The sequence below is a fragment of the Amaranthus tricolor genome, chromosome 13 (genome assembly GCF_026212465.1).
Source record: "Amaranthus tricolor cultivar Red isolate AtriRed21 chromosome 13, ASM2621246v1, whole genome shotgun sequence".
In the NCBI taxonomy this organism is placed as follows: domain Eukaryota; kingdom Viridiplantae; phylum Streptophyta; class Magnoliopsida; order Caryophyllales; family Amaranthaceae; genus Amaranthus; species Amaranthus tricolor.
The window spans coordinates 4,520,487-4,642,382 of NC_080059.1; the positions used below are offsets into that span (position 1 = coordinate 4,520,487).

At 32.3% G+C, this 121,896-nt stretch overlaps 11 protein-coding genes and 5 non-coding genes across 21 annotated transcripts in view; 3 read left to right on the forward strand and 13 right to left on the reverse strand.

Annotated features, from left to right (window-relative positions):
• LOC130797559 (cyclic dof factor 3) overlaps positions 1-2,435 on the forward strand; it is a 3,159-nt gene extending 724 nt beyond the window's left edge. For both annotated transcript variants that reach the window (XM_057660175.1, XM_057660176.1), the window contains exon 2: positions 782-2,435. In XM_057660175.1, coding sequence (XP_057516158.1) covers positions 782-1,984 — 1,203 coding nt within the window. In that variant the 3' untranslated portion in view covers positions 1,985-2,435. The remainder of the gene's footprint in view (positions 1-781) is intronic.
• Positions 2,436-10,963: 8,528 nt separating this feature from the next.
• LOC130797560 (uncharacterized) lies at positions 10,964-15,558 on the reverse strand. 2 transcript variants are annotated; one of them, XM_057660177.1, is made up of 4 exons: positions 15,042-15,552; positions 11,636-11,674; positions 11,264-11,348; positions 10,964-11,166 (listed from the first exon to the last, which is right to left on the reverse strand). In XM_057660177.1, exons 1-4 carry the CDS (start codon positions 15,411-15,413, stop codon positions 11,084-11,086), a joined length of 579 nt encoding a protein of 192 aa, XP_057516160.1. In that variant the 5' UTR covers positions 15,414-15,552; the 3' UTR covers positions 10,964-11,083. The 2 variants fall into 2 exon arrangements, 1 of the variants encoding a protein (XP_057516160.1); XR_009038892.1 differs by lacking the exon at positions 10,964-11,166 and adding an exon at positions 12,028-12,229 and having other exon boundaries at positions 15,042-15,558.
• Positions 15,559-23,087: 7,529 nt separating this feature from the next.
• Positions 23,088-32,906, forward strand: LOC130797561 (agamous-like MADS-box protein AGL65). 4 transcript variants are annotated; one of them, XM_057660180.1, is made up of 12 exons: positions 23,088-24,080; positions 25,072-25,131; positions 25,217-25,235; positions 25,336-25,400; positions 25,484-25,499; positions 25,589-25,650; positions 26,007-26,103; positions 29,376-29,423; positions 29,520-29,647; positions 30,958-31,387; positions 32,407-32,467; positions 32,547-32,906. In XM_057660180.1, the coding sequence occupies exons 1-11, from the start codon at positions 23,896-23,898 to the stop codon at positions 32,434-32,436; spliced, it is 1,140 nt and encodes a 379-aa protein (XP_057516163.1). In that variant the 5' UTR covers positions 23,088-23,895; the 3' UTR covers positions 32,437-32,467; positions 32,547-32,906. The 4 variants fall into 4 exon arrangements, with proteins under 4 accessions (XP_057516163.1, XP_057516161.1, XP_057516164.1 ...); XM_057660179.1 differs by having other exon boundaries at positions 23,092-23,236; positions 23,889-24,080; positions 32,407-32,906; XM_057660178.1 differs by having other exon boundaries at positions 32,407-32,906.
• Positions 32,907-33,436: 530 nt separating this feature from the next.
• Positions 33,437-36,848, reverse strand: LOC130797562 (chlorophyll a-b binding protein 4, chloroplastic). The gene is made up of 3 exons (XM_057660182.1): positions 36,089-36,848; positions 34,777-35,192; positions 33,437-33,777 (listed from the first exon to the last, which is right to left on the reverse strand). Exons 1-3 carry the CDS (start codon positions 36,292-36,294, stop codon positions 33,641-33,643), a joined length of 759 nt encoding a protein of 252 aa, XP_057516165.1. The 5' UTR covers positions 36,295-36,848; the 3' UTR covers positions 33,437-33,640.
• A 3,877-nt stretch (positions 36,849-40,725) lies between these two features.
• LOC130798739 (uncharacterized) lies at positions 40,726-45,241 on the reverse strand. The gene is made up of 5 exons (XM_057661839.1): positions 44,924-45,241; positions 44,448-44,767; positions 43,692-44,352; positions 43,290-43,427; positions 40,726-40,785 (listed from the first exon to the last, which is right to left on the reverse strand). Exons 1-5 carry the CDS (start codon positions 45,239-45,241, stop codon positions 40,726-40,728), a joined length of 1,497 nt encoding a protein of 498 aa, XP_057517822.1.
• Positions 45,242-47,556: 2,315 nt separating this feature from the next.
• LOC130797563 (expansin-A10-like) lies at positions 47,557-50,392 on the reverse strand. Its single transcript, XM_057660184.1, has 3 exons — positions 50,136-50,392; positions 49,691-50,003; positions 47,557-48,515 (listed from the first exon to the last, which is right to left on the reverse strand). Exons 1-3 carry the CDS (start codon positions 50,284-50,286, stop codon positions 48,212-48,214), a joined length of 768 nt encoding a protein of 255 aa, XP_057516167.1. The 5' UTR covers positions 50,287-50,392; the 3' UTR covers positions 47,557-48,211.
• Positions 50,393-52,875: 2,483 nt separating this feature from the next.
• On the reverse strand, positions 52,876-54,390 carry LOC130798740 (uncharacterized). The gene has a single exon (XM_057661840.1). The coding sequence runs from the start codon at positions 54,388-54,390 to the stop codon at positions 52,876-52,878; it is 1,515 nt and encodes a 504-aa protein (XP_057517823.1).
• A 12,733-nt stretch (positions 54,391-67,123) lies between these two features.
• On the reverse strand, positions 67,124-67,219 carry LOC130799053 (small nucleolar RNA Z103). Its single transcript, XR_009039200.1, has one exon. It is a non-coding gene; the product is annotated as a small nucleolar RNA Z103 (small nucleolar RNA).
• Positions 67,220-67,312: 93 nt separating this feature from the next.
• Positions 67,313-67,408, reverse strand: LOC130799052 (small nucleolar RNA Z103). The gene has a single exon (XR_009039199.1). It is a non-coding gene; the product is annotated as a small nucleolar RNA Z103 (small nucleolar RNA).
• Positions 67,409-68,021: 613 nt separating this feature from the next.
• Positions 68,022-68,117, reverse strand: LOC130799057 (small nucleolar RNA R44/J54/Z268 family). The gene has a single exon (XR_009039203.1). It is a non-coding gene; the product is annotated as a small nucleolar RNA R44/J54/Z268 family (small nucleolar RNA).
• Positions 68,118-68,195: 78 nt separating this feature from the next.
• On the reverse strand, positions 68,196-68,286 carry LOC130799046 (small nucleolar RNA SNORD96 family). The gene has a single exon (XR_009039193.1). It is a non-coding gene; the product is annotated as a small nucleolar RNA SNORD96 family (small nucleolar RNA).
• Positions 68,287-68,658: 372 nt separating this feature from the next.
• On the reverse strand, positions 68,659-68,770 carry LOC130799060 (small nucleolar RNA Z107/R87). The gene has a single exon (XR_009039206.1). It is a non-coding gene; the product is annotated as a small nucleolar RNA Z107/R87 (small nucleolar RNA).
• A 3,701-nt stretch (positions 68,771-72,471) lies between these two features.
• Positions 72,472-83,346, reverse strand: LOC130797564 (histidine biosynthesis bifunctional protein hisIE, chloroplastic). The gene is made up of 6 exons (XM_057660185.1): positions 83,123-83,346; positions 82,109-82,283; positions 73,481-73,726; positions 73,298-73,393; positions 73,032-73,183; positions 72,472-72,904 (listed from the first exon to the last, which is right to left on the reverse strand). Exons 2-6 carry the CDS (start codon positions 82,274-82,276, stop codon positions 72,706-72,708), a joined length of 861 nt encoding a protein of 286 aa, XP_057516168.1. The 5' UTR covers positions 82,277-82,283; positions 83,123-83,346; the 3' UTR covers positions 72,472-72,705.
• A 16,129-nt stretch (positions 83,347-99,475) lies between these two features.
• Positions 99,476-102,414, reverse strand: LOC130797565 (thioredoxin-like 1-2, chloroplastic). Its single transcript, XM_057660186.1, has 4 exons — positions 101,845-102,414; positions 101,307-101,489; positions 100,608-100,772; positions 99,476-100,486 (listed from the first exon to the last, which is right to left on the reverse strand). The coding sequence occupies exons 1-4, from the start codon at positions 102,058-102,060 to the stop codon at positions 100,256-100,258; spliced, it is 795 nt and encodes a 264-aa protein (XP_057516169.1). The 5' UTR covers positions 102,061-102,414; the 3' UTR covers positions 99,476-100,255.
• Positions 102,415-108,526: 6,112 nt separating this feature from the next.
• LOC130797566 (photosynthetic NDH subunit of subcomplex B 4, chloroplastic) lies at positions 108,527-111,618 on the reverse strand. The gene is made up of 6 exons (XM_057660187.1): positions 111,399-111,618; positions 111,266-111,313; positions 109,930-110,083; positions 109,779-109,834; positions 108,922-108,993; positions 108,527-108,811 (listed from the first exon to the last, which is right to left on the reverse strand). Exons 1-6 carry the CDS (start codon positions 111,513-111,515, stop codon positions 108,683-108,685), a joined length of 576 nt encoding a protein of 191 aa, XP_057516170.1. The 5' UTR covers positions 111,516-111,618; the 3' UTR covers positions 108,527-108,682.
• Positions 111,619-113,672: 2,054 nt separating this feature from the next.
• Positions 113,673-121,587, forward strand: LOC130797567 (2-hydroxy-palmitic acid dioxygenase MPO1). The gene is made up of 4 exons (XM_057660188.1): positions 113,673-114,247; positions 120,723-120,785; positions 120,860-120,931; positions 121,313-121,587. The coding sequence occupies exons 1-4, from the start codon at positions 113,948-113,950 to the stop codon at positions 121,427-121,429; spliced, it is 552 nt and encodes a 183-aa protein (XP_057516171.1). The 5' UTR covers positions 113,673-113,947; the 3' UTR covers positions 121,430-121,587.
• Positions 121,588-121,896: the final 309 nt, after the last annotated feature.

A 121,896-nucleotide genomic window follows, 5' to 3' on the forward strand; every position in this document is an offset into this window, starting at 1 on the left:
ACTGTTATTTTTCTGCTTTCATAATTGTATAATTTTTTTTTCATTTTTTGGTTGATTGGAGGATGTTTACTCTGTATTAAAAATTGAATTTATGCTTGATTTCCAGAATGTTCTTTATGTTGAAAGCATAATTACTTGTTTTATGATTGTTTTTTTAGTCCACTTATTAAAGGTTCTTCAATGTGAAAAAGCTGAATTTTTTAATTAATTATTTCGTTAAAGAAAACTTGAATCTTTTGACATTGTCAATTTGTCCTTAATTTTTACTTTTCCACAGAACATATCCTCCCACCTATCTAATTTTTTTTTTTTTTTTTTTTCTCGAGAATTCTCAAGTCCTTAATTACATTAAGACCTACATTAAGTAAAAAAATATGAATAATAAAAGCTTACCTCAATTCCAGTTAAATCAATTTCATATCCAAAGTTCTCATGATTTATTTTCACCCATTTGATTTTATACAATTGATTTATAAGATTGCAGATGATTTTTATTGTCAAGAGTTAATCGGAAACTAACCTCTTTGTTATCACCAACAAAGACAGGTTGTATAATCTGACTCCCTAAACTCTGCTTAGGTGAGAGTCGCTTAGAAGTTGATTTTATATAGTTTTAGTTGGAATTCTGTTGAGGGAATCTTTAGTCGCGCTCTCCTTTATGGGTATGAGTTGTCGCCTTCCTTCCCTCCTCAAACCCTGATCATAGTTTTCTTTGGGCGGCATACATTGGATATGATATGATGATGTGTTGGAATTTTATACTAAAAAGAAGGATTGACAGGAAGAACTTCCTGATTTTCGGGAATCAGCAGAAGAAACAATGGAGATTGATCAACCTTCTGATGAAGACTCCACAGATCCACCAACAGTGTCTAAAACTGATGACACCAAACAAGCACCTGATTCTGAGAAGGATTCTGAAGAAAAGGAATCAAATGATCAGAAAAATTCACATCAAAAAACACTTAAGAAACCAGACAAAATACTCCCATGTCCTAGATGCAATAGCATGGATACTAAATTCTGCTATTACAATAACTACAACATCAACCAACCGCGGCATTTCTGTAAGAGCTGCCAGAGGTACTGGACTGCAGGTGGTACTATGAGGAATGTTCCGGTAGGTGCAGGAAGGCGAAAGAACAAGAGTTCTGCATCCCGATACTGTCATATTACTGTGTCCGAGGCACTGCAAGCAGCTCGTCTTGATGTTCCTAATGGTGTTCATCACCCGGGTTTGAAAACCAATGGCACGGTTCTGACTTTTGGACCCGATAACTCCTTTTGTGAATTGATTTCCCCTGTGCTGAATGTTGGTGATAAGAAAGTTTTGAATGGCAGAAATGGGTACCAAAATATTGATCAGGTTGATGATAGATCGAGTGGATCGACTGTTACCACGACCTCAGTAGACGATAAGGCAAAAGCCGGAGTACAAGGGCAAATTAAGCATAACATGAATGGGTTTAGTAATCAAATGCCCTGTTTTCAATGGCCTTATATGTGGAACCCTGCAGTTCCTTTACCCCCATTTTGCCCTTCAGCATATCCTGCTATGCCTTTTTACCCTCCTCCTCCTCCTCCTCCATATTGGAATGGCGCAATTCCATGGAACTATCCTTGGGTGCCTCCGGTCTCTCCTAATCCAAAAAGCCCGGTATCCAATCCAAACTCCCCGACTCTTGGGAAGCATACGAGGGATGGTGAAATGCTTAACCAAAGCGAGAATGAAAGGAGTTCGGGTACTCCAACTGTTCTAGTACCAAAGACATTGAGGATTGATGACCCAGATGAGGCTGCCAAGAGTTCTATATGGACTACACTTGGAATCAAGAAGGGTGATTCTTTAAGCAAAGGAGGTTTCTACAATAGCTTATCATCCAAAAAGGGTGAGGAGAAAGTCCATCAAATGGATGCTCCTCCTTCATTGAAGGCTAACCCTGCGGCTTTATGTAGGTCTATGAACTTTCAAGAAAGTGCCTAAAACATGTATTTGGCACATAATCAAGTATGATATAGTGGCTCGGAAAATTTGCGTACGAGCCTATATAGATAAATTAGTACTCCTTCTGACCCTTAATTTGCTACACTACACCATAAACTACACCATAAAGATCTGACTCGATCTGCATAATGTAGCAAATTCAAAGCGACAAACCGACAGAGGAGGTGTCATTAACTAGGGATGAGGAAGCATGAAGATATTTTCTTTTTAGGGTAGGGAAGGAGCAGAATGTATTTTATGCAGAGTGTATTTTATTACCCCTTTTTTGCCTTATCTTTTTTGTTTAAGATTTTCTTGTTTGTTGATCTTGTACATAACCTTTTTTGGAAGTGTTTTGAGGTATAAATAGTGATGGAGTGGCAGATAATTAGCTAGACTTAGCCCCCTTGTGACATATTCAATCTAATAATGGAAAATGCCTTCTCTTTTACTCTGTTTTTCCTTTTCAGGTTTATCTAAGTCCCACATCAAGACATTTACATTCTGAACATGATCTGTTGTGTCTTTTTTTACCTTAATTATGTCAGATACACACTTTTATGGTTCAGAGAAAAAAAACACAATAATTCACAGACCCAGAATGTCATAATATGTGGTGCTAAGAATAGGAATGAATAGGATATAACAAATGTAGTAGTAGTAGTTATTACTACTTGGTCATTGTGATTTTGCCCCAACTTAAAATGACAAAGAGATTAAGCAATTATGTTCGGTGGATAAAATTATTATGACGGTCTTCGCAAGTGGGAAAAATTGAGAGGGATAAAATGACTAAATTAGATCTTTTTACTAATCAGGGCTTTGTTGATGGAAGAAAATCATATACTTCTAAGATGGTTGAAAACTAAAAAATTTGACAAGGCACATTCAGCAGTATAGAGGAATATTTGGTAAATAACTTTTTAGTTAGTTTTTGGTTTATAGTTGATCAAAGTGAAACAAATATTTGTAAACGACTTTTAAGACAATAGAAAAGTTGATTGTTAAAACAATGTCAAAAACTAATAAGAACATTTTGTTGGCTGTAATTCATTTTTTTTGTGATAAATAATTCATTATCAATAATTATTTCTTTGATAATCGATTTACACAATTAGCTTAATTTTTAGCTAATTAATTATCTAATATTTTTAGCTAGTTAAATTAGCTTGCAACTCTTGTTGCACTTCCAACTATCAATTGTCAAATAGTCTCATGTGATCCAAAGAAGATAATGTAAAAAAAATAATGAAAATCTAAGAGATACAGGCAGCCAATAAGGATAGCAGGACGTACTTGAGGACTGTGAGTGACAGTTGTGAGAAAGAGGTTGAACACTCTGTCCATTACTGCCAAATCCAATGGGGATGTTAACTGCAAAGAAACTTTTTGCAGGTTTTTGATGGCTAAATGACAAACTTATGGTCCTACATTCTTGTAGTATTAACCAAACTACTCTCTTATCTGATTTCCGAATTCAGATTAAGTATAGAAACCAAGCCTATTCCACAAAAATTCATGTAAAAGTTTTTTTGAGTTAAAGTATTTAAGCTCAATGGAACAAAAGGAGTATTAATGTATTACATAGGATTTAAATATGCTTTTTTTATCTTTTAAATTTATACAAATTCAAAGAAACAAAGAAGTATGCTATAAAGATGGGTATTAGTATAGCTTAGTAATGGCCTTGCTTGACATAAATCTTGTTGATACACGACATAAGACATAAATCTGTGGGACACGAATATGTCAGAAAATAAAATTTTTGATATTTCGTACAACATGAGATATAAAGTTTTTGGCCGCATGTCGTGCTTAAGCGGACTAGAAGTAGGTACAGGTCATGTCATGCCATGTCGTACATATGAGAGGTTCTCAAAGGACTATTAAATTATACTAGCTCATTGCAATTCACAAAGGCTATGATAGAAAGATCAAAAATTAAAATTAAAATACATAAAAAAAATTTTAAAAAAAAAATCTTAAACAATATACATCCTTTATGGGTTGATATACAAATTCCAAATAAGAAAATAAGATTATTATAGAACCAATAGATTCATAATGAATATGCGAAGCAAAGGACTAGAAAAAAAAGTGAGGCAATAACATAATACGCTGAAATAATAGTGGGTTGAGAAGGTGTACTGAATTATGTGACCCTGCTTGCTCATCAACTACAAAACACTCTGATATTTTGTGTAATACAAAACAAATACAGGCCACAAATTTTGCTTCTAAAATATTGTGTGTGGGTCCCAACCACATTACTTGTTCAATTAAATGCTTTCCCTTTTCTTTTCCTTTCTTTCCCTTTCTTCTTTTTCTCTTTCCTTTTTCTTAATCTTTTTATTCAAGAAATGTGCCCTTTCTCTATCATGGATAATATACAAATGTCCACTCACCTCTTTTATTATTTTTTTTTTTGGTAGAGTTTGTTTGTCTATAATTTGTAATTTTACTTGAATTAATGTACTTGATATTTTTAATTATTTATAAATAAAAAAAGTTGATTTATTGAAATTATATATTTAGATGAATATTTAACTATATTCTATACTAAAAAAGTCTAAAATTAAACTTGTAAATATAACTGAAAAGAAATGGAGGAAGAAGAGTATATATTTTAAGCTTGTGGAAGAAGGTTAAAGAAACTTCTACATGAAATATCTCCTTTAAGATAAATGGTAACTATGATTTTTTATTTTTTTTTTCTTATAAAATGTACCGTTTTTTCTTTTTTTTTTATTTCTCTTTGTTTGATTTTATTTTCCTTAAATCTATCAACAAAAATTATCATCATTTTTGCATAATTTGTAAAATTTGAAGTTGTTAATTAGCAAAAATTTCTAGGCCAATAAATCAATAATAACATGCTTATATAAAATACTTAAAAAAAAAAGCTCATTATCGATCAGAAGTCTCTGATTTGTAATAGTGACCAATTAGTGACTAACACGATGGTAGTTGGTAAATAGTAATACCGATCCATTAATGACCAAAATAAATTTTCAGATTGTTTTATATAGTTTAGGTGCTAAATATATCAACAAAAAGTATCTATATTAGAGTGTGCTTTTTTTTGTGATAGAGTGCGTTGGATGTTGAATATGTAGAAAGTGTTTTATTACATAAGATTTTTAGAATTAAGAATCTCAAGTTTTCATTAATCAATACTTGAAATAAAAAACTTTCTAAGTATTTGTGCATATTACTTTTTCTTTAATATAATTAATGTCGAAAATTGTAACATAATTATAACTTTAAAAATTATTATATATTTTTGCTTTGCCTCTTAATAAGAAATTGATTACAAAAGATATATGGCCAGAAGTGCGATGGACATGGGCGAAGGTAGTCACCCAATCCTCTCGATCAGAACACGCATTACTATTGTATTTTGAAATCTGCCACCCTTAATTTAAAAACTGTTTTCAGGATTGGTTTATATCACAAAATTAAATAAAGTTATATTTTCTCTGGTTTTTAATAGATTTGTTTGTTTTTCATGCTATTCAATACATAGTTTTAATCTATAATACTCCCTCCTATTCTCCTTAGGTGTTTTATTTATTTTTGGGACACTATTTATTTATCACTCTTAAATTGTATTTTATTATTAATCTATAAGTTAAAATATAGTCATTTAAGATCTCGTTTGATTCGTTTTAATGTAAAATTTTTTAATATCAATTTTTTATAATTTTTAATTATTAGATATATTAAGGATTGAATAAGTGCATTGGATAGAAGACATAAAATAAATGAAACACTTAAGATGAATAGGAGGAAGCATCTTTTATTTCTTATGATAAAAAATTCTAAAAAATTAATATTGCGAAAACAAATATGTATTAAGACGAACAATAGTTGATGAACAATAGTTGCTACAGTTGATGAACAATAGTTGATGAACAAATATGTTTTACATTATATATGGAGAAATATATACTAAATAAAATCATTTGATGAACAATAGTTGCTACAGGAATTATAGCAACTATTAAGAATCGGAGGAAGAAATTCAAAGTATGTGGTTTGAATCTTTATATAAGCTTTATATTTATATTTATTTATAATTCTTTTCAAACTAATAATTTAACAGACTTAATGTCTCAACTTGAATTATGAATTTATCTCATTAAAAAAATCTTAGAAATTTGATTGATTTTTATGCTATTACTTTGCTAGTGTATCGATTATTTAGACCCTAAAAATTTAGAATTTTGACTTCACTGTTGTATAGGGACAAAATCTCTTTTATTATTCATAGATCTTTTGCTTTGTTGGGTTGTTCCTTTCTACTTGGAGGAAGAGTCTATTTAGTATTTCCTACTTGGAGGAAGAGTCCATTTAGTATTTAATATTGGGCATTAATATATTATGGGCTAATATATTAATAAAAAAAAAGAAACTATAAATAGCAAAACAAAGGCATCAACATTTGGGTGAGAAAATATACACGCACAAACAAAACAGAAAAGCAGGCGGCATAGAAGAAAAGGCTCAACATGACGTTGCATCGATCCAATTGAAGGCCATTTGTATTTTATTTTGCGTCAAATTTTGACAGGTGTTCCTCTCTACCCAACTTACATATTCAACGGTTGAATTGTCGTTTTGTGCATTGTAAGTGGGTAATTTGTATTTTGCCCTAATTTACCCTAATTGTTATTTTACCATTTTTAAGTGATGTTTTAGGGTTGTTTGGTGTTTGTACTGCCTCTAGTATTGTCTAGAGAGGATTTTGGTTGTACCCATTAATTTTATTGGTAATTAGTGGAAAAGTGTGGTATTACTTACGTTCCCGTGGTTTTTTCCCGCATTGGGTTTCCACGAAAAATATCGTGTGTGCTTTTGTTTTCGCATTTTTACTTTATTATTATTTGCTTGTTTGGATTGGTTTATTTTCGTTCATCTAACAACACAAAGGGAGAAAGTGTATGTTATATTGCCACTTTTTTCAACACCTTTTAATATGAGTAACGCAACTTAGAACTTAGTACATATAGAACTGTACTTCTATACTTATGATCAATTTAAAATGTATGTGATAAATTATATAATATATTAGTTATGATAAAAAAAATTGTGTTGCATTTTATATATTTTTAGACTAAAAAGCTCTTTCTATTAAAGGGTGTGACACATAAAACTATAAGAGTATAACATAACTTAAAGTTTTTATATTTAACTTTTTAGCTAAATCGATTTCATGACGAGATGTTCAAAAAAAGTATTTTCTATGTCTTACTCACTTTGTATTAATTGTCATTTTAGCTTGTCTCATTTATTTTGCATTATTTTATTTTTGAACAATGATAATCACTTTTTATTATCATCCATACATTTAACTTTCTTTTAATTTTATTCTCACAATTCATTATTTCTTTTCATATATCATCAATATTTTCACTTTTTTCTTAAAAATTTCTCATTTTCTCTTTGATGTAAATTTATCCGACCAGAAGAGTATAACATAGGCTATTATGTTAGCTAAAGTTTAAAAAATATAAAAATCTCGTTATAACGAAATTAATGTAATCTATTAAGCTTAGATATTGATAGTTTGATATACACTAAAAAGTGAAAAAGGAAGAGTATAAATTTTAGTGGCATGCATTAAGTATAAGTAAAGAATGGACCGACAAGTATCACGTGAATGGCCAAAACATAGTCAAAGCCCCTCCACTCATGAATCATGACTCAGTATTCCTCAACTTAGCCCCCTTTCTACTTGCCAAAGAAAAAATCCTACACGCTACAGCTTACCTGACCTAACTATTATTTAAACTTCAGTCAATGGTGATTCTTTTGATCACCAAAATGATTTTGTAGGATGGAAACTTAAAAATCAAGTATTCTAATGATGATTAAAAATTTATTACAATTTTTGTGTGTAAGACGGTCTTATTGTGAAACTCTCTCTATATATAAGCTGAATATATTATATAGTCCAAATAATATAACTATTAACATATGAACTTTTTATTTTGAGATCATCTAATTGAAAAATAGTCTTTACAAGAGTATGTTAAAAATTATTAAATGATTTTTTTTGAAAAAGACAATTCCCAAGGTTTTCTTTATGATCATATCAACCATGGGGTAGACCCTACACATATTATAAAACTATTTACTCTATTTATTTCAATCAATTAAGCAATTATAATTTTTGAAAAGTATTTAAAAAATAGTCAAAAATAAGAAGAAAAGAGAAAATTTTCTTGACTATAGGATGGTAAAATAAACCATTAGGCTTTTGTTTACCATTGTGGTTGTTGGTGTTACTACTAGTACCCTTAGCTTAGTTTTCTTTACATTTAGAGGCATTCTCAATGACATTTCACTTTAGATCTGCTGTTAGCACCATGCAAAATAATAGAAAGAACGTTTCTAGAACCATCCAAAATGTTGTGGCTATAGTGATATTTGTTGTACTTTTTAACACCATAATAGAAGACACACTCAAACTTTTTATGATATTAAAGTTAGTAACATTTCTTTAAATAATGCTATATAGAGAGTATGACAATTATATATATATATATATATATATATATATATATATATATATATATATATATATATATATATATATATAACTAAAAGACGAACAAAGTGTCTCTAAATCATTTAAATGGAGTTCAAAATAGAAGCTAATAACAATTTTAACACTAAAAATTTAAGTTAGTAGCATTTTTTCAATGACACTAAATATACATCACTAAAAGTTAATTTTGTATACAGTCAAGTTTCCTTTTATGTATGTCATGTTCATGTTATATACAAGCTCATATAAAATTTATCATGATGGAAATGATATATTTAAATTTCATCCACGCCTCATTTATTACACGTAATATATAACTAATCCCTCCTATTCTAGTTATTCGTCCTATTTGATTTTTAAGACTGCTCATCAAGGGGGATCTTGTTAAAACGTTTCAACGCAAAGCTTTTACAAGTTTAATCATGCATAATAGAGATATTGATAATAGAATTATTGCATTGACAAATGTGTTCAGTTACATGGAACTATTAGGATATGTCAGGGAACCAACTCAACCGAAAGCTTAAGCTGATGGTTGAGGCCCCAAAGATATGTTATATATTCTAACATGCCCCCTTACACGAGAGCCCATTGGGCTAGAAGTGTGGATACACATAAGCGCTGAATATTCCACTTTAAATGAGGGTTCGTTGGTTGAGATTCGAACCCGTGACCTCTTGTCACGTTGACTTCTAATACCATGTCAAGGAATTAAAGTGGAATATTCAGCGCTTATGCGCATCCACACTTCTAGCACAATGGGCTCGTGTGAGGGAGCGTATTAGAGTATATAACATATCTTGAGACCTTAATCATCAGCTTAAGCTTTTGGTTGAGGCTCCAAGATATGTATATACTCTAACTAGATGAATAGAAGAGAGTTTGTTAAGTTGGTTCCTTCATACTAGTGTTAAAACAGATGAAATGATCACCCGATATTCACTCGACCTTGTAACCGAATTCGATTTGACCCGACTTAAAAAGGAATTTACAATTATGTAAATCATTATGGACACAAAACCAAATTTTAAACCAACCCAAAACACCTAACCCAAAATCAACTCGATGACTCGAAAAAATATATACCGCTTTAAATAGGTCAAACAACACTAAAAAAGTTGATCAATTACTTTGAAATGTGTACTCTTTTTCTTCAAAAAGGAAAAAGAAGAAATTTAAAACCAATACCGCGTGTAAGAAGATGATCTCTAAAAGTCAAAAACTTGAGGCGGAGAAGTGACGATACATTCATATATACCCACCAAGGACGAATGAAATGTTGATCGATACTCCTCTTACTTAATTGGATTAATAATCCTTACGACTTGAATAATCAATTGACAACTATAACTTTCACAAGAAATGATAGCATTATCACATCTTTGTCCTATCATAATGCTCTAATTTGCTCCACTTCTTCCAAACAAAACAAAAGACAACAAAAAGAGGTTTTTTATTTCCCAACCACTTATTAAAGTTATATTTTTTTGTCGTAGTTATTGTTTCTGTTTGCCATTGACACAAAGATTAAAAAATTAATATTATGAAAATAGTGGATATATTAAAATTAAAGAGACTAAGAAAGAAAATCTACAAAGAAAAACGTGGTGATATTATATAAAAAATTCATTTGGACAGACTAAAATAAAAAAAATTGTATCAAATTGATTTTTTTTTCTTATATTGGTGACACTTGTATACAAGTGTGGTAATAATCCATCTTATTTAAATAATACTAAATTTTGACCTTGAAGTCCAGTTGTTATTATTTTCTATACATGCTACGAGTCAACTCACTTTTATAAACTATATTTTGAAGTTTCATTTTTTGAGCTGTCCTACTAGAAAAAATCTTACTAATAACAAAAATCATATCATAAAAGGTTTTGCAATAGTAATAAGAGTTCCCACTGCAACTCTATCATAAAACGTGATCTTGTTTTTATGTAATCTCATCTTAAGTATGTCACTGGCTAATAGGGTCCAGGTAAAGTCTTAGACCCTTGTCCTTTCCGACTGGCTAAATATAAATATTTACGTAGAACAGTAAGAATTTACAACAATGTAAAACTATTGGATGGTGAAAGGAGAGAGTCAAATAATCACCTTGACTCGGATATGAAGACGTTTATTTTTAAAATTAGGTTTATCCGAAACTTTTTTAAAACTTTTTTGTTAAAATTACTTAATTATTTCAAATTTTCGCAAGTTGATTACTTGATTTTTCTTGCTCACTTTTTAGTTCAATTCAATTTCACCCGTTACAATCCTACTCTCCCAAGCTTATTGCAAGTTCAATCTGTTTCATCGTTTTCTATCCGCTAAAGATATAATCACTAACGGCCTATCTGCGTGGAAATTATTTTGAAAAATTGTAATTTTAATAGGAAAATCTCTTGATTTGATTTGTAAAGGTGAAATAAAGAGGTATCAATCTCACTATATATACAGCCGAAAAAAATAGTTAGACGACAGAATACCCAGCAAAAATCGCTTGGGGAAATGGTAGTACATGAAACTAGTTCCTAGAGACAAATTGAAATCACCTACTGAATCCTACATCCACCTGAATCTTCTCCTCGACGAGTATTACCATATGCCGACAATTCCAGGAGGTCCATATCACGATCTGTGAATTTTTTGCAGAGAGATCATACAATAACGATCATCCAAAAAGGGCACGTTAAGTTATACAACTAAAACACAAGTTTTCGCCTTATCAATACCTGAAACTCGGCAATATGAGCTCCTTTGTATGAGCTCTGCCCGGGATATGTCAGTCCGATTCCCCTTAGAGCGATTAACAGTAGCCTGACAGAAAAGTACAAGATCAATGTCGTTTATAGTGAGAAGAATATTAGGAACAAAAATTTCATTCAGACTACCACACCAACATCGACATTATCACGTTACATAGCATGCTACACTTGCAGTTCTGTGTCCCTCACTCTTGGAAATGTTTGCTATTATTCGAACACAAGAGAGGAACTAAGGACTCTGGCAGGTATATCATCGAATAAATGCAAGACTTTGTGGTATATAGATAAGTACATGAATATTTCCGTAAGCACAGGACAGAGAAAAACTGAGATCTGTACCTGTAAAACTTGACAATTCTCCAGAGTACTCTTTCCACCCTGAAAATAATAGAATATGATAAGAAATCACCGATATATGATTAATAAGACACAAAAAGTTCATATAAGGTTCACAATGAAACCAAGTTACAGTATGGATGTAGCAGCGAAGCAGTATATACGCGTCCGATACTATTTTCCAGATTGCATATATAAATGTGACACATACACTTATTGTAGGTGTAAGAATGCCAAAGGTGCTATGGAATATGAGAATAATGAGAGGAAACACTTGTTTAGACCTAAGAAACAACTTAATATTAGGCAAAAGGTATGCATTTTTAAAGCTCTAATAATATTTTGGCAGATTTAAAACTGATATACATGAGGCGACAGAGGCGAGGAAGGCGCACCTCTTGGTCGCCTCCTGGTCTACGTTGTGCCTTGCCCTTGACTCTTGGAGGCGCTTTGGAGCTCGCCTTGGTGCGCCTCGCGCCTAGGCGCACCTCGAGCGTGCTTTTCAAAACATAGCTTGTAAGATCTGGTCCAGGCTATCCCCTGGTTTTGTTTGTGTCCAAGCCGGACAATGTGTGGAGGATTTCTGCCATAGAGAACCTGAAATGGAGACATTTTGATAGTGAGCTGTGGAGATGTTTATAGCAAAATTATGCCTTATGAACCCATTTGAGTCATTTGGACCGTTCCTTAGGAGTTAGGATGGCCATTGATTAAGCAAAGGAGGAAGGTTCCAAGGGTCTTATTGATTATCTCAGACAGCGCAGCAGTTTGAGGATGGAAGGCAGTATTCCTTCACAGTAGTGTGTTCTGCAGGAGAAACAACTTATGCCAAAAATGCCCGGAAACAACTTATAGCTATCTTAAATTATAGTGGTAGGCAACACATGTGGCCTCACAGATTCTTTGACGAACCTTGCTGCTATTGACATTGATGTCAAGGGATGTTTTAGGTAAACAAAGTGTGCATACTTTGTAAGTCTGTCTACCTCTACCAATAACACCAAATTGCTTTGCCTCTATTGTTGTTTCCTTCGCTATATAATTCACTAGTGTGAATGTGAAGTTCTGTTGGTACTTTGAATTCACCCCATTCACCTACTTCATATTCTTGCCTAAACTTCCTTGAGCAACTGCTCATTCCCAAGGTTTACTCAATTTCATTCAAGATGATCATTCTCTTATTACAACTTATATAGGTTTATCGCTATCAAGCTTAAAAACTTGGCTAGTTAGTTACAACATCTTCTAAAATGACCTCTTAAATATCAGGTTCACACAATAAATTTCCAAGGATGCTTCAAATACTTTTAGCCCATATTCCAGAGTAATGGTGATATCCAACAAAATGTGACCATAATATCAACTATGGATGACAAAAATGGAGATCAGCTACTAAGATATTATGTGATTGATGTGTGTCCTTAAAGCTAAAGTGCAAGTTTAATCAAATGACTATTAGACTATTGCAGAAAGAAATAAGTAGCGGAAATGTGAATGCTTAGATGAATGAGCGGACATACTACGAGGGATAGAATTTGAAACAAAGATATAAGAAAGGCTTTATGAGTTACAAATATTGGGGAGAAAATAAAAAAGAATCGTTTAGAATAGTTTGCACATGTGCAATGATAGTGTTAGTGAACTAATAAGGTTTGATAGTCGAAACTTGAGGGACTTAAAAAGAAGAAAAAGAAGACCAAAGATGACCTAGAGGGCAAGAGTATAAAAGAATTTGATGGATTTAGATTTGCAAGTTGAGATGGTATCTAATAGAAATAAACAAAGAAGAGGAATTTGGGTAGAAGTGCACTTGGATACTAATACTTGTCCTAATTCTAAACAATGGTTTGTTAAATAGGTTTACAATTAGATAACCTTATCCTTATCTCTTAAATTTGTTATTATTTGTTGGCAATTCCTTTTCTTTCTTCTCCTTAATTTAGCATTTTGTTCTCCTAAATTTTGGTAGTTTCAATAGTTGTCATACATGCCATGATTCACCACCACCTCATCTATAATAAAAAAAATTTATATTTTTGGCCGAACATAATGTGTCGTCAATATCAAAAGAATGATTGTGTACATATCCTCTAATGCGAATAAAATTATTTAGTTTGATTATTTCCCCGCGTTAATAAATAAAATAATACTCAACAGTCCAAGCAATACTTTATATAGAGCAAGGATACATCATCTTACAAACTAGAAGATCGTGCATAACTAAAAAATGAACATTGGGAATGCTTTGTAAGAGCATGATAAACCTAACTTTATGCCAACAAACCGTACTTCTGGCTATCACATGCTCTCACAATCTTGATTAGTCCAAAACCACCATATGGAACACACACCAACATTCCTTCCCTTTGGCCATGACAATGTATTTAACCTATGTAGTACATAGTGTCTGCAACAACAGTCACGAACTTAAAGAGCAAGAGCACGCGTATTCTAAATACATAAATTGTAAATCATTGTTCACTAGCGATATGAATCAAGAATTTAACTAGCCACCTATTTTAACATGTTTCTCCACAAAAATACAAATCTATGTCATTTAAACCCTTCAGCCTTCAAGTATCAAATAATCTATTTCAGCTAGAGCAATCTATGGATAGTTATGGCCTAATGGGCTCAATTTTAAAGTTTTGATACGACAGTTTGCTAATCAGTCTTATGTATGGACTCAAGATCTTACATAACCTAACTCTCTTCCATAGTTAAAGCAACAATCTTGCAATTTTCATCCAAGCCCTTCTTCAGCTTCTTGGGCACATAATCATCATTTTGTGCTGGACAAGATCGTCAACATACACATATACCATGGTGCTTTAGTCTTCACACACCTCACAGAAAAGAGAATAGACAGGAAATCACTCTTTGAATAATTGCTTATACCCATGATGTGTGGGAAAAGCTCTTAACCAATGTCCATGTCCTCATCCCACCCTTTTTCTTGGTGTCTTGATGATGTTCCTCTTAATATGTCAAAGAAAATTGCATTAAGAATTTATAGGCTCTTGGTAGAGGCCTCCATCAAAGAGGGCATGTTACTGCATACCATTCCCTGGTCAAGTAAAGTACCATCTTAAAACCAAATTTCAATGGGTGGGATTGCCCACCATCTTATTACAACAGCAAAACAGATACTATTGTAAAAAGCTCAACATTGTTACAGCTCCTAACAATGAAGATTGGAATTTGATGAAAAGTTGCTCCTTTTCTTCTAATAAACATTGATTACTAGCAATTTAAGTTAAATTAAGCAAAATTCGACAACACAACACCAACATTATATATCATATGAAAATCAACCAAACAGCCAGAATAAAAAAAACTCAGGAAAACCCTGTAAAGAAAAAAGGTAAAATATTGAAAGAAAAAGAGGGTTTGTTTAAATAAAAAGTACCTTGGAGTAAGGAAGAATGTGATCATAATCATGGCACAAGCAACCAGGGCAACCAACAAGCTTCCTAAAAACAATATTCCCAAGTGGGTCTCTCCTCCAACGACTTGGGTCTCTTCCTTTCACTTTCTCCGCCTTCTCCCAACATTGTTGTTTCACACTGTAAGGAAAACTTCGTGGGTTGTATTCAGAATTGTCAGCGAGTTGAATTTCTTCAAACTCAGTTATTAACTCAGTTGCAGATTGATCTATGAGTGAAGCTGAAGGAGGAGAAGTTTTGGAGGTGCGTGTCCGTAGTGAGGATGATCTGCTTCTTGTTGAAGATGTGGAGTATTGAGCTCTTTTCACCTCGCTTTTTGGTCTCATTTTCTCCATTAATAATTAATAATGTGTTTGGCTAGGGTTTAGAACTCAATTTTTCGCAAAAGGTTTATTGAAATTGAAATGGAAAGCATTCTTGAACATAATTGAAAAGATGAGGCGGATGACGGATTTGCGGTCACCGGTGATTAAATAGATGAATGACTAAAGAGTCATGACAAGTAGAGAATTGACGGCGATTTATAATATTGGCAAATTATTACGTGCAAAAAATTGATAAAGTGTATTTTAGATATTTTGATTTATCTATTTTGTTTATTTTATTGGTATTTGTTCTGTTATTGTATGGTGATTTAAAAATTATAGTGATTGATTAATTATATTTTTTTTATCAAAACAGCTTATTAGGCATTTTTATCTTATTTTGATATAAATTGAGGGTTGGTTGGTTAAACCATCTAATATTAGTGTTTGGTAAATTAGCCGGTTGAAAACAACTTATTATTATGAATAAACTGTTTTTTAGCAAGTTCTTCATAGCAACGTGTTCAAAATTAGAGGATAAAATTAGTTGATCAAATCAACCAATGTAATCAACTATCAGTTATTTGTCAAACACCCCAGAGTCATTTCACGTAACTTTCAGTCTACCTTTGTAATCAAAAAATGCACAAATTCTCATACGAGAGTATGGACAGTTTCATCTCAACTGGTCTTATTTAGTGATCACTTAAAATTTTAAAATGATAACTTATAATCGTAAAGTAATTACTTAGAAAATGGGTTGATTTCATGAGTAAATTTTATGATGAAATGATCTCATACAAAACTTGCTGATAAAAATGATATCTAATCATGGATAACCTAATAGTTAAGAGTTTTCATTGTTTTTACTCTTGCGGATTGTAATAGAGGGTTCAATTCTCAATAAAAGAATTAAATATATCTCCTCTAGCATATCCCAAATTATATAAACAGATTTTTTACTCAAGATGTTGGCCAAGTTACTCATACGGAAATCCACATTAATAATTGTAACCTATTGTCTATTCGATGAAATTAAATTTATATTTCGATTATTTTAAAATTATCTCACTTACCTGTAACAACTTTGAATGTCAATGACGATAAACTAGCCAGACATCTAACATTATAAGGAGCGGAAGTAAAGTTAATTATGAGCGTGACATTGTCGATTTGAGTTGCATTTATACATATACAATGGGCCAATCAAGGGTTGAGTCAGACTCAAATAAAATAGACCGGGTTGGTGTGGCTCAAATAAAAATAATAAGGCTCTATGGATCGGGCCTCTTGGCCTGCTCCAACTCGGCTTGGCACGTTTATAATTTTGTTTATCTAAATTTCCATTGAAATAAGCATGTCATATTAAATACATTGTCTTATAATTTAATTACTTATTTTTATCATTTATAATCAGACTATTGATTGTTATAAATCTATAGTAAATCTATAGTAATCCAAATAAAATAACAATAATAACTAAGGTTTGTTTAAAGCCCATATAGAACCTGCTTTTGGCCATTTCATTTATATAATAAAAAATTCATTTAAACACCGATTCATATAAACCCCAACCCGTTAAAAGCCCGTAAATTTACAAGTTGAATGCGTACCTCCAACGAGCCACTAGCGACAAAGGTGTATTTGTATTGATGACGAAGATCAAGATCAAAATGTCACGACCTCCATGCCATAAGTCACCCCTTGGTAGTCTATGTGTACCAACTCGAGCTTAGCTATACTGTGTTAGCTGCTGTAACATATGATAGTTTTTAGCTAGGGAATCCATGTCCATGCTCGCGGCCGCGGGCTCTATTGGATGGCATGGATGCCATTTTCAATGATTAAGTATCATTCGTAAATTCTGTAACATTGACACTACAAAACTGAAAATACTACAAAGTAAGTAATAATAACAACAATTAAGAACAACTAAAGAAAAATAACAATAACAATAAAACAACTTTATTAAAATAAACCATAAAAGTAAGTCAGTAACAGTTATGAATGGTATCATAAATGATGTGACTTGAGTGTACAATTAATGTGTGCATTCATGTGTGACTCTTGGGATGGAATCCAAGAGTATGTTAATGTGGGTGATTAAGTTGTTAACTTAATGATTGTAGTATTTAAGTGTAATTTATTGTGGTGAAGTATTCATGAGAATTATTGGTGTTAATGGTGATTAATGAAGAAGTGCAAAGGGTCTTGGTAGATGCAATTTGCTCGAGCAGAAACTAACAGAAGAAGTCTGAGGGTCGCTCGACCAGCTTGCTGGACCGAGTGAGCTCTTGGATTGGTCGAGCGGTTAGACAGAATGCATCCAGAAGTTGTATGTAGGTCGCTCGACCGAGCGAGCTCTCTGTTTTGGTCGAGCGGTTCCTCTGATATGCCTAGGATGCTGGTTTTCGACCTTTCATGTTCTTGGAGCTATTTCATATCATTCATTATTCAACATTAAGTATGTATTAAGTGAGCAATTATTATTAAGTACTCTTAGACCTTAGTACCATAACTAGAGCTCTCATACTCACTCAAAGAGAATCATCAAACACAACCCCTAAGCCAAACACATAGCCTTTTGATTTTATCTCTTACTCAATTGTAATACTTCATTTGTAAGAGTGTTTTATACTCCTTTTGATATAATATAAACAAGAAACTACACAAACGGAGGACGTAGCCATCATCGGGTGAACCTCCTCAAATCTTTGTGTTCCTTTTGCTAGTTTTACTTTATCAAATATTGTTTATTTCATTGTTATTGTTATCGTTCATCAAAGTTCTTAGTATTGTAGCGATCTTGGCAAATGTTTTCAATCAACAATAGCACAAAATTAAGGAATTTTTTTTAAAAACAATAAAATAAACAATCTGAGTGAAGTTTTCATCAATCCAATTTTGATAAATAAATAGTAAAAGGGACAAAAACAATAAGGGAAAAATGGTTACTTTAAGTTTGTTTGTGTAGAGGAAGAAGTGGAGGAAAATTTGTTCTAACTTGCTCCAAAATCGAAAAGAGAAGCATGCAAATAGCATCAAATAAGGGAGGAAATTTTTAGATTTTTAAAAGAATTTAAGAGGGAAGAAAAGGAGTTTTAAAATAGAAAAAAAAAATTAAATATGTTTTTTTTTTGCCATATAAACCCCCCATACTATCAGCTATTCTATTTGATTTAATACTGATATTGTGAGCTATTTTGTAGCGCTAAATATTTAAGCGGTTATTCACTAGATATAATCATTAACGATATCTATAATTTTAAGTTGGAATGGAATTGTTGTAAAAAATCACATAGTAATCCTATATGTACCGTATTGTCAAAATTACGATCTGCTAGCGGTAAATTAAGAGTTTAAGGTTTATTATTAACATTACCTTGGATGAGTTTAATAACGTAGTTAATTGTCACTGGTTATTTCTAATCCCACAGAGCATGCCCCGTAACCGTCGCACAAGATTGCCCATAGAGACAGAGTTGCCTACGTCTGCCCAGTGACATGGCTAAGAGGCACCTTCCCTATAAGGTAGTAATTCTAATTGTTTACTTCTTGCCCCATTGACACCCAAATATTTACTCTTTAGGTTATATTGTGCTGTTGAACGACAAACAATATTCACTAGCCACTAAATTTTGCAATAAGTCTCTTGGGATCTAAGCACCAGCGATCATGGCTCGGTCAAAGAGTATGGACACAGACAAATAAAACTAATGAAAACAAACAAGAAAATTTCTTATTTCTAGTTAATGAAAGAATAAAGACTACAAATGTTTATGTAGCTAAGTTAGAAAGAGAAAAAAATATTATCTCTAACTAACCTAACAAACTTAAATGTTATTGACAAGAATAAATCACGTGGCAATAAAGATGACTACAATTCTTGATTCTCAATAACATCCCCCTCAAGTTTGGGGTGGTGTCAACCATACCAAGCTTGGTCATGAGAGGTTGAATTTATGTCATTACACATGTGATCTGTAACCCCAATATCCACTATCCATTTTAATTGATTATGAGAGGAAATTAAACAACATGTACCTGCAAGATTACTTGAAGAGTTCATCTCAGATTGTTCTAAAGTGTCTTTCTTACCAAGATAATTTAGGAGATTTGTAAATTGGTCTTCACTTAAAGCCAAACTGATTTTCTTTGTGATTATCATCTATACCTTCTTCACCATGTGCAACAATAACAAATTTTTTAGAAGAATTGGATTTGTTTTTATTAGGGTAGCCATGGAGTTAAGGAGTTTTTGAATGGTGTTAAAGGAGTTTTTCTTAGAGTCTATACATGTGGGAAGAAGAGGGTGTACCAAATCTGCCTTCAAAATCTTTCCAAATATCACTTGCCGTCTTTAGATACATTGCACTCTTTGCGATTTGCCTCTCAAGGGAGGAAATTATTCATTCTATGATCATGTTATTACATCGTTTCCACGCTCGTTCATCTTTTGCGCCTTCGTCGGGCTTTGGTAGACAACCGTCTATGAAGCACAGTTTATTTTTTGCATCAAGTCCTATCATCATGGACCGCTTCCAATCAGAGTAAGAAGTTCCATCAAAAATTATGGATACCAATTTGGTAATTGCAGAATTCGAAGGGTGTAAATAGTATATACTTCCTAGATTTTGTGTTTGATCAAGATCTTGATTGGTATTAACCATGACTTCATGATTGAAATTTGGTGTTTGTTTAGATTTTGAATCCAAATGTCAAAGAAAGAAAAATTGTCTACAAAGTACTTGTACGTGTTTAAAGAGTACTTCGTTTAGGTGTAGAGAGAACAAACAAAAGAATAAACTCAATAAAAGACTTGGCAATGGAATGGTTTAGATATAGGAAGAAGAAGCAGAAAGATTTAGAAAAAATAAACGTCCTGCTCTGATACCATGTAAGAATATGGACACAGACAGACAAAACTAATGAAAACAAACAGGAGAATTTCTTATTTCTAGTTAATGAAAGAATAAAGACTACAAGTGTTTATATAGCTAAGTTAGAAAGAGAAAAAAATATTATTTCTAACTAACCTAACAAACTTGAATACTAAAAACAAGAATAAATCACGTGGCAATAAAGATGACTATAATTCTTGATTCTCAATAGTATGGTTTAAAATGACTAAAATAATTTAGAATTCGCCTCAAAAAATGTGTATGTGGGCCCATTGAGCTAATTAACTGGAAAATATGTTCAAAGTCATTTTGAATTTTGTATGTACTTCTATAACCTAAGACTTTAGGATATAAATTTAGAAAGGTATTCTAGGTTTATCCTTATAAATATCTTACAATGTTTTATATGAAAATTCTATACTATGATATTATGGTACAACTACACCTTAATATTCCAAAAATATAATGTTGTAGAGGATAGTATACTTAGTCCGTGCCTACAAATGTCCTTTAGGTAAAGAATTATGAAGCTAAAGGTCTACTTAACCTGATTTATGATATTTAGTCAATTTTATTTAAATATTAATGATTAATTGCAACTGATTTTTAATGATTGTAATTAAAATTTAATGTTCAAAACTAACTTTGATTGATTTCTATTTATTCTTAATATATTTTAATTATAAATAATCATATACTTTCACCAACATAATAGTAATAATAAGAAAAAAACTAAAAACTACCTATTCCATAGCACCTTTTGCAAAAAACTACATAATCTAATTTTTTTTGCAAAAAACTACCTTAAATGACATAAACATTTGCAAAAGACTACCTGATGACGAAAGCAGTTAGCTGACCAGCACATGTCTCACGTGATTTACTTAAGACATTGATTTTCCCCAATTAGTTAGTTGACATATGATTTTCCCCAATTAGTTAGTTGACATAGGATTTTCCCCAATCATTTCCCCGCTCCCATTAAAATCATAAGAATCCTAATTTTTTCTCTTTCCCTTTCGATCCCCAATTAAATTATGGCTTCTCACTCCAAAATATCGAAGGTGGACAGACTAGAATTGGAAAAGCTGACCCAACTCGATGTCCCAGTTAAACCGTAAGTGATGAGATCCAAAATGACCGACCTAAATCACAGACCCAAACATAACCCGACTCAAATGGACCCAAACTATATTATTAGATTTATTTCCTAATTATATTTTGCATTTATTAGATTTATTCATAAACTTCTATAATTATTTGTATAATGCAATAATTAAACATATCTGGAAAAAAAACCCGACTCGAGTTGATTCGATCAGACTCTGTGATACGAAATGCACTTTTGTCTTTCCTTCATCTCTTTTACTTTGATGTTTTTGCTTTTATAGTCTACATTCTGCATCAATATATGTCTTCTATGGTTATTTACACGAGAATCCTTGTATGCATCATTTAAGTGTTCTATATGTTGCATGCTGTTTACTTGATCAAATAAAATTCCCAACTTAAGCAATAAAAACAGCTCATTTATCTTCCGGAACTGCATCCCGAGAAGCATACGCTACTATCCTTCACTCAGCACATGTATATGTATGCGGAGCCATAGCAGCAGCACAAAGCATTCGAATGGCGGGTCAACTCGTGATTGAGTCATACTTGTGGATGATACAATCAGTGATCATCACCGATTTTTCGGTGTGAGGAGAAGCCATAATTTAATTGGGAATTGAAAGGGAAAGGAAAAATTTGGGTTTTTATGATTTTAAGGGGAGACGGGAAATAATTGGGGAAAATCATATGTCAACTAGCTAATTGGGGAAAATCAATGCTTAAGTAAATCACGTGAGACACGTGCTGATCAACTAACTGATTTCATTATCAGGTAGTTTTTGCAAATATTTATGTCATTTAAGGTAGTTTTTTGCAAAAAAAAATTTAAATTAGGTAGTTTTTTACAAAAGGTGTTATAGAATAGGTAGTTTTTAGTAATTTTCTTTAAGAAAAATAAAAAAATATGGAGTACTACTATGACTATAAGGACTTGCTTGGATTTCAATTTATTATTTCAAGAGTAAACAAAACAGGGGTAGTTAATCGAAAATAACTAAATAAATATTATTATAAATTATATTTATCAAATTTTTTATAATTAATAATTATGTAGGAGTACTTTTTTTAAATGGATGGACTAGTAATAGTATGCTAGTTGTAACACAGATAGGGCGCACGCGGTCCATCTGTACGCAAGATTTTGGAGTAATTTCGAATTAGATAGTGACCATACGATATATAGTTTTTAAAATTTTTTTTAACATATTTATATAAATTAAAAAATTAAAATTTTAAGAAATAAATTTTACATTATAGTTAAATTTCATTTTACTTTGAATAGTTGTATATATTAAGTATATTGTATGATATTTTGTTTGCACGTTAGTGATTGTGAAAATTTATTTTATGACAAATAAATTACAACAAAAGACAAAAAATATACTATGCTTTAACCATTTTAAAATATCCAATAAATCAAATAATACTCAGTTAATAAATAAAATTGAAAAAATTTTATAAATAATTAAAAAAGAATAAAATAAAATATATAATTCTCTAATACATTAAATAATGTGATCTATAATATAAAGAATAATAGCTAGAATGTAGTAAGTCAAAGATATGAAAATAATTTATAGGAGTAATAACAGGAACATCATTATCAAATTTTAGAGAAAAAAATTTTATTACGGAAGTGACACATAACCAATTTCTTAAATGATGATGTCAGCTCTGTTTTGTCTGTTTTGTTTTAGTTGTCCCTACTAAAACGTCACTTGAATATATACTGTATTATAAATTCTTTCCTTTTCATCCATGGCTTCCTGCTTCCTTACAACTATCATTTGCTTGCTCAAACAGCAGAGATAAAGATAACTTATCAAATTGAGGGTAAAGGTAAGTAATTACTTCTATACTGTTGAAGTGTTGATGTATCGTCTTGAAATATTCTAAAATCTTGTAATGTATTCAATTATCCAGAATCTTAGTTAATTGTTGGAAGCACATGAAAAATTCTAACAACCTCCGACAAGTTTTTGCTTGTACCGTAGCTGTAACTACTGCTCTGCGTATCACAGTCTCAATGAATAATCTTACTTCTTGTTATTTATAGAATTCCATTTTTGGATTTCTTATTTATGATCATCATTCCTCTTTTTCTGGGTTTTCCCTTTTTAGCCTATTTTTTTGTTCTCTTTTCCTCTTATTTTAGGAATTTCCTTTATGGGTTTCTTTATATTGTCTAAATGCATCTGGGTTTCTTAGCGTTTGAATTGCAATGTTCATTCTTCTCATTCATCATTCAAATCATCAAATTTATTCTTTGCACTGTGTGTGTGTTTGGATGGAGGGAAATGAAGATCAAGGAAACAGAGGGAAGGGAATAAATCTTTCCACCATCGGAAAGATTGGAAGGAAAACACTTCCCTTTCCTTCCCTTCTCTTAACTCTCCTTTCTAAGATGTTACCAATCACACTTCTAGGTTAGGTTAAACTAACATTAATTTTGCAAGAGATTGTGTTTTGAAAGTTGATTGGCTCGGAACAGCTTAAAGATGGGAAGGGCTAGGATCACGATTCGAAGACTAGAAAGTTGGCAAAATCGTCAAATAACGTATTCAAAACGGCGTCCCGGACTCCTAAAAAAAGCAAAGGAGTTGTCCATTTTATGCGACATTGACATTGCTCTGGTCATGATCTCTCCCTCTGGGATATTATCATCATTTCATGGAGAGCGTAGGTGTGTTTTTATTGCTAACATTCTTTGTCAATTTGTTTATTATTGATCAGTAAAATAAATAAAACTATTTGATGCTCTAAACTATTATTAGCAGATTGTTTAGCTACTTGATCATTTTCTAGGTAGTCGTGTTGCATTCTAGATGATGTTTTCCACCAAGGCTCAAATTCAATAGAAGATAACCTTTTTTTATCAGTAGCAATGTTGTGTGAGTCCGACTTCCCAAACTCCGCCCTGAGTGGGAGCCACAAAATGGCATTGGGCCATGGGGTAATGGAATGTTGTTTGGATATGAATTTAGGAAACAAAGGAAATAATATCCCGTCAAATATCTCACCTTCCTTTTCCAATGATTCCTTCAATCCAAGCAAGGTGTTAGGAGGATTGTTCTAAAATGTAATTTTCATCACTGAAATTTTCACTAGACTGCTCTAAACCGGAGTAAAAATTGACAAATTCTTTGAAAGCCTATGCAATTTCAAAAATTTTGATATTTTTCTAACAATTTTGTATCTTCAAACACTTAACATATATTACATAATTTAATATTGATGCTTCTTATTTTTCGGGACCCTGTGCGGTCGAACATGTTGAACATGCTCAGTTCTTTAGTTGCCATTAGATATTTAATAGATAGTATCTGTGTGAAGTGCATGTGCTAAATTGGTTACATGGGTGGCATTAATTGTTGAGACTGATAGCATTTAGTTGCCTAATGTAAACCAATACATTATTAGCAGGGGCGAAGCAAAAATTGACAAATTATATGAAGGCCCTATGCAATTTTAAAAATTATAATATTTTTCTAACAACTTTGTATTTTTCAACATTTAACGTATACTAAGTAATTTAATGTTGAGGCCCCGAAAGATTAGGGGTCCTGTGTGGTCGAACTTGTTGAACATGCTCAGAACCTACCATGAATATCAGAGCTATTCTTTCAATATAATTATGAAAATCTGAAGTGTTATGTATGTGCATATTATTTCAGCAACCTTGAACAAGTCATCACCAAGTATGCGCAAGTGAGACAGGTAGAAAGGACACACAGGTTTGAGCTTACGTGACTGTAACATTAACACTATTTTTTCGGTTTTGAAAGCTGTTTTTAATTGTTGCTTTTATTTGTGCAACAGGAAGTTGGAAACTCTTGAAGTAATAATGCAATTTCTCGACCTATAGTGTATAGAGGATTTAGTTTTGTGATTCTCATGCAGACCTCTTTTCCTTTGTTTTCACATTCTTCTGTACATAGGCCTTGAAGAAAAGATTAAAGGAAATTGACCATGATGTAAATATAGACGAGTTTATGGGTTCAAGGTATGTAGTTTTGATTTTGTTAAATCTTCATTTAAAGCACAAGCCCCAAAAGAAATTTGATGTTGTTTTTATTTTCCTTGCAGTAGTCCTAGTCCTGAGGTATGATTTGTTGCCCGTACACTTGATGGACTGTCTATGCAGAGATAAGCTCATTCCTAATGCTCAATATGTTTATGTCATCTGAACAGATTTTGGCCAGCCAAGTGGACTTATTGCAAGCAAAAATTGCAGCAGCAGAAAACAGTCTGAGGTGCATCTCTCTGTCTTATAACTCTTCAAATATTACTTCCTTTTTCTCACGGGATCATATTCATATTTATATAGGGTGTGCAAGAAAATTTAATTGCGCAATGTTTTAATTTGTTTATGTTGGTGCCTGTTTTCACATAATGTATGAACATACGAGATTTCGAATCCTAGCTCAACTTGAAATTGCTGTTAGTACTATGTGCTTTTTATATATCTTTAGATTTCTTATGTTATTGATCTCATATGGTGAGTTCTGTCAAGTGAAGGCTCGTGATGTTTTGAGATCATTCTGTTAAAAATGTCATATGCCCTTACCTATTTAGTGCTTAGTTTGCTTCATGGTACTTCTATTGGCAGTTTGTGGAGAACCCTTGATCAGATAAACAATGTGGAGCAACTACAAGAGATGGAAAGTTCTTTATGTGAATCACTTAACCAAATTCGTCTACTTAAGGTATGAATTAAATTTTAGTGTAGTTCTTTACCTACTTTCTTTCCCTCACCATTCCCATTCTACTGTTACATGTTCTTAAGTTTTGGTGAATGGTTGGTGTAATTTGTAGGATATAAATTCCTAGTGGTAGTATGTGTGGACCTTTTTTTATGAAATATTTTAGAAATTCCTTCTTTTTGTAAGTTCATCATAGAATCCATTTTGGAGCGATAAATCCTATAAGCCAACAAAACACCAAAACTTTCTCTAAGGAATTCATTGTGGATCTCTAAGCTTGGCTAAAGGTGGGTAGTGGTAGGCTAGTGATAACCTGCTTATAACATTATCACATCTTATGTCATGATCCGAATTATATTGAACTTAGGTATATTGTTAAGTATGTGAGAGTTTCTAGTTTCTAGGTTCTCGCCAACAAACAACGCACCACATCACCCGAATGGTGTAGTTTTTAAATATGACATGGTTGCTTGGTCGCTACTCGAAAGCGGCTTGCCACATCTCCTGAATGTGTGCCAAATAAGCAATGGTTGTTAGGTTTTAGGGATATGAGACATAAGAAAAGTATTGGATCTAAGCTAAGAGTTGACATTTTGGAATGTTAAAACTCTTAAAGAAGTATTTGGAGCTAGTAGATGTTAGAAATAAAGTGTAATATCAACATTCTTTGTATCTATGAGATATGAGATAATATAGGTGACAAAATGGGTTAGTGAAAATTCTATGGCATTTAAAACACAGAAGAAAATACGCAAATTGTGCAATTCAGGATAAGATAGAAAGAGAATTGGAGTTGGTTTTATAATGTATCAGTGATTAGCTCAAAATGTAGTGAAGATATGCTGAATTATGAAAGTCAAATTTGTGTATGATAGAGATATAATTAATATCAGATGATAGAGAAATATAAAATGTCATATGTGCATAGAAATTTTGGAAGGAGTTAGAAGTTGTGATGAAGTATCTTAGCCTCAAAAAGTTCTATATTGACGGTCATTTGAATGGTTATGTTGGGCAAACACAAAATGACTTTGAGAGTCTCCATGAAAATTTATATGGAACCATGGATAATATATTTTGGAGTTTGGACAATCATACAAGTTGTTTGTATTTAACACGTAGCACATACAGCATGAACACTAATTGGTAACTTATACAAGTGGAGTGCATGCTATCCAAACTGATTACTTCTTAACTAGGAGAATTTTCCAGACTATAAGGTCATACCAAGTTAATGTGTAGTCACTTAGCACAAACTCCTTTCCTCAATATTCATATGAAATCAAGCCTACGCTAGAATAAAATCCAAGAACAAGAAAGAATTAAATGGTGAAACCTAAAAGAATGGCATGGTAAAAATTTTTCTTATAAGGTCATTGAAAAGCTATTCATGATAAATGTTTGAGTTACTCGTGCGGCTAAGGCATGGTGCAAAAATACAATTTCGGACATAGTCAAAGGTCGTGAAACAAATTTTGGGGTCAATGCACATGATTTTGCGGTTGTCTCGACTTATATATGGATCCTAGTAAGCTCAAAATCCTTTATGATAGGCTTGCAATATGGTGATACAGCCTTACGTGGGTATAGCTTTAGAAAATTGTAGGAGTAAGGAGAATATTGCAAAATATAAGGATGTCAAAACTAATTAAGATGTACTTATGATAAAGTTCAAAGTGTACTAAGAGTTATATGCGTATGAAGAGTTATATAAGAGAAGAGGAACTGAATCTCTATAGGATGGTCAATAGGAGATAAGCGCTTAGAATGGATCTTAGTAGGTAAAGTGTATTAAGAATAAAATATGAAACATTTATTCAAAGATGAATAAATCATAGATATATGGAAGGTGATTTTTTATGAGCTCTTGGGGAAGCAACAAAAGACATCTTAATGAAATCAATTAAAAACAAAGTAGAGGTGGAAGATGCTTTGAAGAAAATGATGCAAAAATAAGCATTAATTCCAATTATATTCTTATTGAAGCTTGATAAAATGGTAATATTAGGGTGGATATGATAGATTTAGTTAATTAACCTTGTTAACGAGATATATAGTAGGTATACGATGCCAAAAGAATGGAGGATAAGTACTATAGTACCTATGTACAAAACAAAGGGGATGTGTAAGACTACTCTAACTATCAAGTATTTAAGCTTATGAGCCACGCCATAAAATTATGGGAAAGGGTGATAGAACACATTTTAAGTTGGGAAAGCAATTCTGAAAACCAATTTGGTTCTATGCCACAACATTCTAAGCTATCCATGTAATGTGGAAACAAAGGGAATGATACCAGAGGAGGTACTTTGGTGAGTTATGGCAAAGAAGATTATGCCACATAAGTATATCATTATAGTTCAAGATATGTATGAGAAAGCATAAACCAATGTTAGGAAAAGGGGGGAGTGATAGAAGACTTACTAATCACGATTGGTAGACATTAAGCTTCTACTTCTAGCCTTTTTGATCCTAGATGAAATGACGAGCCCTATTATGGTAATTTCTATGGTGCATGTTGTTTGCCTATTATATTTTTTTAATATATAAAATAAGAGATGGGATTATGTTTAACTATATGGAATGTTGTTTTGACAAAATGATCATAGGCACATAGTAGATATGTGGTTTAGTTAGATACAATGTGCGTGGCTTAAATGGAGCCTTGTAACCGACATATTATATGAACCAACACTATTATATTATTGAAAATGGTGGACCTCAGAAGAGACCATTGTAGAAAAAGGAGGTAACTGAGATGTTCAAAATGAAGACATAAGAAAGGGCATAGAACATATTGAAGATAAAATGAGGAATAATCGTCTACATTAGTTTGATCATGTTCTAAGAACACCGAAAAATGCACCAGCTAAAAAAGTTTAAGGGTGGAACTTTGAGAAAGTGGAAGAGGTAGGCCAAAGATGACGTTGATTATAAGAGTGAGGAATGACTTGATGTATCGGAATTTGTAGTAACTTAGGACAATGGATAGGAATGAATGGAGCAAAAGAATATACGTGGACAATCATCCTAAAGGATGTTCTTAGTTGTAGATTAGTATCAAAGATAAGGGCTAAAATAAAGTTTATTCTTTGTTAGCGATGATCTCTCATAGTGATTCATTTTAGTTCATATAGCCAACTCCATATAATTGGGATAAAGGCTTTGGCAGTGTTGTATATTGTTTGTTAATCTTGTTTTTTGATTTTAAAAATCCAACATTCTAGTTTTCAATATGTGTTGATAACTAACACCTAAAGGTCCTCATCTATCAGGGAAATTTGGAACATGAACGCCTTATGTCTCCAGACATCAGTAGCCAGGTAAGAAATTATGTATTCCTCAATATGAAACTCTTTTCCATGGCCGGACTGCTTCTCTATAAATGGAACATTTTACAACCAGTGTTTGTTTTTCAGTTTCAAGATGGAATGAATATGCCTTTGATGACGAGTAATTTGCAAGAAAGTCAGCCCTTATTGTGGAATCCAAGCATCGGAATTCAACAGATGATGTTGCATGACGACTTAAACTTGTTACCTCACAGGTGAGAACACCCTTATATGCTTCTGGTGAACTCTTTTTATGTGCGACAATATACAAGAATAATTGTAATTGTTTTACATCATTTCATATGACTATGTGTGGAAAATCCTATGCCGAAGTCCCAAATACAAAAAAAAGAAGATAACCAAACAGGATTTACCACAAAATTTACTTGTAAACCATATGCCAAGTTCTTTAGTTAGTATCATTGCTGCCATTTATTACCACCTAAGGCGACCCAAACGGGGTGGCGGTAAGGGTATTTGTGAATGATTGCTATTCTTTGATACGTCTTACCATGATGTGGCTGTTTGATTGACTTTTGACATTTGAATTTTTGGTTGGTCAAAAAGCTAAACAAGTGTTTGGTAAATGGCTTTTAAGCTCAGTTGACTTTAAAGCCACAACAAAAAAGCTTGTTTCGGTAATGAAACGAGGAAGTGCGAAAGACACTCAAAATACCTGGAGATTAGTGGAAGTGTGATCAAGAGAAGCAACTTGTGGGAGGAAGTGGCTTGAATTCCTGCAAAACAACTCGTTAGCCTTGTCCGGGGGTGATCTCCCGGAAAACCCCTCCGACGCTCAAGTTAGAACGAGGATATGAGAGTATGGTACAGAATGAATACGAAAAGATGCAGTGGGTGATGTTATTGGAATGTTGGTAGGCTGATGAAGAGGAGTATGAGCAAGGATGCTTAAGAGGATTATTTTCAGATGATCCTTCCTTCTTGGTGGCTGCCCCTTATTTATAATGATGGAAAGGAAGTTATTCCTGAGGAGGAGTGGATGATCATGGGAGTAATGGGCAGCAGCTGGTGGTTATGATGGAGAATGGAAGATAGTGGGCAGTTATCTACCTTGGAAGAAGGATGATCAAAGAATGTGGGTGAATGGGAAGTTGAGTCAAACAGGTGATTATTATTCTGGAAGGAAATTAGGATATTTGGAAGTGAATAGCCCATGGGCCATTCAAGGAGGATGGGAAATTCAGAAAAAAGCCCATTGACCGAAAGTCAAGGTCAACACGAAAGGTCAAAGGGTATTTTAGTAATATGATGTTAATTATTAAATAAATTAATAAAAGAATAAATATTACCATAACAAAGCTAAAAGCCACTAGCAGTAGCTTTTTTCATTGGTTTTTTTGGCTTTTTACGAACATTTTTTTTCTGATAAACAATTGATAACCAACACCTAATTTTTACCAAACACCTCCATATATTTTTCCAATTGGCCAACAACTTCAACTAATAATTTTTCATTGAAATAGATACTTATGTAAATTTATGTTTTCTTATCAATGACACTTAGAGATATGACGTGCAATCTCAACGCTTCTCTTCATGGGCCTTCCAACTACTATGGAGATGCGATAGCAGGGATGGATAACGCGGGTCAATATGACAACACAAGACCAGAGTGTAGTAGCTTAAATGAGCAGACTGCAAATGCATGCATGGGAGTTCCAAGTGGTGATACTTATACATATTCTCCATACACAAATACAAGTATTCTTGAGGAGCAGAAAATGATGGAAGATAACAGGGTTAATTTGCAAGACGATCAGATGGATTATCAAATTGCTGCCCAATTTGATATGCCCACGTCTATCTATGATACAAGTATTACGATGGCAGATAACAGGGGTAATTTTCAAGGCAATCAGATGGATTACCAAATTGCTGGTCAATTTGATACGCCTACGTCTATTGGTACAAGACACCGACCACAGGTTCCACAGGTTAGTTCCCAATAGGCATCTCATATATATATGTTTGAAAATTTACCTATTCCTTTCCAACTATATAAGACCATCGAATGGATAAAGAACAAATCACCCACATCTTTTTAAGATCATTATCCTTTCCCATACCACAATGGTAAATCAAAAGAAAATCTTTCATCCTTCTCGTAGCAATCCATTCTTTACCTCATCTTATACAACCATTGCCATAGTCTTGGGTATTGATAGAAGCCCCCAAAGCACAAAGGACGGTGATGTAGATTGGATCGGACCCTTGGTCTTGGTTAGGGGTGTTCAATTGGCAGTGTTGGGTCGGGTCGGGTTGGGTCGGGCTTAAGTAAATATGAACTGGGTTCAATAAGGGCCCTTTAAACTTAATATGGGTGGGCTTTGAAAAGCCCAACCCGGCCCATTTTATTACTAAAAACTATTCATATTACCATTTATCAGTTTATAACGATTAAATTATCATTTAGAATAATTAAATTGAAAAAATATTAATAATCTCATTGACATTGTATATTTAAATTATACATTAATTTATGCTATTTACAAAGGCTCGTTTCCGACCCTTATTGAACCCTATTATAGCCCGCTTCATTTTAATTATAGTAGAACTCATTTTCGACCTGGCCCTTACAAGGCCCTTCTAAAATGAGTCGGGGTCGGATAAGGGCTCAAAATGGGGGCCCGACCCATTGAACATCCCTAGCCTTGGGTATGGGTAGAAGCCCCCAAACCTTGGCAACTAATTTTATCAGAAGAAATACTGCCTTTGTCCCTTTGTTTTGCAATGAGGGGACAAGTGGTAACAGAAATACGTGAATAGGATGAAGAAATAAAACGAGTTAAAAAAAATGAGATCAACACAAGAATGTGGGAGACCTGCTAAAAATCGAAATGTAGCAAAATTAGGAGACGTTCTATTTGGTATATGTTAAGATTATACTTGGTATGTGTATTTAGGTACTGCTAATTTGGTACTCTACAACTAAATATTTTGTCCTTTGCTGCAGCCTAACTCACCAGGTTTTCCTCTACAATAGCCAAGAAGGACTTAGGATGCAGTATAACAAGGTAAAAAAAACATGGAGATTTTTAACAGAACCATGTTGAATAACAATTTTTTCTTTGCTGACTCCTAACTAGTTATCAGATAAGCGATGAATGCCGATTGTGCGTGACAGATTTTGCTATACAAGAGTATAAGAGCTCGATTAATCAATCTTATGTTCTGAACTTATACAGTTTGGTGGATAAGTAGACGATAGAGTATAGCCCGGGATAAGATGCAGTATAATACATATAGAACATTTTAGAAGAATTTATCAATTGTGAATAGATTTATTTTCTTTTTGTTCCATCTTCTGGTTTCCTAGTCGATTATTTATTTTGTTTTATTGAATTTGCTACATTTATCATAAAATATCTCACATTGAAGATTCAAGTGTATTAAATTCAAGGGGACAGTATCTGACAAAATTTTGCTGAGGTTTTTAGTGATTGGTATACTGTATATTGGAGAATGTTGCAATCTGTGCAGACTTCTACTTCACTGTGCAAAGACTAAACTTGTATTCTGAATTACAGTCTAAATGTACTTCCTCTATTTCAGCTACAATTTTTATTTTTATTAGTCTCACTTAATGTGCTATAATATTGAACTCGTTCATTATCCTGCTAGACGTGTGTTTTCGTATGCCGTTGACGTGTGTTTTCGTATGCTCGTAAATAATTAATTAAGCACTTCTTACTTTTGAAAAAAATGGTGTTTTGATTATTACAGTATTAGTATTGAAGTTGGATCTTTTGACATTGCCAATTTAGTGTACATGATTAGTTTGATAAATCAATTAGAATTCATGAAATATGCATCGCTTTTAAAATATAAAATCTCCGTGTAGACAATTGTATTCATCAAACATTGTTGAATGTAGATTTTTTATTTAAATTATCGACAGCACTTTTAATTTTAGATCCGCCCCGAATAATCTATTTAATTTTTGCTTCAAAGTTTTTGATAGCAAACTCAAAAGGGAAGGTAAGTAATGTACTGCTCCTAAGAGCAGGAAAAATAGATGATAACATATAAGAAATCTAAAGATTGGAACAATACAAGTACCATCTGTAGTTGCCCTGTACATTGAAAACCCTTGAGCAATTCCTGAGAAGCTGAATATTACATATATTTAAAAGAGTAATTGTTACAAAAGGACTATTACACAATATTTCATTCTACTTTGGTTGTACTTAGTTTCCACTGAATGTCTGAATAATGGTGTTGTGCCATGGGTCTGATAAGTGTTGCAGAAGGTTGTCAAAAGGTCCCAATCCAGTCACATTGTGTTGCACAATGAATCCTAAGAATGCTAACATTGCCAATCTCCCTGTCAAAAGTGAAAAACACAGATCAGCATGCTGTTTATAGGCCTTAATAATTCTTTGTCGATTTAAATTTGCTACATAATGCAAATCGAAGTAAAATTTTTTTTGGGTGTTGTATAACAAACTCAAAGTGATGAAAGGAGTTGGTTTCATATTATAAGCTCAACGGGTCAAATAGGGATGGCCATAGGTCGAGTCTGGATTGGGTCTAATCAGACCCGGACCAGACCCAATAATTTTTGGTGGGCTCATATTCAGACTCAGACCCTTACAGGCTGATGGCTTATGGTCTGAGTCCTAAATAGACTTTTGATATATTATTCATATCTAATTGATTTTGAACTAAAATGAGTTTATGAGTTATATACTTCTATAAGTTAAAAATGAGTCCACATAAATATAAAAATAGGTTTAAAATAAACTTAAAATTGATTTTGAGGTGTAAAATACGTCGAGTCTATAGTGGGTTTGGTGGGTCTAGGGTCCAGAGAGGATGGGGTCTGGGTCTGAACACCCTACATCCATACCCATACCTATACCTTTCTTTTTTTACTCAGAATCGAATCCAGATTCGCTTGGTCTCCAAAAAAATTAGACTCCTATACTAAAAATAGAGACAATTTAATACTTCCTCCGTTCTGAAATACTTGCTACATTTTGTTTTGGGCACTATTCGTCGTTCAAGCTTATTTTGTATATTGAAATATGTAAGTAAAAATATAGTCAAGTGGGATCTTGTTCGAATCGTCTAATCGTATACTTTCATAATGTTAACTTTTTATAATTTTTAGAATTGTGTAAGTCAACATATAAAATGAACAAAATAACACATTGAATTGCGTAAAAAGTCAAATGTAGTAAGTATAATGGAACGTAGGAAGTAGAATCTTAAGACCATAACCATCCCTAAGCCTAAGTTAGGGGCTCTTGATGAGCCCCACTTCTGTTACACAACTCTACTAATTAAGTTATGATTAAGAAAGGGGGCAAAAGAAAGATACCGTTAGCAAGCTCCTTCTCCTTAGCTTCAAGAGTTGGTGCAAAGTTGAGAGGATTAAAGATACCACCAGGGTAACCACATTCATTAGGAGGCAAGCTGTATTGTTTGAAAATAGGGTCTTGGTTAACACATCCAGGGTTTTTAATGTCTTGCCATCTTCTAATCTCCACATAATGGAACAAGATGAATTCGATCACAAACAAAGTTGATGATGAGGCGAAGTACTCTGATTTCCCTGCATCATACCATTGTGGAACATTGATGATTCCGATCTTTGTGAATACCTCCGGTAGCAGCATTCCGGCTACTCCCAACATCGCCCACCGCCCATTCACCAGCTCGGCTTGAACGAACCACCTCAAGTTCTCTGGGTCTTCGGCTAATCCCAAGGGATCAAATCCATTGTCTCCTGGAAGGCTGTATCAATAGTACATATAAGTCTTTAACATTTATACAAATAATAATTTGCGAATTACAGCTTTAAAGTTTAGCACTTTTACAAATTATAGTCTTAATATTTATTTTTTGCGAATTACAAACACAAAACTCCTAAAATTCCAACTACCAAGATGGTCGTTCTATGTTTTGACCTGAATATGCAGACTTTGATACTTTGTGGTTATAATTCGCAAAAAATAAATATTAAAGCCGTAATTCCAAGTACTAAATTTTAAGGCTTTAATTTGCAAATTAATGGCATTGTAACTTAGGAGCCAAGAGTAGGTGTATTTATTGGGCCAGTCCCATTTTAGGTCCTAGTCCAACACGTTTTTAAAAGGGTCATGAGAGGCCTGGACTGACAACAAGCTGTAATAAGGCCCTGATCCAGCTCATAGTTGTGTCTGTTTTGCTCTTTGAAGCCATAGTGAATTGTGATAGTAATGTGTTTTGGTTTCTCAATTGATTGATAAATTAATATTACATTGCAAGAGCACGTTCTATGGGAATTGGGCTGGGTTGGGTTTCAAAGCCTGGCCCGTATTTAGCCAGTAATAAGTTTTATAATCCTAAGCCCGATTGGCCCATATTTCATTAAGTTCAGCCTGACCTGCATCCAGTCCATTAAATACCCCAGATCTTCCGGTGGAAGGTCACACATTTTGTAGTTAACTAGTAAAATTAAACAAGATCAAAACTAAACAACAAAAGAGAAAAAATGTGAAACACAAATTCTTATGAGAGACGAACTCTTTAAGGGATCATCTCTAATTGGGCCGGCCTATAAAGTAAAATAGAGTAATAATAGGCATTAAGCTTTAATAAGTTGGACCTGAGAGACGGTCTCTCAAGAGACCAGGTGAATGTGAAATTACCTGCCATTAAGATAAGTAGGAGAAGCTAAACCAGGCAACCATTCTCCCTTCTTAGCCTCTACTTTCAAAGAACTAGTTGATGAAGTTGAAGGCAACTTAACACCACATTCCTTGTGAAGTTTTCCCGGAGCACCACTCAAGAACCTCGTTTTCGACGTGCATGGTCGAAAGCCGGCAATCGAAGCTTGTGTAGTCACGGCTGCCATATTATCTCCAAACAACAAATTCAATCAAAGAAAAACAGCTTAAGAGAAGGAAGAATGTTAATAAAAAAAGGATGAACTTTGGTTTTTATTTCAATGCACAATTTGTGGCTTTTGTTTATTTGAGTGTGATTTTTGGTGGGTTGGATTTTTTTTATGAATCCAACGGTTGTGATTGTGTTTTGATGTAATAGATTGGCCAATGAGAAGCGTTATATGCTATTCTTATCTAATGCCATATCCTTATATCTATTGCTTTGTTTTTGTTGGTTCTAATAGATCATATGGGCCCCATTAGGTGCCATGTTGGAAGATTTTTTGTGACTAGAATCTTAGTCACCCATTTAGGTTTTGACATTTGGTAGGTTGCATTGTTTTCTTATATCTAGAAATGATATATCATGGTTCATATTGTGATGGAAAATATTGGTTGGATTTGGATCATGTAATCATGTTTAATACAAGTATAAAACAATGCTATGGATGAATACTTCTTTCATTGGAGTATCTTCTATTACCTTTTTGCAACACTTGATTTGCTATAAGTAATAGTAAATTTATTACATGCACCAAATAACTAATGGAAATTAGAAATTTATATTTTCATAATAATAAGTAATAACTTTCCTAATCATTGATTAATGTACTATATGTACAAAAGGTACTTAAAAACAAATGAAAGAAAGTATAAATGATAGTATAACGATTAAATACATGAACTGATTTTTGTCGTTTACTTCTTAGAACCATGTTAGAATATTTTTGACTATTGGTAACTTTTTCTCAAACTTAAAAGATAATGTTGAATGAAAATTAAATAAAGTATACTAGTTAGTTTTTGGTTGATGATATCATGTTTGACTCGAGTTTCTATGGAGCTAACTAAGTGTCAAGTCAATTTCAGTCGAGTCTAATTAATTTTTAAGTCTCTTTGAGTAAAATTTTGTTGGATATTTACGAGATTAAAGTTGGATATTGATTAATAGCAAGTTAGGTAAAGGTCGAGTTTGATAATCACATTTCAGTTTGATCTCGAGTACAAGTTGTTCTCAAGTCGTTCCACTTTATATGTTTATACTGGAGATTTCTTGGGTTGGATTTGATTTTTACAATCCTAGTTAAAAAAAATAAAAAAATAAATAAAAAAATAAAAAAATTCAATGCTAATCAAATAGTCAAACTTAAAACAATGACTCAAGGGAGACCCAATACCCAAAACGGCCTAATCCAAGCCGTGTTTGGCTCGATTTAGACAAATTGAACTTAATTTAATATAAATATCATCTCTAAATCACAATATATGAGGAAAATATAACTTTATATTGCATAGCGCATTAGAAGAAAAAGGAAAAGAACGCGAAAGAAGAATGCACCTTATTTGTTTAGTAAAGAAGCGAATAGAAATAGAAGGAAGATAAATACGTTCTCTTTAAATCTTTTTACTTTATGAGAGAATCTATTTTTAATAAAATTTGTCTATTTTTACACTCCAAACCTCTCCCTTTCAAATTTCTTCCTTACATTTTTATTATCTAAACAAGAATTATATATCCCTCTAAATTCCTCTTCTTTCTTTCTTTTTATTTGTATATGTGCAAAATCGGGTTATAGTCAAATTTTCCACTTTTAACACTAATAACAATCCTTATTTTTATCCCACAACTTTCACTCAAGAAATGAGTAGCAACAAGCAAGTCTCAGTTACAAAATCACCCCTATCAAAATTGGTTTCATTTTTTAAAATTTATTTAATTAGAAGAACATATTACTCCCCCAACCTGCACCCGTCAGAGAACTTTGCCACAAATTTCTAATTAATAATTGTGATTTGTAAATTATTATAAAAAGATAAAAAAAATAATAAAAAAATCAAAAAAATCAAAAAAGGTAATTTAAAATCACAAACTCTCACTCTATCAAATTCTACCACATAAGAGTGATTTATTAACTACACAAATCACTGTTATTCACTAAGACTTCTTCAAACTTTACATCTATTCAATTGAATTCACCAATCAGGACAAGACACGCAGCAACGTTTAAGGAAAAAATCGAACGTTTGGATGAATGGGTCTTGTGATAAACGTTTGCCAAGCCTTTTTGGATGACCAACCTCATTTAGGTCATTGTTAACAATAGAAATTTAAAGTTTGTCCTCATAAATTCTAAATTGTATCATTGTTAATAATATTCTTAATCATGATAAAGAATTAATAGGAGCGTTGCCTCCTATATGGAGTACATTGCGTTTGGCCTAACTTTTGAAAATAAATTTTTATTTTCTAAAAGTAATTCTGTAGAAACTGTGTTTTTAGAGAAATATTTTTTAGAAACAAATGAGTTTGATTTCATATTTTTAAAGAATTTTTTGGGAAACAAAAATAATTCGTGTGTTTGGCCTTTTTCTTCCTATGTTTACTTAAAGTTAGTGTTATTATATGAGGAATAAACATGTAGCATACACTAAAAAATAGTCGAGTTAAGTCACAAAGCATTGATTTTAAGAGAAACACCGAAAAACATATAGCATACTCTAAAAAATAATCACTATAATGTTAGAAAAAAAAATTCAATTACACTAAAATAATTGAAAATAAAAATAAATCTCAAATTTGACAATTTACTATATAGAAAAACATATTTAAAAATGCGTTAATAAATTTAAAAATAAAACATATATGAAATTTTGATGTAATTTTGATCACATAATATTCAATAAGCATAGAATTACTTTTTTAACATAAAATGAGAAAAATATAGAGCTATTTGAAAATTTTACAATTTGTAACTTTTCCTCTTGACCCTTGTAAAAGTTATTTTTAACTTTTTTCAAAATTGTTTCAACTTCTCAGAAACACAGTGTTTGGCCAAATTTTGACTTTTCTGTCGCAGAAGTTATTGTAAAAGCTTGGCCCAACACTATTGTTAAATAACGTAAGTTTAAAAAGTGAAATAGTAGAGTATTTAAAAATAAAAAAAATTAAAAAAATTGTGAGAATATATTAAAAAATAAAAATTAAAACACATTAAAAATTGTTATGATTATGGGTGATTTATGTTCACCAAGTAATTAAGAACATAAAATAATCATATGTATTAAGGATAGAAGAGGACAATGTGGCACATGTGATTGGTTTGTTAGGAATCAATAGTACATTATACTATTGAAAGTATTAGCTTTGACATGTGAAGAGTTTAAAGTGCAAATTCAGTCTTAAGTTCAAAGTGCAAGAGTATTGAAAACCGCGGGGCATACATGGAAGAGGAAAGGAAATGGACAGAAGCAAACTGCCACCTGTTGATCGCTGCTTGGCCAGCCACTCGACTGGTTACTCGCCCAAGCAGCCAGTCGAGCGAGCCTACTAATGAGTATTGCATGTTGTGTTGTTTGTTATTGTTGCCTCACTTTTACTACTAAAAGCCCATTGTTGCTATATATACACAACACTTAGGACATTATAAAGTGCACCAAAGGCTTACATTAAAGAGTGTTTCGGTAATGAAACGAGGAAGTGCGAGACACTTGGAATACCGCAGATGGAGGCGTTATCGGAAGTAGCAACTCGTGGGAGGAAGCGACCTGAATTCCTGCAACACAACACGTTAGCCTTGTCCGGGGGGTGATCTCCCAGAAAACCCCTCCGACGCTCAAGTCAGAACGTAGATCGGAAATTAATGAATGACAGATTGTAGAATGAATGCAAGAAGGAAGGTCGGGATTGGGATTGCTATTGCTAGTGCTAGTGTTTGGGAAGGCTAAGGAAGTAATGTAAGCAAGGATACTAGGAAAGCTATTTCAGATGATCCTCCCTCCTTGATGGTAGCCCCTATTTATAATGGTGAGGAAGGGAAGTTGCAGAAGAAGTGAACTATCATGGGAGTAGTGGGAGTAATGGGAGGTGGACTGATCATGGGAAGAGTGGGCAGTTATTCATCTTGAAACAAGGAGAGCCATGCATTGTGGGAGAGTGGGGAGTTAGGGTTTTTTAGAGGTAACTGGCCCATGGGCCATTCAAGGAAGATGGGACTTCCAGAAAAAGCCCATTGACCGAAAGTCAAAATCAACGGAAAAGGTCAAAGGGTATTTCGGTAATATGATGCTAATTATTAAATAAATTAATTAATTAAAAAACAGTACCATGACATTTAGCCCCACGCATGAAGGGTGATGTGAGGGGAGAGCCCCAACGACCTGAAATATCTTCCTTTATGCGGAAAAACACGCGCCCATCGTAGTTGATTTGGTGAAGGGATACGATCATAAAGAACATTCAAAAGCCCCATGAGGATGAACACATACCCAATTAGGTGAATCTTCTAATGGATCATGAAAATTGAGCTCGTAAGCTTCGAGTCGACTGTTCATATGTCGAAATCCGAGTTGTACTGAAAAAGATATGACTTTTCAAAGTCATCGTGTGAAGCGCTCCGAGTTTAAAGAGAAACGAATAACGCCAACTGAGCCGCGGCTTTGAAGCATGCCACGGAGCAATCCTAATCATATTATCATATAGCAGCAAAAATATAGGTGTAAGGGCTTGATCCCGTGACCTCTCATATGGCATACTGCACCTACGACCAACTGAGACAACTATCCACTTATGTATCATATCGCGCGGACTCTTTATAATCTATGCTTCCAGTCCAGCTTTTAATACTTTGATGCCGTGACTATTCTTGAAACTTAGAATTTTTGAGACAAGATCGCCCCCAATGGGGGTCCGACTTATCTATCATGCGGATCATTCCAATTTTTTATTATTATTATTATTATTTATTTATTTTTTTATTTATTTATTTTAAATCCAAGAGGAGAGCGAATTGAATAACACAAGCCGCGGATTAAGTCATGCCGCGGAGTACTCTCAGCTAGCAGCAAAAATGCAAATAGGGGGATTTGATCCCGCGACCTCTGGGATAGTGTGCAGCACTTCAGACCAGCTGAGACAACCTTGCTATTATGTAGTAACTCAAGCCGTGGATTATATCATGCCGCGGAGTAGCTCCAGTCAACAGCAAAAATGTAAATAGGAGGGTTTGATCCTGCGACCTCCGAGATGGCGTGCAACACAAGGAACCAACTGAGACAGCTATCTACATGTGTAGCATATCGCGCGGATGTTTTATAAAATTGATGCTTCCAGCCTAGTTTGTGCTATTTTAATGCCGCGGAAGCTCCAACACTTAGAATATTTTTGGAACAAGACCCCCCTAAGGGGGTCCGACTTTTCTACCACACGGATGAAATCACAATAATTTTTATTTTTTATTTTTTATTTATTTTATTTATTATTATTACATACCGTGGAGTCTTAGGAGGATAATATGCCGCAGAACGAGTAAATCACGCGAGTTGATGACGCGGCTTAGATTTATACTTAGATTTTTAAACCTTCACTGAAGAACTTAGGGGAGTCTGACTTATCGACATCGCGGGACGATAAAAATACGTGAACAATTTTTCTCGTCTTAACAAGCCCCTTATTCTTCTATGACACGGGATGAGCACAAAGGTCCGTGTCTTCGATTATACGGACAATACGAGAATTCTTCCATACTTAGAATTTTTACAAAATTATTAGGGGCACCTGGGAGTCCGACTTATCGACTCTACGGACACTTTCCATACTTCGAAAAATTATAAGGTGGTCATTCGATGGTTTGCAACAAGGAGGATGACGCGGCCTCATTAATTTCCGCGGCTATCATGGGTGATGCGGCAAGAGAGCCGCCACGTCTACAAGTCGGACGGTGGAATGAGTGAACTCAGACTTGGAATTTTTTCCATGTTTTTCTTGGAGTGCAATTTAGGGTCCGACTTATTGATATCACGGGAGGATAAGAATACTTAGAATAATTTCTCGTCTCAGCGAGCCCTTCATATCTTCTACGCCGCGGAATGAAGGTAAGGGTCCGCGTCTTCGATCATATGGTCGGCACGGGAATCCTTCCATACTTAGAATATTTCAAAAATGGTAGGGAGCACCTGGGTGTGCGACTTATCAATATCGCGGATTGATAAAAATGCTTCGAAAGATTGGAAGTTGCTCCTATGACGCTAACGAGGATGACGCGGCCTTGTTGTATTCCGCGGCTATGTTGGATGACGCGGAATAAAGAATCACCAAATTAGCAAGCCGGACTGTAGAATGGGTAATTTCTATACTTAGAATTTCTGTTCTCCTTAGAGTATAATTCAGGGTCCGACTTATCGACCTCACGGAACGATAAGAATACCAGCCACTTCTCTTATCATACCCCTTGCTCTTCCATGACGCGGAATGGGCTTAAAGGCCCGTGTCTTCGATCATACGGAAATATGGGAATTCTCCCATACTTAGAATTTTTACACCATGAATGAGCGCACCAGGGAGTCCGACTTATTGATCATACGGACTTCCTTTGTACTTGGAATATTTTTCATACTTTATTCATACGATGGTTTAGAGCGACGAAGAAGATGGCGCGGCATAACATCCGTCGTATCTATAAGTCGGACAGCAGAATGTGTAATTTTTCTATACTTAGAATAATTTTCGTTTCTGGGGGTGCAGTTTAGGGTCCGACTTGTTGACTCCCCGGGCACATTCGAGTGTTGAAGGACTTAGAATAATTTTCTATATTCTACCCCTCCCTGGGGGTCCGACTTATCGAAGTTACGGGAACTTTCCTGACTTACGAGATTGATTTTTCTGAATCATTGAACCCGAGTTTACGGATCCCACTTATGAATATCGAAGATAGTTGAGATTTTACTTAGAATTTTATTCGGGATCTCATTCTAAAGGTCCGTCTTTTCAATGTCGCGAACAGGCAGTATCATGGGCAACCTTGGAATATTTTCGATTTTGGGACCCAATCTAAGGGTCCGACTTTTCGATATCACCGATTCATAGTGACTTAGAATAATTTGATTATGGGACCCCTCTCAAGGGGTCCGACTTATGGATATTACTGAATTTAATAAGATTTGCAATAGATTTTAGTCGAGTACTTACGAATATAAGAGCCGGATAATCTGAAAATAAAACTTCTGATGTTATAAATGAATTTTGATGATCACTAAGAATACAAATGACAACGCGAGCATGCCGCGGGATGAGTGCTGATAAAACAGAATACAAATGACAACGCGACTACGTCGCGGGATGCGATGATAAAACTGAATTCGAATGACAACACGAATACTTCGCGGGATGAAACAATTTCGCGGAGTTAAGCTGATAAGACTAATAAGACTGATAATCACTGATTGCCCCTTGCAAATCTTGTTAAATGAAGAATTTCTTCAAATGGTCTCCATTTTAATGGGCGGGGTAGTTTTTTTCCCTTTCTCTTTTGGCGGGTGTCGCGGAAGGTCCGCGCTTCATGGTGTTGATGAGGCATTGGCGGGCCATTACCTGGTCTCCCTTGAGGATGCCAACTTGTCCATCATCCCGCTCGAATTGCAGCAAGAGTTGATGAGGAAAGATTGCTGCTTTGATCTTGTTAATAAGTGGAAGCCCAATGATGGCGTTGTAGGGGAATACGAGATCCACCACCGTGAATCGTATGGGCATAGTTCTGCTTCCGCTTCTTTCCCCTACTCGCACAGGGAGTATGATTGTTCCCATTGGAATGACCTGGTTTCCTCCAAACCCAATCAAAGGTTTATCAAGGGGTTGCAGGTGCTTTTCTTCGAATTTCATTTTTCTTAGGCATTCCATCGTTATAAGATCGGCTGTGCTTCCGGTATCCACCAATACTCGCCTCACCATCATTTGCCCAATCTTGATGGTAACCACTAAAGGATCAGTGTGTGGTTGTTGCAACGGTTGGGAAGTAGTGGCATCAAATCTCATGATCGGCCCACTTGAGGTGGTTTTTGGGGGTCCTTTGAACAAAGTATGGACGCTGCCTTTCGTAGCGCGGATTGTGGGATATTCCTCGGTGTAGCCGCTGAAAATCATATTGATGGTTCCTTGTGTGTTGGAACTTTCACGCCTAGCCTCGTTTCTTTTCTGGTTCCAAGGCCTTCCTTCCGCGTCGCCTCTCGTGCCATAGTCCTTTCGATTGATGAACCTTGATAGCTCCCCCTCGTCGGCTAGTTGATGTAGGATACGTTTGAGTTCGCGGCATTGGGCCAAAGTGTGTCGTGCTCTTTGTGGTAATCACACCACAGATTGTAGTTGCGTCGATCGGAGGGAGTGGTAATAGGAGGGGGAGTTGGCAACTCATCCCGAACAGCGAAGAAAATGTCCTTCCTGTTCCAATTGAACCTCGGGTCATTACCTCCATCAAGCAAATTCCGCGTTTTGGACTCCCCTTCAACGGCATATACGTGCCGGGATCGTGGAGGTCCCATGTCTGATGGAGGCTCTGGACGATGCGGCATGTAATTTTTATCCCTCCTAGATGGATGTTCCTCTATGCTCCTTGAGGAGCGATTGGATATTGGATCCTTCTTTTCTGATTTACGCCTCTTTGGGTCATGTGCCTGACATATCTCGGAGGCCGTGACATAGCTTTGACATTGCTTCATGGCCTCCGCGTATGTCTTCACTTGACTCTCGACCAACTGGAACTTGAGCCTTTGAGCCTTCATTCCGTTGATTAGGGCGTTTAAGGCGACTGATTCTTCCAAATCCGTTACCTCCAGCACAGCCTCATGGAATTTCCTCAGATACGATGATATGGATTCCCCTTCCAGTTGCGTTATGCTAAGCAAATGGAAGTTTGATTTCTCCTGCCTTCTGGATGCCACAAAGTGACCCAGGAATTTGCTCTCTAATTGGGCAAAGGTGTGGATACTTCTCCCTGGAAGAGAGGTGTACCACGTCAAGGCTACTCCTGTGAGAGTAGTTGGGAAGAATTTGCACCACAATGCCGGGTTGGTGGTGTACAGCAACATCAAGTTTTTGTATGCCATCAAGTGTTCCTCGGGGCAGGATGTTCCATCGAAGGCCGCCATATTTGGGATCTTTATTTTCCCGGGGTTGGGAGTATTCAGTATCTCCGGAGCCAACGGAGAGATTATTGGCATAAGATCTTCGGGGAGGCTACTCTTGCCGGTCTCATTCCGCGGCATTATGACGGGGCTGGTGGGATGGCTAGATCCCGTGAGTTGCGCTTTCTTCCTTTCTTCCCTCCTCTTGTCCACCAATGATTGAACACTTTCGAACGCCCTCTGCTTCTTGTTTTCCAGGTAAGTACGGGCATCTCGAGAGGCGGTTTTGGATTCCCCGTTTTGGGATTCGCTTCTGTTGAGGCTTGTATGTGTCCTCGATCTTTCCCTCCTCTTCTTATTGCGTCTACTGGAATGTGACATCCTTGAGTTCCCCTCCTAAGATTCATGGGATTTTGATAGCTCCTGGTGGGGTTCGATTCTCTCTCGCAGATTTTTTATCTGCTCCGCCATTTCTTCCAATACTTGCTGTTGAGGGGGTTATTGTTATTATTCATGACAGTGCGGAGTTGTTCGGAAAAAGCGGCAGTGAGGTTTCGTGCTAGCATGTCCAGATCACGACGAGTCACGGCTTGGTTATTAGCGTGACCTGCGGAAGTGTCCGTATCTGTGCTATGCACGGTTGCGGTTTGTGTTGGATTTCTTTTGGGAGCCATGACTTTTTGTAACACTCCCCACAGACGGCGCCAAACTGTTTCGGTAATGAAACGAGGAAGTGCGAGACACTTGGAATACCGCAGATGGAGGCGTTATCGGAAGTAGCAACTCGTGGGAGGAAGCGACCTGAATTCCTGCAACACAACACGTTAGCCTTGTCCGGGGGGTGATCTCCCAGAAAACCCCTCCGACGCTCAAGTCAGAACGTAGATCGGAAATTAATGAATGACAGATTGTAGAATGAATGCAAGAAGGAAGGTCGGGATTGGGATTGCTAGTGCTAGTGCTAGTGTTTGGGAAGGCTAAGGAAGTAATGTAAGCAAGGATACTAGGAAAGCTATTTCAGATGATCCTCCCTCCTTGATGGTAGCCCCTATTTATAATGGTGAGGAAGGGAAGTTGCAGAAGAAGTGAACTATCATGGGAGTAGTGGGAGTAATGGGAGGTGGACTGATCATGGGAAGAGTGGGCAGTTATTCATCTTGAAACAAGGAGAGCCATGCATTGTGGGAGAGTGGGGAGTTAGGGTTTTTTAGAGGTAACTGGCCCATGGGCCATTCAAGGAAGATGGGACTTCCAGAAAAAGCCCATTGACCGAAAGTCAAGGTCAACGGAAAAGGTCAAAGGGTATTTCGGTAATATGATGCTAATTATTAAATAAATAAATTAATTAAAAAACAGTACCATGACAAAGAGCTACCTTCTTGCTTATGTAATTGTCCCCTTATATTATTCTCCATTGTAATTTCCTTAAGTTTTATATTTCTCCTTTAAACACATTAATATTAATCCTAGGCTAGATAGTGAATGCAGTCCAAGTTTAATAAACCACTTTAAATCTTTATATTGATTATTTATTTATTATTACCATTCATCATATACATACATATTTAGTTCTACACTAAGACACAACACAAATCTTTACTTAGATTTTGAGTGAGGTTAATATCTCCAATTAAAAAAATAAAAAATAAACAAAGTTTGTTCGGATGGAGAATTACTCTATAACATAGAATCTCGTAGAAGAAGGGTGACATAATGTTGGGTGTAGTTGTGGACTCATTTGAATGCCACTCAATCTTCATGCAGGCGTGCAATTTGACACGGAAAAAGTAGTCAAGTACTACTTCCCCAACCCTAATCATGCTTATATGCAAATCATTTCTTTCGTTTTTTATATAATATTCTAAAATTACTTTATTATTAAGTAGCTAGTAACTATTAAAGTGAAAATTGGATTAAAGAACATTATTATGTAAATGAGAGGAAAGACGTAAATTAAAATTATGAGCGAGATAGTATGACAACCAATAATAAATCTACATCAATTAGTTTGTTATCACATGATTTCAAATTAAGTATTTCGAATTAATACATCTGAAATCGTGTTCCAATTATTTTTTTTATAATTGTAAATCACTTTTAAAGTCAGATCAATCAAACTCAATTACAAAATCAATATATTTTATTTTTAATATCTTTAGACAAATTTAAAAGGCTAAATTCAAACCATATAAAAAATTAGTAAGTTATATAGGAAATTTAGTTCAAATAAAAATAGTATGCACAAGTTTATTTTAATAATTGTGAATTAAAAAGTGTGAATAAGCAAAATAAAAAAAAAATAAAAAGTAATAAACTTGTAAAAGATTTTAAAATTGCCAATAAAATAATTTTGATCGAGTTCATGTGAACCTTTTGTAGAGAGATGAGAAAAATTAAAGGAATCAGCCGAATGGCTTCAAATTTGAAGAACTACCAACATCTCAACATTATATTTAAAATTTGAAACATACTACTTAGCAGGTCCAAATTACATAATTATAACTGATTCAAAATCAGTCCCAATCCCAATTACACTTCATTTTGCTCAAACAACAAACTACTAAACTCAAATTAGAAACATCTAAAATCTAAAATATTCCTCGAAAATAAAAAAAATAAAAGAAAAAGACCTCACAATTTCTAAAATACCCATATTTTAATGGCGGGTGGTAAAAGACCCACCCCTGCCTACATATATATATATATTGTATCCCATAATAATATCAGGACACAAACTTAAAATAACCCAATTACCCTTTAACCCATAACTGAATTGAAGTATAATGATATTTGTATGGGCTAAATGAAATAAAAAGCCCACATCATATATTTTAATTCAGTACTGATATATAATAATAATAATAATAATATGATAAAATGATAAAGATTACTCTAAAATTAACCCTTACCATTGGACCCCTATAAAAAAATAAAAACTAAAATTACCCCTATGACTCATTTTGTAAAATTATGGTGACAGACAGTGGTGATTGTTTAAAATTGGCCACCCGTGTAAGTCTGACCAAAGGACCAGTTAGGAGGAGCCACGTTAAGAGCAGTGACGGTGCGGCCGTCACTGGCGGTAATCTTAAAAGATAGGGTTTGGCCATTGAGGTAAGAGTTGCTTTGCCAATTTTGACCCCAGTTTCTAGACATGGGTTGCCAATTAGTTCTGGACCCTTTGATTGAGACTGCATGTACATCACCTGCACCTCCAACGTTGGTGATTAATACCAAATTGAAGTAAGAATGGCCGTTGATTGTGAATCTAATTCCACCCTTTTTCCTGCATGGTACCCTGTACAAGTAAAATCAGAGGTTCAGCATCTTTAACCAATTTTGTGCTTACCATTTTCACAACTCACATAATTTAGAGTATTACTTTTAATGACCTTTCATCCAACTTTTACAACCGATGCATAAATTTAGTATAATTCCCTTCAATTTCCTTACATTCTCTATGATTTTAGTTTCGTAAGTGTAACATTTAGAGTCTAAATTTTTTCGACAATAAAATTTACTTTTTTAACAAAAATAACTATTTGTCTGATATACTACTTTACAAGGACATTACATATCTACGTTTTTTCTCTAAAGTTTACTTAATATTTTCATATTAATAGACCTTTCGCTTCATTATAATTTTTTTTTTTGCGTTTATAGATGTTTCACAACAGTTTTTTAAAATAATTTTATATTATTTTGACACAAATAAATATTAGACGGTCAAATTCATCTAAATCCAGTGTTAACAAATTGTCCACCCAAGTAAAAAAAACGCACAAATATATATGAGACGATCAAATCATCTAAATCTAGTGTCTAAATCTAGTGTCTAGTAATGTATGAATAAGCTAATTTTACACAAGTTATTCTCAATGGCAGGTTTAAAATTAACTGGTCAAACAAGCTTATAAATTTAATTGTCAAATTAGCTACTTAGATAAAATACTACTGTTTTCAAATGTTTTTCGCATCTACTATAAAAAATTATGTCTAAAATTTTAATTAAATTTCTCCCTTCAAAATAAACAACATACGTTAGGAAACGGGAGTAAGTCATTAGCTATCAGTGATATGCAAAAACACTCATGTTTTGTTTGCTCATCCTCATAATTTGAAATAACAATTAACTATTACTTATTAGTGTAATACAACTCTAAAAGTAAATTGCATGGTTAAACCATTAGCAATTGCCTTTAAACTTTTATTTTCAAAATTGAGTGCACATCTAAGAAAAGTGAAGAAAAAAAGATGGTCTTACTAGAACCGACCCCAGCTTTAAAAAAAGTGCATTACATCTCAAAACAAAAACAATTCATTTAAAATTTGAATATTTAGACTAGCCTTAGGCCCTTAGCTAAGTTATTAGTATAGGATAGCTAGGCTAAAATAAAGTTATGGTTAAAAAGAACTAAAAATAATTTCACAATTCCTAAGCTTTTAAAGGAGAAAACAAATAAAAAAGAGTACCTTCTGAACGAAACAGGGACAATTCCAGCTTTGTATTGAGCAATCTGTTGAAAAACAGGTTGAGCAAGGTCAAAGTGTTTCAATGGAGGGTTGCACCATCCTCCTGCGTTATTAGGTAAGGCATTGTTCGGTGGACAGAAATTAGTAGCTGTGACTATAATTGAACCAGGCAAACACCATCTCGCGTCATTCACGCACCGCATTTCGAAACATGCACCACAGCTCAAACCATTGTTGAACAGAGCAGTGCTCAACGCTGCCGTACTCGTACCGTACCCTTGGCTGTATAAATTTCCATATCCACATGCTCCTCCTGCGAAATTCAATTTGTATGCGTTTTCATTATTATAACCGCAAAATTATTTTTATTTTCGGAGGAACTAAACAGTATACAGCAATTAAATTACGAAAATAGAAGGAAATTAAAAAAAAAAAAGCATAATACCCATGGTTCCAGAAGCGTCGCCGCCGCCATAGAAGGTGGCATGAGCGTCAGTCCAAGCACCGGCAATGTGACCGCCACCGTGACCGTGGCGAGCGAAGGAAGAGAAAGAGAGGAGAGAGATTATGGTGAGAAGGAGGAGAACGTGAGACATGGTTAAGGAGAGAGAATTAAGGTTGGAAGGAGGAGAAAAAGGGGTGGAAGGACTAAAGACTAAAGAGGGGTTGGGAAGTGGGAAGTGGGAAGCAAGGTGAGCAAAAATGGGAGGGGAGTGAAGGGAAATAAATAGAGGGGGAAAAGTGAGGACTGAGAAGGGAAAGAAGCATGGGTAGTCCGTAGTAGGGCCGTGGTTTTGGACTAAAGTGGCGCTAACTTGGAACTTTGTCCCAATTGTTACACACGAGTCCGATCTGGAAAATATTATGAGATTTTCTATGATTATGTTCATTGAGAATACTATGATCAAATTTATTATATAAATTTATTATCCTACAAGAAAGTGTTTCATAAGCACTTGAATCAATATTTTTTTTTTTGGCTTTGGACTTTTTACTTGTTTTTTCTAATAAAAAAGCTAACAATAAAATATTAAACACTTCTACATCAGCTAGCTAAATCAGTCTGCTTTAGCTAAAATTTTTAGTTTTTATTAGCTTTAGACTTTTTACTTTTTTTGTTCTAATAAAAAAGCTAACAATCAACAAATATTTTTTTATCAAACACTTCTACATCAGCTAGCTAAACCAGTCTGCTTTAACTAAAATTTTTAGTTGTTAAATAAGCCAAAAACTCCAACCAACAACTATTTGTTAAATCATTTTATAACAAAAAGCAATTTATAAAATCTTTTATAATAATATTGCTAGCTTTACTTGTTCAAGTACAAAACTATATTTTTTACGCACTAAAATCAGTGACTATGTCAATAGTCTTAATTATCAGCGATTTTAACAAAGAATCACTTACATTTTGTTAGTGATTGTATCAAAAAATCAATGATATTATATCTGCTCCTTGAAGTTGATATTTTTTGTGCATTTTTGTTATATTGAGATCAAAGTTGATAAGTCTTATGATTTATAAGTAGAGTTAAAATACCTGTGAATTAAACTAGGGTAGGGCTTAGCTTGCTCATTAACACCACCCCGGTTTAGTGTGTGTCGCTATTTGACTTTTTATGATTTTGAATTTTAAGTTCGTCCTTGAATTAAACATATTATTTGATTTGGTTAAGAATATGAAAGAGAGGTTGACGGATTAATAATTTATGCCACCACGTTTGGCCGCTTTCGGGAAAGTAATCTTAATCATGACCCGTATGATTGTTACTTTGTCGGTACTAAAATGTGATAATAAGAATGATATTAAGTGTAAATTTTTATCAAATACTCCCTCCGTTCCTTTTTGTTTTTCCACATTACTAAAACGGGTAGTTCCATAAGTTTTTCCACTTTAGAATACTTTCCATTTTTGAAAAGTTTTTTTCCCATTTATACCCTTCAAATACCCTCTTTTACCCTATATATTTTTATTTTAAATGTTGGATTCAATTACGGTATGTGTGCAGCCTCCTTCATTTAACACCATCATCATTTTCTGCTTCCTCTCCCCACGTTGCTTTCTCTCTCTTCCTTGAGTTTCTTCCATGGCTTTCTTAGCTTTTATCCCCTGTTCATTCCTCTTTTTTACTCCATTTTTACTGCATTAAAATGTAGATCGGAATTTGGTCTTCATTTTGATGTTCGTTTTGTGAATTTTGGTTGAGTTTTTTTTTTCAAGCCCTCTGTTTTGCTTTCTTCTTCGACTTCCATTGTTACTGTTTGAAGCCTTTGTTTGTCCATGACAACCGTCGAATCTAAGAGTGATTCGACCATACCATCATACCTTTATGACGGTTTGTGTGATCGTGGAGAATTTTGTTCTTGTTCCATTAATGGGAGGTCACACTCTTATTCAAATGAAATTCTTAAATGAACTAAAAAAAATCTTGAGGCATATCAAAAGGCGATGGAGGATGATGCTACATCTAGGTTTCGTGATTCTACCCCTTCTCCTAATGTTGAAGAAGAAGAAGATCTTGAGGCATATCAAAAGTCTCCATCTCATGTTAATCCTTCAACTCCATCAAAGATTCATGAAGACCAAGTTAATTTGGTTGTCCCTGACACTCCTGAGGAAGTTATTGCTGCAAGGGGTAAAAAAAACCCTAAAAAACGCACGTGAATTATGTAATTTTTTCTTGAATTTCCTTTTCATTGTACACTCATGATAAGTGTTGTTGATGTTTGCTGTTGGATTTGTTTGATTTTGTGATGTTTGATGTTGGATTTTTTCTGAACCTTTTTTATTTCGTCTTATTTTTTTTGGAAGTCTGTTCTTGAAATTTTTTTAAAAACCCCTGTGATGTGTTTATGCAATTACTTGACCTAAAATCTGAAAAATTATCTATAATTACTTGGTTGAGTAGCAATTGTGTACAATCGGCACATCATATGATATTTTTTTTCATGTACAGTAATTTGCGTCATTTCTTGTTGAAATTTTAAAAAGCTGAGAGGTTCAAAGACCTCAATGATGAATTAGGGGGCAAAAAAACTGAAATGATCATTATATAATGACGTAAATACATATACATGATCTTAAATTTCCATTTTGATGTTGATTTCATAATTAGTTGCTCCTAAGTTTTATAGAAACAATTTTGATGATGAAAAAAAATAAACTGAGGGGCTGTAATTTATAATCATCTTTGAGATTCTTCCACTACTTCATCATATGCTTCAAGTATTTGTTGATTAAGTTGTGCAGCATCTTCATTTTCTGTTTGTGTGCCTTGCTGATTTGTGCTTGGGTTAAGGAAACGTACACATTCCCTAACCAATTGTGATGGTACTCGCACTTGTATTCGTAACCTTCCATTGTCTTCTTGAACTTTCTTCCCTAGGTGTGGCTGAACATAGTCATTAGACCCTTTAACCTTTAGGATTTCATTTAAGTTGTGTTGTAATGAAATCCATACATTGGTTAAAGTCTTTGGATGTAACTCTTCGAATGGATCTTCCACTGCTTTTATTAACTCATTCATGTTCTTTGGCATTTTCTTATGCATAAGTGATTGTATGCTCCTAAAAAAACCCAAATCTAGAATATTACAATCGGGACTATTTGATGGTTGTTGAGTTAGAATGAATGTTAAGCCCCCTTGCCTGTTGTTTTGTTGCCAAATTGGATCATCATTTGTTATGTGAACCCTTGCATTATCTTGTTGGATGAAAATTATCGATGGAGCATCACTTGGCCATTTTCTAAGAATAGCTGGAATTAATTGTTCAATGAGCATGCTCCTATAAATTTCCTGAGTAACCGAGTCAGTTGGTTTAATTTCTATAGACCCCCTTGGACGGTTAATTGAATTTCTTTGTGCTGCAACCCTACTTATGAAAGGGAATATTCCGATTTTCCCATCAAATGTGCATTGGCCATATTGATTCCATCTAGGCCTTGCAACCGCCCCTAAAAACATGGCTTTTGGAATGAATTTTGATGACTTTCCCGCCCTATATGGAATATTTTCTTTGTGTGCTAGATAAACTCTTTGTGTCTTCTTGGTTAAGTAAAACCATTTTTCATCAATATGTATGAAGTCATACATACCTTTATACATTGGATGATGATGAATTGTATCTTCTTGAATGAGACTTAAAATCCACTCAACCCTTCTTGCCTTGTTTGCATTTGTTAAATAAGGGTGTAATGGATTTGAATGTGCCTTAATCTCCCCCCTTCGTATCAATCGCCAAACCGTTGTTGGTGCCAAGTCTAAGCATGTTGCAACATCTCTTATGCATGTACGTTCACCCATTGGTTTTGATTCAAGTACGTTTGGTGCCACTTGAACTCTTTTTCTTCCACAATTCTTGTACTTTGAATCGACAACATAAGGCTTGTTTTCTTCTTTGGTTTCAATTGCACGTTTCCATATGTTTCGAATTGTTCTTGGTGTGTAACCGTATTTGTTTGCTATTCGTACGAATGTACCATGTGGGAGTGAGTCACTTACTTTAAGTGACAACATTTCATGTAAAATGAGATGCCTCATGTGGTTTGTAAGCCTTGTTTTACGTTGATGTTGCTGTTCTATTTGTTGTGCATCATTTTCTTGTGGTTCCTCGTCGGAACTGGAGCTTGACTCTGGATCGTATGCATTTGATCCAAAATACCAAGCCCCCTCTACCTCATCTTCATCATTTGAAGCCATTACAAGGCTAATGATGTTGCTAGACAGTTGTTTTTGGTGGGAGTGAGGCTGCTGTTTGGGTTTAATATAGTTGCTGTGAGGCTGTTTGCTGGACTTTTGATAATGTTTGCTGAACTTTTGATACTGTTTGCTGGACAAGTACTGTGAGGCTGTTGTTTTATGCTTAAATAAGATGATTAGGAATTTGTAAGGTCATTTTTTTGGAGATTGTACTTGTAATTCTTCATTATATTAATCTATGTATTTCTAATTTGGCCAATGCAAGGCCAAATTATGCTGTTTTGGATGGCTGGAAATTTTGTATTTGGTCCATGTACTTTAAATTTTTCCCTCCTTTTTTTTAGAACCAAAAATGTAAACTTTCCCAATTTGAAAAGTGGTTACTTTCCCTCCATGTAAATTCTCTCTCTACAATAAAATCAGATTTTTTTTGATTATTTAATTATATCTACAATTAATTTCTCTCTCATTATTCCAATACAATCATTACTTCCCACTATTATATATTAAAATAATACCCACTATCGCCAAAGATTCTTTTTTTCTTAATCTTTGTGAAATACCCAAAGTGGAAAAACATATAGGAACGGAGGGAGTATACCATATCATACCATAGTGATGAAACTTTAATAACAAAACATATTTGTTCACAAATTCCAATTATCATTAAATTTTGTCTCTTTAAACAGTGTATTTGAAAGTGATAATGTATTTAAATCAATTTTATGAAGAATATTATAAATTAAAGTTGAGCGAACATAATTATTAAACTTGTAAAAAAAAATTTCCAATGAAAAATTCAATAATTTTATATTGTCTTTTTAATTTTTCAGTATTTAATACCGATAAGAGAAAAGACTATTATGGTAAATAAGTGAATACTAGTATTTCACATTAAATAATTTAGGCAAATATTTGTTTTTTTTTTTAATAAATGCAAGATACAGAAGAGGTTAATAATAAATGTCGCTGAAGTTTCTGGCAGTCCGGTTCTTACCTTTAACAAACAGTATTTTCTGTATTTGTAATTCTGTATGTATAATTATGTAGGAGAGAGAAATGCAGAGAAAATAACCAAATTGGCTGCAAGAAAGAAAAAACAAAGGGATGACCAAATTGAATTGTGGCAAGAGAGTAACTCCATTTTGGGTCGTTAGTATAGTGCCCCTTCAAATGGGTAGCTGGCTAGCTGTAACTGCAACAGCTATTCTGGTTGTGTAGGAAACTAATTTAAAAGGCTGATCAATTTATGAATGCACTCAAATTACATATATACTCTTGTGATTTTGAAAATTTGAAAAAGATGTGCGGTGATAAAAATATATGACTTTTAGTTTCAATTTTTAAAAAATAAAAAATACTATGATTTATATATTTGAGTCAAATATTGATGATTTAATATACTTATTCAAACAACATTTTTAAAAAAGTTAATTACAAATGTATTGGACTATATATCAATTTAGTCTTTAAAGGTACGCCAGAGCTACAATAAGAAAAAAGTGAGTAAATATTGAGACTCTTGAACTGATAGATATGTTACAATGTTCAAATCGAAGCACTTTGACTTATGCACTCTCAATTTTAATAAGTTTGCGATTCTTAACAGCTGCCTAGATTATTTGGACAAATCGTTGTATAAAAAGAAAAAACTAGCTCTCAGCAATTGCTGGTTGTCAACGAATAAAAGTCAAGTAGCAATGCCAGATTCTAAAAGATTTAGATTCTCGAATCAAAGCATCCGCCTTTGAACCCTCAACATTTGATTTTGTGGTATTTTAAGGGTGATTAAGTGTGACTTAATCCTTAATCCATGGTAAATGTATTGTGGTGAAAAAGGTTAAAACTGCTATAAGGGTTGAAGGGCTTGAAATGAATAATTGGCTTTTGGAGATAGAAGAAAAAGCCGAGTCGACTTTTCTCCTGGCCAAGGGAAAATCGACTCGACTTTACCTGCTGGACAACTTTCTTGTTTGTTCTGTTTTTTGTTTCTTGAATTCCTTAGGATTATATATAAGTGTTTTGTCCCTATGCATTATAAATAGGGCTAAACACATAGATTAGGTGTCATGCTTTCTTAACCTCTCTTTCTCTCCAAAATCTATGTCTATTCTCTCCTATTCTCTTATCTCTCAATTGTAATCATCATCATCTCTTGTATCTCTATTGGAGAACCATTGAAAAAGTAATAAGACATCTAAATTAGAACACTGGACGTAGCCCAATTAGGGGAACCACTTACATCTTTGTGTTGGCTTTGATTGCATTCTTGATTGCTTAATTGGGATTCTTGGTGGGTTGCACATTTTGATTTTGTTTTTGGGTGTATTGCGTGAGACTTAACCTTTGATCCTTGAATGTATAAGTGATAATTTGTTCAGGTTCCCACAATCATTTGGAAGTGCTCCGCTGAGCTAAGTGAGCTGTAATAGCATGAGATGTGATATTGAATAAATTGAATTGAATTGTATGGACGATACCCAAATAAACTTTCAACTCACGTATTAAATTTTTATTTATAAAAGTGACAAAGTAAAATTTAAATAAAATGTGAGGTAAAATGGTTAAACTATCCAAGATAAAATAATTGTGGGAAATTGGGAGTAGGAAATTAAGTGTAACAAATAAACATTTGTGAATTCTCACGAAATGACGACCGAGTATTTATGGTGCCTAGTATTGATATTGTTGAGGGTTTGACCTATGTAGCTAAACCATCCCTTTCCGCAATCTCAATTCTCAATTCTCAATCTCAAGGAAGAAAAAATAAAGTTGAATACAATCACCAACGTTATACTAAAACCGCAGACCGTGAACGAGGACTAGTTGCCACAACTAGCTACTGCTATTCACTCCATTTGTATACCATAAAATAAAAAATTAAATTTTTTTCAATAAAAAAAATTTAGATAAATTTTATTGATAATCCTAAGCTTTCGACTTTTTCACGTAGTAGACGAATATATGTGGAAAAGTTAGAAATTTAAAGTCACTATTTGTTCAACACGTGAAAAAGTCAAAACTCGGAGTTATCATATGACATTTCCCAAAAATTTAATACTTCTATTTGATAATAAATGAAAAAATATGAATTCTGTGTATTAAATTAAAGGTAAATGAAAATACATAGTTGAGGTTAACATAAAATTATAGCCTATTGTTAAAAATTGAAATAATGTAAAATGTGTGAGATCGACCAAATATTTTCTCCGTCTCACTTATTCAGCATACAATTCGCAACTTTTTTAATCATATTTTCTTTTAATTCCATTTATACAACTCTTTTTCTTCTCATTATTCTCTTAAAAAACACTTGTTTTTTATTTTAATTAAAATAAATATAAAAATAAATGATGATAAATAAGTGAGAGGAAAAAATATTATTCACAATTGTTGCCTGTCTTCATACATGCAAATACAGAAATGATAAGATACTCTCTGTATATATGACATTTTCTGTTGCAACCGTATTTATGATTATGGGTTTGGATTTTGCTATCTGTTTTTTTGTATTTCTGTATCTGTATACGTACTTTGTATTACCGTCATTTTCCTTCTTTTCTGCTTATTTCCTAGTGAGTAGTGATAACTGATAAGCTTACATCTTCTATCGTAATACTTCTGTATAATACTCCTTTTGTTTCAATCTTCCAATTCATTTTTTTACACTTTTTATTAGTTAATTTTTAGTTTATTCAATCAAATAGTCTCATTTGTCCGGATACAATTGTCAATGTAATAATTTATCATAGATATCTCTAATTATACATAATTAAAGATTATAAAAAGTTAATATTAATAATTTTTGTATTGAAATAAATTAAATAAAATTCCACTTGACTATATTAATTATAACTTATAGATTAAGAATAAAATACATCTAAAGAATAATTAATAAATAATATCAAAAGTCATAATTTTTTTGATATCAACTTTGTAGAACTACAATTTATATAGAAGTATGTCATCATTCAAAACAAATTAAACTTAAAGAAATTAAAAGACTTGTTTGATTGTGTGACACAGAGGTAGTTTGTGACTAAACGTTAATTAATATATCTAATCAAGAAAGAGTCAATTAAGAGTGTTAACTTATTTGATAAGTGTAATTATACTGATTGAATTAATTTATTATGTATTTCTTCCGTCGTCCTACTAACTAATTTGTTAGATAATTAATGTACCAAAAAAAAGGTAAAAATAATATTTTATGAAAAAGGAATAAATGTGTGATGTAATGAAAAAGTAAATTTAGTATGTAGATGAAAATTAATAAAAAATGTGAATCATAAAAAAAATAGAAATATATCTATCTTGCAAATTTTGTATCTCACCGTGAGACGTATTCATACAAATAGCTCAAAACGTCAAATTGTTGTAATTTTAGAGACAAAATTAATAAAATTGAAAGGATAACCAATACCTTTAGCTTTTGGATCAGCCTATATAAAACCGTCTCAGCTTTTGGGTTAGCCCATATAAAACCATCTCGTGATGAGACGATCTTAATAAAAAATTTGTCATATTTTAATTTGATGGAAGGATAAAAATAAAAAATAATACAAATTTACTATGATGAGGAAATAATACGTAATTCAATGATGCTAACTAATTAATGCTCAAATTAATGATGATTGTGAAAGAAGGTGGGGGAAATATGGTTAGCTGTGAATGCTTGAGATATTTCCTTGATAATTAATATCATAAGTGAAGATAACAATAAATCACATATTTGAATTTTTACTTTTTATTTCTGAAATATATTATGTCGAGTATCAGAAGAGTTTGTATTGAATTTATATTTTAAATTCAAATTAATCTCTAATATGAATAGACTTGATAAGAATAGAAATTTATACAACAATCGTAATTATAAAGATTATCTTATAATTGAGTTAGTTTCTTAACTAAAACAAATTAGTCATATATTAATTTGTGATTTATACTTTATCGTTATTAAAAATTAAAATGTATTTCCTTCCGTAATTATTTTTCCACATCATAACAAACATCGATTCTATGGAGGCCCTCAAAGATTTGCGGTCGATTGGGAGGTTGTATGTATTGTAGTCTTAATCCAAAGAAATAATTTGTAGACACCTAATTGATGTTTAAGTATCACTACTCATAAAAGTAGTCGGAGTCCGTCTTATTTGTGTTTTAAGCTTTTAATATTTTTTATTTATTTTTTTTATCATTTTATTCACTTATTTATTTATTTTTTTTGATTCACACTATATTTACTTTTGCTATTATTATTTTTATTATTATTATTCAGTTACAGTTTCTATGTGTGTTGTAAGTTACAAGTATCTTTTCAGGCGTATTGTGTTCACTCATCGTTCTCTTTGCAGGAGCCTAACTATCAATCCGGGGATAAATTGAGTGCGCACATTTTTTTTTGGAGAAAGCACGATTTGTCACCATACTCTTTTCCTCACGAAACCTAACTTATATAAAATATTAAATTGATAATTATGACTATGATTATAACTGCCCTAGAATGTGGCCCTTTAATTTGTTTTAGTTATGTTATAATCAGTACGAATGAAAAATGCATGATGAGAAATCGAAACGTGACTCATTCCGAAAACCAACAAATGTTAACAAATGCGAACTGATATTTGGACTCTTTTTCATCGTCGGTTTTGCTACTCTACAATTTACATATTTCATTCTATTCTAACTTTCTTTATGCCAATTGTATGAACCATTCATCACTTGTTCGAGAGCTATATACTTTTTCGTTTCATTATACTTAAAATTAATATTAATATTTTTTTTGCACAATTGCCATTAGTTACAAGTAATTTTCAGAATAAAGGTAATAATAATTTGTTGTTGGTGAATGGATAATTTATAAATGAAATAAGAATATAAGAGAACGAGACTAATAAGAGAATTATAAAAGCATTGTCAAAAGAAAAAATAGTGCAATTTTGTACGAATATTATTTCTATGTAACGAAATTTTAATAAAAAAAATTTTATATAGTAATAATGAAATTGAAATACATCAAATAAAAATCAAGTTTGATTATAATTTTTCTTGTACCAGGGCATTAATTATTAAATGACATTTGTCTATAGAGTTTGGGGGCTTAGGAGCGGAATATTTAATTCTTTGATAGGTCTAATAACTAAAATAAATATTTTTATATGAATTTTTTTTACAAATTTCATAATAGAAAATTTATTTTTTATGGAATAATGATGGAGTTGTGGATCTATCATGTTCTTAGATAGGTATGTCCATTGGGGATGTAAATTGGACATACACAAAACCTTAATTACCTAAATTAGTGATTAATTACCTATGATGCTAGAACAAAAATCTTTCAAGATATATTTACAATGAGGGTGCACCAGATTATTCCATAATATATCACAAGATATATTTATGCTATATTTATACTCTTAGTTTTAACCCCATCCAAACCACATATTATTGTTCTTGATATTGATTATATATTATATATCAAGTAAATTTATATGAGACCATCTCACTAAAAAATAAACTCATATAATTAGTCTATTTATTTAATTAATTATTTTAAAATTATAAATAATTACATTAATAAACTAAATTTACATAAATCAATCCAATAAAAATAATCTCACAATCTATATATCATTTAATAATTTATGATGTTTTAAAATACCGGCCAGCCATGAATGAACCATGATGCATGCTCAATCTTATAATAATATCAAATGGATTATGCGGTTATCTGTTTAGGTAGTTAACAGCTTTTTGTGTAGAATATTTATACTTATTCCTTATTAGTTAGCAACATTTGAAAAAATAATACTATTTATTTATTATTTTTAATTTGTGATTAGTTTTTAATTTATAAGTTAAAATATAGTCAAGTGAAAATTTATTTTATTCGTCTTATTGCAAAAATTATGAATATCAAATTTTTATAATTTTTTATTATACATAATTAATTAGAAATATTAAAGATTGAACTAATGTATTGGATTGCGTAATAAAAGCAAATATTGTAAGTAAATCTAGTACGAAGAAAGTATGTGCTAGCCTCATGTACTTTATCACGAAAATAAAGTTAGGTATAACGCTCAGGTTAAAATACTGAGATACATAAAAATAAGAGAAATAATATAAAGAGTAAAAGTAAAAAAAATAAAATAAATTTATTATGATAAAATAAAAAAATAAGACAAATTTATTTAAATGGAATATATGAATTAATAAATAAATAAAGAATAAAAGTGGGACAAAAGAATGAATGACAGCCATGGAAAGGTAAGAGTGGTAATCAAGAAAAGAAAAAGTAAAAATGATTAGATTAATTAGTATTAAAACTATTAATAGTCATACTTTGGTAGGGAGACTGATGATTAGAAGAGGTGATCACGTAAAGGTCACTTAAAAATGAGCTCAAAAGAATTAATGTTGCTTTACAGAGGCGGGAAATTAAAGCAAAGCATCATATTGTCGCCCTTTTGCTACCACTTTTCAACTCAAACTTGGAATTAGTATGTCTTTACACCACGATGGAATCATAGAATGTGCAACATTACAAATGTTACCGCTCTAAAATACTTATAACTAATACTAATGTATTTGGCAACGAAGCATGCTTTGTTTATGAGATTACATGGGTCATGGAAAAGTGGTTTTGGATTGTTTGAATATCTTTCGGTCTCAACTCTAAGTTCAATTTTTTGTTGGTGTAGTTTCAAAAACCAACAAGATAAGAAGATCACGAGTTTTAATTTTATCCACTTCTTATATTTAAGTGACAATGTCACGTCATGTATGACGATTCGTTGCATACACATTTTTAGCCCAAAGGATTATCGTGTGAACGGCCATATTAGAATGAATGTAATATATTTTAAGGCCTTAACACCGAAAGTTAAATGCAAAATTAAAATATTTTAGTTGAGTTAGTTGCTTGAATAAAAATAGCATGTTAAGAATTTAAGGATTTAAGGCAAGAAGTGCAAAATTAATGTAATCAGTGAACACTAACATTCCGTTTGGTTATGGTATTAATAAGTGGTAATGAGAATGATTTATATTGTAAATTTTCTTGATTTGTATCATGACATTCCCATATAAAAATTTGATCATAAAAAAGTATTTTGTTCACAAATTTTAATTACCATATAATTACATGTACGTTTAAATGGAAATGCATTGAAATAAATTTTGTAAAGAAGATGAGAACGTTGAAGGAGAATAAGCATCACCATTAAATTTGTCAAGAGTATTTCTATAAAAATTACACTAATTTTTCATTATTATTCTCACCATCTCGTACCGATTACCAAACAAGCCGTAATGGGTGATTGGTATGATAATAAAATGGAATGAAAAAGGTTAAGTAAAGGAAAAAATGATATTAATAAGTGTTAAATTTATTAGCTGTGTGATATTAGTATGGTAAGGAAAATGAAATTAATAAGTATTAAATATATTGGTTGTTTTACATTAATATGATAACTAAAACATTAAAGTGATAATTTTTTTCATATTACCATTAGAAAATAAGGGAAATTACAATATGGGTAATGATTAATTCAAAGAAACAATATTAGTTAATTTTTTTTATATCAAAATAACTAATCATATGTCTTAACACATTTCATTATCCAACTCTAAAAAATCTATAGCAAACAAGCCAAAAAATTTAATGAAGTACACCGATTATGAGTTACTTGTCTACAGTTACCGCGTGGATTTAATGAATTACCCAACGAGTTTTTGAAAAACTCAATTGAGGTCTATAACAGAAGATTTCCAAAAGTTAGAGATTTTTCAAAGTATTTAGGGATAGAGATTAAGACCGCAATTATATTGAAACGAATAAGTAGGCATACAACAAGATTTAAGCTTTGTAATTAATGTTTTTAAATATTTTTTTATATAAAAAGATCATGGAGAAAGAATTTGGTAAATTTTAAAGTTACCGCGTGGATTTTCAAAAAAATTTTGGTCATCACGTAAAAAACCCAATATCTCATATAACCACGTGGAATTTTCAAAAAATAAAATATATCTATATAGAATATCATACGATTCAGTATTACTATTATATAAATTTTATAAATTTTCATAATACGTATTCAATATGTCTTGAAATTTACTTTTAAAATTTTGCAAAAACTTAAAAAAAAAAAAAAAAAAAAGGTACTTTATATTTTCTCACTTTTATCCGTTTTTGAAATTTCAAATAGGAAGGAGAACCAACAATCAAGTTATCACCACCAATTTCTGCCAATCATGTAGAAACACACCAGTCTCGATAATATGGGCGACAAAAAGACAGTGGTATCTCACCTCCGCTTACAACTTTGACCGCAAAAAGCAGCACTCAATTCTACACAGTTCCACCTTTCTTACACATTTGGATGTGAAACAACGGCGTTCCGAATAAATCTCATAACTTAATAATTACCCAATTTTGTAATTGAACTCAATTTAACTAACTTTATAAAATAAATTTAAAATCAATTTAACTAACTTTATAAAATAAATCTAAAATTGTATAAAAAGTAATAAGGATAAAAAATTCTATTTTAAATCAACCCGAAATTCTTAATCTAAAATCAATTTAATAAACTGAAGAAGCACCTTCAGAAACAACTTAAAAGAGCTGCTCGCTCCGACCAGGATTTTACTCTATATTTTGTTTTGTTTTGTTTGATGAAATTTACTACAATTTTATTTTTATCATAATTTAAACTTATTTTTAATTCTCACGTATTTAATTTATCTATTTTTTATCTACAGATTTCTCTAACTTTGTTACAAACACAATTTTTTTTTAATATTTTCACAACATATAACTAATACAAGAATTGCAAAGTTAACACCCACTCTTATTCTTGGATATTTACTTTGCATTTTTGTCAACATGCAATCTCCATAGGACTTCGCACTTATGCGTTGACCGTATTATTTTAGTCTAAATTGTATTATTTGAATCTAAATTCATGCGCAATTTTTATCACAAACTATTTTAGTATCAAAATTAAATTGCAGGGTATGTTAATTTATATTCACTATTTTTCGTGTAATTTTATGATTTAACGTAATTTTTGAATTATTTTTATGTTATGGCAATGTTTTTAGAATTTTTATTTTTCATCATTTTGAAATTTATTTTCATTTTTAGATATGAATTCTTTGAATTATGTTTCTAGCTCATTGGATCATAATGAACCACAATATTTGATTCTTCAAACAAAGAAAAAGAATTCAGTTCTAAGCATTGTTTATAATGTTGATCAACAAGTTGGCTATAATGTGCTAAAGAGGAAGGACGGGTTTACAACTATTATAGTAAGTATTCTAAGTAGTTATTTATGTTTTGTGAATAAGTAAATGTTTATATTATGTAAAATAAGTATTTACGCGATGGGAAATAGAGATTTACGTTATGTGAAGTAGAGGTTTAAGTTATTAGTTATGTGAATCAAGGATTTGTGAGGAGGAATTCATGAAATGTAAAGTAAATATTATGCTATATGAAATAATGAAATAATTAAATAAATATTTATAGTATATGTAGTAGGTTATATAAAAGTAAGGGTTTACGGTATATGAAATAAATGTTTATAATATGTGAAATAAGTGTGTTTAAGCCTTTAAGGCATATATAAGAGGTGTTTATATTATGCGTAGTACTATAATAGGCTATAAGGCTCTTTGAAATCGAATACCGAATCCCTTTGGAACCTAAAATTCAAATACTCGATTTTTTGAATACTGAAAATCATGATCTAGATCCGATACGATTAAGTCGGATTTTATTATAAATCCGAATATCCGAATTTTCCCAACTTGGATAACGAATATTCAATTTTTTTGAAAATTCTTTTTATATTTTGCGCTTTTGTTTCTTTCCTTTTTCCCTTAAACTAACTTTTATTTTATAGTTTGAAAAACAAATTATTTTGTCGATGTGGTGTTCAAAAGTCTTAATTATTTAATAATTAATAAGTTATGCGACCTAATTGTAATAAAAAATTGTAAATATTAATTTGCTCAAAAGCCCAAATAAAAATTTTCAATGGAATAAATTCAAAATTGGATATCTAGATATCCGAATTTCACCAACATTCGAAGCCAAAGTCTGGTTTAAAAATCGAATTTTCGAAACTCAGAATTTATAGCATGTGAATTAGAAGTCTATGATTTAAACAAGTGTTATATAGTATGTGAACAATAAATTTGTAGAATTATTATTATTATGTAATTTGTGATTATTGCTGTTTTGCATACCAAATTTATGTTTACATAGAGATGAAGAAATTAAGCTCACTTACTAATGTGAAATATATGTATTGTTTGTCGAAGATTAAGCTTATGAATGTCTAAAACAAAAAGATCAGGTGATATTTTAAACGCTTGAAGAATCAGTGATAGCACGATTCAAGAAATAAGCGTTCGGAAACTTAAATTTGTTCAAATATTTATCAAAATCATTCGTCTTTTTTTCTTAGTCTTGAATTGTTAGTCTCCAAAAGTCAAAAAAAATCATATCCATTGATGTAAGTTTTGACGACAGACATTAAAGGAAATAATTGTAGAGTAACCAAAAACAATAAATGGTCAACAAAGATTATTGAAGGACTTTTTCATGTGGAGCGTCAAACGTAAATAAGATTATTCATTAAAACTTGTAATAACCTGCATGCTATAACACATAATCAAATAAAAATACATAAAAATTATTCATTCAAAATACACAAATTAAAGCATTAATCAATGAATACACAAGTTATCCTTCACCCTTAGTTGAAACTTGCAAGTGTGCAACCACGCCTATTAACGTCTATTCCATTTGCGTATGCCACATTTAACCCCCACCTTCAGTACACCTATCCATCATGTTTCTCAACCTCTTTGATCTTATTTGTTCCTTTTGTATTACAAAAGATAATAATAAATAAACTTTTTTTCGTATGTTTGTCTTGACAAAAATAACAAAGTGATAAGATTTTTTTATCTTTCACTTGGCCAAATAAAATTTATTTGCATCATTTATATTGACCACTTTAAACAATAATTTAACAAAGTTAAAATTTGACTTTGACTAAAGTCAAAATTGATGTTTAAAACAATTAACCACATCAAAAAATTCGATAAAAATTGATAACCATATGAACTTAATAGAAAACTTCTCTGATTACCAATCAGATTTTAGAATGAAAACTAATTAAGTTTAGTTGTGCCAAAATCTAGTTGAAATATTTATTATTTATCAACTCAAATTCAGTCTTTGACGGTGTTTTTAATCTTCTAACCTAGAATCCCAACTACACGCTCCATATAGATTTAAAAATAGCAATTTTACAAAAAATTATTTTCCAAATTATATTTACCCAAACCCTACCTCAATATTTTTCTTTAATAAAAGAAGCTTAAGAAAAAAAAAATGTTCACAAAAATGCTTATAATTTCAATTTCTTAAAACTACTTGTCGAAATACATCTAGTAATTGGGATTTTCCCCAAATTGAATTGTTGATAAAATAATGAATTACAAGCTAGCTTCATCCTCATTTTCTCATGATCTGTAGTTTTGAAGACATTCACCAGGGAATCTTCAAATCCCAGCAATTCGTAAAAATCAATTCAATAACTGATTTTTACAATAAAGCACTAAATTCATTTGAAACCAAGATTCTTTCCAAAAACTTTCATTACCATGTAACTCATACCAAACCGATTTTCAAAAATTAATATTAAAAGGGATGAATCAGAAATCTGGCTTGAGTTCTCAAGTATGAGAACATAATAGCTCAGTTATTTCAACGTCGATCATCTGGGGAAATAATCATCATTTCCATCTCAACACTATTTAACAAATTCTTACCATAACAAATGGTATCAAGAGTCACAGAATCTACCAAATCTATTTTCAAAAATAAATATATACTGAGATAGATCAGAAATCTGGCTTGAGTTCTCAAATATGAGAACATAATAGCTCAGTTATTTCAGCGTCGATCATCTGGGGAAATAATCATCATTTCCATCTCATCACTATTTAACAAATTCTTATAATAACAAATAGTATAAAGAGTCATAGAATCTAAAATGTAGGAACATCTGAATGCATCAACCTTATCATTAAATGGGAAAATGCCAGAATCTCAATTCCAATCTAATATAGGCAACGTACAGCGCTGAAAACGCTATTGAAAAAAAGCGCATCAGAGACTCTAATTTATTGCCATTATCTCATTTTAAAGCTTTTGGAACTCAAACACATATCAAGCCTTCATTGCTGAATCAAAGTAATTTGAGTACATTTGGTGTTCTTGGAGCCCAATCTATTATGTTAGGCTACAACAAGAATCAACATTCATATCTCCGTTCTTGTTTGCAATCATTAGGCTTAAAGGGCTCTCAATTGAAATCATTAAAAACAGAGAAAATTCACAATAAATAGAGGAACATAAAGCATATATTATGCCTCAGAGGTAGTGACAATTTAAAGATATCATCAACTTTTGAATCTGATATATATGCATTTATAATACATCATAGGCATATAAACCAACACAATAATACACCTATGAACGTTTAACTACAAATAAATTTGAAATCACAAATCAATTACCAAAGATTGAAAAATGGTAATTTACAAATGCATCAGAGAGATTCCCATTTTAGACTGATCAACATGTAAAACTCTTTCAAGAGTTTCTGATGTCCCTGTCTAATTTTATCGTCATATGCATCAAAAGTAATTTAAAAATCTAGAAAATATATGAGATAGACCAAACTATTGAATCAATCTAAACTCTACGATTCACAAATAAGCCTCAGAATTGCAGAATAATGTCAGCAAGGCCAAAAGGCTATTCAGTCCCGAAAGATGGTGTTTTATTACTGATTTCATCAATGGCTATACTGATTAATCTTAATAAACAAATAAAAATGAAAATGAATGTATGCCTCATGGCCTGTCCAAAGAGATAAAGGCAGCAACGCCGCTACTCAAGGCAATGGAATATGAGACCGTCCGATCGATGGAGAATACAATGAAAGACTCTACTACATCTTTAGACTTTATTTGTGACGTTTTTACTTCGGGATATGCAAATATTGTATCTAATTTGCCCCAATTTTGATTGTAAATGGGATTATCGGATTAATCCCCGTCATATTTTAATTTCTAATTACAACGATTTGAAAGAAAAATAGATTAAACAGCATAGAAAATAAACTTCACATTTGAAAATATCCGGATATGAAATTTTTGAAAAAGATAAGAAAAGAGAATTACTCAGTTCAGCGGGGTAATCGACACGCAAAAACATCAACTCAGAAAAGAGGAAAGTTCCTGCATTCCGGTCTGTTGAGCTTGAATTTAGTGAGTCGTCACCGTAATTCCCCGATCTGTTGTAATACTAAAAAATGAAATTGAAAAATAGGAAAGGGAATTTTAATAGAGATTGGGAAGAACCGAAGAAGGGGTTTTCTAGGGTTTAAGCAGTGGTAGTGACGGAGATAATCTGAAACATGTGAATTTATTTATAGTAGGAAGGAGATGGTGAATTAGGGTTTTTTCTAGGGTTTGGGCCAATTGCACTCTTGAGTTTCAAAGCCCAGCAGAGTAATTTTGAACAAATACTTTCGCTACTTTCCCGGATCATGGTAGAATGTTTCCAAACTTGGAGTCCACATACTATCGTCTCACAATCAGAGAAATTAATATGATGATTCTATATTTAAAAATAATGCAAAATGTTAGTTTTAAGTTTAAAGTATTAAAAATAATGTGTTATATATTAAATAATTTTAAAAATTAATCTAGTTAAATTATTTTGTTTAATAATATCACATATCATACAGTTATACAATATAACAAAAAAGGTATAACAAAAAAGGGTAAACTTTCACGTGTCATCTTTATATAGCTCTATTAGTTGGAAATAATTTGAATGTTGATCTTAGCTTACCTGACAAATAGAATTAACCAAATGTGTCATTTTAGCCCTCCTATAAATTAATTAGATGGAGAAATTGACCATTTTTAAAAAATAGAATAAACAGAATGATTTCGACTTAGATTGAGCTTTTTTAGATAAATTATTAATTTGAATATATTCCGACTTAGATTGAGCTTTTTTAGATAAATTATTAATTTGAATATATGATATATCGTAAATTTACCATCATATCATCATATCACTTATCTTAATATTTATTACTTCATCTTTAATATATTATACGTTTATTAGTATTTATCTTTAAAAATTATATATATATATATAGAATAAGACTCCATGTATTGTACGGTTATTACACTAGTTATAAACTATCTTATAATAAAATCGTAAATTTTTTTTTTATGAACATTGAGTTTGTGCAATTCATTTCATCAAGTACGCCCATAAATTGGCCTAAATTAAAGATGGCTTTGATTAACTTGAAGTAGACCATTATCGTAATTTTCGGATCCTACTTGATGGACGATTTAAGCAGGTTATGTAAGATCGTACACAATTTCATTGGTTTAAATTACTTGCAATATTAGTTTTTTTGTATGCCATGCAATAAATTATTTTTAATGAAAAAAGTATCTAGAATAATCTAACTTATTTATGATTTTTCTACAATAACCTCACCTATTAATTAATTATGAATACTCAACTTTGAAAGGTATTTTTCTAGAGTAAATCCGGTAACCGAATGACTTGCTATAGCAAGTTTTATAATTTTAAAAATAAATTAAAATAAAATATTGAATTAAATGTTTAAAAAAATTTTGTGATTTTTTTTTATTATTTATAATTTTTATGTAAATATTCAAAAAGCATTTCTATAATTTTAAATTAATTTTCAGTTTAATGTTTTGGTCAATTACCTACTATAGCAGGTATCGGGTTACCCAACTTTACTCTAGGCAAATATCCCTGATATTCGAATTATTTATGGTTAATCAATAGGTAGAATTATTGTAGGAAAATAAAGAAAATGTTGAATTATCCGTGTAATTTTTCTAAAGTGGATCAGATTGAATGTTATTTTGAACAAAAGTTTTCTTTCTCTTGATTTGAAATTTTTGTTTCTATTAAGCTTTGTAGGATCTAGTTTCAATGTCATGTTGAACCAATAAAATTGTCAAGATACCAACCAGACCTCTCACTATAATACTAACTATTATGAATTGGACAATAAAGTAGAAGCGATGAGTAAAGAGGGATTGAACTGAGCATTGTAGATTGAAGGTGCAACTAATGAACTAGAGTAATATGCAAGTATTAAGATGTAAAGCAATGAAAATAAGCAAACAATAAGTATTATAAATCATCTTACGAAGTAATTGAATTAAAATAGACTAGTATGCAAATAATACGATGTAATTGAATGAGTTGAATATTTTAGTTTGAAGGTGCAACCAATGAAATAAACTAGTATGCAAATAATACAATGTAATTCGGTGAAAATAAGTAAATAATAAGGAATTTATGAGGATTACCAAGATGACTATATGTGCCCCTATATAGGTCACAAGGAGCCTCAAAAAACCTTGAAGAAAAAACTTTCAAAACGTTGTTCTTTTGTGTATAAAGAGCATTCATTTGAGCAATTTTGTGCTTGTTTGACCAATCTTAATTAAAAGTATGGATTATAGATGTGTAAAGTGATATGAATTTTGCACTATATCCATGCAACTGCGACAAATATAATATGAATTTGATGGGTAGTGAGTGAATATGAATATGAAAAATTATATTCGTCATGAATATAGTGTAGGTGATAGCTTTACATAAGTTATAAACTTGGAATCGGATTTTACCATACACTATCTTCAACTATACTAAAACCTAGTTGTATCTCAAAGTTTTTTTGCCAACCACGACCTACGTCCTACAACTACAATGTTCTAATTGTAATCGGCTTTAATCTAATAGCAATCGCATCGAAAACGTAACCATCACCATTTGCACGACTTATGGACTGATTATTTTAATCTAAAAAAAGTAATTGTAAGATTTTTTTTTTCTTCTTAACAGATATATGGAATCAAGACTTATCTCAATTAAAATTATTGTGACTTTTTCTAAATAAGGATTTAAAATTCGATTCTCATTTAAGTCTCTCTTTCGAGCATACAATGTGATAAACAGATAGAATTAAAAGGGTAGAAACACACAATATACAAAGCAAAGTAGTAAAACCAATTTTTAGTAGCAAGTTATACGAAATTGGTGCAAGAGTTCAACAAGAAAAGCCTTCCATTATCACACTATTCGAATGATCAAGTAAAGACCTATCCCATATGCAACATAGTCTCAATTCACACTGCAACTTATATACCACAAAACTATACTCGGTAATTTGCAAGACAAAACAAAGAACACGAAAGAAGAAAAAGAGCGGAAAGTATGGAAGCGCAAGCAAAAGTAGCCATTGTTGTGTTGTTAATGGCTTCGATTATATGTTCCGGGACCTATGCTGAACCATCATCTCAATGCCTTCTTCAGTGTGGATCCGATATCATTTCGTGTGCAGGAAAGTGTAGCTCAAGGGAGCCATCTGATATGGTTCAATGCATTTCTGGGTGTGCACAATCTAATGTTGTTTGTGTGAGCAAATGCACAGTAAATGGCGTAGCACAATCTCCGGCTTATTTTTAGTCATATTCCTCGTCGCTCATGTATAGAATATGGCAAAGTTTACATAAGATATAAGCTTATTATGTATTCCTAACTCAGTAATAGCCCATATATAGGGATCATAATAATGGAGTTCTTTCTTGTAAGGACTTCTCATTGCAACCTCGTTAAGCTATATTATGAATTCATACATATACTCCTTCCATTTCTCTATACATGCTTCGTTTGGCTCTGCATATTATTCAATGTATTAATTCAAAAAAGTTAGTAATAACAAAATTTACATTGAAACGAACTAAATAAACTTGTATCGACTAAGTTTTAATTTGTAGATTATGGATGAATGGTGATGAAAATAAAGTGGTACACAAAAAGAAAAATGAATTCTCATAAGCAAAAATGATGTATCCAATTTACCTTTATTTGGATATAAATGATTGGGAAAGGAAGAGAAGAGAAATAAGGGGTTAAACAAAACTTCTCTCCTTTAAATGAAACAAATCATTTGGAGATTTGAAGGGAATAATATAAGCTCAATAGCTCAATAGCGTCCCAGGGGGAGTCGGAAGAAATACATTAGAAACTTTAATTGTCTAGTATCATTGTCAATGTGTTAAAGGGGAGAGTCAAGGGGGAGATGGGGATATGAGATGAAGTTTGTCAAGTAAGATATCTCAAGGTAATACATTTGATACATAGTTTCATGTTTTGCGACTATTCTTTTCTTCTATCCCTGATTTGGAGAATCTTTTCCGGAGCTTTTCAAGGACATCCTCCATCTTTACATCTTTTAGTGCCAGAAGAACCATAGAATGATAGAGCACATCAGCCATCTCTGAAGCAGTTTGGGACTTATCCTCGTTGTCCTCCAGCGTGCGACACAACTCATCCGCCTCTTCCCTGAGAATACATGGATAAGATGAACCTTCAGTTCAGACATTTTATATTCATACTCTAAATTTGACATTTGAACAGGAGACCCGAGTCTGACTATGTGATTCTACTGTTCCTATGCAAATTTACAAACCTGACTTTTGAGCAGAGTAATTTATCATCAAGTAACAACTTCTTTGTCCATGAAGGTTTGCCATCCGTCTTACATTCTATTTCAGCTCTCCTCTCAGATATTGTTGATTCAAGTGAGTATAATGTTGTCATGGCCAGTATGTCTTTTTCAACCTAAAGAGAACACAACGGTTGAAAAAAATTTCGGTCCCAAAAATGAAAAAGAATTCTACGGAGCAAATTGGAGAAGTTGCACACGCCATAGGGCAACAAGGGCACAGCTCAAACCTGAACATCTTCAATAATGTTGGAGATAGAGGAAAAGTAACAAGTTTCAGCACCAGTATGACAAGTTGGTCCATCTGGCTTCCCCAAATATATTATCTAAAAAACAGCGACGACATCTCACAAGTCAAGATTTATGATGAAAGAAAAAGTTATCTGATGAAGACTTTTATCCATAACACATACCGAGTCACGGTCACAATCCAAAAAAATGTCATGTACATTGATGAAGTTAGAAGAAGTCTCGCCTTTTGTCCACAGCTGTTTCCTTGATCTGCTAAAGAAAGTTGCCTTGCGAGAAGTAATGGTAGTGGCTAGTGCCTCCCTGTTAACAAAGCCTTGCATTAAAATAGCTCCTGTATCAACATTTTGAGCTATAGCCACTGCTAAACCTTTATCATCCCACTTGATACTGTCAAGCAACGTCTCAACCTAGAGTTGTCACATTTTTCAATTAATCTTCAAAGCGACAAAACAAGTACACGGTGTTATCATCACAAACACTAGTTTAACATGACGATTAACTGTAAGAAAATTAAATGAGTTTGAACAATGGAAACTAAATTTATCCATTCTCGATCAAGTAAAAGGTTTATACATGATTGGTTTCAAATTATAATAATCTATAATAAAATGGGCCAACAAATCATGTGCACTTTTTATTTAAATGATGAAGTTATAGATGATGTTTACTATCAAGGGTCAATCAGAAATAAACTCTATGTCATAATAAAGGTAAGATTGCATACATCTGACCAAACTCTACATGGATGGCAGCCACTTAATGACATAGAAGTAATGAAATGCGAACAACGCATACTAGAGACAACACATACAAAAAAAAGTAAATACAAATTAGTGAGACTTAGGGCTAGGGACATTCCTAGCAACATTCCAAGTCCGAATGATAATAAATTGGGTCCCACCTATAAAGAAATGCACATGATTTAATGTTTGATAAATATACATAGCAAATAAAAAAATTGATGAATATGTCATAATCTAGGTAGCAACTCGTCTTTTGCAGAAAAGACGTAAAGAAAACAAAACCCAATTTACTAGCAGCAATTTTCTTCTTAAAGAAAATGTAGGTGAAGATGAAGCATAATCTAGGTAGCAACTTGTCTTGTGGAGAAATGAAGCAATCAAAACAAAAGCCTGCTACCAGCAGCAGTTTTTCTCTTAGAGACAATGTCGGAGTAGTATAATATCAGCAATCAAGCACAAAAGTATAGTAACACTTTGGACAAGACTAGCCAAGTGACAGAAATCATGAGTTTTTGCATTCAAGCTCCGAGCTCATCTATAGGAAATCTTGACACCAACTTACATCATCATACCTTATTTTCCTGACATGTAAATTTCTGATACAAAAAAGTTCCAACATCTGACTACTGTCAGTATCACGGTTATTCAGGAGACATTGTAGAAGAAAACGATGCGTAAACACAATTAGTTAGCCTCCGTGTAACAAATTAGTCTTAGAGTGTATCTTGTACCAGATACAAGTTTGGACATTCCGAAACGTGGTCCAGGACAGGAATGCAGATTAAGTAAAAGCAAACACAATGGATAATTAACTGAAAATGCACCGATTTACCATCACTAATACAAAAATTTTGACATAATAAATAAGATTATAATATAGACTCGGTAATCATTGACAACCGGACAATGTCGGAAAGTTTCTAAAGAAACCAGAAACTTTCTCTTTTCAATTTCTGAGACAGTCTACAGTCTATCATAAACTACATAATAGACACCTCCTTATGTCTCAAACCGAAATACTATGTTTTCCTGGTTATTGAAGCATCAGAAGCCCATCCTACTTGAAATAACTTCCCTATATTCCCCTTTCTTTCTACTTCATCCCTTTTAGCTAAAATATCATAAAATAGTCGATTCAAAAACAAGGTCCACACCCTTTATTTCTTACTCTAATTTTTCATCTCCATTCGCACAAAGCTGTAAAGCTTAACTACATCACACAAAAAGGGTATACTTCTGTAGCTTGGAGTTTCAAATACTTTCAATGATGAGAAATCTTCATTACATAAAATCCCTTATACGCCTCTCTTGAACTATCTGGCCTTCCCAATTCGCAACATATATTAATCCCTTTGCCAACCAATTCTATCACTAGTATTCAGTGAAAAAAATTCTGATAAATAAAAAAAAATTTCTAGACAGAAGCTTCATTGAAATGGCCTCCAACACTTCTAATCACAAGTTTTTCCAATTTCCAAATTATAATACATAACTAAATATTAACAGCATACCCAAATTACAGTAAAAAAAATGTTAATTCAAGTTTACAACATTAATTTTTATTCAAGATGTAGAGATAGCAAAGGGCAGTGAAAAGATATACATTTGTATACAAACAAAAAAAAAAAAATTACCAAAATTGGAAAAGGAAATAATTCATTCAGAAAACCTTGACATTTTTTCCTAAAAAACTTAAATAATGAGCACCTATTTTCATCTACGTAGACGGGACCCCTGTTTTACTACACCAATCACAAAAAGTTTGACCATGTTGGCTACCAAGCTGGTCACTGCCAATATCATTTATATGGTGATAAATGAGGTTAATTTAGAAGGAAAAAATAAAGGAAAAATTGTCCAAATTAATCCAATCTATTTTCAATTCTTTGCTAATAATCTCATCTTTCGAAAATTAAAAATTAATCCAACCTTTGCATTATGTTTGTTGTGAATGGACCTTAATTTCCACTAACCGGGTATAACCGGTCATACCCTTCACTTCCCTCTACAAGTCTCTCTCCCCCTATTTTGATTTCAAAATCAGAAACCTATAAACCCTTCCTTCATCTCCCTCTTCAATGCTCTCTCTTCCTCTTCAATAAAGTCTTCAACAATTTTCATCAAAAACCCCTAAATCTTTCCTCTTTCAATTCTAAATCTATAATCCTCTTCCCCAATCAATTTCATTCGACAATTGCAAAAAAACTGACCAGATTTTTGCGTCATCTCACAGGTATTTTTTGCCCTAATTTTCTGAAATTTTCATGGTATATTATCCGAAATATTAATTTTATTTTAATCTTTGAATTTCAATTTCATCCCTAATCATCTTCCTAAATTTAACAGGTTCTCCCATCTTCTTTGTCAATGGTAAGTAAAATTTTGAATTTTCTCAATATTCATGCTTTCTTGTATCAAATTTCTGAATTTTTATTTGTTAAAATTTCAATTTTAATGCTTTCTTGTATGTATGAATTTATGTATTTACAAATTTTGTTTTGTTTGTATGTTTTAGGCTAGTGCTTTTGATACATTCACTATGAAGTGTTGGTATGGGGTTAATTTTAAAACAAATGGGGTGGGTTTGGAGTATGTGGGTGGTGAATTCAAAACCTTAGTTATTGATCCGGATATAATTTCTTGGTTTGACTTAGAAGAGTTGGTTGACACTAGTGTTGGTATCAAATATCCTCATACATTATACTACTTGCTTCCTAATTGCTTGACATTTGAAGAAGGATTGCGTAATATCAATAGTGATGCATGTGTGTTAGAGATGGCATCAATTGGAGCAAAAGAGAGAAAAATTGATGTATATATTGTGAGAGAAGAGGATGATGAATCTTTGTTTGTATGTATAAACAAGAAATTGAAGTTGTCAATTGGGGGTAAAATTGATGGTGAGAGAAGGAAATTAACACCTAGGAGGTTACAAACAGTGAACTTGGACAAAGAAAAAGGAAATGTTGTAAGTGGTGAAGGTGATGACATAACTTCTTAACTAGGTGTGAGTGAAGGTGATGATAGTGAGGATGAGTCATGATTTTAGTGGGGATACTGAAGCTAGTGAGGAGGTTTCTTATGTTGATAGCGATGAGGCAAACGCATCTGAAAATAAAGTAGATCAATTGTCCGAGTATGAGGATAGTGAAAGTGTCCTAGGATCTGATAATGAAGTCTTAGAGCATATAGATTTTAGGAAATTTAAGTGGCAAGTTGGATTAAGTTTTCCTAATTCTAGGGCATTTAGAGATGCTTTGAAACATTATGCCCTAATTCAAGGTAGGAATGTGAGAATTGATATTAGTAACAAAAAGAGGCAACAAAGGACTGGTGTTAGTTGTGTAGAGGGTTGTCCATTTAAGATGTATGCTAGTTGGGATAAGCCATCAGCATCATTTGTGATAAAGTCAGTTGTTCCATAACACACATGTCAAAGGAGTATGGATGGTAACAAGCAATTAAAGTCCTCATAGGCGGCAAACTAGATGCTTGAGGTTTTCAAATCAAGACCCCATATTCCATCAGTTGAGAGAGTTGATTTGGTTAAAAAAAAGTGGTATGTCATAATTAGCAAGCACATTGCTTATAACATCAAATACGCTGCCCAGAAAAGATTGCATGGATCTAGAATCAACATTACAACAAAGTGATGGACTATCATGAAGCTTTAAGAGTTAGTAATCCTAAGAGCCACTTTACTGTTGTGACTATTCCAGACACATCACCTCCAGTTTTCCAAAGATTTTTTGTAATGTTCAAATGTTTTAGGGATGGATGGTGGTTAGGATGTAGAAAAGTATTGTGCATAGATGGTTGTTTTCTAAAGACTTTTTTGGGTGGGATGCTACTGTCAGCTATTGGGAGGGACCCTAATGATCAAATGTTCCCCTTGACATGGGCGGTTGTGGAAGGTGAGAATAATGAGTCAAGACAATGGTTTTTGAATGAGCTTAAGAAAGGGTTGCCACGAACAAATGGAGCTGGATGGACAATAATATCAGATGAGCATCAGGTATATTGATTAATTTATTGTTTTTAAGTTACTTTGATTGTTACTACTTTGAGTTATTACTAATATGTCAGTTACTTTGATTGTAGAGCATATTGAGGGCAATTAACCTAGAACTCCCTCAGGCTGAGCACAGGCATTGTGCAAGGCACATATATGCCAACTGAAAAAAATATTTCAAAGGTGAAGAATTGAAGTTACTTTTTTGAAGATGTGTTAAGTCATACAATGTGGTTGATTTTAATGATGCTTTGCAAGAGGTGAATGAACTCAATCGCGCTGCAGCTGATGAATTTAGGAAGGTTGATCTTAATGTATTTTGTAGACCTTATTTGAAGAATCTGATAAAATGTGAAACCATAGTTAGCAATATGGTTGAAACATTTAATAATTACATTATGCGTGCTAGGTCAAAGCATCTAATAGACATACTTGAAGATATTAGGACCATGTAGATGAAGAGATTTGTGACAAAGAAAGAAGAAGCACAGAAGTGGGTGGGGAGCATATGCCCTAAGATTCTAGCATTATTGGACAAAGAAAAAGAAGAGGCTACCAAATGTACTGTCATGCCAGCAACCACTTCACTCTTTCAGGTAGCTTATTATTTTGATACTCTAGAGGTTGATTTAGATGAGAGGTTCTGCACTTGTGGAAAGTGAGATTTGAAAGGTATTCCTTGTCGTCATGCAATAACTACTATATTCTACAAGCGTTTCGATGTGGCTACCTTTGTTGATAGATGCTATACAAAGGAGGCTTACCTAGAAGCATATAGTGGATCCATACCAACTTTAGCTGGTGATAGGTATGGCCTAAAATGAATATCACCCTCCTCCCCCCTCCCATTAAACTTGGCCCAAGTAGACCTAGAAAGAACAGGAGGAAATCTGCCTATGAGAATCTAAAAAATCTAGGAAGTTGACTAGACATGGACTACAAATGTCATGTAGGGTATGTGGTTTACCGGGATATAATAAAAGAAAATGTCCTGATAAGGACACAATTAGGGAACCCTCACCCCCACCAAAGAGAGGAAGGGGTAGACCTAAAAAGGTTGTTGCAACTCCTTCAACACAATCCACAATCGCTCATAAAATCTCTGCTCAACCTAGTCAATTAGGAAGGGGAAATAAAAGTGTAAGGGGAGGTCAAGGCAGTAGAGGAAGAGGTGGCAGAGGTGTGATGAACAAGGTGATTATTTTTTTCTTTCTTTTATCTAGATAGCAAATACATTTAATCATGTTAATAATTAAGTTTATTTAACTTCATTCATGCAGGGTAGCATGGCAAGAATGTCTTCACAAACATCTCAAAAAGTGATCATTTATTCAACGCAAGCATCTACCTCGAGTGTGCCAAAAAATGTGTAGTTACTTAGTTAAATTATGTTGGGCAATGTAATTATTTTTTCTATATATTTTGTAAGCCATTTTGTAATTGGCAAACTTATCTAATCATTTTGTAAGCCATTTTGTAATTGGCAAACTTAACTAAGGCATTTTGTAATTGGCTAACTAATCTAATCATTTTGTAATTAGCAAACTAGTTAACTAACGCATGTAGCCTTAATCCTTCTTGGATGATATTTTGTAAGCCACAATGTTGATGGGATATCTATGTAAAGAAAATTACTATTAATGCAATGATCAAGTTCATAAGCTTCGAAAATAATCGCAATTTTAATTTGCTTCTTGAAGGGTCCATTGGCAACAAATTGAAAGCAAAGGTTGGATTATTAAAAAATTTCAAAAGGTGGGATTATTGATAGGTAATGAGAAATAGGTTGGATTGTTGTAAAGAAAGAAGAAGATGAGAAGTAACCATGGTCCCAAATAACGGCCATTATAACACGACTCGGACGAGTAGCAACGGTTTTCCAAGCGACCGTTTCGAAATAACGCAATTCTTAACAAGCTGTTAAGAAACGCCGAAATGACTCGGATTTCGTCCGATTTGGGTGAGTTGAAACGGAATTTCGCAGAAAATGCCGGCGAGATTTGTTTTTCTTCATGAGTTTTTGACTGTGACTGTAAGTCCACCATTAAAGCCCAACCCCTAAGCTTGAATCCCACGCCAATCCGATCTCCAAGCTTAAGTGAGTTGAATCTCGCAAGGTATTGCACTACTGCTTGAATGAGTTGAATCAGAAAGATAGAAATGAATGAGTAGTAGAATGGAAAATAGAGATGAGAAATAGGAGAGATAAGGGTAAATTTGAAATCAGAGAATAGATGTAATTATCATTTAAGAAAGAGATGAAGAGATAGGAATAGGAAAATTCAGAGAGAAGATGAGTATAGACTGTATACTATGTAAAGTAAAGTGATTCAGGAATGGGATGTGGGGGGGGGGGGGGGGGGGGGCGTGTAAAAATTTTAATTATTAAAGTATTGAAGTTTTTGTATATTTACTCTTTATTGTTAGTCATACATTCTTTTGTAATACTTCATGTGTTAATTATTATTAAAGTTTCTTTTTTAATTGTATATGTGTATTCATTGTAATTATATTTTTTTACATGTAATTACAAATTTTAATTAGTATTTTAAGATAAATGACAAAAAAATTGAAACGTAAATTACTAAAAAAAATAGTTAAAAAGCAAATTAAAAAACATAATTTTGTATAACAATTGCGACCCGTTCCGCGATAACCGAAATTTTTCTGTTCCCGTGATCTGCGATCGTGACCGCAATCACGACCGCGTTTTTGCACCATGAAGGTAACCTGGTATAGCAGGTCATTTTTTGAAGGGTCCATTGACAACAAACTGAAAGCAAAGGTTGGATTATTAAAAAAATTTCAAAAGGTGGGATTATTGGTAGGTAATGGAAAATAGGTTGAATTATTCCCAACAATTTTTCCAAAAATAAAAGCTACACAACTATTAGTCCATAAATTTAGTAACAACGAGAACGAATAAAACAATGCCAAAGTCTAAATCTAATATATAGATTCAGCTACATGAACCAATACAAATTAACGTAAGGTATCTCAACAACAATTCATCTATTCCGTTTGTTCCAATCTAAAACTTATATGATCTTTGTAGAACCAATTTTTGCAGATTAAAAAAACTAACTTTAAGCGGTTTATGTTTAACTGTTTTAACTACAAAGTACACGGTCACAAATAAAGAAGCTACTAATACTATTTCACAGGAAAAAGATACATAATAGGATCATTGCTGCCACCATAAGGAATGCAAAATTTCCTTGGCTAATCGTTAAAAACTTAAAATGATGACCTTCTTATCTCATTTTGTTAATCAGAAACAAGCATCATTTTCCGAAAATACGTTAACAAGAGGACAATTAAAATTATGTGCCCCTACAAACAAATAGCACTGTGCTTTTTCTACACTAGAAAAAGAATAATCTTTTTGTCCCTATGAAATTGCTACTAAAGGTCTAAAACTAACATTTTCTCTCACGACACGTAACTATCAATTGCAATTTAAAAGGGATTGAAGGAGTTTTTCATTGTAGTTAATAGAGATCAAGCAAAAATTCTACACCAATTTTTTTGAGAGACCATCTCTCCGAGAGACGCATTAGATATATGAGCTAAATCGCTCAATTAATACGAAAAAAATAAGAATGTGGGCTTCTTATTTTGAGGCCGTCTCTTTGAAAGACGGTCTCTCACAAGAGTAGCTGAAAATTCTAATAAGCAAAACGAGAGAAAAACTTCCAATTATTGAAGAATGGTTCTAGTGCTTCTAAACTATTCCTAGGCAATCGAGCATTAAATGGAAATAAGTGAATACTATGAGAATTAAACATTCGAGATTAATAACATGTTTCCCCAAAAATAATCTAACTCAATTTATAAGTGGTGAATCAAGTGGCAACACTATGAGAAATAAGGTGTTACTAGAGCAAATAATCACTTCTTTGAATCAGGTTACTTCAAATCTAAATACAGAATTTCAAACAGCATTTGCAGCAAACACAATTGCAAGCACTAAGCAGCAAAAATATGTCCAAAAGAGTATAAGAAGAAGCAAAAAGTAGTATATGATTGCATACCCTCTTGCCATGGGAAAGACCTGTGTCCAATACAGAAGAGCATGCCAAAACTTGGAAGTGAGTCTTCTTAATGTAATAACATTTATGGTTCAAACCCCGCGGAAATGCAACAAAATTTTGGTAAGGAACAGCAGCAGTACGAATAGAATGAGGGAAGGAAATTGCCATTGATGAACTGCAAATGTATGCACAAGATAAAGTGTGAGCTAAGCCTTAAGAACAAGGCATTCAGAAATTAGAAAACAATGAAGCCAAAACAAACTCAAATAGATCAATTACAGTCCAAAACCATAGTTCAATTATGCAATTCGAAATAAAAACTTTCTCTATCATCTAAATTCCAGCATTACAAGAATCATAAGTTATCCTTGTGGTTAAATGTTATCCCTATGATTAATTCCCTCCCCGTTGCCTATAAGGGGATCTCTACCCTACCCCCAATCAAAAACAAAAAATTGCAGCATTTCACAACTCACAGTACCTAAAAAGATTATTAATAATCCTCCCATTTTTAAAACCACATTTGTTTTTCCTAATTGATCAAGAAACCATAATCATTCTACATAATCAAGAGTATCATGACCCTTTTCCTGCTCAATCCCACGCAAAATTAAGAATATATTATTAAAATACATAACAATTATAATCATATTCTATTCACCAGCTAGCTATAAATAATTCTTAAATTTTAAGCCAACACATTTGTAGATGAACTAGAATAAATGCAATTTAAAAAAAAAAATAAAAGGCAAAAAACCAACAAAATTAATGTTCAACAATGAAGAAAAAAAGGATTGATTTTAATAAAAAAATTGAATTCAGTGAAAAAGGAATTCATTGATTGTTATGAACAGTAAGCTTAACGGTTAACAATCATCTATCATGAATGAAAAAACAATATTTTACAGTTAACATTCAAAGAAATAAAAAATCTATAACAATAGCACAAATTTAAAACGATTATGAAAACAAAGAAAAAAAATTCAAAAAAAAAGAAAATAAAAACATATATACTTTGGTGGCTGGCTGGTGGCGGCTGCGGCTGTGCGGCAGGTTCCGCGGGTGGGCTGTCGGACGTCGGTGAAGGACGTCTGGGCCTGGCGGCGGGCCGACTGTAGCAGGTTTTATTTCGTAAGAATTTTGAAGGATGAAGGCTTAGGTTAGAAAAATGGAGAGGAGAAGCGTAAGGATGAAGAGAATACCGCGTACTATTGTTTTGTAAACAATAGTTTTCCGAGTTACATTATCGAATTCTATAATGTTAATTTATATAATTCTATTAATAATAATACGAATAAAATTACTAGAATATCAATGTGTGAAGAATGCAAGAGGTGAAGGGGTATAGCCGTATAGGTAGTAGTAGGCAGCACCCCCAAGAAATCCTATTATATTGACGATGTTTAGTTTAATCAAAACAACTAATCGTAAATTAAATTAATTTGTAATAATTAATTTGATGAGATCGATGTGCAATTAACTAAAGCACTTAAAATGTAGTGTGGTTTGCTGTTTTTATCAAAATTCAATTCTTAGGCACCTATACGTCTTGAATCTATTTTCCATGTAGTCCTATAAATGCTACATTAGATAGACAGACGCTCCGAATAAATCTTGTTTTAATCTAAAATTTAGCTATTATGTTCTAAAGGAGCAGACTTTGTTAAGCAGTATACTGTGCACATAAAGATTAATAAAGTTGTATATTTGATTCATTTTGATTTGATAAAAACCTGTAATAATGCAATATTGTCAAAGAAAACCAACATGTTTAATACGATGAGGTCTAAAGAGTTTGTTAGTAGCAATCTTATTATTAATAATAATTGTATATACTCAAAACAAAAATTGATCTAAAACTAAGTTATTAGTCTACTTTTTCCATAAAAAAAAAGTCAATATTAATCTTCTCCAAAGCTTCAGTAGTTTTTTGTTTTCGCAACATTGCTTTTGTTCAAGTCATGATTAGAAAACCCAAATTGTGCTAATATACGACTATATATGGCAAAAAATAAAAACTTTTTAATTGATAAAACAACAAAAAGTGTTTGATAAATCATTTTAAGCCAATTGAAAATCATCTTTTAAATCAAACCTAACGAGTAATTTCTTCTTTGGCTTTTGACGCACTTCTCTAATAAACAAACAAAAACCAATAACTTTTTTTTTTACCAAACTTCATCATTTAACTAAAACAGCTCACCTCATCTAATACTTTCAACTTATCGAAGTAACCAACAACGCCAACTAATAATCATTTGCCAAACGAACTCGTAAATTAATGTTAGCTAGGTGAGCATATGAGCACATAATCACAAACATATGTTTTGGGCTTCAGCAGCTACAACAAAATAAAACTAACTAAATAACACAAAAAGAATTGGGCCACGCAATTTACAGTAACAACAGACATATTTATTCCATTACAAGCAAGATACATGCTGCAACAAAATATTAGTATCATCTTAAATCATATTTCATTATTTTTGTAAATTTCTAAGCTAAGCAACTAATTTATACAATTTTTAGACAGAAACTTCTTACACCAACAAATAAGAGATTACCAAGTACTTTTTCTTTAGAGATAAGTAGTCTCATCAAACTTATTAGGTTCCATATAGTATAGGTCGGACCCTGATATTTTGTGTGTCAAGTACTCCCCAAATGATATGCCTTATATAGACTTGCTATTAATTCTACGCAGTTTTCATCCAAGTGTATCTAAGTTCTTTCTTGTTTGCTTGTGGAATTTGTTGTTGATTTTCTTGCAACTGTTAGTATTTTCAGTCTTTACAAATTTATCGCAGATCTTTAGCTAAGCTAGAGCTTTCCTGCAGGCATGCTTTAAACGGTATTCAACATAAAATAATTTATCGATGCATCGTCAAACATAGTACTCAAATCTTAAGCTTGCATGAGAAACTTGAAACAATGACTTACAAATATGTTACTCAAATTCTTTATTTCACTGCAGTGATTAGTACATTCAAGCATGAGTTTGGACTTTGTACGCTAGACACATTATTTCGAGTGAAAGACATGAAAATTGTTCTTACATTGTTGATTCGGTCGCTTTAGACACATATTCAGGTTTGATACAGTTGTCCAAATCGGAGTGACTTACAACAAAAAAAAGTGCCAAAGTCATAATTCTGACAATATTTACCTTGGTTTTTCGGCTAAAATTCCTCCTTAATTTCTTGTTTCTGTATCTGGAAAGATGCTGAATGTGTTCTTCAGAAGGACAAATGCCAATCAATAGTGGCTGCTTGAGAGTCGAATTAATTCTATTACCATTAGCTAGAATGTGTCATAAAAATAAAAAAAAATAAAAAACATTTCCCCATCCTGTGAAAATGGTGAGAAACATCTAAACATTTGTCAGTTTGAAAGCCAACAATGAGGATTCACCAAGCAAAATTTCTTTGCACCAACTCGACCATAATTCATATGCAATCAAAGGATTTTCGGAGTAAGCATGCCAAAACAAACAACTAAACAGGAGTACAAAAAATATATGCAGCTCAAGTATGATTCTACAAATTGTGCAATAAAGACTGACATAGCTACACAAATTTTACTGATGCACTGCTGCTGTTGCGATTTGTTAGCTGCAAATGGCAAATCATGTCAACACTTGCTAGATAGCTACACAAAGTCGTCCGGCAGCTAGCATCTCATGAAAGCAGTAGATGACCACAGATAGCAGCAACAACACCCACGAATAACAACACACAACTCCTCTTGGAGAGCAACAAGAGAAAAAAAACAATAGATGCAGCAATTAGACAACAACACTTATGAGACAACATCACATCAGCCAACTACAACACGACAACAACAATAACAGCCTCAACAACTACTTGCAACTGACTAACTAACTCACAATAACACCTGACATTAGTGTCATGATACCTTACAATCACAACTCCAAACTCCAAAAGCTAAAACTACCTAAAACAATGAAAGTCCAAACCACCAAATTGGGTAATTGGCATAAAAAATCAAATCACATAAAAAAACTCAGCAGCTTCATCAAAGTAAACATTAATACGTTCTAATTGAAGATCAATGGATTCACCATTGAATCTACCCGTTTTATCAACACCATGTTCACAAATCAGCTTAGAAATTGAGAAAATCAAAACAAAATCAACATTCACAAATTAGTTAGGTTTTCTCGAAGGAACTTCATATTTAAAATCAACTCCTACCTCCAGAATGTGAAAGGTCCACAAAGTTTAGTTGTCCAAAAAAAGTTGCATGATTAAGGTGCTATCCTTGTATGAGTCCTCGTTCAAAGGGTCGAGCTCTGATATAGCTTCATCAAAAGCTTGCTTGGCAAGGTGGCATGCCGTGTAGACATTTTAAAAAGTTTAAACAGAACGAATACACTCAAGCTTATAGCATTTTAAAAAAATAAAGAAAACAACCTTTAAGAGAAATTCAAAATCTTGTAATAAAAGACTTCGAAATTGAGAGCCAAGCCCAAGCGTATGGGATGTGAAGGAGGTAGCTCAGCCTCAGTGGCACTCTGAAATTGCAAGGATAAATTTAAGCGATTAAAAAGCTACTTTTGCAAATTCAAAAGGATAGTAATGCTTAATTATTCATATGTAGTGACAAAGAAATCATGCAACAGGTGACCAGACATAGGTCCGAAATAAGCCAAAGAATTAATACAATAATGTTACACTTTACAAAATACATGGGAAGAAAATCAAGAACCTAAACATGCTATGTTCATACTCATTTCACAAAATTGAAAGGTAATAGAGTAAGGAGAAAAAAAACACAACATTTAGCATAGTGCATGAAGTTGCAACCCAAAAATTATACTATAGCTCTTGGAAATGGTATGCATTATAAGTATGGAATCATACAGGAAATGACTTCCTTTACTGCTGCAATCACAACCAAAACCACATTTGCAACATGGTAACAAAATATAGGAAATGCTAAGATTTTAATCATGTCAATAAAGGATGGAATCATAGAACAAACCCTCTGTAAAACCATAAATACAGTGTACAATATTTATAAGAATATTACCTACTACCTACATAAGCCTAAGTGAGAAAGAATAACATAAAGAAATAAAAGAAACCAATAAAAACATTGGTAACGTTTAATTACCAAGAAAGTCAGGTGCACGAGAGTAGTAGAAACACCATTCTGAAGTCGGATCTCAACAGACGCAACAACATTAACACCCTGAAAATAACCAATTCTCACGCATTTCTTCTCTGACCCCTCAAACAAATTACGCAGCTTTTCCTGCTTCTGATTGAGGCTTTGCTCTACTCCTTGACACCATTTTATACAAAGTCAACTTTTTATTCGAGTCTAAAATTTGCTCTAATTTACCTTAAAAATCAAAATCAAACTACCAATTGACGTAACCTCTACAACTATGAATTAACCTCTAAAATGTATAATTCAATTCATACTAATTTGCTAGACATATTCCTTGATTATACACCAAACACAGAAAAATCAAATTTCTACTCATTTTCCAATCCATTTAAAACTACTCTAAACTCAAGTATGCATCCAACTCTAGCTACTCCAATACATAATGATAATAAATAAGAAATTATTAATACTAATCTTATTTAAATCAATTTCTAAGATAAATTTAGTGATCATCCCTAAGTGATGATTATGATCACCAACTTATGCATCACATACCCATCTTTTGAAAACATCCTAACATTAATCATAGGAAACTATTAGTATATTAAAACAATACTAATTATATCTTAACTAAATGGATCAGATACACACTCATACATCAAAATAATTTTTGTTATCTTTCTCTACTGTTTATAAAACAGTAAATTCACAAAAATTAAAAGCACATTTATACAAGCACAATGTTGAATCATTCTAACTTCTAACATAAAGAGAATCTAGTCTTGTACCAATGTAACACCTCGCAATTTTATGACATCATAATTTATTTTAAATCAATCTTTTTTTCAAATAATTTTTATATATTTATTATCAAATATTTGAAATTTGTCATTATTGCAATTTTTTTATAATTTTAATAAAAATAAAAGTACATTTTGTTTAAGTAATCATTTTTTTTATTATTAAAATAAAGTTAGGTGGAGTAAATAATAATAACTCTAATATCGCTCCTAAACCCGAGCCAAACGAAGATTCTTTTAACCCTCGTGAAGTATTTTTGTTGGATCTTGAAACTAAAAAGACCCAATTGAAAATGGGTTAGGGTTTAGAAATAAGTCAAATAACCCCTCACTCTCATATCTCACGCCTCCCTCACACTCGACTCACTCATTCTCCATCTCCGTCAAGGTTCAGCAGCCACGGCACCACCACAGGCCGCGTTTTTCCCCTCCACGAGCAGCCCCTGCAGCACAGACCGCGTCCCCCTACCCCCACGAACTGTCACCGGCAGTAGCAGCACGCCTGGCCACTGACTGCTGCGTGTGCCGCCAGTAAACAGCGGCTGGTCTCAGCCGGTTTTGGAGCCCTCCATCCGGCCTTGGGTCTTGTACCACCACCACAACTTCCACCTACTCTTTCAACCTTTATAGTCCCATCTTTGTGAGTCACCTTCCTCCTTTCCTATTTGATTTTTTTTTACTGTTTCTAATTAGAATCTACCATGTTCATGAGTTGTGTGTTGATATTGTATTAGTTTCATTGAATTTGAGTATGGGTAATAACTAAAAGTATTATCTTTGAACATGAAATGATTAGGGTTTGATTTAGAGATGAGATACTAGTAGTGTGTGTGTTTATATGTTACTTTGGTGGTGTGGTGATTAATTCAATAACCTTATAAGTAGTTTTAAAACTTGGTTGATTATTGTTGTGGTAATTAGTAATGATTTTGATTATAGTTGACTATAGAATTGCTTTTAGTATGTTAATGGGGTAAATATGATGAATATTGTTGATTGTGATGGTAATAGTTGCTAATAAGATTATGGTTATTATTAGGGGTGTTCAAAAATATCCGTATCCGAAAACCCGCTTTCCGATTTTTAAAAGCGGATAAATAACCCGGTTTCCAAAATTCGGATAAACCGGGTCGGGTACGCGGTTTTAAAACCGGGTATTCGGGTCGGATACGGATCGCGAATTTAGGAAAATCGGGTACCTGGTGTCCGTTTTTTTTATTTTTTTAAATATAAAAAGAGAAATTGAAAACCCTAAAATCAGATTCTACCTTGGGCCGCCTTCTATTCCAGACTTCCGGTCTTCTTACTTCTTCTTCCTCTGATCGCCATTCGATTCCTTCGTCTTCCTCCTTCATTCTTGCTGCTTGCCTTGTTCCTCCTTCACCATTCACGCCGTTATCTTTAATTGGGTAAGTTTGTTTCAATATTTTTGCCATGTTCTTCTTCGGTCGTTAATCTTCTTCTTGTTTAGTATGTATTTAATTTTTTTTTTGGCCATTTTCGATTTCGATTTCATTATCTTAAGTTGTAACAAAACAGAATTTGATTTCAGAATTTGTTTCAGAATTTCAGATTTCGATTCTAGTCTTCTTCCTTCTTCTTCCTCTGATCGCCATTCGATTCCTTCGTCTTCCTCCTTCATTCTTGCTGCTTGCCTTGTTCCTCCTTCACCATTCACGCCGTTATCTTTAATTGGGTAAGTTTGTTTCAATATTTTTGCCATGTTCTTCTTCAGTCGTTAATCTTCTTCTTGTTTAGTATGTATTTAATTTTTTTTTGGCCATTTTCGATTTCGATTTCATTATCTTAAGTTGTAACAAAACAGAATTTGATTTCAAAATTTGTTTCAGAATTTCAGATTTCGATTCTATGTAACAAAACAGAGTTTGTTTCAAAATTTCGATTTCGATTTCATGTAACATAGCAGAATTTTCGATTTTCAGTACTTAATTAATTTTTTCTTTTTCCATTTTCGATTTGAACACAGATTTAATCTGCCATTTTCCGTATTGAATTGAAGATCTACATGGATTCTTACCCAATGGATTCTTATTCTAATTCTATGCCTCCACCAAAGACAAGTGGAGCTACTTCCTCCACTTCAACCTCTTCAACCTCTACCATTTTTACTCAAAGTGGGACTCAAGAAGTGGGGAAGGTGGACCTTATTGAACTAATGAATTCAAGATATCAAATGGAGACAAGTTTTTCATTAACCAATAAAAACAAGAGTGAGTTGGATAGGTATTTAGAAGATGCATGTGAACCTCATGATTCTAACTTTGATATTTTACTCTGGTGGAAAGATCAAACAAAAAGGTATCCCATTCTTCAAAAGATGGCTAAAGATGTGCTTGCTATACCTATTTCCACCGTTGCTTCTGAATCGGCTTTCAGTACTGGTGGTCGTATTCTTGATGATTTTCGAACATCATTGACTCCAAAGATGGCCGAAGCCCTTATTAAATTTGATAGCAGATTCAAGCATTAGGTAAGTTAGACAAATTCGTGACTTAAACTTTTGAAAAAACAATTTCAACTCTTTTCTTTTTTCAATGAAAAGACTATAACAATCTCTAGTGGCAGTGCAACGAGAAGGAATCTTAAATAAAGGATTCAAAGACCTACAATACTCACGAAATCCTTCACGTTCAACAAAAGCAAAAGGCAATTCATCCACAATAAGCATTGTAGCAAGTTTTTTCCTACACAAATCATAATCAAATTCCCACAATTTCGGAACACCAACACTATCAACACTACCATCCTCATTGACTCTTCTAGCAATATCAAATTCAATTTTTTTTTGCTTCATATCTAAATTTGAAGGATATTTTTTGCATCTTTTAATATGATTAGCCAAAGGAGTTGTTCCATTTTTGCTAGGACAACTAATAGAAGTTTTGCAATACTTACAATGAGCAATTGTTGGATCCATTTCATCAATTGTGTAATGGACCCACCATTTTGACCTATTAGTCCTCGTACTAGTAGTTGCACGAGGTTGTTTTTTCTGTTTTTTAATTGGTGATCTTGTATCTTCAACATCATCGAACAAGCGATCAACACTCTCTTCAAATTGAGTTCCTTCATTCGGTGGTGAATTTCCATTATCATCAAAAGACGACCCCATGTTCTATACAAGTTACCAATTCATTCATAATCAGTTTATTGCTAGTTGTACAATACTACAATCAATTCATCACAGTTCATTCAATAGTTGTACACAATCAATTCACAATCAGTTCATCATCATTTCATCCAAGACCTTTCAGCTAACACAATCAGTAATCAGTATCACAACTCACAACTTACATGAATCAATTTCAATCAGTTCATTCATCAGTTCATCACAATTCAGTGATTCCCAATCAATTATTTTCTCCAAATGTAATTCCCAAACACAATCAGTTCATCGCAGCTCATTCATTAGTTGTACACAATCAACTCACAACTTACATGAATTAAAACGAAATATCACATCATAAATACAGAAAATCAGAATAAATATCAGAATTTTGAACAACTGATAAAGAAGTAAAAGAACTACCGAAAATCTAGATGGTGGAACCGTTGGGTAAGAATCCATGTAGATCTTCAATTCAATACGAAAAATGGCAGATTAAATCTGTGTTCAAATCGAAAATGGAAAAAAAAAAATTAAGTACTGAAAATCGAAAATTCTGCTATGTTACATGAAATCGAAATCGAAATTTTGAAACAAACTCTGTTTTGTTACATAGAATCGAAATCTGAAATTATGAAACAAATTTTGAAATCAAATTCTGTTTGGTTACAACTTAAGATAATGAAATCGAAATCGAAAATGGCCAAAAAAAAAAAAATAAATACATACTAAACAAGAAGAAGATTAACGACCGAAGAAGAACATGGCAAAAATATTGAAACAAACTTACCCAATTAAAGATAACGGCGTGAATGGTGAAGGAGGAACAAGGCAAGCAGCAAGAATGAAGGAGGAAGACGAAGGAATCGAATGGCGATCAGAGGAAGAAGAAGGAAGAAGACTAGAATCGAAATCTGAAATTCTGAAAAAATTTCTGTTTTGTTACAACTTAAGATAATGAAATCGAAATCGAAAATGGCCAAAAAAAAAAATTAAATACATACTAAACAAGAAGAAGATTAACGATTGAAGAAGAACATGGCAAAAATATTGAAACAAACTTACCCAATTAAAGATAACGGCGTGAATGGTGAAGGAGGAACAAGGCAAGCAGCAAGAATGAGGGAGGAAGACGAAGGAATCGAATGGCGATCAGAGGAAGAAGAAGTAAGAAGACTGGAATAGAAGGCGGCCCAAGGTAGAATCTGATTTTAGGGTTTTCAATTTCTCTTTTTATATTTAAAAAAAAAAAAAAAAAAAAACGGATACCGGGTACCCGGTTTTCCTAAATTCGCGATCCGTATCTGACTCGAATACCCGGTTTTAAAACCGGGTACCCGACCCGGTTTATCCGAATTTTGGAAACCGGGTTATTTATCCGCTTTTAAAAATCGAAAAGCGGGTTATCGGATCAGGTTTTCGGATACGGATATTTTTGAACACCCCTAGTTATTATGTGTCATTAACGTGGGTTAATTGTTGGTATTGTGGGTTCATGGTTGATATTTTATTGTCGTGTTTAATTTATCCAATGGTTGCCTAAACGGCGTAAATTTGGCCTAAAGAACGGAAAATTATTGCTATGAGTCGTTTAAGCTACTACTTGCTTTTATTCATTATCACTCTAAACCTTGAATAATGTAGCAAATTGGAGTACAAATCACTACTACCATGAGTATTATGATTGATATTAAGTGTAATATCATATATTATGCGTTCTTAAGCTTTCTAATGGATAGTTTGATTATAACGCACTAAGTGTATGGTTGCGTCCTTTTCACCAGAACATATCTTGATATAGAATTGACTGAAATCTAATGTTATGGTTTGATTGAAATTGATGGTATAGTTCTTAAATGAACATGGTGTGAAATTGTTGCGTGTGTATGGTTTGAATGCGTGTTAGCATGAGTTAAAACTCGTTCGGTTTGTGTTGGGGTACTTTTTTTAGAGTAAGTAGCTCTTAAATGGAGTTAAGTAGGCTTATTATTCTTACCTTAAACGTGTATAGGTGCCCTGTTCATAATAAGGGCATAAGAACCTCCCCCTGGACGATTCTTGTGACTTGTTTTCTTGCAGTTGAAGTTGCAAATACGTACACGTAGTAATTAACCCTTACATGCATCTTGCATTGTATATTTATCGATATTGAATTGTTTTAAAACACATGTTGTACACTATCTATGAATTATCGTCGAATGAAATGTCGAAGTTATTGATTATATGATTTTCAAGTTTACTGATAGAGAACGATACTATTATGCTAAATGCTGATAATGATTTAGAATGAGAACGATTCCCTTGTTATTGAGATTGGTTATTATTTGTTTGAAAGGGAGCGAGTCCTTTATTAATGATTTTGTTTATTGTTAGTTTGAATAGTGAATAGTTTCCTTATTAATGACATTGATTATTGCTAGTTTGATTGGGAATGATTCCCTTATTGATGAGTTTGACTTACGTTAGTTTGAATGGGAATGATTCCCTTGTTATTGAGATTGATTTATGTTAGTTGAATAGGGAAGATCCCCTTATTAATGTGGTTGATTTATGTTTCATAAATGGGAATGAGTCCCTTAGTGATGGAGTAAGAAAGTTGTTGGTTGTAATGGGAATGAGTCCATTATTGATGAGATATCAGGATTGTTTGGTTATTCTGACTCCACATATCCTTATGAATTGAAAACAGAGGCTATCAACAAAAATCAACCATTTAACAAGTCTAAACCAAACCTAATAACCCTCACAAGATTCCCCCGGTACAAGACTATAAAACTCTAGACATATATCCCTCACAAGATTGTCCCAAAATTTTCAATTTTGATGAATGAAACGCGTGGTAGAAAGCTTTTTCATTCACCCTTATTAGTTGTGAAAGCCGACAGAGGGTCAAAATCCCACCACCAATGATAAAGAGTCCCTCATGATAGTAGCCTACCCTGAATTACGAAAAAATTTCAATGTCTTGGACAAATTCCATCCCAATAACAGAGTTAGCACCTTTTTACACAAGGATCGCGTATATAATCAAACTATCAAAGTGATGAGATACAAGAATTCTACCTTAGATGGGGCAAAAATTAAACAATAGAAATTAATAAAATTAAAAATAAACTCAATAGAAGGAACACACAAGAACAACTCCCCACCAATTTGAACAATTATAGTTTCCATGATTTGAAGGGAATAGCTGCTTGTGTAGAGAACTCAACACAATGCAAAATCAACCTCGAAAAAGACTGAATCTTCATGTCTTGAATGCAAAAAGAATCGGATCGAAACTATACCTGGAGTAGGAAGAAATAGAAAATCTCGCTCTACAGTCTACCAAAAGAATTGGGTACCAATTACAATAAATCAAATCAATTAAAATATAAATCAATTATTACATTTTAATTGATTTAATTTATTGTAATAACAATAATTTTATGAAAATGTAAATCAAGAGGTCTATTAACTCATAGCTTGCAAAGATTAATGAACTTGTGATCACAGCTTGGGCAGTATAGAGCTAATGTCCATATGATACAGTGGTACTCCTGCATCTCAGTCATAAGCATGAAGCAATAGAGAGGTTCAGCAAGAGCCATGCACAAGCCAAGTGTAGAGATGCAGTTGAATTTTTCGTCAACATAACAATGAAATGTCAAAACACATCTGTGACTTCCACAGTTCCATTGCAGCAAGGTGACATTATATATATGAATGTATAAATTATGTTTATTTTGAACTACAAGCCTCTCATCTTAGTACGCAGGCCTAGATATAGAAGGGAAAGGTCATTGATACTCCAATTTCTCATATTGGCTATTTTTTAACCTTTGTTCTTAAAAACGAATTCTCTTTCCCACTTTCTTCTTTGGAGTAACCTTTGTTCTTAAAGAATTACCATACATCCTACTTTAATCAACAGTCTAAAAATGAGCAATTGAAATGGTGGAAGGAAACGTTACTTGAAAATGGCAGACGAAGAAAAATGTTTATGAAAGTCGATTGTTCTTCGACTATTGTTCTTTGTAATGCTACTCTTGTACATGGATATATGTCATATATCATAAAACAAGTTTAATGTCAATGAAGATTTAATATCCATTAATCAAACAACTCTACATTCATTGTATACCAGAAAATTCAAGCATTCAGAGTTCATCAATCACTAATAACCAAGACACCTCTATATCCATTCTCTGTTTACCATAAATCATTACTCTTAATAATTTATCAGTAAAAATTCACTATAAGAGGAAATAAGTAGAAATTTGCACCACTAAATTGCAGATTAAGCAGCAATAGTAACTGTAAACAACCAAATAATCACAGAGTACTGAAAACTATACCAAAACAAAAGAACCCATTAAATTTGCTTAGATCTTAAACCGATGATCTAAAAAAATCAAATGTAAAACAAAACTGAAAATTACTCAAGTAAACCCCCTCATAAAATCCCCATTAAAGCCTACAAAAGAATATATGCAATTAAAAAGGATAAATTTCTGAAAAATCAAACAAAATAAACCTGGTTACCTGAAAATGAGGATGACAATTTGGGTCATTGTTTCTTCAAAACCAAATCAAAATCAGAACAATCAAAAGAAATAAGAACGAATTGGAGGAGGAGATTACAAGATTTGGAGGAGAAGCAGGAAGAGATGAGTGAGTTCCGATTTCCAGGTTTGAAGCCAGTCATTTGGAATCCGATCATTCAAAGGGATGGGGGGATTGACGGGGATGTAAATCATCGTATACAAGCGGGTTGACTCAAGTGGCGAACAGCCACCGCAGTGCTATGTGATAGGAAATTCCAAGCAAGTTAAAAAGGAAAATTCTACCGGGCGGCAATCAGACCTACTCTGCTATATGGGACCGAATGTTGGCCCGTAAAGAAGATTTTGAACATAAGATGGAAGTTACAGAAATGCGTATGCTGAGGTGGATGTGTGGGCACACTTTGATGTATCGCATTAGGAACCAAGAGTTTAGGGACAAACTAGGGATAGTCCCTATATTTGAAAAAATGCGCGAAAATAGATTGAGGTGGTTTGGCCGTATGTAGAGAAGGGTATAAAGCATTATTGTAGAGGGTAAGAGGAGTCGAGGAAGACCCAAGAGAACCTGGGGTGAGCAAATAAGAGTTGACTTGCATGAGTTAAACCTCTCTGCGGACCTGACTAGGGATAGGAGCAATCGGAGACGCCATATCCATATCTTAGATTACTGATGTCCTCTTAGTTTACCTTTTTAGTGTCCTTAACCTCCTGCTTTTAACGTCTCTTTTCTATTAGCTCTTTGTTTTCTTTTGTAGTGGTTTTTATTTTTATAGGCATTTAAGTTATCTTTCACGTGTAATCACGTCTCTTTATCTTCCTCGAGCCGGGGGACTCCTTTGACCGCGCTCTCCTTTATGGGTATGAGTTGTCGCCGTCTTTCCCTCCCCAGATCCTGGCCTTAGTTTCTATGAGCGGAATATATTGGGTAGGAAGATGATGATGATGAAGCCGGTCATGGAAAAATGTTGAGGAGAGAAGAAGGCGGAAAAAAATAGCGTGAACAGTATTCAATCTTTAACACACTTTTTATATTTAGGGGATTAACTCATTAAGGGTTGAAAAAAAATCTGTTTCAAAATGTTTTTGTTGGGGCTTGAACCCGGTAATTGCTGTCAAACACTAAAATTTCTATCAACCGAAGTCATCTAACTAAAGAATCATATGAGAACATCCACCTCTAGCTTTTGTCGATAGAGAGACTGTTAAATTTAGGGTGCCATCAACAAACCCTAATTTGTTTCTTCCTGATAGTGCAATAGTCATGACCCTCTTCCAATTTGAGAAACCTCTTCCAGAAAAAACAATGTTCACAATGTTCTGGCTGTTGTCAGAGGGATGAAGAAAATACACTGATGATGGGTCCGTTGTTGGATTAATATGTCCATTCTGGGTGTTTTGTGAGTTGCTGCTTTGATTAACCATCTTTTCTTTCTAACAACAATGCTAACAACCAGCAATCTTTTCTTTTTTGTATTCTTTGTAGAGACACATAAGATGACAGAAAAAAAAAAAAAAGGGAAAGACTAGATTGATTCTTGGATGAGTATCAAGGCTCTGGTACCATGTTAATTTTCTGTAATGAGAGCAAGAATCAAGAGAGGATGTTTTTCATTTTTCATTAAAAAAATGTCCGTCTTTACAAAGGATAATGAGGGTCTATATATAGTACCCTTTTGATATAAGACTTAGTTTGTTACTAGTGTAACTAACTCCTAACGGAAAGCCTAACAACAGAAAATATATATATATATATATATATATATATATATATATATATATATATATATATATATATATATATATATATATATATAACAAACTTAACTGGCTACCTAAGACAAAACCCATCTACATTAATAACTAAGTAAGTACACATGCTCCTAATGATCTGGCAGAAGCTTTGTAGATGTAGTTGATACTGTAGTTCACTTGTAGCCTTGATCTTGCAAGTATAGGTAGGAATAGCACACCTTCGATCAGGACTGATCACAGGACTTCAAATGCCATACTTCAGCTGCTTCACTAAGATGTATGTCCTCCTAGGATTGCTTCAAGCCTTCAGTATCTGTATTCTTATCAGACTGCATGATTGATTGCACGAATATTAGGGCAAATTCTACCAGGGTTTTGGGTTCAAGGACTTGATTTTTGAGATATTTGGTTAGTAACTTTAAAAAATAAAGGTAAAAAAGTTTGGTGTCAAATCTCCATTAAAAGTTTAGAACCATTTGTATTCTTAAATTTTACATCCCTCTTTTTGACAATGATTCTAATTTCCTAGTTTTCTTTTTTAATTTCATCTCAAACTTATTATTTTCTTTTTTTAACAATTTATTTTATCAATTAATTGTTATTTATCTCATTTCTAGCAAAATTTACTCTGCGCTAAACTTTATCAAATTTTCAATAATTACACATTTTGATTTGTAATGACTATAACTCGCGAATAAGTAAATCTTTGGCCAATTATACATTATACTAAAAAGTTTGAAAATTTTCGAGTGTCACAACTAAAGAGAGGTATACCAAAGGTAACTCATATATTAGCTAAAAAAATATCATGACATTTAATTTTGAGCAATACCTCTATTATTAATGAATCTTTGACTAATATTTATATATAGTTAAATTGAGTAAGTTAGGAAATAAAACATATTGCATAATATATTACTGACAATTTTCAAAACAAAGTTAATTTATAAATACAACTATAGTTGAGTATTTTTAGTGCATAATATCTCTGTTTTGATTTTTTTTTATATCATTTGTTTATAAATATCGATGCTAAAAGAAATCATGCATTGCACGAGTTTCTATACTAACTTATAATTAATCTAAACTTAATTTATAACGGCTATAATTCATAATTAATCCAAACATGAAACCAAAATTCGCTAAAATAGTTACAATAATTACACATTTTGATTTATAATGACTAACTAGCGAATACTAAATGGAGGGAGTAAATGATAAATTTGAGTCATTTGGATGTGGATAATCATGGCATTGGCATCCTCGTCATTGCCACGATGTATGAGTTATGACATGCCTTTTCACTTGCTTTAGGAATCAATTCGACCCTACAACTACGTTGCCACAAAACTTTGCTGAACAAATTTGTCACAAAATTCATGAATGGACAAAGCAATCCTCAACAACAAGAAAAATAAAAAATTGCGACTTTCATTAAATTTAGCTATTTTTTTGGTTGATACCTCACCTGCCCTATAAAGGCTGCTATGAGGCCATAATTTTTTCCTTTTCCAATTTTTTTTCTAAAATTTAGAAGAAATTGGGTTTAGTAAAAAAAAACTTTAATTAAATTTTTTCCTTTTTAATTTTGTTTTGTTTTCATTTTTCTAAAATTTAAAAGAAATTGGGTTGATTATAGTCTAATTGTTTCATACCAAACTCAACTCGTTAAAAGAGCTCATCCTACACCTAATTCATAAACTCAAGTCGGCCTGAACTTGACACCCATATTAAAATCAAAGAATTTGTGCTTAGTAAAATAATCAAATCTAGGTAATTAACAAATCAAATCGTAATTTAACCAATTTTCAACTCTTAGACCTAAACGGCTAAGTTTAAAACTAGACTTAGATCTAAACAAGACTTAACTTGACTATTAACCAATTTTTAACCCAAATCAAATCGTAATTTAAGTCTATGTCTATTCTAAGCTCAATATACTAAAATTAAGTTTTGATTACGTGATTAAAAATCAAAACTATAACATATTCGACAGTTTCAACTTAAAGTATCAAAGTTACCCAATTATTTAACATTTCTCTTTATTTTAATTTATCACATATTGGATGAAACATACCCATTAAGTTTCCCATGCTCAAATGGGTCCTCTCAACTGTTCTACATCATTATAAAGGAAACTAAAAAACAAGCATACAAAATGCTTATCCATTACTCCTATAATTATAAATCAGATAATATATATCATAAAAACAATCATCAACCAAGGGTTGGTTCACAATAAAGACAGTCTGGTATCTAAATTATGATCATGTGTACAGATCTCGTTCTTTATTTATTTCATCCATATCATTAATTCTACTAAAATTTTTCATCATCATACTTAATATACTCCACTTATAGAAAAATTATAATCAACATTTAAGGACAAAAGAACGACGACTACTCATACCCATAAAAAAAAATATGTAAAATTCTACTAAAATTTTTAATCAACATAATTTCAATTAATCTCATAGGGTTCATTAAAAAAAAAAAAAACCAAAACTCCATTATTTTATTATGGAGTAATGGAAACCCAACACATATTTACACTTCAAAGTGAAAAAACACCAGAATAATAAATCAGACTAGTGATTGACTAGTTGACTAATTTTCACCGCCTATAAGAACGATTGCCCGCAGGGTTTTCTAATCCATCCCAAATTAAAAAAAATCACAAGATAAAAAATACCAATCCTAATAAATGGATCATTATTCTCCATTACTCAATTAACCAACATATTTCTATAAGTTGTAATCTCAAATAGAAGTTCCCTAAACATCATTATGATACCAACATTGCATTATTTTCTGTCATGTTCAATGGGTTAGAGTAATCAATCTTCTCTAAGATGAATTCTTCTAATAATCCATTGTTAATCAATGTCGAATTAAGCGATAATTCACCGATTGATGCCAATTTAATCAATTCGGATTCATCGAGCCCTTTTGCTGGTTCAAGGGTACTATATCTTTCTGTATTGTGCTTTGCCAATGCATCTTTAAATTTCTTAATCTGCAACATAGAGAATAATATTTGTAATTAGATTGTTAATCAAATAAAACCCAATTAATTATCGATTAATTGTACAATAAAGTATTAATTAATAAAGTAAATGGAAGACAAGATTACTTACAGTTGAAATGGTGCAACTGAAACTGCACACACGGCCATCTGCTCCTCTGTAGAACCTGAAGAAGGGCAGAACATGAATGTGCAAAGCATGACACATTGGTTTCAGCTCTTCATAATTAACTTTCAGAAAAATGGCATCTGGGTTTGATTCTGCCAACTGACATATCTGTAAATTTAACCAAATATCAGTAAAAATATATAGAAACCAACCCAATTAAAAGTTTGATCGGATAGTTGAAGCTAGAGGTGTTCATTCGGGATGGGTCGATTTTGGTTCAGTTGTTTCGGGTTGGTTCATAATTAGTTTCGTGTCTACATCGGTTTTTTACATAATTTTAAATTCATGTTAAAGTTGGGTCAAGTTGGGTTCAATTGATGTCGGGTTCATTGATCAGATTTGTGTTGAATACCTCTGATTGAAGCCTCAAAATACATTAAATATAAATACTTTACTAGGTCTTCTCACCCGATGGGCTATCGACTAAAATTGTAGAGACAACACAAACCCCCTCATACCCGGTTCACTTCGATTATTCTACGAGTGGATGAGATTTGAATCAAAAGGCTTTACTTGACCATGAATTATCATTTTAGAACATTTCAAACACTATGTACATTCGAAGGCTTTTTTTTTTTTTTTTTTTTTTTTTTTTTTGAGATTTTGCTAAATGAAAGTAGAACAAAATTGTAAAATTAATACCTTGGGATGAAGAGACTTGCAGCCACCACAACCAGGAGAATAGAAATCAATGATAACAAGTCTATCACCAGCCGTATTTAATGAATCAACAAGCTGTTGTGCTGAATGGATCTCTACCATGTTAGGCTTTAATGTCTTTTCCCACCATCTCATTGCTTTACTTACACAATACGATGCTTGTGCCTAAACATTTAAAAAATATAAATTAAAACCCATTTTCCCAATATATCAAAATACAAAAAATTATATAAAGATACAAGAAAAACCCATTATCCACAATTAAAAAAACCCATTATATTATTACCTCTATATTTACTTAATTAAGAGGGGGAAAATTACAGAACCCATTACCCCTTTTTCAATTTATTTAAAATTACTAAATTGGAAAACACAAATAATCAAAAAGGGAAAGCTTAAAATAAAATTAAAAAAAAAATACTACCACAAAAAACCCATTATCCAAATTACTCAAAAAAAAAAACCCACAATCCAAAATTACAAATTTTCTTCTCCAAAACTAGTTTATTTAAATATATACCTGAACTGAGAAATTAACAGGGGAGAGTTGTGGCTTCTTCTGATCTGAAACAACAAGGGACTGTCCCATAAATCTGCTACTCAAATCTGGAAATTCCTTAGTTTTGGGATCATAAAATTGAGAGGAAATAGAGAATTGTTGATTTGCTTTGGATATAACAATGGTATCATTACACCTAGAAACTGATACACCAGCTTTCAAAGAAGAACAAGCCATTATTGAAAAATGCAAGAAAACCCAGAAAAATTGGTGTTGTTTTAGTGGATTATATGGCACCTAAAGTTTGACCCACTTCAACTTTTGGATCTAAAAGTGCAAATATGAAAAAAAAAAAAATCAATTTTTGAAGGTTTGAAAATGGAGAAAAGTAAAATCAATTGAAAACCCACCTCAAAGATTCTACTAAAAAGTGCAAAAATTGGAGAGAAAAGATGAAGATAGAGAGTAGATGAGACACAAAAATAATATGGGGTCCAAATGTTAATGGATATAACTTAAATGAAAAACTTTATCCAACAAATTATTTTTTTCGAATAAAAACAAAAAATACCACGTCGAAATGAATAATTTCTAGGTGTGAAATTATAAGAAATTTTAATTTTGAAAATGGATATTGTAAAAATGAATTAAATGAGTTACAATGAAAGTGAATATGTGACGTGGAAACATGATTGGTATAAAAAGATTAAAAGAAGAACATGGAAATGGATAGTGGTAGTTTATGTGTGTATCCGCAGGCGTTTTTGGCATAGAACGGCTCAATCGCGTGTAGCTGACTTGGATTTGTGTCAGTTCATTTTGGAATGGATAAAGAAATTATGTCTACTCATTTTATTTTACTTGTGATTTGTGAAGTAATTATTTCTCTATTATATTTTTACTGTATACTTTATCTCTTTAATTCTTATATTATTGTCGTTATTTTCTGTATACTTGTGAAGTCACTTATTTTGTTATTACCTTTCAATAAAAGGTTGGTATTAACTAATTACTTTTTGTAAAACTTGTGTCAAATTAAAATGGTGTAAATATTATGAATGAAGGTAATTTTTTATCACTTTTTATTTTAAATCCACTTTTTATGTTAGACTTTTATTATTTTTATGATCTTTTTCTCATAGAATTTTCTAGAATTATATTGCCTATTGTAGGTCTGTATTTGAAATGCTTTTCTTAAAGTTTTTTAACCTTCTAGTAAAAATATTTATATTTATATTGAGTAAAATAACATTTGGTTGATTAAAAGTGAGTATAAATCAATACTAACATAGAGTAATTGTAGAAAATCAAATAAGTTTATTAGAATATTCAAAATTAAATTTAATTCAAAAAAACTATTTTATTAAGTTTCAGGATAAAGAGAATTCGTTACCAGCAGGAGGAAGGGGGGAAATTAACTTATATTTTAACTACTATTTCATTTAACTTTATGTTTAACATATATTATACTCCCTATTCTGTTTTATTTGAAATTCAAAATTATTCATTAATCTGTTAATTTATATTTTATTTTGAATCTTATAAGTTAAAACATGATCAGCTACAATCCTGTTTTATTCGCCACAACATAAATATTATTGTTATTAAATAATTTATACTTTTGGTTCCGCATAATTAAAAACATCAATGATTGAATATGTATTGACGAACGTGCAATTCAAAATTGGGCAAATAGTAAGAATATGAAAGAATATATCAATATTTAATTTGTTAGAGTTGGTGAATTGAGTACACAATGGTGTATCGATTTTGGTGTATGAGTACAAGACGTGTGTATATGTTGATTTCTAATGTGATGACGTATGTTGGAAGTGTCTCGACACTATCCTTGAGCAAGGTACAAAATTCCTTAGACAAGGCATCAACCAATCCCGAGACAGTGATTGTCAGTAGCATTCTGATGCCTAGTCCTCGGACGAGCAAGCTCACACTCGAACCAACACTTTTTAACTTGGTAAATTACGTTTCGTATTCTGCTACTATGATATAATGTTGGCTCTCTTTAACCCTTTTCAAGCTTACACATGCATTAACCCAAAACTTCTTTTTCATCATTATAACCTTAAGACCTAACACAAAGCCTACTTTCTTTCTTTCTTTCTTTCTTTCTTTTCTTTTTTTTTTTTTATTTTTTTAGTGTAATTATCTATTGCATTGAGCTCCTATAAACTCCATTCTTTCTACAATTAATCAATGTTAGCCACCAGCGAGGACATAGTCTATTTTAGGTGAACCTCGTAAATGTTTACGTATTTGTATATTATTATTACACTTGTTTAACATCATTTAATTACAGTTTTCATTGCTATATGATTTATTTGATTATTCATAGTTCATATCACTAATCTTGGGCGTTTTAGGAATAAAGTTGATAACTTTAAGCCCTAATCTTGTTGCATTTAAATATTTTTAATTGAGATTCATACTCTTTTAGAACTTTTAATGTATATTTAATTTATCTTTTATCCTATCAACTAAACATTTACTCGGATTCTCAATTAAATTACCCATTTAGTTTTATCTCACATGAAAACACCAACATTGTATTTGTTAGAAACTTGCAATTCTTCCAAACAGATTGGGTAAACATAAGAAAATAAACAAAGGGAAATCACATAGAAAATGATAGTTGTGGCAACCTGATGGTAGAGACTAGAGTCTGCATATTCTATTTCTAGTTGGAAGGGCTACGATTGTGTATTGAACTGCGTGCGCGCCCATCGATTTTTGTCCCGATGGTTTATCCATGCCCATTGATTTCTGATTCAATCATGGATCCAGTTTGCAGTCCTCCCTATTTAATTAGTAGTGCTGAATCGATCTTTTTGGCCGCAATTATATATGAGATGTACTATTTATTTAATTTATATATGAGATATGTTTTTTTGGAGAAAATGTTTCATACAATAATGTATTATTTATAAGTACTTTAATTTTTTTAATTTTTATTTGTTTATCTTTATTATAGAGTTGACTAGAAAAAGAAAAGAGCAGTAAATAAAATTCGAACTTAAAGTTAAAAAAAATTATTTATTTTCTAATTAAGACAAGTTTAGTTTTTGAATGAGATACAAATAAAATAATACTAGAGTCTTGGGTCTTGCTCTCTATTCTTATAGTTTTGCATTTATTGTGTTTTAATTTCGTCCTATTTATATTTCTTTTTTATAATTCACAAAATTATTATTTCTTTTATTAATATATTATCTATTTATTTAATGGACTAGGTGAGTAACCCTTAACCATGTAGATTTAAAAAGACGGAGGAAGAATGAACTCTAGATTATATTATGTGTGATTGGTGAATTTATGTATGACATTCAATATCAGGATAACACACTAATAATTTAATGTCTAACAAAAAGGTGTTTCCACTTTTGCGTTAGTAGTTTTGCCAATAATAAATAAAATTTGATTTTAAAAGCGACCTAGTTACCCAAACAAATTTCGTTAATGTTTAAATTTAAAATTAACCTTAATGATACGTAGACCTTTAGAATAGAAGTTGACAAGTCAAATAAAAGAAAATTTGAAAAAAAAATTACTTTTAAAAAAAATATCAAAATAAACTTGGTGAAATTTTAATTCCCAAAGTAACGTCTTCATGATAAAGATGAGTTCATATATTTGTTCACTATTGTTAATAGCGAAAAGGAAACTGGTCAAAAAAGTCAATTTTTTTGGTTATTAATAATAACGAGCAAAAGAAAAATAATGTCATAACATTTAAAAGGACAAAAAAATAAAAAATATAAAAAAACATGTTTGTTTGTTGTTATCAACACTGAACAAACATATTTTTTTTCCTTCAAACACTGACATAGCTTTTCTTTTGTTCGTTGTTAGTAACAACTAACAAAGTCGTGGTAAATTTTTTTTCTCTTATTTGCTGTTAATAATATTGAACAAACCTTGACCTTATGCTCGTACATGGAGATGCTTATTTTTTTGTAAACCTTATTTTCATATTTTTTTTTAAAAATTATTTTATTCAATTTTCCTCAAAGAAAAACATGACCCAACTATTTGGGCTGCCTCGTGCTAAGTAAGCCATCATTTGCTGATTTGATGTGGGCTTTCTTGTACACGAGCTTAGAGGTATTGTGAGTCCAATCCAACCACACCCGAATTATTGAAATAGATAAGATAAATTATTAAATGTAAGCGTCTAATTTTTAAATTTGAGGTTTGGTTCTATTCGCAATTAGTAGCTGTGAACAGGTAATTAATTTTTTTAAAAGGCAAAGAAGCTATTCACAGTTAGTAACTACGAACATGGCTGTTGACTTTTTTGACCCTGTTCGCTATCGCTAACAGACTCATTATGCTCGATGGTGTTCGCAGTTAGTAACTGCGAACAAGGCCAAAAAAATCAACAACCCTGTTCTCAGTTATTAACTGGGAACATCTTATTTACCTTTTTAAAAAATTAAGTACCTGTTTACAGTTACTAACTGCGAACAAAACAAACCTCAGGTTTGAAAATTAGACGCTTGTTTTTAAAAATAAGTTGATTTTCATCTTATTTCGTACTTTTTTTCTAATAATTTATCTTATCAATTTCATTTTTTCACCACATCCATCGTTTTTCAAAAGCTATAGACTCGTAAAACTATAATGAAAGACTAGAGATGAAAAATTGTCAAGAAGTCGAATTAGAATTAAGTCTACTTAATCAAAATTCATAGTTTTTTTTTCTGAGTCTAGACACAAATCCAGATTAGATTTATATACACTATGATCATCATCTCATGTGTATTCTGCTCATAAAAAATAAGATTTATATACTAATTCAAAAATTCCACAAATATGAGTTTGAATCTAAAAAATTGTTTGGAATAGACATTGTAATTTGTAACAATAAAATAATTACTCATCAAATTATACTTACTAATAATAGCATTGGAAAATGACAAAAATTATTCTTAGAAGAGCCATGACAAATATTATTATTATTTTAGTGTATATGACAATATTTACCTAACTTTAGAATCCGATTTTTAAAAAAATTTGAGCTAAATTAAGTAAAGTATTTATGTAATTTATTATAGTAACTCTATATACCTAACCTAAAATGTGATATATTTAATGGAATCATAAATATAAATAATGATAATAATAATGAAAAAAAGTATTTAATCATATGTTCGATTAATTTAATCACGACAATATATACTGGCTTATTCTTTGAAATTATATATTTATATATTTCATACTAATAATTTCGTGCTATTTTTATCTATTTCATACTAATAATTCGTGTATTGTATCAGTTTTTATAATATTATAGCTATTGTTGATAAAGTAACAATCAAATCTAATTTTTCTTTATGCAAATTTGAAATAGGCCACTATAATTGCAAATCTATTTAGCTCTTTTTTTTCTTTAAAATATTAGTTTTTGATATATTTAGTTTATTTTTGAAATGTTTGATACATTTGTTTTTTTTTTTTTATAATTGTATTTTATACATTAAATCTATTGGTTAATAACTAATATGGTCTTAATGTAAGATTTATAATAATGTCACAATTTTATCAAGAGTAACATATTGACATTATAGACATTTTTCTAATTTTACATCATTTGGAGCAAGCATTGGTTGTACATTTTTCAGACAAGCACAAATGAATTATATATATTTATGTCTCTACAAAATTTTTGGGCTTTCTTGTTAATTTTTATTTATAGTCCTATCATGTCTATACTCTTGGATGACAAAGTTTTTTTAATAAAAAAAATCATGATATTAAGTTTTACTTGAATCATCTATAAAATTAGTTGTCAAGTTGATATTGTGTAAAGTTGACGCCGTTATTTTTGTAATGGTTTGCATCATAATAGTATAATTTTATACTTTAGATCTCAATTTAGGTCCTTAAATTATTTTTAAGTCTTCCATCGAGAATAAAGTTCTTAGATATTAATTTTTCTGTTACCTATTACAAAGAGAAATAAAAAAGAAATACTACAAATACGTAAAGCACAAGTATTTAAAATTTGAATTATGGCAACAAAAAATCTATCTATAACTATTCCTAAAATAAAACACAGTTGATGTCACTACTTTTTAAATTTGATTACGTGACACTTTCTCAATAAAAAATTTTCCCTCTAAAACTCAATGATAATATCATTGTCATTATGACAAATTTTTGTATCATTTATTTTTCTACTTTCTAATTAAAATCACTATAATATTATCTATATTTATTGATTTTTTATTTTTAGGTCAAATATTTTAATGTGTTAGAAAATTATATATATATATATATATATATATATATATATATATATATATATATATATATATATATATATATATATATATTTTCAATCATTCATAAAATCTAATGTTATTTATTAAATGAGTATAGAATATTTTGAGATGATTAGATAAAAAATAGTAAATTTTTAATTTTTTGTTTATACAAATATGTTAGAAAAATTAATAAAGGCGTGCATCATCATCATCATTATCATACCTAATGTATCCTGCTCATAGAAAACTATAGTCAGGGTCTGGGGAGAGAAAAAAGATAGCAGCTCATACCCATAGAGGAGAGTGCGGTCAAAGAGTCTCTCGGCTTGAGAAAGGTCTTCAAAGAGAGAGAAACCTGCAGCTTACAAATGAAATAAATAAAATACGTACAAATAACTAAAAATAAAAATAAAAGTAAATAAATAGAATACTTACAAATGGAATATATAGAATACGTACAAATGAAATAAATAGAATACGTACAAATAAAAGCATGTAGGACATGGGTATTATCTAGTATGCATACTACACATGCAATGTCATTTGTGAGAAATGAAGAAAAATATGGACATAATTTATTTAACAAGCTCTTCTTTGCGAGCAGCATCCTCCAGCTCTCTCAAACCACCAACCTTTTGCTCAATTTCTTCAATTAGCTCTTCACGCCATAATTCTGCTCTTGCTGATTCTTCTATGTCTTCTTGCTGCAATTTAACGTTTCCAACATTAACATGCCAATAACCAATATGTACGGATAGGGATGACGAATTGCCAATTGGACGGGCGGGTAAAATTATACGGTTAATAATATTACCTTCTCATAGACCCAATGTCCAGTTCCATCTCCTCCATCTCCCCTGTATTGTTCTGAATCGTAATATGGATCCTGCACATCTCAATCATAAATGGCTTATTTCATTTGTTTTTGACTTTTAACAACTAAAAAATTTTTTTTTACCAAACATAATCTAAATGACCGATTTATTAGCTAATATTTTCAACGAATTAAATCATCCAACTATTTACTAAATAGACCCTAAGTCTATTGACCTCTAAGGACATGTGACCAAAATTTTCTAGGACAATAAAAATCATAAGGATACTCTTACGGCTTCTTCTCTCTTTCTTATATAGGCTAGTGCTAGGAATTAGGACAATATGTTTTCTTAGTTGTGTTGCTAAACAATATGGAGTATTTATACAGGCTAGAGCCCATTACAACAATTGGATTTTTAATATGAAATACAATAATAGCCAACAATATTTACATTTTTAGTCCTATTACCCCTTTAAGTTAGAGCATAAAGATTATAAATGCTTTACTTGCGAAGTAAAGTAAGAAATTTACGTTTTCCTAGAGCTTTGATAAACATATTTCCAAGTTGGTCATCAGTGGAGACGTGGCTGGTCACTATAGTGACATCTCTAATAGCATTTTAAACATTATGACAATTAACCTCAGTGTGTTTGATATATTGTATTGCTAACAATATGGAGTATTTATACAAGCTAGAGCCCACTACAATAATTGGAATAGCCAATAATATTTACATCTCTAGCCCTATTAGTTAGCAATCTTTTAAACAATTAGTTTTAGTCTAAATAATCCGTCAAAAAATCAGATATAATTGAATAATACCAATAAAGAACCAAGGGAAAAGAAAAACTTACCTTAGTGGCACCAAAGAAACAACAACCCCAACAAGTGAACATGATGTAGAAAGTGTCTAGCATAGAAATACAACACAATTATAATTTATAAGTATACCCAAAACACAATTAATATAAGAAATTGAGCAATAAATAAAAATATAGTACGTACAAACATTCTTGATGGCCTCATCACTAAGGTGCCAAATTGATTTGTTGGTAACCAGATCCCTTTGTCCTTCAATATGCTCAACCAGGACTGCCATTAGGGGCCAATCTGGTAATGCATTTACTTTTCCAACATTTCCCCTTCCATGCTTTTTAACCTTAATTATTTACAAAAACAGCTTCGTTTAGAATTGAAATAACAATAGATATGATACTCTATACAACTTTAACAATTAGCTTAAACTTTAGTTAATTAATTTAGTTTCATAATTTGGTATCAGAGCCCGGTGATAAAAAAATGACGAATCCAAAACCAAATCTCATTCACATTCCATTTCAAACAGAATATTTAGCATCGGGTGCTGCCAAAGTTATTAAAATTGGGATTTTACTTGAAATTGTTCAGACCTATAAAATCGAATCGGTAGAATCGAATCGTAGAATCGTAAGATTCTACAATAAACTTAAATTTGTTATCTAGTCATAATTACTCACCTCAAAAGTTTAGTTTATTAATTAAAGTTTTATTTATTTCATTTTTAAGAATGAAATAGAATAATATTTAATAATTAGTTTAAATATTCATACCAATAAAGAAATGTATATTTCAAAAGTTATGATGGTGGATCGTTAAATTGTAAAAATAATAATGAAATATAGTAAATAAGAAAAAATTTAAAAACTCTACAAATTTTATATTAATTAGAATCGTAATATTCTAACTACTTACAATTCTACCTACAATTCAAATCGCTCGCTTATTTTTGGATTGTAAAATCGTAGAATCGTAGATCAGAATCATGATTTTAATAACTATGGGTGCTGCAACCACAATTCTAAACTAAAAGAAACTTATGTAAAATTAATTTGATCGTTTATATAAGTTATTGTTAGAACATATAACATATCTCAGGACCTTAACCATCAGCTTAAGTTTTTGGTTGAGTTGTTTCCTTGACTTGGTTTCAAGAGCTAGTGTGACAAGAGGTCACGCGTTAAAATCTCAACCACCACTAAATTAAAGTGGAATATCTCGCATTAGGCATGAAGAGGGCATGTGTTGCATCCACACTTTTAACCCAAAGGGCTCTTGTATGAGAGGACGTGTTAGAGTATATAACATATCTTAGGTCCTCAATCATCAACTAAAGTTTTTGATTGAGTTGGTTTCTTGACAGTTATATTAAAGCTTCAACCATATGCTTAAACTTTTAATTGGGTCGTTTCTTTCACAATACACGCCCTCTATCTCTCATCTCATACATTCGAGATTTTCTCATGCACTAACTTGGTTTGTCGTGGTCATTAGGACAATCTCCAAGGAATCAAGTAATACGTACCTGGTGACATAACCCGGAGTCGAATTTGGAGATAGAACATGGTTTAAACTGCAAAAAAAAAAAAAAATAAAGACATATTAAAGGATTATAAATAAAAAGGTGATCATAATTACAAAGAGGAAGATATGAATACCAGCAAATTAGTAGAGTAAATGTTAATAATGTTAGAATGTATAGGCAGTGGGTAAAGAGATGGGCGATGAAGAGAGATTGGTTTAGAAAAGGTGAAATTCATGATAGTCTCAACCATGTTTTGCAAGAATGCATCAGTTTGGGGTTCAATTTGTGGTAAGGCTTTTTCTAATTTTCATGGGAGGGAAACGGATAAGGCTACTACTTCCACTGTCCACCCATGTTTTCCCTCTCAAATATTATTAATATTTAATATAAATCATTTTATATTGGTTCAACTTTTTCGTCCAACTACATTAATGATCTAATATCTTTTTTTTTTTTATTAATTAGAATTTAAATTCTATTATAAGGCAACTACTTTATAGGTTGGAAACGATTTTTTGTTATCATTTAAGTTCATTTTGTAATATTAGGATTTAAAATGTTAATAGATTTGTACTAGTTTTATTATTTAAACAATTGATTGTATATAAGCTAAACTATTTGAACCCCCTAGTGAAAATCGACTTCACCTAAGACTAAACAAATTCTCACAATAATCTAATCTTAATTATTGATTATTACTACAAGATAATATAAGATCTAATCCTTCATTTTTCTTACTAAAAAAAATAAAATGTGAATAAAATATAAAAGTACAAAAATAACAAATGAACTCTAAAATATTCTATATTTTTAAAATAAGTTAATAAATATTGTTATAGTTGAGTTTGGATCAGATTTTATATACTATGGCTTTATTCAAAGTAAAATTTGACTTTTTTTCAACTCTGACTAGGACTCGAACTTGGAGTTTATATATTCTAACTATGGTCCGGTTTGGATGCTTAAAAATCCAATGGAATTCGAAATTAAACTTTTTTTAGAATCAAATTCTTTTCATTATATGAAAACCCACCACAATAATGTTTTTTTAATAGGGTTAAATTTTCCCAAATTATACTTAAAGAAAAAAAAAAAGTCTGATCAATATAATAACTTAATAATCTACAATTTGCTTAAAAACTCACAATAACGTAATTTAGTGTTGAGTTATCGGTTATTTTATATGATCCAACTTTCATTAAGAGTTGGGCTATATAACCAAATTCAATATTGGACATTTTATCTTCAAATTTGAATTGAATTATTTTTATTGGATGAAATCGAGTTTGGTGCAATTCAATTTCAATTGTCATTAATATTTTCTTTGCAATAAATTCTAGTCCCATCGTTTTATTTGATGTTTTTATTTTTCATTTTAGGCAATTTTATTTGTTATTTTTCTACGTAATTTTTTTAATAATTTACGAATTACAGCCTTAAAGTTTAGTACTTTTGCAAATTGCAGCCTCAAAGTTTATTTTTGCGAATTACAGCTAAAGTATCAAAATTTACTAATTCAGTCCAAAAACACAGAACAACGACCAATTAACATGAAATTCCTACCACCAAAATGGTTGGAATTTTGTATTTTGGCCTGAACTTGCAAACTTTGATATTTTGGTGGCTGTAATTCGTAAAAAAAAAACATTAAGGTTGTAATTCGTAAAAGTGATGAACTTTAAGGTTGTAATTCACAAATTATTCTAATTTTTTATTTCTATTATACTCCCTCCGTTCCCTAACGATGTTCCCTAACGGAATGTTAACGGGAATTAAGAAAAATATAATATTTTAGATAGTGGATATATTATTTAATTGAATAATAAATTTGATTGAGAAAAGTAGGGACCATAAGCATTAAGAAAATATTAAAAGAAAGTTAGTCAAAAAAATATGAAGACCACAACTAATAAAAAATTAGTTTTATAAAATTAGTGGGAAATATGTGGGGACTATAAGAAATATTAAAATGTTAAGTTGAAGTTAGTGGAAGATATGTGGGGTACATAAGCATTATACAAATATTAAAGTGAATATGAATAAAGTTATTTTTGTCCAAATTTATGACATAAATGGTAAGATTTTCTATGGGAAGAACAAATAAAACACCCAAATGACAAATGAGAAATTTTTAAGAAACAGAAGGAGTACTTTTCTTGAACATAATTAGTCTTTGTCATTCGAATTTTAATATGTTTTTCATACTATATTTTTCACTAACTTCATTTTAAAATTTTTATAATAATGCTTATGATTTACGAATATTTTCCAATAACTTATTATAATATTTTATAATATTTATAATTTCTATATATTTTTTCACTAATTTATTTTACATATTTTAAATGCTTATAACTCCCATATTTTTTTCATTATTTATTTTATTCAATCAAATAATACCCACTACCAAATTTTTTTTTAATTTACATGACATTTTCCTGTAGAACATCAATTGGAATGAAGAGACCATGTATTTCTCTGCTTAGCAGTTTCCATCATCCCCAGCAAATTAGTATCTGATCTCATTCCCAAATCCCAAAAACTTGGTGTAATCGTGTTGCCGTGTGGCGTGTTGGAGTCAATAACCTTTCTTATTCTCAACTCAAATTTCCAATTTCACTCCCTGATTTTCTCATTCACTTCACAAAAATCTCAAAATTTGGGCGAAAATTGTAAAGAAAAATGAGTTTGTTTGATCTTGAGAAGCATTTTGCCTTCTATGGCGCATATCACAGTAACCCAATTAACATATTCATACACATGTTATTTGTATGGCCAATTTTCTACACTGGGTTGATGTTGTTGTACTTTGTTCCAATGTTCTTTTTCCCTAATTTCGCATCATTTTTCACTTTGGTATATGCTGTTTTTTATGTGGGTATGGATAAAAAAGCTGGTTTTCTTGCTGCTTTTCTCTGTTTCCTTTGTTGGATGGGAGCTTCTGCTTATGCAAGTCATCTTGGCTATTCTTTGACTTGGAAGGTAATTTCCAAACTTATTACTTGTTTTCTTTAGATTATTGTTGGTTAATTAGGTTGTTTATTGTGGCTGTTTCTATTAAATTTCAATTGGGCTGTTGGGTATTGTTTCTTTTGATTAATTGTATTGGTTAAAATTGATTGTGCTGCATTTTTTTTTCTTTGTTAATTAAGATTTTTTTGCTTGATTGATTAATATTTGTTGCTGAATGATGCTTAAAGTCTTAAAGACTTGGTATTTATAGTTGTAATTGTTATTCTGTCTGCTTCAATAATCTATTTGGTTCTCCATCGATAGTTTTTTTGGGGGGGTAGCTAAGGCTAAGATTGAATTGGGGATTTTTGTAAATGATTAGGGTTTTTGGTCGTTTGACAACAATTGGACTTTTGCGAACAAACTCCCAAAAATAGGTAACTAATTCAAGATTAATGATTAATTCGAGATGGATGCATGTTTACAAGGCCTTTATGGTTGAAGTGGGATATGTATGTATACAACAAATGAGGATTGGGGACTAATGATATTTTACTTTGATTCAAATTTGTCGGATTGAAGACTTACGGTCGATTGATAGATCATTGATAATTTTGAGGTTATTATGAAAAGTTGATGATATTGGGTTTGGATTGAGAATTGTTTACCGTTTATTACATAATTACCAACTAACCATCATGATTTTCTAAACTTTAAAATTATTTCTGTATAAAAATAACAATGAAGGGGCACTAGGCACTCCCTAAACCAGATTCCTAATCTGATAGACATGTGCATGTATCTTTCATGTTAATTTTGTCCCAAGGTGTTCAACTTTGGCAAACGGGCTTGTTTTATGTTAAGAGGAGAGGCAAGGTAACATAAGTTGAATTATAAGTTTGTTGTTTCTGAAATTAGAATTTTGTACGTTGAGAATTTTATGTTATACTTGGCAAGTTTGATCACAAAAATCAGATGTTGATCATTATTTTGAATTGCAGTGATTTGTCTAGCTTTCTGGTTTATGTGCATTGTGGTGTCATGTCTTTTATCTTTCTTGTTTCAGGCTTTTATTATGCATTTTGGTTATTGCTTTCCTGTTTTTCCATCTTCTAAGTTCCAACATGATGATTGACTTTGTAACATCCCATAAAACAGTCTCTTCTCTAGCTTTGAAATATAAATATAAGTGAGTTCATTTTAGTTTTAACGAATCTAATTCTGAAGTTTTGAGTTCCATAAGTAAAGGTCTGGCATTTAAGTTTCAAAACGTTCCTAAGCACTTGAAGCAACCTTTCTCATGAACATTATAGTTTGTCAGTTTAACTCGCATACAAGTTGCTTGTTGATCTTGAACTTGTGGGCTTCCAAGTCATCTGCCTATTACTAATGTGTCTATGTAAGGACTCCGTGAAATTCCTGTTTCGAGAAAGTAGTGAGCAAAATGATTTTAGTCGTTCTGAAATGTACTAATTTTTAGAAAACTCTTGTGTTCCCTCGCATTTGTGGAAAGTTCTCAACTAAGACAGTAAGTAAAACAAACTTTCTATTTTTAGTTTCTTTACATTGTTGGTTCTTGGGGCCAGAAATACATAAATCGATCAATGCATATGCCTTGTTTTTGATACGGCTTTTGAACATACGTGGTATTAATAAGTGAGAAAATGGGGTGGGGTGGATTGATGTAGATTAGTATTTGATTTACTCATTTTTGATTACTTGTCATGCTTTAGAGAAACTTGCTACTGCACGTAATTATCTTTAACAAAATATCTCTTTGTCAATGCTCTTCCACTGTGCTCCTTTTAAATTCAACTATTCGTAACAGAGTACATGACTTGTCATTTTGCGACAAAGAATCATAGTAGAGGTGTTTTAAAGTTAAGTACCAAAGTAATCCCTCTGAGTGAGACGCAATTTTCCACAAGAAAGGAAATATTTATAAAGGAAAATTTAAGCATAGGATTTAGTGCGAGAGGCTCAAGTAAAGAGTTGTGACCATTATGCAATCAATGTGTGCCACCAAAATTAAAGGAAAATTGTAGAGCAGTCTTAAAACCAACATTACTAGTTAGAATGTTAGATAAAGGAAGTTGAGATGTGCTTATGTTAAGATGGATAAGTGGACATAACAATAAAGGATATATTCAAAAAGGGAGACATAAGGAAGGGCCTTGGAGTCACAATGAAGACAAAGTAAGAGAAAAAAATTTGATGTACTCATGTACAAAGAGCTCCCAAAAATGCAACAACTTAAAAAATAGGGGGTCATAACTTTGAGGAGCTTAGAAGAGGAAGAGACACGCCGAAAATGACATGGATAACATGAATGAAGAATTAGGATTTGCAAGAGCATATGACAATAGCTAGATAGAAAGGAGAATATATATTAATTATAATATATTTTGTTAGTTATAGAATAGTATTAGATAAGGTAACTAGTCTTGTTAGCGAAGATTTCCCAAAATTTTGTTTTGGTTTATATAATTGACTTCATATTGTTGGAATTTAAGGCGTTGACATTGTTGATTTTTTTCCCTAAATAACCTCCAAGGTATTTTACTGTTCTATCTTTGGAAAATCCATGGGTGTGCTTATGCCAAATATTCAATATTTGGTTTGCTACCCAACCCTTCACTTCACCTATCCGTATCCAAATTCTTGACACTTGACATATGTACGACACTTAAAAACTTAAACTTGATTCATGATCTTGTGATTTGTTTTCATAAGATAGCCAAGTCCAATAACGTAAGTTTATCTCTTTACCCTTTGTTTCTTAATTTAAGTTTGAATGTTTCTATGTTGCTTTTTAATCACTGATATCTGAATATAATCTGCTGTTGTTTTTTGTTCAATATGATTGAAGACTCTCAATTATCAATACGGCCCCGGCTGGAATCATGTTATTAATTAGGGGGTGAATTATTATGGGGGAAAATATGGGAGTATATTTTAAGGGAGAAAATAGTTGATGGGAGAAAATGTGACTTGGTTTAGCAAAATTTTCTGGAATTTCAGATTCAACTTTGTTTGCAAATCCCAACCAAAATGCTTCATAAGGAAATAATCTCTCAAATAAAAGCCCAGTCATTCCTCAACAACCCTTTTCAAAGATCTATAATCTTTTTACTAAAACACTTCATAATCTTTGCCTTCTTTAAGCTCTGTTTCTATATGGGGTGCATCTTTGGACATTACTTTCATTTTTGCCTTTTCTTCTTCAAAGCTTGCAAAGAGTTCATAATCCGGCAATTCGATATTTTAATTTTTCATTGGGATTTGAATTGATATTTCCGAACTTGTTAAGACCTTAGAAATTGATGATTTAGGTGGTGGTGGATAGCAGTGGTGTAGGTTGAAATCTTAACTCTTGCCTAACGAGGTCAATAATTCTCGAGGGAAGTTGGGTAAATATTTACCCCCAAACAGAGGGAAAAGAGTTGGAATTTCACACAGAAAATATAAAATATACAAAGTACACAATCGAGATAAGAGTCTAAATTTATTATGAATATTTCTTGAAGTCGTTCGAGGAACTTATCCTATTACAATATTTCCCCCACTAGGTACTTTGGGTTACACAAACGGGAAAATTGTAATGTGAATAAAATCAGGAACACTACAATCCCAAGTACTAGGAAAAGAGTAAGATAGAAGAATGATTGAGAACTTAGGAATACTAGATTTTTGGTGAAGATTGATCATAATCACAAGAAATTTATGTGTTTATGATCTTGAGGAAGTTAAGAAATTCTTGATGTCCATGTCCTGTATTTTTAATACAAGTAGATATTATTTCGTCAACTTTTTCACCCAATCAATTCATTAATAGATAAAAAACACATTACTTAAGAAAAGAAGATTTCTTTTTATGTATTACAACAGTTCATCATGATTTGCATCACTTGATGAACCAAAATCATTGAAAGCTTGAAACAATACAAGAAAAACACGAAAAAGAGCAAGAAACTAATCAGAAGCTTTTTCGTGGCACGCGACTGCACACTTGCGGCCCACGGAGCTTGTTCAGTGTCCATTTTGCATTTTTCCTGTTTTCATGATGAATGTAATAATTGACATATTATAGCACACTCCCTCATAACACTTGGATACACTAAATATCCAACAAAGAGTAGCCCCTTAACTATTTTTTTTCCATTCCAAGCTCTTAGTCCGACCCCAAAAAGTTTATGGGGTACTTTTTACCCCTTTTTTTCCAATTCAAGCTGGCCCTACATAAACTTATCTAGCTTTGGAAGTTTGGTGAAATATACATTTTCTTTCCTGGTGGTTTGTGCATGTATTATCGCTATTTGTTTTCAATATTGTAATTATCATTGCTCCCCTCGTCATTGACACATTTGGAGGGATGATTGAGGGTATTCCTACATCATTAAGTGGCTCCAACTTAAGATGGGTATGTGGGGGACGGATGTACAAAACTTTACCCTTACGGTCCGTTTGGTAGATAGGTAATAAACGGTGGTAATGGGAATGAAAAACTAGTGTAATTTTGGTTGAAAAATCTCTTGGCTACCTTGATGGACATGCTTGTCCAACGTCAATCATCTCATTTTTCTTCATAAAATTCATTCCAATGCATTACCATCGGGAGAGGTGGTATTAGGTGGTAATGAAAATTTGTAAACAAAAAAACTGTTTTTGTGATCAAAGTTTCATTATCATGGGAATGATATAGAACTTTTGATAAAACTTTACACTATAAATCATTCCCATTACCATCATTTAGTACCACTAATCAAATGGGCCGTTAAAGTGATAACAAGGAGATTGTTTAAGAGTGACACTTGGTAGCAAATATGCAACTTCACATGAATAAAAAGTGCACATGATCTAATGAACATAATCAGTGTGGAAGAGTCTCCTTACGCATTAATCCTATCAAGCTATATAGGTGGAGTGGAGTGGAGTGGAGTGGAGTAAATGGGGCATCCTAGATGTCAATATTTCTATGTGCAGAGATTTTCTTTTTGACAAAACACCTGCAGTTTTTGTGATTTTATTGCAAAGCATTTCTTGCTCTCAATTCTTTGATATAGTTTGTTGTGCATCTGATAGCTGTATTTAAGTTACTGCTGTCAACCTTTTGATGAATCAATTACTATTTGGACAATAGTTAGATGCTGGACTCTGTTGCAGTCTAACTTGGATGAAAATTCTAACCTTATTGAAAATCACGTGCAAATTTTTTTTCTTTATCCTATTATACTCCTTTTGTAGGGCGCATCAGACGAATAGCTTTTAAGGTAGATTATCTTAGAAGAAAACCAAATTGGTTGTCAGAAATTTCTGTATTTTCTCAAGCAATGTTCTATCGCCGTATTCTGAGTGTGATCCATAAGATGAATTCTCTGTTATAATGTTGTATCCACTTCTTCAAAATCTTGTTCGTTCTCCATACTTATGTTAAAGAGGTTAATTAACGAATCACGTCTAATCTACCTAAGTATTTCCAAGCCTCAATAGGAATAGCGTCAACACTCGCTGTTTTCTTTTGCTTTTTTTTACTTTGAAGCTTCTCCGTCCTCTAGTTTGTCTATTTGGATTATAAATATCTTCACTCAAGATGTCATCCGTCAATGTAATCCTTCCATCTATCCGTTCTCTGCCTCATTTTTCATTTCATATCCGAACTCTCCATGAACACTCTCAAGGTTTTGTATGTTGGGATACTTTACATCACATTGTTTAACTCCAGCAAAGAATTTTGGTGCTTCGTCACTCCCTCGTAGGGCACATATGCATCAATTAAATCAATATATCTTTTCTGTACACAAGCTTCACCCTTATAATTCTACCATTTATTCTACACACTTCTACTATATCATTGGCCAACCACTCATTCATTGTAAAATCAACGCCGTTTCTCTTATCTTAGTCATAGCCTTTTCACTAACCCACTTTGCCTCCTGCATGCAAAAATGCTCATCTTATTTTTTTGGAAAAATTATTTAAAATAATCCAACCTTTCACTCATCCGTTGCGAATAATCCCACCTTTAGATTATTTTTTAATAAACTAACCTTTGCTATGTTTTTTTCTCCCAGCATACTTTTGACTTAAACCACTAAAACCTCACCCCTGAACCACCACAATGCCACCCCTCCCCTCGCCCACAAGGTATGTTGGGAGCAAATACATATTAAAGATGAGATTATTTGAAAATAATCAATAAGTATGATTATTCACAGCGGACGAGTGAAATGTTGGATTATCTTCAACAATTTTTTCTATTTTTTTTCTATAATAGCCACCAAGTCAAAGTAATTTTTTTTCTGAAAGAGTGCTCACATTTCATGGCATCAAACTTTTAGCTTAGATCCAATTCACCTAATTGTTGTGAAGCATGAAGCCGTTGCTCACTCGAGTAAGAGATTTCCTTGTGTGAATATGAATTGTGACAGATTTTGTGATGATTGTTATTAATCGTCTGCTACCCTTATTAGAAATTTTATATTAACCTGGATAGTTTGCAATTCAGGTTGTTCTGGTGGCTCAATTGTTTTGTTGGACAGCACAGTTCATAGGACATGGAGTATTTGAGGTGACGATCCCCTTATTATCGTAATATAATCTATATTTCTTATATGTTCATCATGTGTGCATTTTTTTCGACAGAAACGAGCTCCTGCTCTTCTAGACAATCTTGTGCAAGCATTCTTGATGGCTCCCTTTTTTGTATTACTCGAGGTAAACATTTCAAAAAACTCTCTTGAATGACTACATTAATGGCTGAAATTTAGAAGAAGAATTTAGAATGTAGAAGAAAAAGATGCAGAGAATTATGGAGAGATTCGAGAGATAAAAGTTCATCGAATTGATAAACTCATATCAGCATGCTACTATCCTGTGCAGTGTGCACTGTCACGTGATTCACTAATCTCCTTACGAATCGCGAATCAAAAATGCGAACTATGGTCGGTTTTGGGCTATTTTAGGTTCATTTTGAGCGAATTGCGAATTCAATTTAAGAATTATGTCACACTGATCCTATGCTAGGAACATGCTCACAAATCTCGTACAGTAGTATAAACTTGAACTTACAAAAGACCTTTGATTGATTTCCGACAGGCTCTCCAGCACTTCTTCGGGTACGAACCATACCCAGGATTTCATGAAAAGGTGAAAGCTATGGTGGATGCTGAAATTGAAGAATGGCAAGAGAAGAAACAGAAGAAAATGTCTTAAGGCCATTTTATGATTTGCCAGTCCAAGATATTAAACTGCCTATCTTTAGTGATGTATATATTGATATAATCTAATGGTTGATGTGAAAAATGCTTAAATACACTGAAGTTTATTCCAAACAACTAAAAATACTGCAGTTTGAAAGATAACTTGATTCATGTTTTGCCGGAGTTAGGTCTTTATATGAATTTAGTGCACGCTAAAATAGTATGCACCAATCAACCTTAAATTTAAAGGGTATAAGTAGAAATGGTCCAGGTCTCAATCCATTAAAATTTAATGGATTTGGGTCGGGTTTGGTTGGATCCGCTCCACATCCGCCCAATAACCAATCAATGAGTTAAAAAGTGTGAGTTAATGGAGTGGATAGCAAAGACTGTATGCTAATGAAAAGGCAATTAAGGCGTGCTGCACAATATGAAAAGACAATCTTTGAACCTCATTATTGCTAAGGAAAAAGCCTGTTT

Bases quoted from the DNA above. Each gene is read 5' to 3' on its own strand.
- LOC130797567 (XM_057660188.1), top strand. From the start codon at position 113,948: ATGAGTTTGTTTGATCTTGAGAAGCATTTTGCCTTCTATGGCGCATAT. The intron at 114,248-120,722 runs GTAATTTCCAAA...TTTGCAATTCAG, and splicing joins GCTATTCTTTGACTTGGAAG to GTTGTTCTGGTGGCTCAATT. The intron at 120,932-121,312 runs GTAAACATTTCA...GATTTCCGACAG, and splicing joins CCTTTTTTGTATTACTCGAG to GCTCTCCAGCACTTCTTCGG.
- LOC130797564 (XM_057660185.1), bottom strand. From the start codon at position 82,276: ATGGCAATTTCCTTCCCTCATTCTATTCGTACTGCTGCTGTTCCTTAC. The intron at 73,394-73,480 runs GTATGTGTTATG...GCTGTTTTTTAG, and splicing joins TGGATTGTGACCGTGACTCG to ATAATATATTTGGGGAAGCC. The intron at 72,905-73,031 runs GTTTGTAAATTT...ATGTATTCTCAG, and splicing joins TTACTCTGCTCAAAAGTCAG to GGAAGAGGCGGATGAGTTGT.
- LOC130797563 (XM_057660184.1), bottom strand. From the start codon at position 50,286: ATGTCTCACGTTCTCCTCCTTCTCACCATAATCTCTCTCCTCTCTTTC. The intron at 50,004-50,135 runs GTATTATGCTTT...TGAATTTCGCAG, and splicing joins CGACGCTTCTGGAACCATGG to GAGGAGCATGTGGATATGGA. The intron at 48,516-49,690 runs GTACTCTTTTTT...TTACTTGTACAG, and splicing joins GTCCCTGTTTCGTTCAGAAG to GGTACCATGCAGGAAAAAGG.
- LOC130797561 (XM_057660178.1), top strand. From the start codon at position 23,896: ATGGGAAGGGCTAGGATCACGATTCGAAGACTAGAAAGTTGGCAAAAT. The intron at 29,424-29,519 runs GTAAGAAATTAT...TTTGTTTTTCAG, and splicing joins CTCCAGACATCAGTAGCCAG to TTTCAAGATGGAATGAATAT. The intron at 29,648-30,957 runs GTGAGAACACCC...AATGACACTTAG, and splicing joins TTAAACTTGTTACCTCACAG to AGATATGACGTGCAATCTCA.
- LOC130797566 (XM_057660187.1), bottom strand. From the start codon at position 111,515: ATGGTTGAGACTATCATGAATTTCACCTTTTCTAAACCAATCTCTCTT. The intron at 109,835-109,929 runs GTACGTACTATA...TTTCTATGCTAG, and splicing joins TGAGGCCATCAAGAATGTTT to ACACTTTCTACATCATGTTC. The intron at 108,812-108,921 runs GTAATATTATTA...GTTAAATTGCAG, and splicing joins GACATTGGGTCTATGAGAAG to CAAGAAGACATAGAAGAATC.
- LOC130797565 (XM_057660186.1), bottom strand. From the start codon at position 102,060: ATGGCTTGTTCTTCTTTGAAAGCTGGTGTATCAGTTTCTAGGTGTAAT. The intron at 101,490-101,844 runs GTATATATTTAA...TTAAATGTTTAG, and splicing joins CTGTTAATTTCTCAGTTCAG to GCACAAGCATCGTATTGTGT. The intron at 100,773-101,306 runs GTATTAATTTTA...TTAAATTTACAG, and splicing joins GCAAGTCTCTTCATCCCAAG to ATATGTCAGTTGGCAGAATC.
- LOC130797562 (XM_057660182.1), bottom strand. From the start codon at position 36,294: ATGGCAGCCGTGACTACACAAGCTTCGATTGCCGGCTTTCGACCATGC. The intron at 35,193-36,088 runs GTAATTTCACAT...CTATTGATACAG, and splicing joins CCTACTTATCTTAATGGCAG to CCTTCCAGGAGACAATGGAT. The intron at 33,778-34,776 runs GTATCTTTCTTT...CACTTTTGACAG, and splicing joins GGAGAAGGAGCTTGCTAACG to GGAGATTGGCAATGTTAGCA.
- LOC130797560 (XM_057660177.1), bottom strand. From the start codon at position 15,413: ATGGAGAAAATGAGACCAAAAAGCGAGGTGAAAAGAGCTCAATACTCC. The intron at 11,675-15,041 runs GTACTTTTTATT...TATTATTTTCAG, and splicing joins ACATTCTTCCTTACTCCAAG to GGTGGAAAGAGTACTCTGGA. The intron at 11,167-11,263 runs GTATTGATAAGG...AAAAATTCACAG, and splicing joins CTCATATTGCCGAGTTTCAG to ATCGTGATATGGACCTCCTG.
- LOC130798739 (XM_057661839.1), bottom strand. From the start codon at position 45,241: ATGGCGGCCTTCGATGGAACATCCTGCCCCGAGGAACACTTGATGGCA. The intron at 44,768-44,923 runs GTAACGGATTTG...GAGATATGTCAG, and splicing joins TCCATGAGGCTGTGCTGGAG to GCACATGACCCAAAGAGGCG. The intron at 43,428-43,691 runs GTAATGGCCCGC...CCCGCGACGTAG, and splicing joins GCATCCTCAAGGGAGACCAG to TCGCGTTGTCATTTGTATTC.
- LOC130798740 (XM_057661840.1), bottom strand. From the start codon at position 54,390: ATGGCTTCAAATGATGAAGATGAGGTAGAGGGGGCTTGGTATTTTGGA.